The sequence below is a fragment of the Henckelia pumila genome, chromosome 2 (assembly GCF_033568475.1).
Source record: "Henckelia pumila isolate YLH828 chromosome 2, ASM3356847v2, whole genome shotgun sequence".
NCBI classification, from domain to species: domain Eukaryota; kingdom Viridiplantae; phylum Streptophyta; class Magnoliopsida; order Lamiales; family Gesneriaceae; genus Henckelia; species Henckelia pumila.
In genome coordinates this window covers 110,078,335-110,222,513 of record NC_133121.1, presented here as the reverse complement: position 1 = coordinate 110,222,513, position 144,179 = coordinate 110,078,335, and the positions used below count along the sequence as shown (strand labels likewise).

The following is a 144,179-nucleotide window of genomic DNA, read 5'->3' as shown; positions in this document are numbered from 1 at the left end:
TCTTTTAGTGTGCAGACTACCACTTCTGGAATTTTTCTGAAAACAAGGGTAATCAAGTGTGTAAGTCTCAAATGTTTTTTGAAAAACTATGGTGTTGTTGATGATGTTGGCAACATGAGAGGCAATACTGCACTTGTAAACATATCTTGTGCCTGTGATTGCATTCTTATTTTATGTTACATTCTATTTAGGCATAAAATAGGTCATGCATATGCATTTTTGTTAATAGGGTTTTGTTTTTGGGTAAGGTTCTAAATAGACGAATTTTGATGATTTACCCTATTTACTAAAAATTGAATTTTTGTGATTGCCTTTTGTTTCAGTGAAGTTAGGCTGATGTGGAGGTAATTCTGGAAGATTTGGGCTGAAATATTTATCTCGGATTATTGCCTTATTTATGGGATTTTATCTCTTAAATCTCGGCTTTTAAAATTTTGGCCGTTTAGGAAAGTTACCGTTGTAACTTGAGGGAGATCAGGGATCAGGGTAATTATGGGTTTGTTAGGACAATATTACTGTGGGAACCTCGAGTTGCTAATCTTGTCTTAAGAGCAATTAACGATTAATAACAATTAATCATATCATTAAAGAGTAAACTAAAACACAAGAGCAAATTTTTTTTTTTTTAAAAAAAAATTTCAACCCCTCGCTCGATCGGTCAAATCCTACCGATCGAGCGAGCACAACAGTTCAAGTCTCGGGTTCCAGCCAAAATAGGCCTCGCTCGATCGGTCAAATCTTACCGATCGAGCGGGCATGCTCTGTTCAGAAAATCAGCAGAATTGCTCTTGTTCTGTTGCTGTCAAAATTTGATTCCAAGCATTCTTAACTACAACTCATCAATCCAATACATGTTATTTCAAGTCTAGAACATGTATACATATGTAAATCAAGTCTAATAACCATGTCATGCATTTATACATTACCAAATAATGCAAAGGCTATCAAAAGAACTAGCTATACAATAAGTTCTACAAGTATATAAAAATGCTATACTTGATTACAACTTAATCTGTGACATCAATTCAACATCTAAAACCCGAGTCCACACATGCTAAATCTCCTCCCGAGCTACTCTTGTCGTTTCAGACTAGCTCCTGCCCCACCTGTCGTCATGCCCACATACAAAACAAGACAACATCCGAATAAACCCCGGTGAGAATATAATTCCCAGTATAAAAGACATATACATGCGTTAACATTTAAACATGTCAATTATAACCATGCCAATTCCATGATAGAATAATATAACGCATGTCTAAATCAAGACTTCAAATCATAAGATTTATATAGCGCGCTATCAAGAATTGATTCGTCTCAAATCGTTGCCATCAAGATTCGTATCCGATCTTGACATGAATATCCATCTATCGTCGTCTCATCAGACTCGAAAATAAGGTTCATCTGACCTTGGCATTAGAATCAATTCAATATCATATCATATCATATCAAAAGCAATAAAGATCCAATACCTGTGATGGATCGACAATAACATAAGTTCTACCTCAAGAACAAGTAAATAAAACAAGTATGTGATTTGTTCGGGATAACTCAAGAAGCATCATTCTCGAGTATTCGAATCCCTGACTCTCGATGTCATCTTATACCTTTCATTTCATTGAGTCGTAGTTGCTTCAACTCTGAACAACCTACATCAAAGAATATCAATCAAACTTGCTCAAGTTCATCATCTCATCTTCAAGGTAGCATAACTTCAACCTTGAGCTATTCGATCTCGGTTCTCAAACGCTAAAGTCTCGAGTCCGAATCCCTTCTTTACAATCTGAAATATAGCATATCAAGCTATTTATATCAACTAAGAACTCACATAAAAATCTGTTCAATCACATCTCAAACTTCAAAGCAAAACTAGTTGCAAACTTTGTTCAATTCTTGGCCGATTCGGAATATACTTCTCGAACTCGAAATATTCATATACAATCTGATATGAAGTATAAATGTGCTGCATATATCAGCAAACAACTCATATCTAACTCAGCTCAAGCACTAAAAACTCAAATATGATCAAAGTCTTGAACCGACGGCATAACGGTATAAAATCGATAACCGAAACTCATTTCTATCAACTCTATCCATCATATCTAACTCATAAACATGTTATACCAGCAATATAACCTCAAAAACCAGCTACATCAGTAGACAAAGGATCGAATACAATTTTGAAAATTCATAACAAGTTCATACGACATCCATTCTTCGATTCGATTGCGATATAGAAATCAATATAATCTCTTAAGCACATATGCAAGATCAGTTCTGATTTCTCCCATATTCAGAATTTCGAAATCATATAAATCAAGATAATACTTACATCAAATCGAAACTCTCGTCGCAAGGATCGCAACGCTATTTTCTGAATTGAAATCAGACAACCGGATCAAAAGATATCGACGTTTGAAAATTGAAAACTAGACTTGGAACTCTCCTCTTTCACCTCTCGGTTTTCTTGGCTGATTTGGATGACAATTCTGATGAATTACAACCATATTACACGTATAAGAGGCCACTTGCAAGTAAATTGCCCTTTAGTCCCTCCAGTTTCCACTATTTGCAAACTAGTCTCCGGACAAGCGATTTAATTTAATTTCAATCCTAAATAATTTAAGAAGATAAGAATTTAATTCAAAACTCTAAATATTCTCAAATTAAATAATCTTGGATCAAAATTAAATAATTTCGGGCTTATCGCATTTTAGTCCTTGAACTTCTTTATATTTGCAAATTGGTCCTTCCTCGGATTTCACCATATCATTGCATTCTCTTTCATTCTCGGAACTCGGAATTTAATTCTTAAATTCCATAAATATTTAATTCACCTCTTTCCATATTTTAACTTAAGAATACCGGAATTTAAATCTCAAAATCCGTAAATTCTCAAATTAAACATTTCCAGCTCGGAAATTAAATCTCTAATTTTCATCAATTATCCAATTGATATTTCCCCATATTATAGAATTTAAATCTCAAATTTCATAATTAATAACTTAATCTTTTCAGGGCCTTACAATTACCGTTTGTGATAAGGGTTCTATATATGAGTTTTCGTGATTATCGGTCATTGTCATCTTCTCAAATTGCTTTATTCCTGATCAAGTCTTCTGCAAACCCTACATCCTTCTTTCTCTAAAATTTTTATTTGCCATGGCAGGCTTTGATCCACAGGATATTAGAAGCGAGATGGGCCATAAAAAACCCGATGTTGCCGCCAGTATTGCAACATCGGAGAACCCACTTCCACCCCTTCTCTGCCGATCGTTCCAGTACCCATGGAACCCGTTCCTCTCGCTGTTCTCATGCCTGGAGAACCAGGAAACGCGATTGATTTGGAGAATCCTCCTGATTTCTCCGTTTTGAATAGGGTTAATCCTCCTCCACCGATGGCTCGCCGATAAAAAAGGCAGGCAGGTTACAACCCTGATTTTACCCAGTCTAAAAGGTTTTACAAGGGTACTCGTATCTCCATGGCTGAAGAAGATCGCAGCTCCGGTGATGATTCTGATGATGCTAACTACGAATTTGTGGCGAGGACGAAATCCTCTGGTTCTGCTGCTGCCTCTGCATCAGCTCCTATTGTTGAATCTGCGTCTGAGAGTGATGATTCAAGCACCTTTGGTGATGCTCTGCCTAAGGATGCTCCTGAAAAAATTGTACCTTAGGAACCTGCTGGTTTCGATGAAGATTCCACCTTGGCACAAATTTTGGAAAGCCTTAAGCAAGGCAAGGCTTCTTCTTCAGTTCCTCCCTCTGCTCATCTCTCCGATGATGAGCCTGATGCTGAGATGATGGAAGAATTTGCACAGAGCAAAGAACATCAAGCTTATGTCTCTTCCTCCTCTTCCTCCTCTGCCGAGTCTGCTGCTGATTCTTTTGATAAGAGTGCAAATATTGGAGATGAAGAAGACTCAGAAGATATTTCCAGCATGGATGCTGATGAAGACACTCTGGATCAAGAGGTTTTGTCTACTGCTGATGCCCGTGTTGCTGTTGGTGCTGACAACACCACGGACAACACTGTTGATAAGGACTATGACATGGATGTTGCTCATTCCCTCATGTTTTACTCTGGTGATGCTGCTGCTGTTTGGCCTCTCGTCGCTCATAGAGGTCTAGTGAATGAGAGGAACATTGATGTACTCTCCTATGATAGGTACAATTTGATTGATTTTTTGAAGCTTAGACAGCTCTATTCTACTGTTGTTGCCGTGATACCCTATTGTAAGAGGGTGATTCTGGAGTTCTACGCCAACTTAACCTCAATCATTGAAGATCCAGAATCTGCTAAGTATGGCTTGGTGTATCTTTGGGGTCGGCTGTTCGAATTCACTCCAGCCATGATCAACTCTCTCTATTCCACCCCGGACGTTGATGAAGGCAACCCTCCAGAGATCAATGAAGTGATTACTGTTCTCACTGGTGGTATGTGAAAGAGTTGATGCCCCGTTAGCCAACTTGTGGCTAAGGGCTTTGAGAGTCTCTTTTTGTAAACAATCTTTGTTTAATATAATATACGTTCTTTAAATGGCATTCACTTTATTTTATTATTATATAATGATATACTATTGCTATTTTGATAAAGACCTTGAATATACTAAAGTAAGATGAGATAGTGAATATAGAGAGATCACTGTCATGAAACACATCTTATGTTTACTGTATATTCTAAACAGTTCCTAGTCAATTGAGCCGTCCACAAATAAGGATAAGGATCGCTCGAGATTGAGACTAGCATTTGCGATGCCGAGTACCATGTTTCATTGGTATGGAACATAGAGATGTTCGAAGCATGCAAATGGATATTCATATGATGCATGATGGAACTACCCTATTCGGACTTTCCAAGTGGTTATCACTTATCGAATGGATATAGTCCGCGGTTTTGGTTGTACACCATTAGTCCTTATTACTTGAAACATCATTGAAACTCTATATGCTAGTACTGTGCTTTGACTCGTTTACCGACTCCATTAGGATCATCAGGTGTCGGGATTGGGTACAGTTACGACACATATAAGAGTCGATGGGAGATGTTGCTAGACGCTCTTACCATGATTCGATGGGCAAGTCGGAAATTATTGTTCCGAGTCACAAGGAGTTGTGAGCCCACGGCTAGCTGTATCCCTGAACCATTGAGGGTCACACAAGTAATGAATTTCTAATCCCCGTTGAGATAATTAAATTTAGTGGATAAAGAAGTAGGACTTCTTATTTAAAAGTAGAGGGAGTAAGATTTCCTAAAAATGGCATATTGATGGACAATTTTGGAAACCACTGAATTCGGATTCAGAAAATTTGTCTTGACTTTAAAAGATACAGAAATGGTTTCTGTGCACATTGGTGAAATTGGTTTATCAATCTGAGTCACGATGAATTTTATATTAATTTCTGAACATACGGGCTTTGCTTGTCAGGCTTGAACTTATGACTAATGGACTCTAAGCTGTTAGCAGCCCACATTATAAATAAGTTATTGCAGTACAAAAATTGACACAAGAAGGCATAAAAATTTTCGAAAACCCTAGGGTTATCTCTCTAGGTGGCCGCCGCCCCTCTCCCTCTCTGTCATCGAAAATCCAGCCTGTAATTTTTGAAATTGCAGTCTGGTTTAACAGATCAAATCTGTTAATTTCTCTTCGTAGAAACTTCTGATAGACTTTCTAGTGCAGTCTATCAGAGGGATTAAATCTCCGTTCGTGGACCTGATTGAAGAAACGTTCGTTCATCAGTTCCTGGGATATACAACAAGAGCAGATTAATCTGTTGGTATCCATAATCTCGCTTCGAGATTTTAAGGTAAAATTTACATTGTTTAAATTTTATGTTATCAATTTTAATCGTAGGAATTTGATACCCATGATATGGAATTGTTCCATATAAAATTTTAAAACTTCCGCTGCAACGGGTATCACTTTCTTTTTCTATCCGGATAACGACCGTGTTCCAACAATGGTATCAGAGCCAGGTTGCTCTCGGATCATACGATTAAAATTTTATCAAAATTGTACCAAGCCTCAATTTTCAAAACTGAAAAAAAAAATATTTTTTTGGGGGGGGGGGGGGGGGGGGCGGAGGGCTGCCGGCGGCCCGAAAGGGCCGCGGGCAGCCACCGCCCGCCGCCCGGCACGCAGAAAAGGCTGCGCGCCGCTGGGATGCACTCGGCAGCCCAGCGTGATGGACTAGGGCAACCGTTGCCCTAGCCCATCACCCAGCTGGGCCGCGTAAGGCGGCCCAGCAGCCGGCGGCTGGGCCAGGGCAAATGTTGCCCTAGACCAGCGCGCAACTGGGCTGCAGGTGGCGGCCCAGTGGCCCAGCAGCTGGGCTAGGGCAACTGTTGCCCTAGCCCAGCGCTCGGCTGGGCCAAAAGCTGGGCTGGGCTATGGCCCAGCCTAGCAGGGCAGGGCGGGCTGCCCGGGATTATCCCGGGCAGCCCCCAAAATTATAATTAAATTTTTTTTTATATAATTTTAGAAATTATAATTTTTAGACCAATTGAAAATTGTTTGGATTAGTCCATGAGGCAATGAGTCAAAATTGTTTGAGCCCAAAATTTTAAGAAAATTAATTTTTGGATAAATTTTGAATTTTGGAAATTTATAAATTTAATCCAATAAATTAAATCTTTAAATTAATTATTTTGGTACAATTGATAATAAAATATGATTTTATATATGAAATAAGATTTTATATATAAAATATGATTTTATGAATAAATTAGATAAAATATGATTTTATATATAAAATAAGATTTTATGTATGAAATATGATTTTATCTATTTAAATTTATTGCCATTGCATGTTATCCAATGAATTAATTTTGAATTAAATATTGGATAAGGATGATCGATTGCCATGACCAATGTTATAGGTGTATGTTAGGTTGTTTACATTTGGCTTTATTATTGATTGTTGGGTTTTATTAATGGGCCTGATTTATGGCCCAATTTGATTTTATCATTTGTAATAAAAGTGGGTCTGATTTATGGCCCATTCCCACCCCTATAATGTATCCCTTTATTTGTCATAGTAATTTATTGTAAATTCACTAGAAATAGTGGGAGATTTTGAAGATGGAGGTGGGCCCAGCAAGCAATGATAAAGACTGAAGAAATGTAAATTGAAAGCACAATGTAATAGGATTGCATTGCATACTTGCATATCACCTAGGATTGGACTAAGACTCGTGATTGGCAACCACGGGTCGATTAGTAATGGAATCGATCATCCTAAAATATAATATATGATATTATTGTTGTATGCATGTTTAGACTAAATTGTATGAATCCCGCAAGCATACAAAATTTTAAATGATGAGACAAACCTTTTCAAAATTAAAATCCCTCATTTTAAATTTTATTTAAAATTGATATCAAGATTAACAAAAGGGAATTTAAATATTATTTAAATGTTCCTACCTTCCATAAACGATTAATGTATGAGATGCTACCCGCGGGCATGGTCCGGCTCATATTATTGGGGGGGCTCGTTCGTCGGAAAGCTGTACATTGGATCGACATATGTTGTAAGTTGGGTGGAACTCCCATGGGATTGGCTCATATTATTGGGGATCCACATGACGACCTTCCATCACAACTTAATATTGATGGGTCATCTTGACATGTCACAATAAACGGCGTCATATTATTGGGCCCTTTCTGGACATGAGGTAAATAACATGGGGATTGTTTTGGAAACAATAGGGCTCTACCTTTTGAAGAGCATGGTTGGCTGATATTATTCGGGACCATGTTTTGTCAATTGGGCTCCATGTTTCCACTAAAGAAAATAATTCTCTCGTTTTCACTAGAGGGTGGTGGAATCGTTAAAATAGTGGGAGTGTAATTCATAAAATTAAGCTCGCCTTATTTTATGTCTTAGTAAATTAATTAAACAATCACTGATTATTGTCTGTTTCTTTTCAGTATTTCATTAAGATGAATTCGCGCAATCCACTATTCTCTATTCTCGAACAAAACAAACTGACTGACGCAAACTATACGGAATGGTTCCGTAAGTTGAAGATTGTCTTGACCTCGGAGAAGATGTTCTACGTGTTAGAAAAATCTCCTCCGAAGGAAGCACCAGCTGATATAAGTTCGAAAGAGTTGGACAAACTAGATAAATGGTGGGACCATGATATCAAGGCCAAATGCTATATGCAAGCTTCGATGTCTGATGAACTCCAGAGGCGATTTGAGGATACCGTGAATGCTGCTGATATTCACGTACAACTCAAGGAACTTTTTGGGGCTCAATCGAGAGCTGAAAGGTTCGCTACTATAAAAGAGTTAATGACGTGTCACATGCGTGAAGGGACTTCGGTCCGTGATCATGGGGTACGCGTGATTTGGCTCATTCAGAAGTTGGTAACGCTTGAATTGGTATTGGAGCATGAACTCAATGTGATAGAGGCCTCCCTTAAATAGATGGTCAATATGCTTGTAACTTATGAAGCCACTTTAAAGAAGGATAAACCGGTTCTCTTGGTGGGCTCCTCTTCTTCTGCTAAGAAGGGGCCAAGTACAAAGGGTAAGAAACATTCTGCCCCATCCAAGAAAACCGGACCCGAGAAGGAAAACAAGACAAAGGCTTCAAACGTGGAAAAATCCAAGGATGTTTGCCATCACTGCAAGAAACCCGGTCATTGGAAACGTAACTGCAAGGAATATCTCGAGCAGTTGCGAACTGCGAAGGGTATGTTTTATATTGAAATAAATGTTTCACTTAATACTATTTCTTGGGTATTGGATACCGGATGTGGATCTCACATTTGCAATGATTTGCAGGTGATGACAAGAAGTCGCAAGCTTAGGATGGGTGAGACCCAGCTGAGGCTCGGAAATGGTTCTCGAGTTGAAGCCAAAGCTGTGGGAGACATTTGTTTAATTTTGCAGAATGATTTTAAGTTATTTTTGAGAGATGTTTTATATGTGCCAGATTTGGTTAAAAACATTATTTCTATTTCTATGCTTGATAGAGATGGTTTTTCTTGCAATTTTGTGAATGAGATTTGCAATATTTACAAGAATGAATGTTTAATTGGATGTGGACAACTTGAAAATGATCTATATAACTTAAAATTAAAAGACGTTCCAATTAATTATGTTGATAAACCGGTAACAACAAATAAAAGAAAAATTGATAATCAAAACCCGGCAAACCTTTGGCATGCTAGGCTAGATCATGTTTCCTCAAGGAGGATGAACAAGCTAGTGGGAGAGGGCATGTTTGATATGTCTGATATTAACTCTCTACCTACTTGTGAGTCCTGCCTGAAAGGAAAAATGACTAAATCTCCTTTCAAAGGAAAACCTGAGCGTAGTCAAAATCTATTGGATTTGATCCATACAGATGTTTGCGGACCATTTAGTATTGGTACAAAATTTGGTCACACCTACTTCATTACCTTTACTGATGATTATTCTAGGTATGGGTACTTATATTTGATGAAATATAAGTCTGAATCATTTGAAAAGCTCAAAGAATTCAAGGCTGAAGTAGAAAACAAACTAGGTAAGAGTATTAAAGCACTTCGATCAGATCGAGGTGGAGAATACTTAAGTACCGAGTTCTTGGATTATTTAAAAGAGAATGAGATTCTCTCTCAGTGGACTCCTCCTATGACACCTCAGCTGAATGGTGTTTCGGAGCGTCGCAATCGAACCTTGTTGGATATGGTTCGATATATGATGAGCTTCACTGAGCTCTCACCTTCATTTTGGGGCTATGCTCTTGAAACGGCGGTATTGTTGTTGAACAACGTCCACACTAAAGCAGTGGACAAAACACCATACGAGGTATGGAATGGCAAAGCTCCTAAGTATTCGTACTTGAGGATTTGGGGATGTCCTGCTTACGTGAAGCAGACAGTGGGAGATAAGTTGGATAGTCGATCCACCTTATGTTATTTTGTAGGGTATCCGAAGAATTCAATCGGATATTATTTCTATCATCCCACTGAAACAAAAGTGTTTGTTTCAAGGAATACCACCTTCTTGGAGAAGGAGTTCTTATTGGATAAGAAAGGCAAGATGATGGAACTCGAAGAAATTCGAGAAGAACCCGAGATACAAAATAACTATCCTATACCTCAAGAATCATCACAAGACATGCCTATTACTAGAAGATCCGAGAGGACTTCTAGGCCTCCTATTAGATATGGTCTTCTTCTTGAAGGGGATCAAAGTGAACCCGACATTGGATGTTGATAAGTGCATTTTGTATGCATTATTTCATGTTATTTTTATGTCTATTTTGTGTGCATTCATATTATTTTTATGTGTTTTTATGTGTTTTAGTGCATGTGTGTGTATTTCACTCCTTGGGTTAATTTTGTAGGAAAATGGAATTTTGAAGAGTGAATTACGTAGCAGCCTTGATCGAAAAATCATATTTAATTTTAGAGACATTGAAATCCAATCTCTATCGTTCAATTAAATTAAAGATGTTTTGAAGCTGCTGTCCAAATTTCAGCTCAATCCGATGGCTAGATCTTGAGATATGAATTTTTGACAATTGTCGCTCGGCGCAGATTTTTTGTACTGCGCGTGCGCGAGAATCAAGCTCGCGCGCGCGCGAGTTCGACGTACAGGCCTCTGTTTTTATGTGCTGCGCGCGCGCGAGGCCTATGCCGCACGCGCGCGCGTGTTCGGGGGTCATATGTGTTCCGAAAAATCCTTGTTTTGAGAGGAAATTAACTGATAGGCGTTCCGGACTATATATATACAAGATATAACATATTTTTAAGGGTTTCGGAAGCTCCAGAGCGCAGAAAACGCAAGAGGAGGTGGCTACAAGGCTTGGAAGAGAAGATTTCTTCTTTTTTTTCTTCTTTTTATTTTTATTTTTGAATTATTGTTTTTAATTATTGAGTAGTTTATTTTCAACCAAGACGGCGTGATTGGGCCGAACAAATTCATGTAGAAAACTTGGATGTTTGTTTGGGATTTTTTAGAGTTGATTTTATTTTATTGATTGTCAGATTTATATTTATCTTGTGAATAGTCTGATCAACTGTTTGCTTGCATGTTAATCAATTCCAAATCGACAGAGGAGGTTTTGATTTTGATCACTCTGATAATTAACATATTGTAAAACCGACTAGAAATAGAATTCGGTTTCAGTGTGCGGTTTCGGTGTAAACTGAATTTTCACAAATATTTAATGCATTCAAATTTGATTAGAATTACGAAAGATTAGTTCATCAATATTTGAATTGGTTTGATTGTTCTAGAAATAGACCTTTGAACAAATTAGGAGAATTCCCGTGAATTAAGATTAAATCTGAGTCCTGAATCGACTACATGTTACAAAATTTGTTCGGTACCTACGTGTGTCTTGGTTGTCTTTGTCTTAATTATTTTTATCTTCAGTTATTTTTATTCTTATTTCTTAATCAGTTTTTATTTTATATTCTTATTTTATTTAATTCAAAATCCTTCTATTATTTTGTCTAGATTAAGTAAAATAATTAATTTTTGAGAATTGACTGCAGTCCCTGTGGGATCGATACTTGGACTCTCTGTCCACTTTACTATTACTTGACCTGGTACGCTTGCCAGTAGATTTATATCACACCGATTTAGCCGGTCAGATGTGATCCGAGAAACTTCAAGGAAGCAATTTCTGATGTTGATTCGAACTTATGGCTTGAAGCTATGCAGTCGGAAATAGACTCGATGCATGCAAACCAAGTTTGGTCTTTAGTAGATCCTCCCGATGGAATAGTTCCAATAGGGTGTAAATGGATCTACAAGAGAAAGCTTGGGCTTGATGGTAAGGTACTGACCTACAAGGCACGATTGGTTGCAAAAAGGTTACACTCAAAGACAAGGTGTTGACTATGATGAAACTTTTTCACCAGTCGCAATGTTCAAGTCCATAAGAATCCTTATTGTCATTTCTGCATGGTATGACTACGAGATATGACAAATGGATGTGAAGACTGCATTCCTTAATGGAAACATTAAGGAAGAGATCTATATGATGCAGCCCGAGGGATTCACATCCATGGGAAGCGAGCATAAGGTATGTAAGCTTCAGAGATCGATCTATGGTCTCAAACAGGCATCAAGAAGTTGGAACCAGAAATTTGATGAAACAATAAAGGACTTTGATTTCATCAAGAACCCGGAGGAACCGTGCGTGTACAAGAAAGTAGTTAAGGATGCTGTGACATTCTTAGTACTTTATGTTGATGACATCTTACTCATTGGGAATGATGTAGGGATGTTGCAGTCAACAAAGATATGGTTGTCAGGTAGATTCTCGATGAAGGATTTGGGTGAGGCGTCCTATATTCTAGGGATACAGATCTATAGAGATAGATCTAAGAGAATGATAGGACTTACTCAAGCTACCTACATCGACACTATATTGAAAAGGTTTTCAATGGATGAGTCCAAGAGAGGACATCTACCTATGTGTCATGGAGTCTCTCTATCCAAGTCTATGTGTCCCAAGACTGACGAAGAGATAGAGAAAATGACACACATACCATATGCGTCAGCCATAGGGAGTATCATGTATGGGATGATATCTACCAGACCGGATGTGACATTTGCTCTGAGTGTCACGAGCAGATATCAAGCCAATCCCGGTCAAATGCATTGGAAAGCCGTGAAGGATATTCTTAAGTACTTGAGAAGAACTAAGAATGTATTCATGGTTTATGGAGGAAGAGATCTGAAATTGGAAGGCTATACCGACTCTAGCTTCCAAAGTGACGTGGATGACTCGAAGTCAACCTCTGGATTTGTGTTCATGCTCAATGGCGGTGCTGTCTCTTGGAAGAGTTCCAAGCAGGACACCACAACGGATTCCACCACTGAGGCAGAATACATTGTGGCATCAGCTGCTGCTAAAAAGGCCGTTTGGATGAGGAATTTCGTCCAAGAGTTGGGCGTTATTCCTGAAGCTGTTGGTCCAGTCCCGGTGTACTGTGACAACACGGGTGCCGTTGCTCAGGCAAAGGAACCAAGGTCTCATCAAAGATCCAAACACATACTGAGGAAATACCACATCATCCGGGAGATCGTGGAAAGAGGAGACATCACTGTCGAGAGAGTGGCCTCTGCAGACAATATCGCTGATCCACTTACTAAGCCCTTTCCAGGACCATTATTTGACAAAAATCGCGAAGCAATGAGATTACGTAGTATGACTAGTTGGCTTTAGGGCAAGTGGGAGATTGAAAGAGTTGATGCCCCGTTAGCCAACTTGTGGCTAAGGGCTTTGAGAGTCTCTTTTTGTAAACAATCTTTGTTTAATATAATATACGTTCTTTAAATGGCGTTCATTTTATCTTATTATTATATAATGATATAGTATTGCTATTTTGATAAAGACCTTGAATATACTAAAGTAAGATGAGATAGTGAATATAGAGAGATCACTGTCATGAAACACATCTTATGTTCACTGTATATTCTAAACAGTTCCTAGTCAATTGAGCCGTCCACAAATAAGGATAAAGATCGCTCGAGATTGAGACTAGCATTTGCGATGCCGAGTACCATGTTTCATTGGTATGGAACATAGAGATGTTCGAAGCCTGCAAATGGATATTCATATGATGAATGATCGAACTACCCTATTCGGACTTTCCAAGTGGTTATCACTTATCGAGTGGATATAGTCCGCGGTTTTGGTTGTACATCATTAGTCCTTATTACTTGAAACATCATTGAGACTCTATATTCTAGTACTGTGCTTTGACTCGTTTACCGACTCTATTAGGGTCATCAGGTGTCGGGATTGGGTACAGTTACGACACATATAGGAGTCGATGCTTTGTTGTCAAGGATTCACCGCACACTTGCGAGTGTGGATATCCTATGAAATATGAGGAGATATTAGTGTGACGAATCTCTGGCCAGAGTACATGATGTGTTTTAGGTTACTTGGTTTCCTAGTAGCACATGCGATGTTTGCATAGTTATCGAATATAGAACGACTCTCGTTGTACCAATGGTTGTTGATTCGATCGGGATATATGGATAAAGGGACCGTACTGTACGTTAACCAAAATCTACTGGTTCTTGCAGGCACTATCAGTGATACCTAGGGAATCATGGGGCGATGTTGCTAGACGCTCTTACCATGATTCGATGGGCAAGTCGAAAATTATTGTTCCGAGTCACAAGGGGTTGTGAGCCCACGGCTAGCTGTATCCCTGAACCATTGAGGGTCACACAAGTAATGGATTTCTAATTTCCGTTGAGATAATTAAATTTAAAGAGTTAAATTTAGTGGAGAAAGAAGTAGGAATTATTATTTAAAAGTAGAGGGAGTAAGATTTCCTAAAAATGACATATTGATGGACAATTTTGGAAACCACTGAATTCGGATTCAGAAAATTTGTCTTGACTTTAAAAATGCAGAAATGGTTTCTGTGTACATTGGTGAAATTGGTTTATCAATCTGAGTCACGATGAATTTTATATTAATTTTTGAACATGCGGGCTTTGCTTGTCAGGCTTGAACTTATGACTAATGGGCCCTAAGCTGTTAGCAGCCCACATTATAAATAAGTTATTTCAATACAAAAATTGACACGAGAAGGCATAAAAATTTTCGAAAACCCTAGGGTTCTCTCTCTAGGTGGCCGCCGCCCCTCTCCCTCTCTGTCATCGAAAATCCAGCCTGTAATTTTCGAAATTGCAGTCTGGTTTAACATATCAAATCTGTTAATTTCTCTTCGTAGAAACTTCTGATAGACTTTCTAGTGCAGTCTATCAGAGGGATTAAATCTTCGTTCGTGGACCTGATTGAAGAAACGTTCGTTCATCAGTTCTTGGAATATACAACAAGAGCAGATTAATCTGTTGGTGTCCATAATCTCGCTTCGAGATTTTAAGGTAAAATTTACATTGTTTAAATTTTATGTTATCAATTTTAATCGTAGGAATTTGATACCCATGATATGGAATTGTTCCATATAAAATTTTAAAATTTCCGCTGCAACGGGTATCACTTTCTTTTTTGATCCGGATAACGACCGTGTTCCAACAGTATGGTCAAGCAATTCTCTGACCATTTTTCTGCAGCTAAGCTCACCTCATTTTATTCTGTGCTGCATAAGATAGCTGTTAGGAATTTGACTCCTTCATCCAACTCAACAGTTATCACAAGACCACAGGCGGTCATTTTATATGCCATTGGGACTGGGAGTCCCTTCAATTTTGGGAAGATGGTATTCAAGACAGTGCTCCAGTTTGCTGATGGAGGACTCAAATCTACAAAGCTGCCATTCCCATCTTTGATATATGGCATTTTGGAATCTCAGGCTTTCATCCGCAATATCACAGAAGATCTCACTGATCAACCTGAGGTTTTGAAGTTAGCAGCTGGACTTCTCAAGGGAAATCGGGTTCTGGATTTGCCCTGGACTGCTTCTCCTACTCCTGCTGCTGGCATTGCTGGTGTTGCACCCGGTGTTGCCAACACGGGTGACAACACTGAAGAAACAGTGCCTACTCCTACTACCCTGGAATTCACCACTGCCACTATTCAGCTGCTGATGACTCGTGCTGAAGAGAAAATCGTGCAAGCACGGAAATATATTGCCTTCTACAGCATGGTCTTGGCTGATTGTCGGAGACAACTTGACATTTCTGGCCAAACAGGGGGAGATAGTGCACAAGATGAAGCTGGTCCATCTGGGAATAAAGATGATGAGGATTGTGAGACCCTGTTTCTAATCCTTTAATATCGAATAATTAAACATAATCGAACACAATAAGCCGCGAAAAACGAATCAATTTTTTTTAAGCACTGCGCGCCCGCGCCAAATCAGGCGCGCCCAAGCCAAGAACCGCGCGCCCGCGCCCTCGCTTCGCGAATCAACGGCGCGCCCGCCCCAACAACAGAGCGCCCGCGCCGCCCTCTCGAACTGCTGTTGTAAGGCCCGAAAATATTAAATTCTTAATAAAGAGATTTAAGATTTAAATTCCGAATAAAAGTGAAAAGATGAATTTAAGACTTTATGGAAATTAGAGATTTCAATTTCGGGTCAGAAATATTTAATTTGAGGATTTTTCGGATTTTCAGATTTTAATATCCGGAATTCTTAAATTAAAAGATTAAAAATATTTGAATTGATATTTATGGAATTTAAGATGTGAATTCCAAGATGATAAATATCAAGGATTTAATTTGAGGATGACATCCGAGCAAGGACCCATTTGCAAATATTGAGAAGTTCAAGGACTAAAATGCGATAAAGTCCGAAATGATTTAATTTTAATCCGAGAATATTTAATTTGAGAATATGTAGAGTTTAGACTTGAATTCTAATATTCTTAAATTATTAAGGATTGAAATTGAATTAAAAGATTGGTCGAGGACCAAATTGCAATTATTGAAGAATTCAGGGACTAAACTGCAAATAGGCCAATATATATCAAAATTGACACATTTTCCTAGCATTTCACGTGAACTCAGCAGAAGCCAAGGAAGAGAATCTGAAAACAAGTTTCCAACGCCATTTTCAACCTTTCAAGTCCTGATTAAAATCAATCCACCCGGTAGAATTTCCGATTGAACATATATTTGCGATCACAGCTCCGAGTGCTACGTTTTGACGTAAGTTTTATGAAGTTCTACCATGTTTGAATTTTAAGTTGCTGTTATCATTCATATTTGATTGTATAAACATGTTCTAGCATATACGACGATAGCATATCTAAGACGGATCGAGAAAAGATCGTCGTCTAAACATGTTTATGATTTTTGAAAGAATTGTTGAAATTCTGAAATTTTGAGGGCTGCAATTCACGTGAATAGGCTGCTGAATTATGAATGTTATGATAGTTAGATGATTGTCTAGATGATCTTTAAGCTTTTGGAAAGACCGAAATTGTACCGTTACGCCGCCGGTTCAAGATTTTGAAGTAATAGACATTATGAATGTCTAGAGCTGATATTTAAGCTTATTGTGGATGAATTGAATATGTGATTATGTTGAGAATGAAGATATAATGATATTTGAATCGAAAGATTTATCGGACTCGAATAGTTGCGACGTCGGTTTGAATTCTGATTGTCTTAGCAAGATTTGAACTATATAAGCTTTAAAGAAACATCGATTCAGATTGGATATTGATGTTTAGCTATGTTATAAACCATTTCAGATTTGAAGTGAAGATTATCGAAGTTGAATCGACGAGTTCGAGTTCGAATGGCTTGAAGTGTTTGAAGTTGAATCAAAAATACCTTCAAGTAGCACTGATTGAAATGAGCAGATTGTGATGACCGATTTGGCTAGCATTGAGATGATCAGCATTGACAACAGATTCAAGAGGTTTGAATCGCGATGAAAGGTATGAATCGACATTATTCCTGCCAGGTAGAACAACTCGAGAACGTGGTGATTTTCGAGTTATCCTGAAATCACATACTTAGTTGTTTCAGTGCTCTTATGTGATTTATATGAGTTTTGATGCTTTGTTTGATTATGTGATTATATGTTCAAGATGTTTTACAGTCTTTAATGCATACAACTTATGTTGCATTCATCTTGAACTCCAGCCTGTAAAGCATAAAGACAGATTAGCCTAGATTGCGAAATGACGTTTGGAGAATTATAGTTGAGTGGCATGGATTGCAGCCTTCGCTTTCAGAGCCAGAAGACTCTCTATAATTGCACCAAAGTCAGAGGATTAAAATACTTGATGCCGCCTCGATTGGGAGTGTCGGCGGTTTGATAGTTATTTTATTCCTCGGGATCCTAAAGAACTAAGCTTTATTGATATCAGATTTGACAGCCTATTCCTTGGCACATGCATTGCATTTATGCATTAACCTAGAGTTTTCTATGGTTTAAATTATGCAGTTATAAATGCTAGCATGTTGTGATGCGCTATTCAAGATATGAATATGTGCTATTGCTTTAGATGAACCATTATGCGTTAAGAGTTTAAGCATCGATGATGATTCTATAATTTACATGTTATTACATGTTTTGTGATTTTAGAGTTTTATAGCATATAGATTCCATATGCTTTCATGATGTATATGCATGTCTTTCATACTGAGATTTATTCTCACCGGAGTTATCCGGCTGTTGCTTTGTTTGTATGTATGCATTGCATCAGGTTGGGGCATGATCAAGCTAGAGTTGGCTTGGATAGCTTGAGAAGAGAGATAGCATGTGGTGATTCGGGTTTTAAGCAGCTGATATGTATTGTATATAAACATGTTAGAAAACAAGGAATCTTGTACATATGTCTGTAAATCCTAGTTTTATATTCATGAGTGGATGTATTTAGATGCTAGGATTTATTTATCAATGCATGTTTCTTGTTTTAGCAGCATGTAAAAGATTGAAGGGCACCAAGATAGCAGCAAATTCATAAGTTGAACAGCTGCAGTTTTGGAGCAGGGTATGCCCGCTCGATCGGTAGAATGTAACCGATCGAGCGAGGCCCATTTTGCCCAAAACAGAGAAGTCGATTTTTCTGCCCGCTCGATCGGTATAGTTTAACCGATCGAGCGAGGCCATATGTTTGCAGACCCGAGGGTTTATACTTTGTGCTCGCTCGATCGGTAAGGTTTACCCGATCGAGCGAGGGGCCTTCTTTAAAAAAAAAAAAAAAATTTAGCTCTTAGTTTGAACAATCTTTTATTACATGATTAATTGTTAATGAATCATTTATTGCCCTAAGATGAGATTAGCAGCCCGGGTCCCCACAACAGGTGGTATCAGAGCATAAAGTCTTGGACTAAGATAGAAGTTGAGAGGGGTAGATTGAGTCGCATGCATTTATAGTATTGCATGATTTTGCTTTGCTTGCTTTACAGAATTGTATGCGACGACGAGTATTGATTACCACTGCTTGCTTTACTGATAGAATTACATGCTTATATGTTGATATGTATGCTTGATTTCTTGAATTCATTAGAATAAGTGAATTCGTTGCAAGCATGTATTATATGAAAAGCATGAGAATTTGCAAGCATGTGTTCTATTCAGAAGCATGAGATTATATGTATGTTATACTGCAATTGTATTTATAATCTCTGCCATATATATTGCTTCAGTTATTGAATAAGACAGATTATGCAGATAGCATGAGAACCTTAGACAGAACAGAACCTCAGATAGAACAGAACTGTGTTGAGGTAAGTTTTTGAGCCGATGCACTGAGGAGTATGTGAGTTGAACAACTCCGAAGCTATTACTCACCAACTCAGAAAGATACAGAATATGCTATGTCTAGGAAGGGGTTGAATTGAGAAGCTGGATTAGTTGTTCAAGAGAAGAATATTCCGATGAACATAGAATCATCTTAATTTTATATCAACTCCAGGACTTAGCAAGAAGTTGGTGAAGTTGCCAGAAGAAGTACTGAAATTGTTTGGCAGGTAAGTAAACAGAATTGTTTCTTTTCGTATATGCTAAAGAAGATAGAACAGTAGATTTTGCAGACTAGAAGCATAAGTTGATTTCAAGCCAGTAATAGATGCTAAAGAAGATAGAACAGTAGATTTTGCAGACTAGAAGCATAAATTGAACTCAAGCCAGTAATAGAAGAACAAAATCATGAACCGGTAGTACGAGGCAGAGTTGAATTTTTATTCACGCCTCTGTAATTGTGGAAACACTATGATCATCACCTTCACTATAAATTTCATAGCAGTATAGCTATGAATCAAGAGATAGTGACAATAACAGCAAAGATTGATTCAGCCTAAACGCCAGCAGATGAAGACATATAATCATAACTCCCCCAGCTGAAATAGATCAAGAGAAAATTTGAATGACAGATAATGTCATAAGCAATAAGCAAGTACAGAAAATGAGGCTCAAGTTGTATCAGAGAAGAATATTACAGGTAAGTGAGTTACTTCTAGTTAACCGCTTATATCATGGCATACATTCATAGATCAGTGATTTGTTATGCTATAATCCGTATCTGATGAGCCTTTATTTATCGTATTTGCTGAAATTTTTCCTTTGAATAGATGGAATACATTTGTAATATTAGTTATAGAAGATGAAATGCAGACTTGAGGAAATAAGATTGAATATGCATTATAGATATTAATGCAATAACTGAGTACCAATTACCAGTTGATTGAATCCGTGCACTGATAAAGAAGTAGACATGACTAGATATTTATGATATGAGTTTCAAAAAGTAGATTTTGTTATTTCGGTACTGGTTATATCACATTTGACCGTGGAAGACTGTCAGTAGAAGTCTAGTCGATATATTGAACTAGTACAGAATTAACCTAGAATTAACAGCTATGTCAGTGGTTAGAATGTACAGACATAGTTCAATGACATATATCGATTTTTCTACGACATGAATGCAGTTCTATATAGAGTGGTGTCTAGTACAATGGTATTATGACAACTAGTATAGAAGAGCATTACTTAAACTGAAGAACTTCAGAAACAGCTAGCAGATTGCGTCGAAAAGAGTTATGTAGTACCGAAATGATGATTAATTCTATGACAATAAGTTAAGTCGAAAAGAGTATATTCGACTATTGTCAGCTGAGAATTAAGAATTAGTAAATGAACTCATATCAATAGAGGATAAGAGAAAAATCAGTTACAATGGAGCTTTTTCTTCAATTTTGCTGAAGCTATTACATCATAGAAATCATGATTCTTGAATTTCTTGATTTTGATTCAGAGGTTGTGTTATTTGACCTCGATTGATATTGATTGACTCTTATTCTTTGCTAGAGTCTACTTTGATTCACTCGCTGTCATTCAGAATATTTGATTTTGACTGACATTTCCTTGAGCGAGTTCCTTTGATTTGAAATTTGAGAATTATTGATTATTTGATGTGTTTATTCAGTGTATCTTGATGTATTTGGCTCGTAACTGATAGAAATTCAGATTCAGACTAGAAGCAAGATTTATGGGTTTTAGATACTTGATGGATTTATTGGGTACAGATCTGTAATTATTGAATATCTATGCTTGACAGATACTTAAACGATCAGAATTGTTGCGATCGAAGCTAAACTCGATTGGTTTGGAAAGATAAAAGTAACATTGATCTTAGATCAAGCAATAGAATATTGATTGAGCATGCTAGATGAAGATAGGAGATAAGACAGCAGATCAGAACAGATGACTGTTTGCAGTAAATAATCATTTGATTATGCCAGATATTCTAGATATGGAATATCAGATTCTGACAGAGGCATATGACGACAGATTTAATATCCATTCAGTTGTCTAAACATGTATGATATACATGTAGTCATTACTTGGAAATCAGTATTGGTGAAAGAATTGAAAGCAGATACGACATAATTAACAGTACCAATACGAAAATTCCAGTAAAAGAAGCAGAAAAGAAGAACGCGAGTGGTTTATGTAACAGATTAGTTACATAAGAGTTGAAATCAGATCAACTTTGTGAACGAATTTAGTTCGAATCTACATGAATTGTCATGATTTTGAAATTTAGATTGTAGTAGATTTCGACAGATTTATGAATATGTTGTATTAGATATGATACAATCATAAAAAGATACTTGTTATGCATTTAGCAAGATGATCAGATTACAGGAATTATTGAAATCTATTGTCGAGATAGAGACTTTAGATTTGTTTTTTAGATTGTGGCATTGATTTTTTTCAGATGTTCTGAGTGTTTGGTTGTAGGAGATGTCATTATACCATCCTCTGATTAATGGACTATCAGATGTGATTATCCAGATTTTTGAGGATATTCTCAGAACGATAGTACTAGATTCGGTACTAATTGATTGATTATTTGCCACTTGATTACTATGATTCCTGTAATATCTATTTGATAGATATAAAGACAGTATTTTGATAATTGATTGATCAGAAACATAGAATTGTCTTTATATTGAAATAATCTTACAGAAATATCATCTATCAGACCAGATATGAGTCAAGAAACAATAGAGAATGTGAAGATTTCTTCGAACAGAATAAGAATAGATTAGCATTAACAGAGCTAGTAGATGAGTAACAAATAGAGATTTGAAGCCTGACCAGAATGATCAGTTAAGAAGTTCTTTTCCGAGCATCATTAGGTTTCAGAATTGATTCCTATGAGTATTTGATCTAGCTTATGGATTAATACTCGAATTGTCAGATAGATGAATTGGTATCCATATGCATTGGCTGAAGAATATCAGCTAGAATATGTATGTGCATTCAATTCAGATACAACAGAAGTAGATAAGATGTTAAGCAAGACAGATTAACTGATGCAAAGTTAGATCACGAGAAAGAGCAACTTAGATATAAGTTGACTCAGTGATTATATGTTAATAAGCATTGATATGATTGCAGAAGTAATCAGAAAGAAGATTAAGATACAATAGAAGAGAAGATATCAGAATAGATATCGAAAGCTCAGAGCATTTAAGTCCGTATTACTTCAGTCAGCTATACAGCTTACGAGAATCAGCAGTAAGATCGCATGCGCTTTCGAGGACGAAATCATTCCTTAGAGGGGAGGAATTGTAAGGCCCGAAAATATTAAATTCTTAATTACGGGATTTAAGATTTAAATTCCGAATAAAAGTGAAAAGATGAATTTAAGACTTTATGGAAATTAGAGATTTTAATTTCGGGTCAGAAATATTTAATTTGAGAATTTTTCGGATTTTCAGATTTTAATATCCGAAATTCTTGAATTAAAAGATTAAAAATATTTGAATTGATATTTATGAAATTTAAGATGTGAATTCCAAGATGATAAATATCAAGGATTTAATTTGAGGATGACATCTGAGCAAGGACCCATTTGCAAATATTGAGAAGTTCAAGGACTAAAATGCGATAAGGTCCGAAATGATTTAATTTTAATCCGAGAATATTTAATTTGAGAATATGTAGAGTTTAGACTTGAATTCTAATATTCTTAAATTATTAAGGAATGAAATTGAATTAAAAGATTGGCCGAGGACCAAATTGCAATTATTGAAGAATTCAGGGACTAAACTGCAAATAGGCCAATATATATCAAAATTGACACATTTTCCTAGCATTTCACGTGAACTCAGCAGAAGCCAAGGAAGAGAATCTGAAAACAAGTTTCCAACGCCATTTTCAACCTTTCAAGTCCTGATTAAAATCAATCCACCCGGTAGAATTTCCGATTGAACATATATTTGCGATCACAGCTCCGAGTGCTACGTTTTGACGTAAGTTTTATGAAGTTCTACCATATTTGAATTTTAAGTTGCTGTTATCATTCATATTTGATTGTATAAACATGTTCTAGCATATACGACGATAGCATATCTAAGACGGATCGAGAAAAGATCGTCGTCTGAACATGTTTATGATTTTTGAAAGAATTGTTGAAATTCTGAAATTTTGAGGGCTGCAATTCACGTGAATAGGCTGCTGAATTATGAATGTTATGATAGTTAGATGATTGTCTAGATGATGTTTAAGCTTTTGGAAAGACCGAAATTGTACCGTTACGCCGCCGGTTCAAGATTTTGAAGTAATAGACATTATGAATGTCTAGAGCTGATATTTAAGCTTATTGTGGATGAATTGAATATGTGATTATGTTGAGAATGAAGATATAATGATATTTGAATTGAAAGATTTATCGGACTCGAATAGTTGCGACGTCGGTTTGAATTCTGATTGTCTTAGCAAGATTTGAACTATATAAGCTTTAAAGAAACATCGATTCAGATTGGATATTGATGTTTAGCTATGTTATAAACCATTTCAGATTTTAAGTGAAGATTATCGAAGTTGAATCGACGAGTTAGAGTTCGAATGACTTGAAGTGTTTGAAGTTGAATCAAAAATACCTTCAAGTAGCACTGATTGAAATGAGCAGATTGTGATGACCGATTTGGCTAGCATTGAGATGATCAGCATTGGAAACAGATTCAAGAGGTTTGAATCGCGATGAAAGGTATGAATCGACATTATTCCTGCCAGGTAGAACAACTCGAGAACGTGGTGGTTTTCGAGTTATCCTGAAATCACATACTTAGTTGTTTCAGTGCTCTTATGTGATTTTTATGAGTTTTGATGCTTTGTTTGATTATGTGATTATATGTTCAAGATGTTTTACAGTCTTTAATGCATACAGCTTATGTTGCATTCATCTTGAACTCCAGCCTGTAAAGCATAAAGACAGATTAGCCTAGATTGAGAAATGACGTTTGGAGAATTATAGTTGAGTGGCATGGATTGCAGCCTTCGCTTTCAGAGCCAGAAGACTCTCTATAATTGCACCAAAGTCAGAGGATTAAAATACTTGATGCCGCCTCGATTGGGAGTGTCGGCGGTTTGATAGTTATTTTATTCCTCGGGATCCCAAAGAACTAAGCTTTATTGATATCAGATTTGACAGCCTATTCCTTGGCACATGCATTGCATTTATGCATTAACCTAGAGTTTTCTATGGTTTAAATTATGCAGTTATAAATGCTAGCATGTTGTGATGCGCTATTCAAGATATGAATATGTGCTATTGCTTTAGATAAACCATTATGCGTTAAGAGTTTAAGCATCGATGATGATTCTATAATTTACATGTTATTACATGTTTTATGATTTTAGAGTTTTATAGCATATAGATTCCATATGCTTTCATGATGTATATGCATGTCTTTCATACTGAGATTTATTCTCACCGGAGTTATCCGGCTGTTGCTTTGTTTGTATGTGTGCATTGCATCAGTTTGGGGCATGATCAAGCTAAAGTTGGCTTGGATAGCTTGAGAAGAGAGATAGCATGTGGTGATTCGGGTTTTAAGCAGCTGATATGTATTGTATATAAACATGTTAGAAAACAAGGAATCTTGTACATATGTCTGTAAATCCTAGTTTTATATTCATGAGTGGATGTATTTAGATGCTAGGATTTATTTATCAATGCATGTTTCTTATTTTAGCAGCATGTAAAAGATTGAAGGGCACCAAGATAGCAGCAAATTCAGAAGTTGAACAGCTGCAGTTTTGGAGCAGGGTATGCCCGCTCGATCGGTAGAATGTAACCGATCGAGCGAGGCCCATTTTGCCCAAAATAGAGAAGTCGATTTTTCTGCCCGCTCGATTGGTATAGTTTAACCGATCGAGCGAGGCCATATGTTTGCAGACCCGAGGGTTTATACTTTGTGCTCGCTCGATCGGTAAGGTTTACCCGATCGAGCGAAGGGCCTTCTTTAAAAAAAAAATAATTTTTTAGCTCTTAGTTTGAACAATATTTTATTACATGATTAATTGTTAATGAATCATTTATTGCCCTAAGATGAGATTAGCAGCCCGGGTCCCCACAGCTGTCCTCCAGGGCACAAAAGAAAAGTCTAACAAACTAAACTCAAAAACTCAAGCAACCAAGGTTTAAACATCATAAATACAAGAGATCTAAGGAGTTGAAACACCAACAAAATGATATTTAACAGTACAAGTTCGACGGTAGGGATTCGTTCAACTAAACAAAACAATACAAATCCAAAAAGTACGACCCTAAGATACACGGTGTCTCACTTCTATCATCACACCCCGAGCTAACCCAAACGACTTGGTCCAGGTCCTGATCCTCCTGTTTCCAAGTACACATACAAACAAAGACAACAGCTGGATGAACCGGTTAGAAATATAACTTTCTAAGTAAAAGAGACAGACATGCAATATCAAGTAAACACCTCAGATTGAAATGTAATAATCAGTAACAAATCAAAATGAGAATGAATGAATGCATGACTTCAAAACTCGGGACTATCAAATCAGATAATCGAAATATCAATCGTTATTTGGTTGGGATCCCGGGGCCAAGTCTTCACAACAACTCACCGACATACCCATTCGGGGTGGATGTCGTTCAACTCAACCCCTAGACTTCAGAGCAACTATAAGAAGTATTCTGGCAATTGGAAAAACTCGAAATCCAAAGCCACTTCAATATAGCTCCCTAAATCGTCTAATTTCAAAACGAATCGAGAAATCGGCTCAATATGAATGCAAGTGAAAATAGAATAACAATCAAATTCAATCAAGCAAATAAACATGTAGTATGTGATTTTCGGGAACTCGAGAATAAGTCGATCTCGAGTATTCTTTTCCATTCGTTTCATTGTCGACTTTTACCTTTTCTCGAAACTTCAAGTGATTCCTGTCAACAAGAGGTAACTCGATATCATAGTCTATTCGGATAACAAACTCAAAGTCGATACAACAATCAATAATATACCATCTTCAATTCTTCAATCGATAAACAAGTCTCCATGTTCGATCAACTCCCGAATCCTCAATCAACTGTCAAAACATCGAATACGGACTCAATATCAACTCGGAATTCAACTCAATCAAATTCGATATACAACTCAAACCGAACCAAAACCGATAACTCAAACTCGATTTCGACGGCATAACAGCTATAAACTGACTATCCGAAAATACAAACCATCAAACAACAATCACACTAACTCAATCATCATCACAATACATCAAAACAAATCAAATCCAACCTTAATCAAAATCATCATTTTCGAAAATATGCCCCAAAAATCATATAAAATCCAAACTTCGTTCTTTTTCCAAACCGACTTCGAGTACACGATCTATGCTAGCTCAAGAATAACATACTCCAATATTATCAAATTCTGACAACTCAACAAAATCGAAGTTCAAGAGATCGTAGCAAAACTTACGTACAAATGAAGCCCTCGCTGCGGTGATCGTGAATCTCAAATCGGAATTCAAATCTAACGGTCGGATCGAGCGAATCAAACGGAAAAGAAGCTTGAGTAGTCGACTTCCATGGCTTCCGGGAGAGAGGAATCGATAGAGAGAGGGTAGGGAGGAAGGAGAGGTATGGGGGAAGACTTGGTCAACCAAGTTGATGATATAAAATATATAAATTCCAACTTTTGCATTTCAGTCCTTTATTTCTCCAAGTTTGCAAAAATTATCCCCTGCGAATATCAATACGATTCTTAAATACTGAAAACTCTGATTAAACTCAATTATAATAAAATCGGGGCATTACAATTCTCCCCCTCTAAGATCCGATTTTGTCCTCGAAATCTGATAGATCACAGACTGAACAAGAACGAATCATATTGAAGACGAACTCACCTCAATTGAATAACTCTGGAAATCGCTGCCTCATATCGGATTCGGTCTCCCAAGTCGCTTCTTCAACTCCGTGACGACTCCACTGCATCTTCACCAAGGAAATCAACTTGTTTCTGAGCTGCTTCTCTTTCCTATCGAGAATCTGGATCGGTCGCTCGAAGTAACTCAGAGTCTCATCAAGTTCGGCTCGTTCGGCTGAAGAACGTGAGACGGATCCGGGTGATATTTACAAAGCATAGAAACATGAAACACGTCGTGGATGCCTGAAAGAGACGGAGGAAGAGCAATCCTATAGGCAATTGAAAGAGTGGGTGCCCGGTGAGCCAACTTGTGGCTAAGGGCTTTTATGACTCTATGTATAAACAATCTTTTGTTTAATATAATTTACACTTTTATAATGGCATTTAATTTATCTTTTATCATATTATTATGTTGTGACATACTATAAGATGTTTAGATGAAGACCTTGAATATACTATAGTGTATGTAAGATGTGGTGGCACATGGGGATGGCTATCATGAAACACATCTTATAGTCACTGTATATTCTAAACAGTTCCTAGTCGATTGAGCCGTCCGTTAATAAGGATAAGGATCGCTCGAGATTGAGACTAGCATTTGCGATGCCGAGTACCACGTTTCATTGGTATGGAACATAGAGATGTTCAAAGAATGCAAATGGATATTCATACGATGAATGATCGAACTACCCTATCCGGACTTTCCAAGTGGTTATCACTTATCGAGTGGATAAAGTCCGCGGTTTTGGTTGTACACCATTAGTCCTTACTACTTGAAACATCATTGAGACTCTATATGCTAGTACTGTACTTTGACTCGTTTACCGACTCTATTGGGATCATCAGGTGTCGGGATTGGGTACAGTTACGACACATATAGGAGTCGATGCTTTGTTGTCAAGGATTCACCACATACTTGCTAGTGTGGATATCCTATGCAATCTGAGGAGATATTAGTGTGACGAATCTCTGGCCAGAGTACATGATGTGTTTTAAGAAATGGTTTCTTAGTAGCACATGCGATGTCACTATTTGATCTTCAAGATGCATTGCATAGTTATCGAATCTCGAACGACTCTCGATTTACCAATGGTTGTTGATTCGATCGGGATATATGGATGAAGGGACCGTACTGTACGCTAACCAAAATCTATTGGTTCTTGCAGGCACTATCAGTGATACCTAGGGAATCATGGGGCGATGTTGCTAGGCGCTCTTACCATGATTCGATGGGCAAGTCGGAAATTGTTGTTCCGAGTCACAAGGAGTTGTGAGCCCACGGCTAGCTGTATCCCTGAACCATTGAGGGTCACACAAGTAATGGATTTTTAATCCCCGTTGAGATAATTAAATTTAAAGAGTTAAATTTAGTGAATAAAGAAGTGGGACTTCTTATATCAGAGTAGAAGAGTAAGATTTCCTAAAATGACATAGGGATGGGCATTTTTGGAAATCACTGAATTCGGATTCAGAAAATTTATCTTGACTTTAAAAGATGCAGAAATGGTTTCTGTGCACATTGGTGAAATTGGTTTATCAATCTGAGTCACGATGAATTTTATATTAATTTTTGAATATGCAGGCTTTGCTTGTCAGGCTTTAACTTATGACTAATGGGCCCTAAGCTGTTAGCAGCCAATATTATAAATAAGTTATTGCAGTACAGAAATTATACAACAGTGGTCACAAAATTTTCGAAAACCCTAGCTGTTCTCTCTAGGTGTGGCCGCCCCCTCTCCTCTCTCTGTTCGAAAATTCCAGCCTGTGAATTTCGAATTTGCAGTCTGGTTTAACGGATCAAATTCGTTAATTCTCTTCGTAGAAACTTCTGATAGACTTTCTAGTGCAGTCTATCAGAGGGATTAAACTTCTGTTCGTGGACCTGATTGAAGAATTGTTCGTCCATCAGTTCCTGGGATATACAACAAGAGCAGAGTTATCTGTTGGTGTCCATAATCTCGTTTCGAGATTCAAGGTAAAAATTTAATTGTTATTTAATTTTTACACGCACAATTTAATCGTAAAGTTTTGATACCCATGATATGGAATCGTTTCATATAAAATTTTAAAACTTCCGCTGCACCGGGTATCAATTCTGATTGATTTGAACACCGTTTTCCAACAGCAAGATCGCCTATCTTCTCCAGAATCTCATACGGGCCAATGAACCTCGGCGACAACTTTCCTCTCTTCCCAAATCTAACAGTGCCTCGGAAAGGAGAAATCTTCAAAAACACACGGTCTCCCTGATCAAAAGATAGTGGTCTGCGTCTGACATTCGCATACTTGGCCTATTGATCTTGGGTTGTCTTCATTCTGACTCGGATCAACTTCACCTGCTCTGCCATATCGCGAATCATATCTGGACCCAACTCGGGTGATTCTGAAATCTCATCCCAAAATAATGGAGATCTACACTTCTTCCCGTACAAAGCTTCAAAAGGTGTCATTCCAATACTCGCCTGGAAGTTGTTATTGTACGAAAACTCTACTAGAGGCAAGGACTCCTGCCAACCTGATCCAAAATCAAGCACTACAGCGCGAAGCATATCCTCCAAAGTATGGATCGTGCGCTCGGACTGACCGTCGGTCTGAGGGTGATACACTGTGCTCAAGTGCAAACGAGTACCCAATGCCTCCTGCAAACTGTGCCAAAAGTGAGAAGTGAATCTCGGATCTCTGTCTGATACTATCGACTTCGGCACGCCGTGTAATCTCACAACCTCTCTGACATACAACTCGGCCATCTGATCGTGACGGTATGTCATACGGTATGGAATGAAACAAGCAGATTTCGTCAACCGATCAATCACTACCCAAATCGCATCACAACCTCTGACTGAACGCGGTAGTTTGGTGATGAAGTCCATAGAGATGTGATCCCACTTCCATTCCGAAATAGGTAAACTGTGCAATAATCCACCTGGTTTCTTCCTCTCGGCTTTCATTTGTTGACAATTCAGACAACGGGACACAAACCTCGTGACATCTCCTTTCAATTGCTTCCACCAAAACTGAGTCTTCAAGTCGTTATACATCTTTCGGCCTCTTGGATGAACACTGAACCGACTGCAATGCGCCTCTCGAAGAATACGCTGTCTCAATTCAGAAATGTCGGGTACAACAATACGATTATTCACAAACAAAACATCATCCTTGACCTGAAACTCTGACTGATGACCTGATCGGACCTTCTCTATCGAACTCTGAATGCTCGGATCGGATCTCTGTGCCTCTCTGATTAACTGAAACAACTCTGGCTCGGCCTGAACCGCAAAAACTCTGATATATCTCCTATCGGTCTCAAACTCCAAACCAGAAGTACAACAGTCTTCAATCAATCGAGAGACACCCATCGTAGAAAGAGACAAAGAACAAAGTTTTCGACTAAGAGCGTTTGCAGCTGCATTCGATTTTCCAGGATAATACTTGATCTCGCAGTCGAAGTCCTTAAGCAAATCCATCCATCTCCTCTGCCTCATATTCAGCTCGGACTGAGAAAACAAGTATTTCAGGCTCTTGTGGTCAAAAAATATCTCAAACGAATCGCCGTACAGGTAATGGCGCCAAGTCTTCAAAGAAAACACGATTGCAGCTAGCTCGAGATCATGGATTGGATAACGAGTCTCGTGCGGCTTTAGCTGCCTCGAAGCATAAGCTATGACATGCTTCCTCTGCATAAGAATGCATCCAAGACCACGGTGAGAAGCATCGCAGTACACAGAGAAACCTCCAGTACCTGATGGAATAGACAAGATCGGAGCGCTGGTCAATCTCTTCTTCAGCTCAATGAAACTAGCCTCACACTGCTTGGACCAAACAAACGGTGCATTCTTCTGGGTCAACTGAGTAATCGGATTTGCAATGGAAGAGAAGCCCTCGATAAATCGGCGATAATACCCCGCTAAACCCATGAAGCTTCGGATTTCTGGCACTGATGTCGGTCTCTGCCAATTCATAACTGTCTCGATCTTACTGGAGTCCACAGATATTCCATCTCCTGATACAATGTGTCCTAGAAAAACAACTCGGTCCAACCAGAACTTGCACTTCGATAGCTTAGCAAACAACTGTTCGGTTCGCAAGGTCTGCAATACGATTCTCAAATGCTCGGCATGATCAGAACGGTTCTTCGAATAGATCAGAATGTCTTCGATGAAGATGATGACGAACTCATCTAGATACAGCTGAAAGATACGATTCATCAGATCCATAAAAACTGCTGGAGCATTGGTCAAACCAAATGGCATGACTATGAATTCGAAATGCCCATATCTGGTTCTGAAAGCTGTCTTCGGCACATCCTCGTCGCGAACTCTCAGCTGATGATACCCTGATCACAGATCTATCTTCGAATACACTGAAGAACCTTGCAGTTGATCAAAAAGATCGTCGATTCTTGGTAGAGGATACTTGTTCTTGACCGTCGCTTGATTCAACTGGCGGTAGTTGATGCAAAGTCGCATAGAACCGTCTTTCTTCCTCACAAAAAGCACTGGTGCACCCCAAGGCGATACGCTAGGTCGGATGTATCCCTTGGCAATCAAATCTTCTAACTGTTCCTTCAATTCTTTCAACTCTAACGGAGCCATACGGTAAGGTGCTTTCGAAATAGGCTGAGTACCTGGTGCAAGTTCAATACTAAATTCGATGTCTCGAATAGGAGGTAAACCAGGAATCTCGTTTGGAAAAACATCAAGAAACTCGCTAACAACGGGTATCTCAGACAACTCAGGACTAGACCTCTGAACATCCATTGCATAAATCAAGAATCCCTCTGCTCCTTTCTGTAGCAAACGAGACATGGATAACAAAGAAATCAACGAAATTTTGGATCGAGAACCCTTATCGAAAAACTTCCAATCGTTTGCCATCTCAGGTCTGAATCGAAACACTTTCTGAAAGCAATCTACTGTCGCCCTATACTTGGTCAGATCATCAATCCCGACAATACAGTCAAAATCAGATAATCCAAGTACGATGCAGTCAATCTCAATCGAATTTCCTTCAGATTCTATTACACAATTTCGGACCATTCTCACCGAAACAATTCCTCCACCCAAAGGTGAAATAATAGAAACAACATCAGATAATGGCTCAGCAAATAAATCATGCATCACGACAAATATTTCAGAAATAAAACAGTGAGAAGCACCCGTATCAATCAACACAAACGCAGGATAACCAAAAATTGAACAGTTACCTGCTATCACGTCATTCGGGGCTGCATTGGCTTGATCCTCTGTCAAGGCAAACACCCTCGCCTGCTGTCGAGGAGATTGGTTCTGATTCTGATTACCTCCCTGACGAGTCTGCTGTTGAGGTTGAAAGGAATGAACTGCAGAAGTTGATATTTCGGGCTGAGCTGGCGGTCGAGAAGAACTGCCGCTCTGAGCTCTATCGGATCCTCGCTGAGGACAAACTCTAGCAAAGTGACACGGCGGCTGGTAGATATTGCAACTACCAAACACGCCTCGACACTGATCACTGGGATAACGTCCTCCACACTTGCTGCACGAAGCTCCAGAAAACCCTGAACTCTGCCCAGAACTGAACTGTTTAGAGCCACTGGAACTCGATGAACTGTTACCAAACTTCTTGAAATTCTTCCCCTTCGGCCGATACTGATCTCGCCTGTTTCTGCCACTGTTGCCTCCCTCAAACCTCTGATGCTGATTCGACTGCTGAGAAGGTTGGTATTGATACTGAGACTGTTGAGGCTGAAACTCAACAGGCTGGTTCTGAAAATATCTCTGCTGCTGCTGAGGAGCTACCTGATTAACTCGTTGCATTAAGAATCCGGCTTCGGCTCCCTTTGCTTGATCCATAGCATCTGCGAAGTTGTTGGGTCTTCCGGTATTGACCAAGGTAAATATCTCAGGGTTCAAGCCATTGATGAAATGGTCGGCCTTGGCTTCCTCGTTATCAGCAACGTGAGGTGCAAACCTCAAGAGACTGTCAAATTTGCTCACATAGTCCTCAATGCTCAAGTTCCCTTGTTTCAGATTCGCAAATTCGGCACCCTTTTCCTTTCGATACGAGACAGGAAAGAAACGCTTAAAGAACTCGGTCTTGAACAAGCTCCAAGTGATGGCGGTGCCTCGGTTCTCATTCGCTCTCTTGGTTATGGTCCACCAATTCTTAGCAACACCCTGCAACTGATGACTGACTATCCTAATTCTGTGGTCATCGGTATAGTCGAGGGAATCAAAGAGCTCATCCATTTCATCTTGCCAACTTTCACAAGCAACGGAGTTCTCGGTACCCATTAAAGTAGGCGGTCGGAAAGATCGAAACCTCTTCAGTAGAGTCTCCATCGGGGTTGCAGTTGCATCAAAATGATCCATTTCAGTACTACCCTGATCATTCTGAGGAGTTATCACTGGCGGTTTGCAGTTGCATCAATCTAGCAAGGTCTGCAATACGATTCTCAAATGCTCGGCATGATCAGAACGGTTCTTCGAATAGATCAGAATGTCTTCGATGAAGATGATGACGAACTCATCTAGATACAGCTGAAAGATACGATTCATCAGATCCATAAAAACTGCTGGAGCATTGGTCAAACCAAATGGCATGACTATGAATTCGAAATGCCCATATCTGGTTCTGAAAGCTGTCTTCGGCACATCCTCGTCGCGAACTCTCAGCTGATGATACCCTGATCGCAGATCTATCTTCGAATACACTGGAGAACCTTGCAGTTGATCAAAAAGATCGTCGATTCTTGGTAGAGGATACTTGTTCTTGACCGTCGCTTGATTCAACTGGCGGTAGTTGATGCAAAGTCGCATAGAACCGTCTTTCTTCCTCACAAAAAGCACTGGTGCACCCCAAGGCGATACGCTAGGTCGGATGTATCCCTTGGCAATCAAATCTTCTAACTGTTCCTTCAATTCTTTCAACTCTAACGGAGCCATACGGTAAGGTGCTTTCGAAATAGGCTGAGTACCTGGTGCAAGTTCATACTAAATTCGATGTCTCGAATAGGCGGTAAACCAGGAATCTCGTCTGGAAAAACATCAGGAAACTCGCTAACAACGGGTATCTCAGACAACTCAGGACTAGACCTCTGAACATCCATTGCATAAATCAAGAATCCCTCTGCTCCTTTCTGTAGCAAACGAGACATGGATAACACAGAAATCAACGAAATTTTGGATCGAGAACCCTTACCGAAAAACTTCCAATCGTTTGCCATCTCAGGTCTGAATCGAACCAATTTCTGAAAGCAATCTAGTGTCGCCCTATACTTGGTCAGATCATCAATCCCGACAATACAGTCAAAATCAGATAATCCAAGTACGATGCAGTCAATCTCAATCGAATTCCCTTCAGATTCTATTACACAATTTCGGACCATTCTCACCGAAACAATTCCTCCACCCAAAGGTGAAATAATAGAAACAACATCAGATAATGGCTCAGCAAATAAATCATGCATCACGACAAATCTTTCAGAAATAAAACAGTGAGAAACACCCGTATCAATCAACACAAACGCAGGATAACCAAAAATTGAACAGTTACCTGCTATCACGTCATTCGGGGCTGCATTGGCTTGATCCTCTGTCAAGGCAAACACCCTCGCCTGCTGTCGAGGATGTTGGTTCTGATTCTGATTACCTCCCTGACGAGTCTGCTGTTGAGGTTGAAAGGAATGAACTGCAGAAGTTGATCTTTCGGGCTGAGCTGGCAGTCGAGAAGAACTGCCGCTCTGAGCTCTATCGGATCCTCGCTGAGGACAAACTCTAGCAAAGTGACCCGGCTACTGGTAGATATTGCAACTACCAAACACGCCTCGACACTGATCACTGGGATAACGTCCTCCACACTTGCTGCACGAAGCTCCAGAAAACCCTGAACTCTGCCCAAAACTGAACTGTTTAGAGCCACTGGAACTCGATGAACTGTTACCAAACTTCTTGAAATTCTTCCCCTTTGGCCGATACTGATCTCGCCTGTTTCTGCCACTGTTGCCTCCCTCAAACCTCTGAGGCTGATTCGACTGCTGAGAAGGTTGGTATTGATACTGAGACTGTTGAGGCTGAAACTCAACAGGCTGGTTCTGAAAATATCTCTGCTGCTGCTGAGGAGCTACCTGATTAACTCGTTGCATTAAGAATCCAGCTTCGGCTCCCTTTGCTTGATCCATAGCATCTGCGAAGTTGTTGGGTCTTCCGGTATTGACCAAGGTAAATATCTCAGGTTTCAAGCCATTGATGAAATGGTCGGCCTTGGCTTCCTCGTTATCAGCAACGTGAGGTGCAAATCTCAAGAGACTGTCAAATTTGCTCACATAGTCCTCAATGCTCAAGTTCCCTTGTTTCAGATTCGCAAATTCGGCACCCTTTTCCTTTCGATACGAGACAGGAAAGAAACGCTTAAAGAACTCGGTCTTGAACAAGCTCCAAGTGATGGCGGTGCCTCAGTTCTCATTCGCTCTCTTGGTTATGGTCCACCAATTCTTAGCAATACCCTGCAACTGATGACTGACTATCCTAATTCTGTGGTCATCGGTATAGTCGAGGGAATCAAAGAGCTCATCCATTTCATCTAGCCAACTTTCACAAGCAACGGAGTTCTCGGTACCCATTAAAGTAGGCGGTCGGAAAGATCGAAACCTCTTCAGTAGAGTCTCCATCGGGGTTGCAGTTGCATCAAACTGATCCATTTCAGTACTACCCTGATCATTCTGAGGAGTTATCACTGGCGGCGGATTCTCAGTAGAAGGAGGAGTCAAAGGTGGTTGATTCCTTCTCAAAGATTGTCAAGGTGCCATCTGATATCAAGGGTTAGGACACAATATCTTAGACTTATTCTCAATCTCATAACCTCGGTGTCCAAAACTCTGCTCTGAGTACTCATGAATCTCAATGATATACGAGAACAGATAATAGTACAAGGACAAATATATATATCACGTAATTCATGCTTTATAAATTAAATCACTACTCATGTAATTCAATTAATTCAAGAATCAATAAAGCATGCTCGCACGTATTTAAAATTAATCATTTAAATAAATCAATCACATGCGAGAGTTCAATTCATGCGGACTCGATCTACCCCGCTCACTCTAGTTCAAATCCAAGAATCTTATCGCTCTGATACCACTTAATGTGAGACCCTGTTTCTAATCCTCTAATATCGAATAATTAAACATAATCGAACACAATAAGCCGCGGAAAATGAATCAAAATTTTTATTTTTTTTAAGCACTGCGCGCCCGCGCCCTCTCTTTGCGAATCAACGGCGCGCCCGCGCCAACAACAGAGCGCCCGCGCCGCCCTCTCGAACTGCTGTCCTCCAGGGCAAAAAAGAAAAGTCTAACAAACTAAACTCAAAAACTCAAGCAACCAAGGTTTAAACATCATAAATACAAGAGATCTAAGGAGTTGAAACACCAACAAAATGATATTTAATAGTACAAGTTCGACGGTAGGGATTCGTTCAACTAAACAAAACAGTACAAATCCAAAAGGTACGACCCTAAGATACACGGTGTCTCACTTCTATCATCACATCCCGAGCTAACCCAAACGACTTGGTCCAGCTCCTGATCCTCCTGTTGCCAAGTACACATACAAACAAAGACAACATCCGGATGAACCGGTTAGAAATATAACTTTCTAAGTAAAAGAGACAGACATGCAATATCAAGTAAACACCTCAGATTGAAATGTAATAATCAGTAACAAATCAAAATGAGAATGAATGAATGCATGACTTCAAAACTCGGGACTATCAAATCAGATAATCGAAATATCAATCGTTATTCGGTTGGGATCCCGGGGCCAAGTCTTCACAACAACTCACCGACACACCCATTCGGGGTGGATGTCGTTCAACTCAACCCCTAGACTTCAGAGCAACTATAAGAAGTATTCTGTCAATTGAAAAAACTCGAAATCCAAAGCCACTTCAATATAGCTCCCTAAATCGTCTAATTTCAAAACGAATCGAGAAATCGGCTCAATATGAATGCAAGTGAAAATAGAATAACAATCAAATTCACTCAAGCAAATAAACATGTAGTATGTGATTTTCGGGAACTCGAGAATAAGTCGATCTCGAGTATTCGTTCCCATTCGTTTCATTGTCGACTTTTACCTTTTCTCAAATCCTCAAGTGATTCCTGTCAACAAGAGGTAACTCGATATCATAGTCTATTCGGATAACAAACTCAAAGTCGATACAACAATCAATAATATACCGTCTTCAATTCTTCAATCGATAAACAAGTCTCCAAGTTCGATCAACTCCCGAATCCTCAATCAACTGTCAAAACATCGAATACGGACTCAATATCAACTCGGAATTCAACTCAATCAAATTCGATATACAACTCAAACCGAACCAAAACCGATAACTCAAACTCGATTTCGACGGCATAACGGCTATAAACTGACTATCCGAAAATACAAACCATCAAACAACAATCACACTAACTCAATAATCATCACAATCCATCAAAACAACTCAAATCCAACCTCAATCAAAATCATCATTTTCAAAAATATGCCCCAAAAATCATATAAAATCCAAACTTCGTTCTTTTTCCAAACCGACTTCGAGTACACGATCTATGCTAGCTCAAGAATAACATACTCCAATATTATCAAATTCTGACAACTCAACAAAATCAAAGTTCAAGAGATCGTAGCAAAACTTACGTACAAATGAAGCCCTCGCTGCGGTGATCGTGAATCTCAAATCGGAATTCAAATCTAACAGTCGGATCGAGCGAATCAAACGGAAAAGAAGCTTGAGGAGTCGACTTCCATGGCTTCCGGGAGAGAGGAATCGATAGAGAGAGGGTAGGGAGGAAGGAGAGTAAGCCTCTGATCAAGATGGATCTGATAGTGATCAAATTTAGATTTTGCTTCTTCTCTCATCTTTGATTATTTGTTTAATTTTGATCTTAATATAACTATTTTGTTTTGTTCTAGTTATGTGCCTTAATTGCTCTGATATGTTTTAACTAGACTAACATCTTCCACCCCACTTATGCTCTGATATATGAATTAAAAAATCCCATGTGTTATTGTCTATGTTATCCACCGTGTTACGACACGGGGGACAACACTTCAGGGGGAGACTTTAAAATTCAGGGGGAGAAGATTTTTAAACTCAGGGGGAGTTTTTGATTATTTCATACTTGTGCAATGTTTTGTCCAGAAAGCAAAAAGGGGGAGATTGAAAGGAATTTTATTCCTTGATATTTTTGGCCCTTAATTAATTGGATATTATAAGATTTTGCTTTTTAGACAAGATAAAATATCTGGTAAGTATTCTGTGTCTATCTCGTATATGTTAAAGATATATTTGCCAAAGTTAAATATTGTCTTGATAAGGTGATTATTTGATATAATACAATTCGATATTATCAAGATTTGATTTACAAGATTTGATAGAGTTTATTTCCTACTAAAAGATAGTTGCTTATTTTTGTAGGACTCTATCTAAGGAAATCTTCAAGATTTGAATGCTAATCTATAAAAGGGGATTTCACGCACAAGATGAGTAGGGACTTCAGACGATAATTCACTGCGCATACTCTGAAGAATTCTGTTGAAGAATTTGAAGAACTCTGAAGCAAGGTTTGCAACCATCGTTGTTGCATATCCCCGTATTGCCGTTCGTGTTGAAGACATCAGAGACAACACTGTGAGAACTGTGTTGTTGGAGATCTTTTCTGTCTCTTCAATTTAGGCTACGAGAGTTGCATCCAATTTCTTTTATACGCAACAGTATTTTTGGATGCAAGTTTGATTTCTCAACTTGTTGAGAAATTTAAAATTTAATAATTTTTCGTAAAATTACTAGGATTGCTTTGTAAGACTGATCTTACGTTTACTAGTAATATTTAGCCCTAAGGCACCCGCACGAGTTTTTATACTCGTGCAAAATTATTTACTTGTGTTTTATTTACGCTTTAAAAATTTTCGCTGCACTGTGTTGTCTGTGATGTTACAACACAAAGGACAACACTGCCTATTTTACATAATCAACCACATACACTGTTTCTTTCACAAACCAATACAAGCTCTAACTGGCCCAAATGTTTGGTTAGATTTTTTGGCTACTGATGTAGCCAAAAATCACTTATATATGACACGTTGCTTCCACAAAGTCTGGAGTATCAACGGATCCTTGTATGTTCCCGGTGGAGATCTTCAGTGGGTTGTTCCTACGTCACAAAACAAAATCAGAGGAGCCGGGAGGGTTCCCGGCGAAGGCACTCCGACGCTCAAGTCAGTTATTACTCAAGGAATAATAATCAAGAGTAGAGCAATATAGTGCTAAAGAAATAGTGTACCTTAATAATGAGGTGACTTGAGCTATTTATAGATGTTTGGAGAGCTTGATGGGCTTGAGCCTCTTATGGGCTTTTGTAGAAATCGGGGTCTGCTTGAATTAAATATATATTATATTTAATTAAGCTTGGGCCTTTAAAATATTCGGAGTGGACCTTCATGATTGGGCTCAGGCCCAGTTGAATTTTTAGGTGTAACCTATCATAGGCCCCCCACTCTCGGGCATGTCGCGTGTGTGGAGAGGTCCGAGAGTAGAATTTTTATCGGAGTATTGTCAGAAATTTAATTGCCGAGAACGAATATTGTTTGCCACTGCGAAATTTAATTGCCGTCGGAGTGCCTTTGCCGGGAACCCTCCCTGCTCCTCTGATTTTGTTTTGTGACGTAGGAACAACCCACTGAAGATCTCCACCGGGAACATACAAGGATCCATTGATACTCCAGACTTTGCGGAAGCAACGTGTCATATATAAGTGATTTTTGGCTACATCAGCTTGGCGCCGTCTGTGGGAACCCGTTCACTACGTCATTGAGAACACATAATTACTCCAAAAATGTCTCAAGGAAATATTAACAATGGAAACGCACCGCCGAGTATTACTCTCACCCGTGAAGACTTGACTGCGCTAATGGAAAACACAGCCGCACTCGCAGCAAAAGATGCAGTTGCTCAGTACCTAGAAACCCGCAAGCGCAAAAGCAGCAAGAAAAAGGCTCAGACTGAAGGCTCGTCATCTCTTGACCCTAATAACGGAGACCCAAATAAAGATAAATCTAAAGTGAATGATAAAGATCAAGGGGGGACCAAGAAAAATACTACTCAGAAAGACGGTGAAGCAAGTGTTCACACAGTTCATGACATTTCTGGCGAAAACAAGATCACTAATCCAGCTCGGAAGGATGGATCTCGCACACATGTAACTGGAGAGAATATGTCCGCAATTTTGCCGTCACGCCGAAGCCCCTTCACTGATGACATATTATCTGAAGCATTACCAAAGGGAGTCAAAATCCCCAGCTTACCTGAGTTCGATGGAACGAGTGACCCCCAAGACCATATTGACAAATTCTACGCGAAAGCGGATTTGTATGATATCACAGATGTTGCATACTGTAAAATTTTCTGAACAACATTATCAGGAAGAGCACTCACATGGTTCAACAAGTTACCCTCTGGATCTATTGCCAATTTGGAGCAACTTACTGACTGCTTTATCCAGCAATTCTCAATTAACAAAAAATACCCAAAAACAGCAGCATATTTGTTCACAGTCATTCAAAAAGAAGGAGAATGTTTGAGGGACTATGTTCGGCGATTTACTCATGCGGTACACGAAGTCTTACACGTGAACCATGATTTTTTAGCTGGAATAATGCAGCAAAACTTGCGTCATCGGAAGTTCAAGGAATCAATAGCGGGAAGGCCGCCCAAAAACCTAGAGGAATTACTGGAAAGAGCTGAGAAATACATTCGGGTTGAAGAATCTATTGAACCACACTACCTGAATAAAAGAAAGAGAGAAGAAGATAAACCAGATATTAGAAAACGAGACGAGAAGCGAACAGCACAGAGCCCCCGTCTCCAGAATACACCCCTCAATGCACGTCTGACCGATATACTGGTAGTGGCTGAAAAACAAGGATTGTTGCGTCCCCCTCGCCCAATGCAGAATAACCCAAAGCGCCAACGTTCGGAAAAGTATTGTCATTTTCATAAAGATAAAGGCCATACTACAGAAGATTGCTTCAGTTTGCGAGCAGAAATTGAAAAACTCATAAAGCGCGGACATTTGGGAAATTTCGTGGACAAGTCCCGCGGTGAAAAACGAGATGACAGGCGTCGGGACGAACAACCAAAACATGACTATCAAAAGCGCCATGACGAAACTAGGAAACAGCATGAACGAGCGGATGAAAATTTGCCCTCGGGAGGGGTAATCGCCGTAATCACTGGGGGGCCTGCTTGTGGCGACTCGAACAATGCAAGAAAAGCTCTTCTGCGAGCAGCAAAAGGAACCAACAATTTATCCAGCCCCACATCCTTGTCAATATGTGAAGTTGGAACCATCCAAGATGGATTATCATTCAGTGACAAAGATTTGGAGAACCCTCGGGGTACCCATAATGATGCTTTAATCATCTCAGCCACAATCTCCAATTTTTGGGTAAAGAAAATTCTAGTGGATTCAGGAAGTTCGGCCGACATAATTTTTCATGATGCATTCGTCAAGTTGGGTATTAGTAATGCACAGTTAACTCCAGTCAATACTCCACTAGTCGGATTTTCCGGAGAAATAGTTGAAGCTTTGGGAGAGGTAACGCTTCCTCTATCCTTGGGTTCTTACCCCAAGCGGTCTACTAAAATGGTGAAATTCCTTGTGGTAAAAGCTTCATCTGCGTACAATGTGATATTGGGACGACCAAGTCTCAATATATTCCAAGCCATCGGATCGACATATCATATGAAGCTGAAGTTTCCGACTCCAGGAGGAGTAGGAGAAGCCCTTGGTGATCATCGTCTAGCTAGAGAGTGTCATGTAGTGACTCTGCGGGGTTCGTCAGAAAATCGGAAAAGACAAGTCTCTAGTGAGGAAAAACCACCAAAATCCGAAAAGCTTTTGCGTGAAAATGGAATACATTTGGTGGATGAAGAAGCTGAGAACAAAGAGAGAATAACAGCAACCGAAACTCTGAAACATGTGGCAATCATTTCAACTGATCCCAAGAAAACCCTAAAGATCGGGACCGAATTACCTCCTGAGCTGGAAGATAAGTTGAAAAATTTTCTTGGTCGCAATTTGGACGTGTTTGCTTGGGGTGATGAGCATCTGCCAGGAATACCTCATGAATATGTGCTTCATCACCTCCGTGTTGATCCGAAAATGAGACCGGTGAAGCAAAAGAAAAGAGCATTTGGTCCAGAGAAAAATCGGCATATAGCCGCGGAAGTGGAGAAACTCTTAGTGGCAAAGTACATCAGGCCAGTTTCATACCCAAATTGGCTTGCAAATGTGGTTTTAGTACCGAAACCTGGAGGAAAGTGGCGCTTGTGTATAGATTTCACTGATCTCAACAAAGCATGCCCCAAAGATCCGTTTCCACTCCCTCGAATTGACTTGTTAGTCGATTCGACAGCAGGATGCAAGCTGCTCACTTTTCTTGATGCATATCAAGGATACAATCAGATCGGCCTAGCGCCAGAAGACCAGGAAAAAGCAAGTTTCATCACTGATCGAGGAATTTATTGTTATGATGTTATGCCGTTTGGTTTGAAAAATGCTGGAGCTACCTATCAGCGTCTGGTAAATACCATGTTCGAACATTTGATCGGGCGTAACATGGAAGTTTATATAGATGACATGCTCGTCAAAAGTATTCAAGCATCTAATCATTTGGAAGATCTTGAGGAATGTTTCAGTATACTCAGAAAATATAGGATGAAACTTAATCCGGATAAATGCACTTTTGGCGTACGAGGAGGCAAATTTCTCGGTTATATGGTGTCAGAACGAGGAATAGAAGCCAACCCTGAAAAAATCAAAGCAATTTTAAACATGAATCCTCCGAAGAGTGTAAAAGGCATCCAAGAATTGACAGGACGTTTGGCCGCCCTCAATCGATTTATCTCAAGATCCGCAGACAAGGGTTTACCATTTTTCAAAATGTTGAGGAGTGGGAAGGGTTTTCAATGGACAGAAGAGTGTCAGCAAGCATTTGACGAGTTGAAAGTGCATCTGACCTCTCCGCCGTTGTTGGTAAAACCAAACGAAGGTGACACCCTGTTGATTTATTTGGCAATATCTGCGGAGGCGGTAAGTGCAGTATTGGTCTCTGAAGTAGGACGTGAGCACAAACCAGTTTATTATATCAGTCGAACTTTACACGGAGCAGAATTAAGATATACAAAGATCGAGAAACTGGCACTGGCTTTGGTAATTGCAGCGAGAAAATTACGTCCTTAATTTCACTCTCATCCAATAATTGTACTCACCAATCATCCTCTCAAACAAATTATCTCGAGTCCTGAAGCATCAAGAAGAATGGTTAAGTGGGCTGTTGAACTGAGCCAATATGGAATTGAATATCGCCCGCGTCCAGCGATTAAAGCACAAATTCTGGCTGATTTTCTAGTAGAAATGACAGTAACTCAAGAAAAAAGCTCCACCCAAACATGGATGGTTTATGTTGACGGGTCATCAACCTCTACAGGAAGCGGTGCAGGTATAGTTGTGGAGAGCCCACAGGGAGATAAATTTCAATATGCCGTCAAATTTCTATTTCCTGCAACGAATAATGAGGCAGAATATGAAGCTTTCATCATGGGAATTAAATTGGCCCTGTCGGTCGGAGCAAAAAGACTGACAATACACAGTGACTCCCAACTTATCGTCAGTCAGGTTAATGGAAATTATGAAGCGAAAGAAGATAAAATGTTTGAATACCTCACTCAAGTGAACGAGCTTCTCTCGCGTTTAGACAGCTATGATATAAAGCAGATACCTAGAGGGGAAAATGAGTCAGCAGACCGCCTTGCCAAGTTAGCAAGCTCCTTGGCCAACATTGATAGTAGGAAATTACATTCCTAACTTATGGCAAGGAAAAAACTGATGGAAGTGATGTTACAATCTTCTGTGCTGACAGCAAAGAGCCTAGTTGGAAAGATGAAATAATCGACTATTTAAAGCAAGAGAAACTACCTGCTAACCAAGTCGAAGCTCGAAAACTTAGAGTGAGAGCTGCTCGGTTCACGATCATTGACGAAGAACTGTACAAAAGAGGTTTCTCTTCACCTTACCTAAAGTGTCTAACGCCAGCTAAGGGAAACTATGTGCTCCGTGAAATTCATGAAGGAATATGTGGAAATCATTTAGCTGGCAGAGCTCTCGCGGGAAAAGCATTGCGCCAAGGGTACTTTTGGCCAACGATGAAGCAAGACGCTATTGAATTAGCAAAACATTGTCACGCATGTCAAGAGCATGCTAACTTCCATCACCAGCCGGCTACAATCTTACAGCCCCTGGAAAGTCCTCTACCTTTTGCTCATGGGGAATGGATTTGGTAGGTCCTTTTCCTCCTGCTACCGGACAAAGAAAATTTCTGATAGTAGCTGTGGATTATTTCACCAAATGGGTCGAAGCTGAACCATTGGCCAAAATATCCGAGAGAGATGTAATCAATTTTTTATGGAAGAATATAATATGCAGATTTGGCATTCCTCAAACCTTGGTTTCAGACAATGAAACTCAATTCTCTGGAGCGAAGATAAAAGACTGGTGCAAAGGACTCTCTATCAGGCAGTTCTTCACTTCTGTAGGGAATCCTCAAGCAAATGGGCAAACCGAGGTCACCAACCGGACCATTCTACAGCACCTCAAAACACGCCTAGGCAATGCCAAAGGAAAATGGGTGGATGAGTTGCCAAGTGTTCTATGGGCATATCGAACCACTCCACGCTCTTCAACTGGAGAATCTCCTTTCAACTTGGCCTACGGAGCGGAAGCTGTGGCTCCTGCCGAAATCGGAGAGCAATCATGGCGAGTGAAACAGTACACTTCATCTGGGAATGACCAAGCCCTCCGAATTTCATTGGACTTGGTGGATGAACTGAGAGATGAAGCTTCAACACGAGCCGAGAGATATCGAGCTTGTATGACTAAAGCATACAATGACAGAGTCAAACCAAGATCTTTCCAAGTAGGAGATCTTGTATTGAGAAAATCTGACATCTTGAAGTCTGTGGGCAAGCTGGATCCGAAATGGGAAGGCCCCTACAAAGTAATTGAGATTGTGAAGATGGGAACATATCGCCTCCAACATTCAGATGGAAGAATACTTCCCAGGCCTTGGAACGTGGCCAACCTGAAGAAGTTTTATGCATAAACTGCAACTCTCGTCAATAATAGGCTAAATTTATCTTTTTTAGCATATTTTCCTTATGTTTTCATATTACAATTTTGTGATACATTGTTCAACTAATTTGATTATTGTTTTTATATAAACAGATTACTTTGTCGAAAGCATATCATATCTCCTCTCCTATACTAACGCTTACTTACGACATAAACGTCATAGACCCTAGCAATCATAAAAAATTCCCAACAATAAGAGGTTTGGCCAGCCCCTTGGGACATTTGAACTTATGACGCTGTAAGAGGTCAAGACGACATAATAACATTATAAGTTCCGGGATACCTCACCACGCACCAAGTGGGTTTAGGAATTCCCCATGAGACAAAATCTTGGGAGATTGATCTCCTCCCAAGTACTCCATTGTTAAAGCGATAGTATTTTATTCATCAAACAAGTATGCAATAGCAAATTCAAAATGCAAAAGAGATATGATAATCGACAAATACTTACTTACTCAAAAAGAGCAAAAAAAAAAAAAAAAAGTCTATGACTTTGACTCTGTCACAAAAAATTTTTTTGCCCAAAAGTGGCAAGAAATAATAAAGCTAAACTGTTCCACGGCTCCAAAGAGTAGTCTCCATATAGCTTCGACACACACCGTCATTATTGGTTGTATAAGCTAAAAATTCGAACGCAAAGCTTCGATCATCTCCTCATCACCCAGACCTCCCAGTAAATCTCCTAAGGGAGGATCCGAGTCATCTTCAACTCTGGCAGTACTAGGCTCCGGAATTTTTGGGTGAATCATCATAATAATTTCCTCTGGAACTAGTTTAGTTTTCCGTAGTTCTTTGCGGCAATCCACTACAACTTCATCATGAATAACGGTAACCCGCTGAATCACTTCATCTCTAAAAGTTTTGGACTCTCGGTAGCATTCAATTGCTTTTTCTCCGGTACTTCGCAAGAGATTCTTGCCTATTGACGAATTGAGAAAAGTCTCACCGGTCTCCGATTCATGGGAATATTTTTCCCTAAGTAGCTCCATATCCTTGCACATTGCATCATACTTTTTGGATTTCTCTTCAAGCTCCTTTTGCGACTTGAGAAAATCATCTCGTGCCTTAGTAGCTTCCTCGCCGAGTCTTTTGCACTCTTCCCTTAATGACGTTACTTCTTCATCCAATCTCTTATCAGAATTTTGGAATCTCTCTTCTCGAAATTGAAAAGTTTGGGCAAGCAATAAAATCTGCAAACACCCATAGATAAAGAATATTATGTACTACATAAAAATCATAAAAAGTAACAAGCATATAATAATATACCTGGAAGGCAGACGAGGCAAGAGACCGAGTTAATACTTCGGTAGGCTGAGGCAGTAGATGCAACTTGTCATGATCTCCAATTAGATTAGCTCCGATTCTCCAACCAATCTCTGGATCCTTCAAATCCCAAAAAGAACCAGCATTATTCTTATGATTCACACCCTCCAAGAACAAGTGACGACCCTCACGAGTGTCGGGAGGAACTGTTCGTTCATCATCACGTCTTCTTTTTGGATTTATTCTACCATTAGCATTCTCTCTAATACGGGTATCACGGTCAGCATCATTTCTTTTACCACCATTCCTTCGGTCACGAGTGTCAGTATTTTTAGATGGAGGACCAGAACGATTGACACGGTCGGATGGCCCGGGAGAATTCCTCCTCCTTGGAATCCCTTGGGAATTGTGATTACCTCGATCCACTGGTGACTCTTTTCTCGATGTCTTTGACGGAGTTTTCTCGTTTTTCTCTATGCAAGCGCGAACCTCCGCCAAACTTATTTTGTCACCTACAAACAAACACAAAGAGAAGAGGGACAATGATCAGTAAATAAATTTAATAAATTTTAAATTAACACGAGTAGAAGAATCCAAAGAAGACGCAAAATATAGTTATCAAAATTCAATTTGAACAAAGCATTACCGGCAGGAATCAAACTTTTTGGGTCAACCAACTTCTTGAAGAGGCCTAAGGAACGACATTCAAGTTGCAATTCACGGTGGATTTTGCTAAAAATAATTTTCCTATGGCCCGGACTCCAAACTATGGGAACCTCCCAACCATAATCTCAGACATAAACAAAATTTTTTCTCCAATCACTTTTCGGAGATGGACAACGAGATAAAAATTTACAATCTCCCCGAGGTAGAAAATAAGTATAGGAACTCGGCATGGAGCGACGCACCGAGAAAAGCGCATAAAATAAGTCTATAGTCGGGGACATTTTAATTTCACTCACTCTACGTAGGAAACACGTAAAGAGAAGAATCGCACTTGGTGTTAATTGACTTAAACTCACCCCGAGACTATTTACAATTTCTATCAAAAGGGCATGAGGAGGAAGCGAGAAACCGAAATTAAAGTACTCCAGATATACAGTAAAATATCCTGGAGGCGGTTCATGGCAAGGATCTCCATTTTTGGGAATCTTAAGGATATTTCTAGAGGATAAGTCAAATTTTTTACTTGGACTTAAAATCTCCGACTCGTCCAAAAGACGCTCGCTCACTCCTCCCGAAGACTCTTCAGAACCACTATTATCGCAAGAATTCGGGTTACTATCAATTTTTAAACAAGGTGATCTCGTCATGTCACGAGATACCAACGTTTTCAAATCACTCAAAGAAAATAGACATTCGTCAATTTCACTATCATCGCCAGACTCCGCTGGCGAAGGAGAATAAGTATCTCGGTTAGCAACCAATACCGAAAATACTTTACCTCGTGAAGGGAACCCTGCAACGATTTTTTTTAAAAAAAAAAAAAAAAAGAGACACGTATAAAAAATAAATTTTAACAAATAATTTTTTCTTGTGTAATATCAAGTTAGAATGGCAAAAAAATTGTCAGTCAGATATAATAATAATAACAAGAAGTAATAGTATCGAATGATAATTAAATGTATATTTCAAAGCATGTATCATTCTGTGTGTATATAGATATGTATACGCATATATCCCTGTCATAGACCGAGTTCATCATCGCCAACGTCGTCCACCGTCGGCAACAGCATCGCATCCATCATCGTCCTCGAAGTGCTAGCGGTCGCCGGTATCTCCGTCCTTGATTTGTAGCGCCGTCGTGCTCCTCCATCTCCGATCGAGTACAGAATCTAGCTCCGTTCCCACCGGAAACGCAGCCATGACTGGAACTCGAGGTTATGACCTCCAACCCGCCACCACGACCTCACACAATCAGGTTATCACCACCTTCGAATCCAGATAAGGAATTATCCACGACCAGTGGACAGACCATGACTGGAAATCGAACACGCCGGTATAACTTTCCCGATGCCACCGCCCCTCGCCACCCCATAGCCGCCCTCCTTCACGTAGTAACACCGCTGTGAACCCCCTCCTCGGTCTGGAGTATCAATGGATCCTTGTATGTTCCCGGTGGAGATCTTCAGTAGGTTGTTCCTACATCACAAAACAAAATCAGAGGAGCCGGGAGGGTTCCCGGCGAAGGCACTCCGACGCTCAAGTCAGTTATTACTCAAGGAATAATAATCAAGAGTAGAGCAATATAGTGCTAAAGAAATAGTGTACCTTAATAATGAGGTGACTTGAGCTATTTATAGATGTTTGGAGAGCTTGATGGGCTTGAGCCTGTTATGGGCTTTTGTAGAAATCGGGGTCTGCTTGAATTAAATATATATTATATTTAATTAAGCTTGGACCTTTAAAATATTCGGAGTGGACCTTCATGATTGGGCTCAAGCCCAGTTGAATTTTTAGGTGTAACCTATCACCATCATTGTCCAATCCATGAACCAAACGGTGCTTAGTTTATAGATGCTCTCTTCCAACTTGGTTTTAGCTTTGTCTCATTGAAGCTCAGATTGTGTGATCGTGTCTTCTACAAAATTATGCTACCATGCATTTATAATAAATATCAACTACCGAACACGTGTTATATAGGTATATAACTAGTTAAAATTTGGAAAAATATGAAGAGATCTAGAGATTTCTTCAGGATCGTGATTGTTTTTACTTTCAAAGAATTAAATTTATGGAAAAAGCTCGATAACCTTTGGAAACTCATCTCTCTCGTGTTTAGATCGATCTCAAATTAGATATTATGAGTCCGTCTGAATAAGTATTTTAAAAATGTTTTCAGTATTTTTTTTAAAAAATAGTTTTTTAAAAATAATTAAAATATATTTTATGATTTTTTTACGAGTATTTTATGAGATTTTTAAAATTGAAAACAATAATGAAAAATAAATCACGCTACTTTTTAATTGTTAAAATGTTTTTTTATAAAATATTTGTTAAAATACATATTTGTTCTTAAAATAACTTTAATACGTTTTATAAATTTTTTTATAAAAATATTTTATAAGTACTTATACAAACGAAGCAGCCACGTCGCTCATCGTAGTATATTTCCAAGATTTACGCTTGAAATCTCTTTCAATTTTACTTGTTCAAGTGGTAGTCTGGTAGATCAAAGAGAAATATCAAAATTAGCGAGTGGAGTCGTCTTTTTTTACAAGAAGGAAAATTATCAATCAAATTCACATATTTTAATTTGAGATGATGGAGCGAACCAACTAGACTAGACATGTGTAACCTATTTTATGTGTAATTTGGCAGATCAAGATTAATCGATCCGTCTTTTTGATGATTTGAGAAATTATCTATCCAATTCATGCATTCATTTTAACCTCTCCAAACATAATATAAATAATCAACGTAATATTATTATTCTAAAAAACGAGATTAAACGAGGATTAAACGGGATTAAACGTAAAACATGATGAAAACGCTAAGATTCATGTAAAAACGGGAAAAAAACGGTCAAATATAAGTTACCATATTAAACTTGATTAAACGAAACGTGATTTTTGTAAAAAAAATTAAATTTTTTATTTTTTAAATAAATTATATCAATTTAAAAATCTCAAAATAAAACCATTTTCTTCAACATCAAATAAATAAATCCGGTCATATATTTTTCAAAACATTTTTCTTTAAAATTTTTGTGTTTTGGGTAATGTTTAAAATTTTTTATGCGGTCTAGCCATAGACATTACTAAAAATTATAGTTTTGATATTTTTTTTGCTTTTAAAAAATTGAAAAATTGTATGTTACTATTAAATTTATTATATATGTGTGTTGTTTATTTTATATATTGGTAATAGATAATTAAAATTTTAATAAAAGTTTGAAACGTTTTTTCACGTTTAAACTTGTATTAAACATGTTTAAACTTGTAAAACTTGAAACTTGATCTCGGCGTTTCGTCGCGTTTCACGTTTTTTAGAACCTTGCGTAATACTATTTTCTACTAGAAAATCTCGACTTAAATTCCCATTTTTCATATTTATTTCAAGTTGGTGGAGGAATTTTATTATTTGACATGATCACATGCATTCATGAATAAAAAGGTACATCATGTTCCAAAAAGTAACACAATAATTATTATATATATATATAATGAGATCAAGATTTATAGAATTAACTCGATCATTATATAAGGTAATGAGTAAACAACTAATAAAAGATCTAACACATTCTGGATGATCTCGAACCGCGTAACAATTACAACTCAAATAATGGATTGAATAAACGAGTCGATGGTCGCACGAAAATTGTTCCATCGACTCAAAAAAAAAAAAAAAATTAAAAAAATGAAAGAATGAATAAATAAATATTTGGAGGAGCTAGAAATAAATTTCAGTGTTAATTCCAGCAACAAAAATAGCCAGAATTCCTGAAACGTGTGGTTTTAAAAATTCCACAGAAACGAACTCTGGGAAGATAATATTTCTTCCGTATTGTCGGGCCAATAATCCACGTTGGGCAAAGGTGGCACATAATATTCACCCGAGAAATCTCCATATCCCGGAAATACCCCGAAATCTTGGACGTTAGGCTCCTGACCCATGCCTAAAAACTGGTCCAGAAACGCACTGTCCAGGGGCATATTCGCGAATTCATTCTCCGGCTGAGCTGTCTCATATGACACCGACGGGCACGGGGACTCTGCATGCGATGAAGAAGGTATCGACAGCGAGTCCGACTGCTCGTCGGAATTCCCGACCCGTCCCGCGGCGCGTGAGCCCTGTTCTCCGGACTGGGCGTACCGAGCCGCCGCCTCTTGTATCTCCTCCCGTGACATGGACGTGCCGTCGGTGATCTCCGGCGGGTTCTCCGGGAAATTGAACTTAGCGGTCCTGCCACGGAGGCAGAAGAGAGCTGCGTCGAAGGCACGCGCCGCCTTCTCCGCCGTGTCGTAGGATCCCAACCATATCCTCTCCCTGCTGTTGGGCAACCTGATCTCCGACACATACTTACCCCACTTCCGTTTCCTCACACCCTTATACTTACTCGAAGCAGAAACAGAGGCTGAAGCTGAATTAGCTTCAGTACTCTGTCTCAATAAAGTAGAACTCGTCGATCTTACCATAATAAGTAAACTAGCTTCACGTACAAAAACTATTAATAATTAATAATCAGTCCAAGCAGCTAGCGGCGATCGATGTAATTGTGTTTGTTTTTGGGTGCTGGGGAGAAACGGCGGCCCGCGTATAAATATATGTAGACAGCGAGTGTGTGTACATTGTAGTAGCAGTGAAAGTGGTGGGGTCAAAATAAAAGACACCGTGTTGATTTAGATTGAAAAAGAAACGTGGGAGAAAACAAAAACATATATATATATACGTTGAATTAATATTCATATTTTAATCGCCAAAGGGGAATCTGTATGTTTGTTCTCAGGAGCTTACGCGCTGAGGATAAGAGCACGTGGGACTAGTCCACTTCCTCGTGCTCCAATTCAGATGCATCCACGAACCCAACGCTAATTAGCAATTTTCTACGACTAGCTACCAAGTACCAACTCCATTTTGTAACAAATAATGATTCATTTTAAACTTCATCATGTAAAAAAAAGATAATGTATATATAAATAAAATGGTAACGCCACCATTTATAATAATATAATAATTATAAGAATAACATTTGTTTGGGATCGAGCTATTAAATTAAAAGAGTTATAATTTGAATTAAATTAAATCCCATGAGAGTTCGTAGTAGTTTAATTTGCATATATATATATATAGCAGGCGGCTGGGACATCACAATCTCATGACGATCGATCGATATAATTGTCTCTCTTAGGCGCACACGTTGAAACAATTTGCAAAATAAATTTACATTCTCACACTGTTAATCATGCAAGAAAATCCGTGTGAAGTTATAGTACTCGATCGGGATATAGCCCGGAAGCTTTCGAACCGATGAATATTCGATTAATATCGATATAGAATCAATCGATTAATAGGCCAACTGAATGTTAATTTAAGTTGAGGATCATGCATGGTATATTTGGGCATGCAGCAAAAAGTAGCTAGGAGAAATGATCATGAATAATTTGTCTAGAAATATATGGACAGCGCATGTTTTTCAAACAAGATCAGCTTGAATTAGAATCAATCATATATTTATGAGTTTTCAACCTGGGGACTACATAGGAATTATGGAGGTTGTTTTCACCGCGTCTGCATAAGCATTCCATTCAAAAATATGGAATGTTGATTATTTGTCAAGTGTCTGCGCTGCCAGCCAAACACGTTCGTTCCCCGATTTCGAAACCTCATTTCGGACTCGTTAATATTTATTCGTTTATATCCAACTCTCACGAGTGTAATATTCTATGCTACAGTACTAATTATTGATTGACATGCACATGTTAATTTACATGTTTAAAAAAATTATCACATCAATAAATTAAAACTTAAATACAATTAATTGTCAATGTAACAATAATTGTCACATCAATGAATTCATCATTTTCCAATCCACTTTCAATTGAGTTCCGCAACAAATTTTATTTTGCTTTATTTTCTTTTCTCTTTTCCCAATCCACCTCTCATGTGTGATGTGTTCAACGATTTTTGTATACGACAAGAGATGTAATGAAAAACATTAATAGCTAGCTAGCTAGCTACGTACGTACAAGGGATGTGATTTGAAAACTTTTGTGTTGTCCGGGTATTTATTTATATTTATTTTTGTTTCAATACCTCAATTATCAAACTCTCTAATTTATAATTTAGTAATTGGAAATCATGAACATATACGTCAGATCATTATCTTACAAGTCAAGTGTAGAATCTTCCGATTGTCGGAATAAAACAAATTATATATAGATAAATGGATTCCAATTAGTATCAGGGGACGTAGAGCTTCATATGCGAATGCCTCCTACACACGAGTTAATGATGGAGGGTGGAACACGCAGTTGATCCAGCAGCTTTTCTCACCTAGCTAATATGGTAGATGAAATATTGGCTACCGGTTTCTGGAACTTGTCCGCTTAGTGGATCGTGCGGTGACTCCACTACTCATGCGTTGTTTTTGTGCCCTGTTGGGAAACCAAGCTCGAAAAAATCACGCTTCTGGGAGTTTCTTAAACAGGCAGGCCACTTAGATAGCTAGCCTTGATATATATATTCCTCTGGTTTCAAGACAAGCTTAGCAAATATGAATTTGAGGTCTTTGCAATGAAGACTTGGGCTACTAATTGGAGCGAACGGTTTGAAACTGATTCATAGGAAAGAAAGTCGACCAATGGAGATTTCAGTGGACTGGAGTGTTAACTTGCTTCATGAGTACCATCTTGCTCACAATGCTTTGCGTGTGAATTCTGAGAAAATACAACAGCTATCTCCCAATACATGGACGACCCCACCTGCGAATATCCTTCGGATGAATGTTGATGCTGCCTATAATGAGAGAACTAATTGTTTTGCCATTGCTGGGGTCATTCGAAATCATGAAGGCCAACCTGAATTGGCGTTTGGACACCAGATCTCCAAGCCTCAGTCTGTTCTATGCTCAGAGCTCTTAGCAATTGAAGGTGGGTTACAGATTGCTGAAACCCACAATTTTCAGATTAGTCATGTCACTTTAGATTCTCTTCATGCACTACAAGCATACACTAGAATGAAAGAACATTTCAGTTATGCAGGATTCATCGCTATTGATATCAAACGTCTATTGGATTCTCAAAGTAACACGTATCTTAGCCATGTTCGACGATCGGCTAATGCAGTTGCTCACTCGATTGCTGCTTTTTCTATTTCCTCCTCTTCCAACTGTGTGGAAAATTGGAGACTTTCCTTTGTGGTTAATACATCTTGTAACTAAAGATATCTTTGTCTCTCAATAAATTACAAAAAGTTGACCGAAAAAAAATGATACTTAATTACTTACCATAAAATTTTTTGTAAATAAATTTAATATATATATATATTTAAAATCTAATCAATAAATAATCTTGGGAAAAACGTGTGCTAATTGAATTTAATAAATGTAATTAGATTTAAACACAATTTAAATTAAAGATAAATTGAACTATTTAACTGAATCATATGCATCAATTAACCATTTCCAATAGTTTCATGCGCTAATTTAACAATAATTTGTACGAAATTGTTTTTATACTCCTTAATTGTGGATAAAAAAATTAACTTAATTTAAAATATATTTAAATGAAATGCCTAATTAAAAACCTTATATTGTCACTTCAAAAAAAAAAAAAAACCTTATATTATCAAATTGAAGTGGGCCTTGGATAGAGCCCGAAAAATCAAACGAGCTTCGGTGATTGCTGCTCATTCACACTCACAGCTGAAGCATAACTAGATCCCTCTAATCTTCATCCTTTTACTAACTACTTTCTAGGGTTTTGTTATCCTCATTGCCAACAATTCTTTCATTTTGATACCAACCCACCATTGCACTTTATCAAAGATTTCATTTCAGGTAAAGTTTATTTTTTTTCCTCCTTCATTTTGTTGTGTACACTTTCTTGATTCTAATTCTCATGACTTGATGAGTCTTGGTTTCTTATTCTCAGATTGTTGAGTTTAAGAAGCAGGAAATGGCGACTACACAGCTGACTTCCGCTACATCTTCTATATCAGCCAAAGGGTTCACCTCATTTGAAGGGCTCAGAGCTTCAAATGCGGTGAAGATCCCATCTTTTTCATCTCACAGGCGAAACGGTCTCTTTGTGAAGCCACACCGTGGCCTTGTTATTAATTCTGCCACTACAGTTACACCGAAGGTATAATTTATTCTCGACTTTCACGACTTTTCACGCTGTTTATGATGTTTGCTGTCTCTTACTTTTAAGGGGGGAAATAAGTTATGTTCTTGGACTGCTGGTGCTGAAAGCTTTCTTTCTAATTTTACGATGTAGCTAGTTAGTCTTATTTGAAGTGTTGTGATATGTGGAAGTTTTATTGTACTTGTGATTCCATTAGCATAGGAGAATGTTGAGAAAATGTTGAAAATAAATTTTCTTGGTCAGGTAATTGACGTGCTTTGATCTTTGGAAGGCGGAATATGAGCTGTCATTGTATTGTCTTGCAATTGATCGACTTATGTTTGTCATTTTTTACTGAGGCTCGAGTGAGCTTGCTGCATTTTGTTGAAATTTGAATCTTGTAGAATTTGACTTGGCTGACCGTTGGTAATCAGTGGTTTATAGCGGATTAATTTTGCAGCAGACCCTTATTTTCTATCAATTGTTTCATCTTTCTAATTAGTGAACAACGTTTGAATTGTATGCGGATATTTCTGATACAATTGAGGTTCTTTTTTACTCTCTCTCTTTTTGCGCTACTCTGTCTATGCTTCTTGACCAATACTTCAACCGTTCAGTATACAGCTCTCAAGCCACTGGGAGACAGGGTGTTGGTGAAAATTAAGTCAGCAGAGGAAAAGACATCAGGTGGTATCTTACTACCAACCACCGCCCAATCAAAACCTCAAGGAGGTGAAGTAGTTGCAGTTGGAGCCGGTCGCATGATAGGGAAGAGATCTGTAGTCATTAGTCTGAAGGTATTGTGCAAAAGTTAGATTATATTTTGGTGGTTATGATTTATTCGGATTACTTTGATGCACTGCGTTACGGGATGTTTCCCATCTTAGACTGGCTCCCAAGTTGTGTACTCGAAGTATGCTGGGACGGAAGTGGAGTTGAATGGATCGAATCATCTCATTTTGAAGGAAGACGACATTGTAGGTATTCTTGAAACTGATGATGTAAAAGATTTAAAGCCTCAGAATGACAGAGTTCTCATTAAGGTTATCTTCCTTCTCAAATTTTACTATGTTGTCTTCAAGAATCAAGATAGATTGATTTATGTTGCCTTTCTTATAAGTATGCTGAAAGTTGAATGAAAATGGACCCACCAATCTGTTCTGGGACTGTGGACATCAACTTGGTGTACATGTGTATGGTGCATTGGTGCTGAATGTGTGCTATATCTTTTGTTCTTTCATAGGTTTCTGTGGCTGAAGAGAAAACGGCAGGCGGTTTGTACCTAACAGATGCAAGCAAGGAAAAACCTTCAATTGGCACGGTAGGTTATCTTTTTACAAAGTAACTTAGGAAAGTCTCTGTTGCATAAACTCTTCCCAGCATGTCCAAATCTTGGATTGACACCTGCTGTATGCAATGTTCTCTTTGCCATCTTGGTCAATAGTTATTTTCTTGAATTACAGGTTGTTGCAGTTGGGCCTGGTTCCCTTGATGATGAAGGCAATAGGAAGCCATTGTCAATTGCCCCCGGAAATTCAGTTCTGTACTCCAAATATGCCGGTAATGATTTTAAGGGCAGTGATGGTTTCGACTACATAGCACTACGGGCTTCGGATGTAATGGCTATCCTTTCGTAATTGGCCATTCCCCTTATTTTGTTATCTTAAATTCCTGGGAATGAAATATAGAGGAGAACGCCGATGTGAAAGTGAGTTTTTTTGTAGCTCAATGAGTTCAGAATTAGTGCTTTTATTGATTTATTGATCATTGATGTAAAATGTTGGGGGTGTGAGGGGTTTCGAGGTGGTCTGGTTTCTGGATTTCCGAAGCATGTTTTGATTTTTGATTCCTAACCTCTAACTCTTACATAAAGTTCCAGATTGGAAAATACCCATCCTTAAATTGTCTCTTAAATTGATTGGGATCGATTGTAAATGCATTTGCGATTGTGAAAGTCAAAAGTTCTTGCTCCTGGCAAGCTGCGCGCGATGCATTTCCTTGTTTTGTGAGAAGTTTAACGACTTTTTTGAGAAGTTTAGGGAGTTTCTAAAAAGAAAAAAAAATTTAAACTGTGACTCTTTACTGAAACCTATAAGAGGCAAGATTATGACAACTTCAATGTTGTAAAGAATTAAACAAGGCCCTGTTATGGATAAGCTCAACTATGCTATCGTTTTAGTCCCGCACACCCAAAATGCCACCTATATATAATATATGATAATTGAACTATGACTAATACATAGCGCCAAGGCAGGAACACTGGTTGTAGGCTGACCATTTCCTATGCTTTCTTCAGAATTACTATTACATTTGCAAGGCTTGCATGCACGTGGAGCAATCGTCAAATGTCGACAAAGATTGCATAGAACCCGAAATCAAGATTTTGTGATGACTCTCTTCTTCCTTGAATTTACTCTCTGCTTCTCGTCCCTTTTCCTCTTCTTTATTTGCTTTTTGATAGATTTGTTAACTAATGAAGGCTGTTCCTTCAATGCAAAGCTTTTAGCCACGTGTCCTAGGTGAAGTTTCTTCACCATAAAAATCTTTTTCAGCACACCACGATGGGCAGTATATGCGCGCCCCCACGCACAGAATGCATCCTGGGCTAACATCTTCATCCTTGGCTGGTAAAAAAACGCCGTTCTCATTATAAATCTTTTCGTCAAATAAAGGTATGGAATACACATAATTTATAGATCTTGAGAATCACAAGACAAATTAATAAGCATCAACTTCTATCTTCACTAACTAGCCAAACTGAAGCAAGTTAATTGTATCTTTCTTATAGCCTATTATGGAAAGAGAGAATTTTATCTATGGGGGTGACAGGCTAGCTCAGAAAATTAGGATTATTAGGAGAGCCCGTGTCATAATAACAAGGTGCTTTGGGATTCATAATAACAAGGTTTCTCGAGATGTCTTGATCCCAGAGGAAATCAACCAGGGAAGATGCACCATATACAGACTGTCGAAAGAAAAATTGCATACCTCTGAAGAAACATAGGATTCTAATGCTCTCTGCAAGGTTAGCAGCCACGGGTGCATGTCTATTGAAACAAACTTTTTGACCTGAAGCTTAAGATTGTATAAAGGGACGCTATCAAGCAGTTTGAGAAGGGAATACTCTGTTGGCATTACCCCATGCTTCTCCAGGTCCTTCAGGTAATCTATTTCAACTGGTTGTAAGAAAAGCAGTGAATCACCTTTCTCACCCAACCTGGCAGTCCTTCCAACCCTGTATTGGGCAGTGAAATATCATATCAATTAAATGCTTGATCTTTTCACCACTCAACCAAAGTAGATAATAACAAGCTACATTATTTCAATTTTACCAGACCGACCACTACTATGTCATGAATCCTATGTCCCAACCTAGGAGAAAATTCTTCAAATTATGTGTACCAATCAATTTGGTAACTCCTGGAAGAACTGCAGTCCCTGAAAGTATTATAATGTACCTAGCACCGGTAGATAGTAGATATGCAACACCACAAAACCCATTTCTTTCTGTGTGGACCAAAGACAAATTTATCCCAACAGGTTGATATAGCACATTTTGATCAAACGAATTCAGAAAATAGTATCACTTAAACTTTAGAGATAGGATGCGTGGATACTTCATTCACTTTTAAAAATAGTAAATTGAATCTCACACGTGATATTTTGGACTGAGCATGGAAGGTTAAGGCAATGCAAGCTGGACAAAAGCAAATAATGGAGAATCGCATGCACAGGCCAAAATTAAATTTGATAGTCGCCTTCAAACTCCGTCAACGTGAATTGACGAACAAATCTATCTAGTCTAGCTATAAAAATGTGAAACAGGTAGGTTGGTACACTTTTCTTGGTTAAGGAAAAGAGTGAAAAGAACTAAACAGGAGAAATCAAGACAACACACTGCGGTTAGCTGAGCAGTAATGAACTAATGATCACCTAAAGATGATCTAAGACTAGAAAATACTCATTCCTCCACTCTACTTTTTGATCTTCGTCCAATTATCCTCAAATATAGAAGTATAGTGTATAAGAAATAAAAAATCTTGTATTCTTTAAAAACAACGTGACTGTAAAATATGAATACAGTTTTCGAGATCAATTCTAGGTCATGTACTGGAGCTTTCGGACGAATGAGAACCCATCAATCTTTAAGTCACCCATCAATTCTAGGTCAAGTACTGGAGCTTTCGGATAAAAGAGAACACATAAATCTTTAAGGCACCACAAAAGGTTATGCACTAGAAAATTCTAGAAAAAAAATTCGAGCATTGATTGAGACTGGGACCCTCCAATAGATTTATTATTACAAAAAAAAGGTGTGACATACCGGTGAACATACTCAGTTGCCTCTCCTGGAGAGTCATACTGGATAATGCATCTCACTTTAGGAAAATCCAAGCCTCTGGCAGAAACATCTGTTGACAAGAGAAGAGCTGACTTTTCGGTTTTGAATATCTGGAATGTTGTTTTACGGTCCTCATGATTCATATTCCCATGTAAACGCAAAGTTTTGCATCGCAAAAACAACTGTCTGACTTCTGCTTCTGACTGCGAAACTGGTGGCCATTGAAATTCACTAAGCAGGGAATAATGAAAATCTACAGCATCACATGTTGAAAAAAACACAACTACCTGTTAAATAAAAGGTATTGTCAGTAATGACTCGAAACTAGGATGAAATACTAGTTAACTACGTCAAGTAATTGGTGGAGGATCTGCAGTATGCGCGAACATGATTTGTCACGTAACTAATAAACAAGCATACAATCAAAGAGATACTACTGATGAAAAGGAGGATAAGAATTGTAATCAATTCTGCAGGAATGAGTATCCGACATATTCATGGTTCCATCCTTGTATCAGATCTTATACTAGAAATAGATATACAACGAAAAAGCACATCAAAATACAAAAGTACATTATATAGATTATTTTAAAAATACACTCTAACCTTTTGGGAAGCTTCTTTCTCAAAAAGGTTCTTTAGAACAGAAAGGAGTACAACAAGTCGAGAACCGCATGGTACTGCCAAGTGATGAGTATCAGGCTGTGAAGCTAACAAAATACAAGATTTTGAACAATAAGTCTAAATATCCTACATGATACATACCTTTAATGTATCTCTGAGCTAGCTGAGAAGGAAGCTTGTATTCCTCATCTGAAGTACCATGCAACATACGAGTGGACACTTCTAATCTGTCACTCATATCAGATTCTTGTGACACAGCATGATTGTGATTTGATTTTTTTAGGATCTTGTCATCAAGACCAATCATAACAGGATCTTCTAAGCTGATTTTAGCTAGATGATTTACTTTTTCATTTAGGGTGGCCGACAACAGCAAATTCTGTTTCTTGACTTTTGGAGCAAAAGCTGAATTTTCCTTGCCAACCAATTCATGCTGCCTTGTGCCCAAATAATTAAGTATATCTTCTATGTCTTTACCAAAACCAAGTTCCAAAATCCTGCCTCAAAAAGTATGTCAATAGGAATGAACTTTAAAACTCATACTTAACACATCTTTAATGAAAGATATCAATATTTAATACCTATCTGCTTCGTCAAATATCACCCACTGAAGATTGGAGTGTAGAAATGATGAAGTATTCTTCAAATGATCCAAAAGACGTCCAGGAGTTGCCACAAGAATTGACACACCTGAAATATAATCAAGCTCCTCACGAAAATTTGAAATTCATTGTTAAAGAAGGGGCCAAGCAAAATTCACATGGCAATACTGTAATGGACTAATGTGTTGCGTAAATTAGCCACATTGTCAGTATAACTTCGGCCAATTACATGGCCAGTGGAAAAAAAAACATTTTTAAGAAAGAAAGACCTAGAGAAAGAGATCCATTCAACCATCGACATCTTAAAGGGCTTAAAGCTTGCCGTTTGAATATGGGTGTATTCAGAAATCAAAAAAAAAAAATTCAGGAATAAGATCCCTAAAAGTTGGGGACATATTTTCATTGAGTTGAGACTGCAGCACTGGTAAAAATGTTTATAAGTTCGCCGGAAGCCATTAATCACAAATCGGCTGTCAATACAATCAGAAAAAGGTGAAATTTGACATGGGCGCCTATGGTAAGATCAGGAAAAGGCCTCCAAACTGGAAAAAACAGGATCAAGCTCTGTTTCTAAGAACCTCAGTTGAAAAAATCATTTAGAGAGATGAAAGGGACCTAAAAGAATACATCAAGACTTAACATTTGTTGATTATTGGATATATTTACATTCAAGACGATGGCAGATCATAGTTAATGCAACACACACCCATCACTCCAATGGGAGGATTTGCAGGATGTACTGGTTGTGTGTCCTAAACCAAAAATAATTTCCTGTTTTGGCAACTAGATCCATCTGGATACCATCAAACTTAAATCACGGATTAATCACCAGAGTGAAGCTTATCCAGACCACCAAACAGTTTCAAAGTTTTCTAACAGCAAAAATGGCTCGTACCTTTCCTTAATCTAGCTTTCTCCTTCGATCGATTTTCCCCACCCATGATATAGCCTGGAACAATCCAATGAAATCGGTGCAATAACTTTTGCAAAATTTCGTACACCTGCATGCATAATTCACGCGTTGGTACAAGCACCAACGCTATTAAGAAGATGTTATGTCCTTCCGACTTCAGGGTAGGGAAGATGAACAGATTGGAAAATGGGAAAAAAAATGCAGAATAATAAATAGAAAACTAACAGAAGTGAGCCTACTCCAATTTAACTCAAGCCAATACAACCTACGAGCTTAATAGACATTTTCAAAAATGATAAATCCATGATGGCAAGAAACTCCAACTACAATAATTGCATGTTTCATTTCAAATCAGTCGTACATCTTTCCGGATAGACTCAATCTGCATACTTGAATCGCTTACTCGAGCTGAGAAATTTCACCCCTAGTTAAAGACTCCAAGCCCAACCCATTAAATCCTTTGGACAAGCCCGGATAGTTTTGCAGCCCATTTAGAGCTTCGAGCCTCTTCTAAAATAACTTTTCATTTCATTTGTTTTATTTAAGAGTTGTTAGATTTGTTATAACAGAATCCCTAGATCTCCTCCAAGTGTCACAAGATTATGGGTTGTAATAGGTTATTTAAATCATACTGTTCATCGTCATCAATCAATGAATGAAATCACGTTTCTTCATTCTCATTCTTATTATCTAACTTGGTATCAAAGCTTCAATGGCTAACGCCTCATCTGATTCTGGGATTTCTACTCTGATGCCCTCTACAACCATAAATCCAAATTTTCTCCTGGTGAATCCTGCTAATCAAATCACCTCAGTCAAGCTCAGCGATGAGAATTTTCTTCTTTGGCATCTGCAAGTTCTAGCCGCCATTCGAGGTCTTGGTCTTGAGTCCTACATCTCTGATGGTCCTCCTGTGCCACCGCAAGTTCTCTCTGGAAATGGTGCACCTGAAATCATTAATCCCGACTTTATTATCTGGGTTCGACAGGACCAACTCCTCTTCTCTTTTCTTTTGGCTTCTATGAGTGAATCCGTTCAAAGCCAAATGATAGGCTGTCAAACCTCCACACAAATCTGGTCACGAGTTGCTCATCTCTTTGCCACTCGATCTAAGGCTCGAGCGATGCAGTACAAACTACAGCTCCAGACCTTGAAGAAAGGTGTTCTCGGCATGAAGGAGTATCTTGGTAAAATGAAAGGCTATATTGATATTCTTGCTGCCTGTGGTCATACCATTACTGAAGAGGATCAAATCTTGTATGTCCTTGGTGGTGTTGGACAGGAATACGAATCTGTTGTGGTTCATGTCACCTCTAGAGTTGATACACTCAATCTTTCTGAAGTAGGAGCTCTTCTTATGGCTCACGAAGGCAAACTTGATACTTACAATATCACCAACGACAACTCATCGCCTACTGTCAATGCCACCTCTTTTTCTCAGCAAAAGAAATCAGATCACGCTTCTTCATCATCAGGGTCTTCATATCAGTCTCCCGGCACTACTCATCGCGGTAGGGGCAGAGGAAGAAATGGTCGTGGGGGTAGGCGCTATTGGCATCAAAATAATGGTTGGCCCATATGCCAAATCTGTAAGGTACCTGGCCATGTTGCTGAAATTTGCTACTATAGGTTTGATCAGGAATTTGCTCCTAAGACCAATGCCAGCTCACGCCCCATCCCCTAGGCTTCCAATCGATCATCTCATCACTCCTACCCTGCCACTGCCTTCACTACTACTCGATCTGAACCAGTGCCTGAGGAATGGTGGTATCCCGACTCCGGTGCTTCTCATCATGTGACCAATGAATTTGGGAATCTTGCTGTTGGCTCCGAATACTCAGGTGGTGGTAAGGTTCATGTGGAGAATGGTGCAGGTTTGTCAATAGCCCATATAGGTCACTCTCATTTTCACCCATCCACTTCCTCACGTTCCTTTTTATTAAAGCATCTTCTTCATGTCCCCAATATTACTAAAAACTTGATTAGTGTCAGTCAATTTGCTCACGACAATCAAGTCTTCTTTGAGTTTCACCCTTTTTTTTGTCTTGTCAAGGACCTAGCAACGCGAGCAACTCTTCTCCGCGGGACTTTGCATGATGGTCTCTACAAATTTCATCTTGGATCTCAACTCTCGGCCTCTCCTACTCCAGCCACCTGTCTACAATCTACCTTCTCTGTTCCAAGTGCATCTGCTCAGCACACTCCGCCCTCACGTTCAACAAATGCATCGTCCCATACCTTAGATAAATGGCATCTAAGACTAGGCCATCCTACTCTAGCTACTGTTAAGCAAATTTTGCTCAATTGTAATGTCTCTATTTCAAAAACTGATACAATGAAATTTTGTTCAGCTTGCCAACTTGGCAAGAGTCATCAGTTACCTTTTTCCGCCTCTATCACTAAGTTTTCTGCGCCTTTTGAATTAGTTTATTGTGATGTCTGGGGACCAGCTTCTACACCTTATCGTAAGGTTCCCGCTTTTACATCAGTTTTGTAGATGCTTTTACACGTTACACTTGGATTTATTTTCTTCACCTTAAATCTGAAGCTAGCCAAGTCTTCCTTAACTTTCACAAATATGTTGAGCTTCAGTTTAATTCAAAACTCAAAGCCATACAAACTAATGGGGGAGGGGAGTTTCGACCTTTATACAATTATTTTCAATCCTCTGGTATTATTCATCGTCTGTCGTGTCCTTATACTTCTAAACAAAACGGGGTCGTTGAACGTAAGCATCGCCATATAGTCGAAACTGGAATATCTTTACTAGCTCACGCATCTATGTCTTTTGAATATTGGGAAGATGCTTTCTCCACAGCTGTTTACCTCATCAACAGACTTCCTTCCTCGAGTATTGGTGGGGCTATTCCCTTTACTCAGTTGTGCAACAAGGTTCCTGATTTTACTTGGTTGAAAATATTTGGGTGCCTTTGTTTTCCTTGTCTTCGGCCATATCCTCATCACAAACTTGCCTTTCGCTCCACTCCTTGCACTTTTATTGGCTATAGTGAAAAACACAAGGGCTATAAGTGTATAAGTTCTGAAGGCAGGCTATATATTTCGAGGCATGTTCGATTTGATGAAACCATTTTCCCATTCTCTCGTCCGTCTACTCCCTCCAATGTGTCTTCTTTCAAACATCCCTCCAATCTCCTTCTTCCTGTTATTTCTAGCCAGGACAGTCCTTCTACTACAGGCCCTCCTCTTTCATCCTTTGATTTGTCGTTCTCATCTTCCACTCAAAATCATAACCATGCTTCCTCTGGAACACTCACTGTTCCATCTCATACAACAAGTCATCTCAATTCCTCCCTGGATTTTTCCACTTCTCCTTCTCCTCAACACCTCAACACTGATTCCTCTGGACCACTCCCTGATCTATTCCCCTCGAACACTCATCACATGATTACTCGGGCTAAGGCAGGAATCGTCAAACCAAAGGTTTACATAACTGATGTCCCTGTTTTTCAGGAACCCTTGCCATACTTCATCCTCATTGGTGTCAAGCTATGGCGACTGAATTTAATGCCTTGGTTGCAAATAATACTTGGTCTCTTGTCAATGCCCCTGCTGATACACCACTTATTGGTTGTAAGTGGGTGTTTAAAATCAAAACCAATCCTGATGGTTCCATTGCTCGTTATAAGGCCCGTCTTGTGGCCAAAGGATATTCCCAAACTCAAGGTATTGATTACACCGACACTTTTAGCCCTGTGGTGAAGCCTACTACGATTCGACTTGTCCTCACCATTGCTGCTTCGAAAGGCTGGAGCATCAAACAAATTGATGTTAATAATGCCTTTCTGCATGGTTCTCTTCATGAAGTTGTCTATATGCGCCAACCACCTGGCTTTGAAGTTCAAAATGGTGCTTCACCTCTTGTTTGTAAGCTTCATAAAGCCATCTATGGGCTTAAACAAGCTCCGCGGGCTTGGTTTGAGAAACTTCAATTCACTCTTCAATCTGTTGGCTTTGTTTCCTCTAAAGCAGACCCCTCACTATTTGTTAAATTTGGTGATACTTATGTCATTTATATACTTGTTTATGTAGATGATATTTTAGTCACAGGCAATGATGAGACTCAACTTCACAACTTGATTCTTCAACTCAGTAGCAGGTTTTCTCTTAAAGATCTTGGTGAAGTCTCTTATTTCCTCGGCATCGAAGTATTTCGCTCAGTTGATCAGTCTTTGTTTCTCACTCAAACAAAGTATACTCGAGATCTCCTGGTTCGCACAAAGATGGAAAACGCAAAGCCATTACCTACACCAATGTCTACTGGAGTAAAGTTATCTTTGCATGATGGTGATCCTTTTGACGATGTCACTCTTTATCGAAGCACAGTTGGGGCACTACAATACTTGACCATTACTAGGCCAGACATTGCTTATAGTGTCAACAAGGTCTGCCAGTTTATCCAAACACCCTTATACTCTCACTGGAAAGCAGTCAAACGCATCTTGCGTTACTTACATGGTACTCTTGACTTTGGAATTCAACTTGGTGTTTCGCGTGATCTCAGTTTATCTGGTTTTTGTGACGCCGATTGGGGTAGTGATCCGGATGATCGCCGCTCTGTTTCTGGTTTTTGTTGGTTTCTTGGACATTCACCCATCTCATGGAGTTTTTGTTTGAGAAAAGATTCAGTCCAACATTGTCTCTGTCCGTCATGTTCCATCCTATGATCAGACTGCTGATGTGTTTACAAAACCTCTTTCTGCTGCAGCATTCATCAGATTACAATCCAAGCTCAAAGTGCATTCTCATCCCCTGTTGAGCTTGAGGGGGAAAGTTAAAGACTCGAAGCCCAACCCATTAAATCCTTTGGACAAGCCCGGATAGTTTTGCAGCCCATTTAGAGCTTCGAGACTCTTCTAAAATAACTTTTCATTTCATTTGTTTTATTTAAGAGTTGTTAGATTTGTTATAACTGAATCCCTAGATCTCCTCCAAGTGTCACAAGATTATGGGTTGTAATAGGTTATTTAAATCATACTGTTCATCGTCATCAATCAATGAATGAAATCACGTTTCTTCATTCTCATTCTTATTATCTAACTCCCCTTTCAAATATTTTATCCTTTCCTCCGGTTGAAAGTTTATGAATTTCCTAGTTGTTTTTTTTCCTCATTTCAGTTTCAATGATCATACAGGATGTACGAATAGATACTTATGAAGTTTCAAACGAGTCCCCTACCGCACCCAGCAAAAAAAATGAAATCCAGGCTTTGAACTAACAGGGAAACCAATTTGATGCAAATGCAGGTACATGATGGAAAAAAAACGCCAGAACAAACTTATTCTGCGCGGCAAGGCCACCTGCAGATGATTGATAAACAAGAAACTCGCATGAGATTAAAGAAGCATACCAAAAGTACCATCTGACCTCTGAACTCGTCTATCAAGATTCTGCAAGTGATGAATAATTGGAGCGAGATACGCAACGGTTTTACCAGTTCCGGTCGCTGCATTAACCAGCCTAAAATTGCATTTCCCATTAAAAAAACACATAAAAATATAACCTTTTGATATATAATAATCATCAATAGCATTAATGAAGCATAAAAAAATAGTTACACGTGTCTGCCGGAGAGCACAACAGGAATCGTCTGCGCCTGTACCTGCGTGGGAACCTCGAATCCAAGCCTCTCTGTTTGAAAACACGAGAAGAGATTTTTACACACCTTTCCCGCCCGCCCATTTGCTCAGAAGAAGAAGAGGAGGATATTACCTTTGAGCTGCTCGCATAACGTGGGGTGCAGGCCGAGGCTGGAGAAAGAGCACGAGGCAAAAACCTCCGAACCACCGTTTCCAGCCACTTTAACTTTTCTCCCACTACTCTTCTCCGGCACCATGGTGGAGACACGGCCAAGCTTTTTTCTGCAGGTTTCTTGCCTCCTAGGTTTAAGCAAGAAATAGATGGGCTAAATTTTCAGTTTAGAGTTCAAAGCCCATTTGATTAAAGTTGGGCCGGCCCATCAACAAATTTCGATATCAATTATTTTGAAATAAAGCACCTTTCCAATTTCCACTGTGAATTATTTATTTAATTAATTAAGATTTGAAAAGCTGATGAGAGAATAGACTATTAGGAGTCTGTCTGTGCTGCCCTTAGGGTTGGTATTTGGCTTATTAGGCCTTAGCTAATCTCTTTATTAGACCTACTAAAATGCTACTCTCTAAATATTCATTACAATTTACTTACATCAATTAGCCTTGGTAACATAAAAATTTATGGGGCAAATATTTGAATTTAATATTATAATAATCACGTGGGATTTATTATAAATTATTAACTAAATCTATCTATTCTACTATTTATATAATTAGGGGCATCTAAAATATCAATTTAATTATTTTCATCAGACAATACGTATGTTCATGTATCATTATTTGATGACTAAAACGACCCCCATTTTAACCACAAATTCCTAATCAAATATTTGAGTCGTCCTCAACAATTAAATTAAATACACCATTAATTTATTTCGATAAATCTTTACGACTTACCGTAATGGAATGGTTACTTCATCTTCGTATGTTTTAATTTTGTACATTTATATTATAAATTAATAATTAATTAAAAATTCTAAGAATATACTGTGATTGAACAAAAAATTCTATGCATTAATTATTAATATTAAATGGGTTTGAGGATAGTAAGCTCAAAGAATCGGGGGGGAAAAAACAAAGTTAGAACAAATAATATTATTAACCAATGGAAAATTGTTTGTTTTTTTATGGCGAAGGATTGTTCATTTGAGGTCTATTACACATCACACGTAAGCTGCTCACTTGGAACATTTTATATATGTATATGTATATATAATATAGTAAATATAATATTATTATTATAATATAAATATATACATGTGGACTGAATAAAAGACCGAGTGAGATTATATTCATTCATAAATAAATAAATCAATATTCAATATCCATATAATATATATATAAATAAAAAAAATTACACAGATGTCGCATCCTGTTCCATTTCCTCAAATTTCTCTCTCTCCGCTCAGATTCAATCAATAAAACTGCGTTTCTCGTTAATTTCACCCACGCTAATGTGAAGCAGCGGATGGATGGAGTAGCTCCACTCTAGCTGATTCGAATCCGAAATTTTTTGTGAGGGAATCGATTGTTTTTGGGTTTCAGGGATTGCGTATTTCTGGATATACGTACGTAGATACGGATTTACGTGTATTTGTATAGAGTAGAGGTGTGAAGGTGAGGTGTTGAGGATGGCGGCTGCTTCGTCGGCGGTGTGTTCGTGGATAATGGCGGCATGCATGTCAGTTGCTTGTGAAAACGACTCTTCCGTTTCCATGCTCTCCACCACGCCGCGTTCGCGTCTCGGCAGATGGGCGTCCCGTAGGAGGAAGATGGTCCTCGCCAAGTCCGCGCCGCAGTTCTATGGCATTCGAGGTCTCATGTCTTCTTGCTTAGCTTTCGAGCCCTGCGATCGATTCAAGAAATCTGAATCTTTCTTCGGCTTCGGATCGAGGAATATCCCGCTGCATCGCAGGCGCAGGAAACTCCATTTCCCTGACGCCCATTCTGGTGAGTTTTATGTTATCTTATATTTTGCCTTGGTGTGATCTGGTGTTGATTTATTTTTAATTTTATTTGAGGTTAGAGTCCTTCATCTCTCCCTATCTCTTCGAGGTTGATTGGTTCAATTTTAATTTAGGCGTGCTGGTGATTGGTTCATTGGATTGGTGTTTTCTTCCCCTTTTTCTCCGTAAACTTGTTAACAGTCGCAAGAAAGCCTGTAACTTTGTTGGATTCATTAATTCGTGGAACCTTTATTATACGAGGAAACTCGTCTAATCGTTCTTTTTCAATGATTTGTGAGTACTTTTGCCGACCCATGCTTTTCTTGTACTTAGTTTTCTGAATGTGGGTAATTTGTGTACCTTTGTCTAGTTTTTCTGTGGTCGGTGAGGTTGGGTGAGGTTAGGTTTGTTGCTTTTCAATTCTAATGGTTTATGGTTGTTGCTGCCCAAAGCCATCCGAACTGAGTATGAGGTACCAAAAAAGGTAGTTCATATTGTTTGACCTGATATATGAGAATCATGCATGTGACAAAATTTTCTTGTTCATTTCAGTTTATTTCATAATTATGATACCTTTTTTGATTGCTCTCCCAGTAGATTATATTATTTCTCTTGGTTATGCGAATTACAGAAGTAATGGCTGTCGCTATGCAACCCGCCAATGAAATTATGCCCAAGAAGAAGCCTTCAACCAAGCATAGGCGAGTGGTAGTGACAGGTTTGGGTTTGGAGACACCGCTTGGTAATGACCCAGATGTGTTCTACAATAACCTGCTCGAGGGTGTCAGTGGCATAAGTGAGATAGAAGCTTTTGATTGTTCCCAGTTTCCAACAGTAGGGTTTTATCATGATCTCATTTTTAGTCTTTTGGGTTGGCCATTCATCTTTTGACTCTGCATTTTAACTGCAGAAAATTGCTGGAGAGATCAAGGCTTTCTCCACGGACGGCTGGGTTGCACCTAAACTTTCCAAAAGAATGGACAAGTTCATGCTTTACATGCTAACCGCGGGAAAGAAAGCCTTGGCTGATGCAGGAATTACGGATGATGTCATGGATGAAATAAATAAAGCAAGGTGTGGCGTATTGATTGGCTCTGCCATGGGTGGGATGAAGGTAAGGCTATAGTGTTGCTTTGGACAATTATGAAATTAGTGAAGGAATGGAGTTGTGCATTTGCAGCCGTAAATTTGATTATTTTACTTTCATGCTTTTTCTTGTTACTCATATTTCTTCAAAATATAATTTGTATTCATATAACACGTCACCTTTTTCTTTTGAAATTTGTTTCCAATCCATGTGTGACATCGTATGCTTGGATGAAAATGAGATTGGTTTGTTTTGATCACCTAGATCATATCTGGTTGATGTTGTAAGTTTTACAGTGTGTTGAAACATGCACTATATGATTCTATATACTTGGAAATATACAGTACATTATTTAAATGTTTTAATGTAATCGAGAAAATTCTGGCTTTCGACACCAACATTAATTATCTTCTTTTTTCATGTATTGGGCAGGTTTTTAATGATGCGATTGAGGCTTTAAGGATCTCATATAGGAAGATGAATCCATTTTGTGTACCTTTTGCAACAACAAATATGGGATCTGCCATGCTTGCTATGGATCTGGTTAAACGAGTTTTTTTTTAATGTTTGCTACGATTGCAAGTTCAGCAAATGATGCGTATTTTGGTATTGTAAGCTTGATTGATTATGTATCGCAGGGATGGATGGGCCCAAACTACTCAATATCCACTGCCTGTGCAACAAGCAATTTCTGCATACTGAATGCTGCTAATCACATCATTCGGGGTGAAGCTGTAAGTTTATTCGGGTTTTTTCAAGCTTTGGAACTGAAGCTTCATATTCTGTTTCATACTTGAAGAGTCAGTTATAATTTATAAAGATATCATTGATAAATGCTCCAGCTGTTTGTTGATACGGATTATTTTACAGGACATGATGCTTTGTGGTGGTTCAGATGCGGCAATAATACCAATTGGTAGCATTCTCTTGTTTTGCATTTTTCGAACTCTTGTTTCTTCAGTTGCTTGATCGGAAACTATGGTGCAGGATTGGGAGGCTTTGTTGCCTGCAGAGCACTATCTCAGAGAAACACTGATCCTTCTAAAGCCTCGCGTCCCTGGGATAGTGTAATTTTCTACATATTTGTTCTTAACCATATGTGCTGGAATTTGGCGTGGAACTGCTGAAAAAATGAGAAAGCTGTCGTGTTAAGTTTTATGTTTCACTTTCAAATACATTCCTTTGTTCCATAGTTGCTTTTTTTTTTTTGAGTAACATACTTTCTTACTTTTGCTAGTGCCTGTCAAGTCAAAGCTGATAATCCATGTCTTTCATTAACTAATTATTTATTACTCATGAATCTTTTAATGCTGGTTTTTATATATCTGAAAATTCGTCAACCAGTGCACATGAAAATCTTACCGCTACCAGTAACAAGGATTGGAAGTAATTTGTCTTGTCAACAGGACTGTGATGGCAAACTGTTTGGCACTTCAGGGGTAAAGTCGTGTGGTTGCAATGTGATCTTTAATGACAGACCTTAAAAGACGCTACTATCTGAGTTTGCCAATATGCTTGGAAACAATTATTTTAATTAATTATTCATACTTTGAGTGCTGGATCTCCTTGTCTGTGTGATTTAAATGTTCCTCAATGATAAAACAATTTATGTGCTTACATTAGCAAGAATGGAAAAATTATCCTAGTCATGTAAAACCATCATACAGTTTTCTGACTACTAGCGAATGAAAGAGAATTAGCAAAAGCCTTCTAATTCTTTATGCTTAGTATCACTCCCCTGATAACTCCTTTTATCTTGGACAGAATCGCGATGGATTTGTTATGGGAGAAGGGGCTGGGGTGTTGCTTCTCGAAGAACTTGAACATGCTAAGGTATCCAGAAACTCCAATCTGTTAAAAGTTTGCAGCTTTGTGTTCATGCAAAACTGCAGTTTATAAAAAATTATCGGGGGAGCGAGGTGTATTTTGGGTTTTGTTTTAGCCAAAAAACAGAATTTTCGGTGATGGGTATTTTTAATAGTATGTGGGATTTTTAAAAGTTTAAGATATATTATATTGTATTAGAATATAATGGGATATTTTTGGTGATGAGTATAAGATTCAATTAAAATTAATGATTTTGTTGGAAGATGTAAAAATTAGTTGTTTAAAAATGAAATGAAAAGAGATATTTTTTGTGTTTTTGTTTTTAAAGATGAGAAATTTTGTTATGAAAATGAAAATAAACATTTTCTAAGATTTCAGTCATTTTCGAATGATCAGAAAAGAGGTGCCACTATCTATGCTGAGTTTCTCGGTGGAAGCTTCACATGTGATGCTTATCATATGACGGAGCCTCATCCTGAAGGTACCTCTGTTATTAATTTATTGGCCTTCATATTCTTGTGTAATGTGTGGAGATGTCAAGTTTCTCAGTGTATGTTATTGGGATTGCATTTCATATTTAATTAGAAAGAGGTACTAATATTTGTCAAGTGCTGAACAGCTGAAGATAAAAAGATAATGTTTTCATTTAAATACTTGACAGATTCACCCTAATCGAGCCCAACGTTTTCTCTATACTATGTTTATTATACTCTCAATCCAATCTGAACGAAAACAATTGACATACGGACAAAAGTTAATGCTCTATCACCCTTGACCTGTCTCCTAGCCTTCATAAAGCTCATTGTCAGAACCAATCCCATTTAATTAAAGGCCGTTTGTTAGAACTTGCAAACATAGTTTGACTAATTTATGAAATCATCATGATGGAGAAATTTTATAATTTTGCTGCACATTGATGTCGACGATGAACTTGGGTTGAACAATTGTTTCATCGATTAGTTCATATCTGACTCTGGTTTTAAGAAATTTCATTATGCTTTTATTTTTTTCTGAATTATTCCCAACAAATGATTATTTAAAAAAAAATTCTTTCTTATTTTTGTTTATAGTTTATTATTTCGTTGGATCTAGGTTGTTCAGCAAGTACTCAAGCCTGGTTGTGTATACCTATGTGTTACATCTTTCTTAATGATGTTCCTTTACTTTTTACGGTTTAGACTTATTCACCTCGTGGCTTTCACCTGATCAACTTTTTTACTCCGTGATGTTTGATGTAAGAACTTGACCTTTTCCCTTGCATGAACTCTTGCTAGATTTCCCTTTTATCCATTAATTAAGGGATTGAGCTCTTTTTCCCATAGGCGCTCGTTCTTATTCTTATTATTGTGGCATCACTTAATTAAAACATAATTTGGACTTGTTGGCTCAGTAATGAAGCAGGAATTGGTGTTAATTCTGCAAAGAAAAGATTCCATTCTTTAAACCTGCAAACAAACAAACGTTTCTGTTATTATTAAACTCTCATATAATTTGGGCTTCTTGATCCTATTTTACGAGTAGGAGCTGGTGTCATTTTGTGCATAGAGAAGGCTCTAGCTCAGTCAGGAATACCTAGGGAAGATGTGAATTATATAAATGCACATGCAACATCTACGCCAGCTGGTGATCTCAAGGAGTATCAAGCCCTCATTAAGTGCTTCGGCCATAATCCCGAGGTTTCCAAATGAAAATTAGTTAACTTTTAGCCCAGGGACATAATTTTTATGAAAGTTTTTGTGTGCAACTCAAACCTACATTTACTTACATGCAGTTAAGGGTGAACTCGACAAAATCAATGGTTGGGCACCTTCTTGGAGCAGCTGGTGCTGTGGAGGCTGTTGCAACTGTACAGGTGCATTGCAGATTCATATATTTGCTGATATAGGAAATTGTAGAGCTAGCATATTTGATTAAGTTGTTTGAGTGAAATCTCTTAGGATGTCTTTCTCTAATAGGAATAACTTCGACATGAAGTAGCAAATTTCTTTACTCGCTGTGGTCCCTGCGGCCAGGGACTTGCAGTTGTAGTCGTGGATATCTGCTGTAAAATATGGAATGATATCCTTTCAATATCTATTCTCAGTAACGTTGACTTGTCAAATGAGAGGCATGGATTTCCTACTGGATGATCTATCCTCTCACTTGTTTTAACTAAGCTCCTTGGTTCTCATTTAGTAATGCATGTAGTAGTTAGGTTTTTAACCGGCATCTGTAATACATTCTTCATCTTTTTTTTTTGTTTAATTGAGAAATAGAAAAAGTTCCCTTTTTTGTATTTGTAACCATTACATACCCCCATAGCAAGGGTGTATAAGTTTCTGATGAACTCTGATTGAATAAAATTGATGTTTATGCGGAACACTAATCCGTTATTGAAGTGAACTTCATTCTACAGGCGATTCGGACTGGCTGGGTTCATCCAAATATAAATCTTGAAAATCCGGATGATGGGGTGGTATGTTTCTTTTGTTTCATGCCTTCATAGTAGTTCTACCTGTGAATGGGATATCACAACAATTTCAAACGTTGTCAGTTCACTTGGCTTACAAATATTTTAGCGTCAGCTATTACATGTATCCAATGTTCAATTGCGGTCGCCATTATGTTAGTAGCTATGACACTTTATTGCAGATGAGTGTCCGGAAAATTTCTGGTTGGTTGGGCTATGAGATCAGTCTGCATTTCTAATGAACTCTTTTACTTACAATGCCAGTGACCAAGATTTATTTGTTTCGTAAGGTTGTATAATGTATTAATGAAGAACAACATATTGATCCAGGATACAAATGTGCTGGTGGGACCAACCAAAGAAAGACTGGACATTAAAGTGGCATTGTCCAATTCATTTGGGTTTGGAGGGCAGAACTCATCGATATTATTTTCACCATACAAGTAGATTTTGCCATGCTTGTGTTGACAAGCAAAATATGCCAGAGGTATGTAATCGTGTTCATGCTAATAAGCCTTTCTAGAAAATGCCGAACTCTTGAACTACATGTTTTTGCAATAGCTGATAACACATCAGAAATAACTTAGGTTGTGGATTTTTGCAAGTGTAACATAAAACTTTATTGAAATAAAGCTAGATGCATCTCACTTTTTGTGCTGTTGCAAAATGGTTAGTTTTACTTTTGTGGATTTCCTAACGTTTATTAGGCCCTTCAGTGAAATCATAATGGGTTTAACAGCAATTTCATATAGTGTTTCTTAGTCAACCAGTTACCAAGTCCTGATTTAATTGCACTTTTATTGTCACCTTTCTTACCTAGTCAAACGGTTTTGCTGTCTCCGCAGTGTCTTTTTTTAGTAATCGCATCCTCGAAGGGATTCTTGCAGGGGGGCCAAAAGAGAAGAAGTGGCCTTTGAAACGCATTGGCAATCGATCAAATCTCGATAATTTCCTTGAGATTGTTGTTGTGATACTCTTTTCATCTATGTTGGAGATCTAATATGATCTCTGTGTAATCCCTAACCCTTGTTTTTAGATCCAATATTTTGGATGTACAAACAGAAACGATGATCCGGGTCTGTACATGTTAAATTTTGACTGATTTTTATCTAGCAATCCACTACTGACATGTATTGCTACCCGCCTTCGTATTCGTTTACCGCTTGTTCCAAGGCTGCTTATTTTCTAGACATGAATGCTGAAAGTTTCTTCAAATGTTTTATACGTTATCTGACCGTTGGGAGTTTATATACGCTGATGAGGTTTTAATACATTGTTTGTTAATTTCTCAGGAATGTTAATAGGTTACACACACGCTCATTTCATCAATTGGAGATATTATAATATGACATTGACATTAGCATTAAAATTAAAATATTCTAAAGGATAATAAGGTAGTGATCGGGAGAATTTTTTGGAATCACTTCATACTTTTTTCTTAACAAAATTTTGTTATAAAAAAAGCTGATAATTGGTTTCTGGATGCTCTACCGAACACTAGTTAAAGGTTGTGATTCATGACTAGACTCGTGATTTATGTAGGAGAGAGGTGTAGTCGGTGCTCTCAAAAAGGAGAAAATTTAGACCCGTGCACTCGTAATTCGTAAAAGTATTTAGAGTAATTTTGTAGTAATTATATGTATTTTTTGACAAATAAAAAATACCACTCTTTTTAAATTATTAAATATCATAAAAGAACTTGTTAATAAATTTATATATAATTTATTACTGGCATATCCAAATAAAATTAAGATGAGTGTTATTTACACTCCAAAAAGTGTTAATCACACTCCATTTTACATTTTTATTTAATTATTTGACAAATATACCCTTATATATATATTTTTATATACAAGATTTTGATTGATCCTCCATAACTTAACTTATATATACTTTTTCATATTAACTATTAGTCTTATATATTATTCAAAGCTTTGATATTTTAATTTAATAGTACATAGAATCAAAATTTGTACAATTTTACTTTAATTGTAAATTTTTAATATGTTTATATTTATATCTGGTTCTATCGAAATTTCATATGAGTAATCAAAGTAATCATCTAGTATTAAATATTGAATAAAGATATACTTATAATTAACCGATTTAATTATTTCATACTTTATTTTTTATTTTAAAATTATTTTTAATTTTATTTCAATTAATTAAAAAATTTTAAAATACAATAAAAAATTTGATAAAGTTCTAGATGGAAATATTTTTTTTGTTCACGTATTAATTATACCGTTTTTAAAATAAATAAATAAATTATCTTCATTTACTAAATTATATTAACTTGATGTTATTTGTTTGAAATAAATTAAACATATTTAATTTAATTGGTAATCTAATCAAGCAATATACTATTAATTTTTAGTGCCATAACTTATTTGAGATATTTTTAAAATAAAATATTTCATAATAATGCGAGATATTTAAAGATTATTTATGATATAAAATATTTTCTAATTTGAAAATTAGTTTCTTTTTTATATATGAAATTTGTATTTTATATTTTATTTTAAATATAATATTTTGTCATTAAATGAAATGAAATAGGAAAAGTGTGTGAAATTTAAAAGGATAGATTGCCATCACAAAATTAGGAAAGAACATGTAAGGATAGTACTGTCAATCTATAAAATAAATGTATGAAGTGGAGTGTGATTAACATTTTTTGGAGTATAAATAACATTCTTCTAAAATTAATTCTTTATCAAAATAAATAAATAAATAAAATTAATTCTACAATTTTAAATTTTTAAATGATCATCTCTTCTACAACATAAAAAAAAATTAATTTTTTTAAAAATTTCATTAGAGTTTTTTATACAAAAATATTACGCAAAACTTTCAATGTATGCACGTGTATCTTGTGTCAAGTCAAGGCAGAGTGGATGGATAATTGAAAAATACCGAAAGAAGGAAAAAAGGGGGCAAAAATTTAATGTCTGAGCCCGGGTTCGAACCGGGGACCTCTAGTGTGTGAGACTAGCGTGATAACCAACTACACCACCCAGACATTTCTGAGAGTTGGAGCTTTATTTTTATATATATATACTATATTTTCAATCTTCAAATTAATTAAAACCTGCCACGAGAAATAGACTAGTCCCTCATTTGACTTTATCATTGCAGCTTCAATCGATACAAATGCACAGTATGTACTAACTCCACAATGGCGTTTAGACTCTAGACTAGTTTCTGTCCACGGCTTGAGGACTGGTAAGTTACATCGCGAAAAAAAAAAAAAAAAAGAACCCATCGCTCCCAAACTCCCAAAACATTGCGCATATGAAAGAGTAAGCATTTGATATACTCGACTACTCGTATACATAATACATTTACACTCCGTCTTTTAAGATCCAAATGCCAACAATATTCATACCAAGACCCAATATTCCGAAAAAGCAAATCCCAAAAAATTGTGGCCAAACATAATTCTCATAATGCAGACAAAATTTTTTATACATTGTGTTCCTATCATCAAAATTGACATGCGGACCAGCTCGGCAGAGTTAGCATCTATTGTCCAAAACCATGCCTTCTGCTCCTTTCAAACTTTTTTCTGGTTGCCTTTCTTTTTGCCCTTGTTGAACACAGTTCTTCTAATGGAAAGAGCATTAACAACACTTTTCCCTTCTAGCTTCTTGGTTAACTTAACTACACTTGCCATTCCTTTCCTGGCAGCTGCCCGATGCTCGGGTCTTCGGCTCACCATTTTACGGTCAAGTGGCCAGTATGCGTAAGGTTCAAGCTTGTCCTTCCTCTTTAAATCACCACCTGCCTTTTTGCTAGCATACTCCTTACCCGTGTATGACCACCCAGAATCCGATGTTTTACTCCGCTTTTGAGCTTTCCTCGAGCTTGCAGACAAAAGACTTCCAGCTTCACTCCTATCATCTACCTCAGTGTCAGAGGACAACCTTCGTTTCTGTTCCCTATTTCCCTTTTCTTTCTTTCCACTCTCGTGAATGATTAGACGCCCTTCAGCGTCTATGTCTGGTTCATCGTCTGACTCAGACTTCTTCTCAAGTACCTTTGATGATCTAAGAGCAGACCGTGTCTTCTGACGATCAAGCAAGTCAAGGGGATCCTCATCTAATTGGTCTAGGAAGTCTTCTTGCAAGCTCTTTGCTGCTTTACGTTTTCTCTTGGATCTGATCAAGTTATGTTGCTTGTCAAATCCGAAAACAAATCCAAAACATTGGTCCTACATAATTATGATAGATAAAGAATGATACAAATATCCACCAACTTACTGAAAAGAAGCTTTGGATTGCAACTTTGATGAATACCCACTCTGAAGGCTGGAAAAACTTCTTTTATCAGCAAATTCATCACCACTGCTCCCTGTTTCCTCGTCAAAATCAGAAAATATTTTTGTATGATTCCAACCACTTTTCCTGCACACAAGGTTAATGAATTAATAAATGAGAACATAAATAAAATTATGAGTGTGATGGTAACACAAAATAGAACCAGCAGAATGTCAAATTCATTTTTCAAGTAAATTTTAAAGGTCCTTGTAGCCGGTCATCTTAGAGACTATTTCATATTTGTTCTAGTGGCAAATCTCAGGGTGTACAAGTGAAGCCTTTCAGTAATTATTGATCTCCAGGAGTCGAGTCATATTCTCCCATGATAGCAGATGATTAATGCCATACTTGACAAGTAAAAGGTAGTAAGGTACTATCTAAACTCACAAATTGAGATGGCAAATGCAGATTCATTATTATGAGGTTCATGGACAGTTCACAGGGCATTTGCGAAAAATAAAATTGCTAGCCATTTTTACAGATTAGTGGATTCTAATAGAGTTTATGAGTAGCGTGTTTCCAGAAGCAAACCACAATAGCACAATTATTTTCTTTGATGGGTCGAATAACATAATTAAATTTCCAAGATTATCATACTCCAAAGTAACGCCTGCTTCTATTCAGATGCCAAGGTAGATACAGCGTTAAATCTCCTGGACATTTACATATACATATATCATAAGCATAAAATGGTTTGTCCAAATTTCAGGATAATTAAGACCACACTTTTAGTTGACATAGGAAGCATAAATTCAAACATTTAAACATTTTACTGTATCTTCTTCCCAACTAGTCATGTGCACAATTGATAACCATACCTGGATGTAGTTGCTTTCGATACAACGGACCTGCTTTCTATAGTTTTAGCAGATCTTGTCCTCTCTTTTCGCTCCTTGAGCTGCATTTAGTAGAAGTGATTAAGCATAAAACTATAAGCCCAGACATAAAAGATTATTCTTTTTCCCGGAATTCTTGACAACCTTTCTTATGTTAGTCAGAAGTTTCATATGCTCTTCAGGCATGACTTCCTTCACGGCATCCAGTCCACATTTCTTGACAAGCATTTCAAGGAGTAATTTAACCTACACAAATACGTAAAGCTAGAAAATTAACCACAATACATGGCTACACGCATGAAAATCCCAATGCAAAAGGAAGCAAAACTCAAAACTTAATTTCAGTTCATTATACCCATTAGCACTTCTTGGATCAGAAGCATGAATTCAATGTAATCAGAAGGACCTCAAATACTGAGTAATGGACCAAATGAGCAAACACTTTACCTTAGCCTTGAAATGATTTCTAGTGCTATCTTGCCAATTCAGCAGACCTTCGACCAAGCTTCGCAAGTGTGTCTGCAAGCCTTCAGCTTGCGACTTGGCCACCAATACTTTCAGCAATCCTAAATTAGCCTGAAATAAAGACAAATATTCAGAACCAAAGGCACCAAATTACAAGTGGATAATAAATAATATTTATTTGCTTGGAAAAAATGATCACAAATGAGGTGGACCTTAATTATTTCTTTGTTTTTCCTTTGCAGGAGGAGAAATGTAGCAGGAAGAACATTGTACGCGGCAGAGATCAGATCAGAGAACTCATAAGCCAAGCGAGCTAAGCCCTTCATAGAAGCACTGATCATATGAGGGGTCTCACCAGCGAGGCCCCCAGCAACCTATAACCAAGCAAATTAAGATGATCACACAAATGAAGATAATCAGTCATAGATCTCCCAAACTTCATATTTCTGTACCATGCTAAAGAATTTGTATAAATGATCCTTTTCGCCATCGCTATCTTCATCACCACATGCCTGACCAATCTGGACTAGAATGTCATAAGCTCTATTTCTTGTTTTCTTATTAGCCTAGCAAATAAAAAATCGATCAGCACTGTCAGCAGCCCCAGAATTAAATTTTATCTCACTAAACGCAAAGTATATCAAATTAAGAAGTACAATGAAGTATTAACAGCCACTTTATAGCCATTGCCAAAAGAGATTCCAATTCCACATAAAATAAATAGAACTTCCATGTGCTACTCTGGCATTGCCCTTGTTTGGTAGGATTTTAGTTCTGTTAAAACAAGTTGCAATTACAGGTACAGGACTACCAAAGATTGAGAAGACCTCGGTCGAAAAAATGACACGATTCAGTCACGCAAGGGCAGGGAAATCTCATATATATGCAACTTCAAGCATTGGTTAAAGCTGAAAATAATTTGCTCAATGCAGATATACGGAAGAATTAAGAATATCACACGAAGACCAAAAAATTATACTTAAGGTGCAATCAAGAAAATCAAAATATTTTTCCCGTTCTTCCATCTTTCATTTTTATAAGAGCAGGTGATGTGATAATCACTTCTAGTAGTTACAAGTTGTAGGAATAATGAACACGTAGGGTAAGTTGCTCCTTTGATGTTAAGTCATTGTTAGATAGGAACAAAAGCTTGGTACGAAGTGGCCATTCAGAAAAACATTGGGCGGTACCTCTTTCAATGCGAGTATGATTTCAGTAAGGAAAGAACTAGTAATTTCCTGCCTTCTCTGTTCAGATCCATCCTGTTGGTACGCATGCAAAACATGTGACATACACGAAAGATAGTCTCCATATAGTACAGATTAGCTTCTGATGTAAGCAGAATCCTAACAAAATATCACCAGTGTCCCTGTTACCTTAGAAGCATGGATGATCAAGAAGAATAAACAGTCAAGTCTGTAGCGTTTAGCTGAAAAATGACAAGAGGGCAGCACTTCAATCATCAAACTCAACACCTCTTCATGCCTTCTTGAAATAAAGTCATCAGAGAACTGTCATTAGATATCAATTGTGTCACTATCCAGAAACACGGATGATAATTCATATAAAAGTTAGCCCATTATGCCAATCAAGAAAATTGTGGAAGTTCATCTGATACGAATTAAGAAACACGTAGCAGCATACTCATTGGCTTTAACTTTTAGTAGGTATATTGGATGTCAATTTGATAATATAATGAACAAGCGGCGGGACAGCGAGAAACCCAGTGGGGTCTCTGAAAATGAGACCGCTTTCACCAGCCACTATTGAATTTAATAGGCTTCTACAATATTAATATTTTTGAAGTACATATATACATTATAATTGTTTGCACACATCAAACATTAACACATAAGGTAGTGTTACACATGATTTCTGGAAGACGTTATATAAATCAGTTCCATTAGGTAAAGACTCTTTACGCATTAAATAAAAAGTATGAAAAATAGTTCAAGAGCAGCTCAATAAGCACAAATGGCAGAGAGCTAGTTTTATCATTCTCAACCCATGCACAGCCATATACCCCACATTACTGACATACATAGGAAAGAGATATTATGGAATAGAATGAACATGGCACCTTGAACAAAATCTCACAAAATACTGCAAGAATTAATTAATATTGATGATAATATTAACAAAAAATCATTTAAAACTTATAATCTCTCTGTTTTATCATCCGTTTGTAATGGAAAACAATTTTTGGTGCATAATATTAATAGAAAATCTTGATTTTCCTACCATACCAGTATTATTACATTAAACACAAAAAGTCACAAGTTACAATATGAAAGTTACTGGTACTACATGTTAGCTTAATACACTACCTTAAACACCAAAGAAAGCACTCTGTAAGCCTTTTTCTGAACGAAGCCATCGAAATCCTGAAATATAGCAACACTTTGATTTACACGATCACTATTAACACAGAGATATTCTTATCCTACACATGCACGGACAGTAGGAATGCAGACAAACCTTCAATGCAGGTTGAACAGCAACAAAGAGAAGATCAATTTCCTTGGCATCCAAGCCAGGCAAAAGTGAAACCGCGAGGTCAAACAACTGTGCCCTATACACAAAATATATACAAATCCTTATACAGCAACATTCCATTTTATTACCTGAAGCACCAAATTATCAAGAAAGTAATTGCAAAATAATGATAGATCAGAGACAGATCAAATAGGCCACCTGGCTACAGACAGGGATTTTTCATCAGATGTGCTGTCAACCTGCATGAAATTGGAATCTTTGGAGTTCCCTGACTTGCCAGCCTCTCGGGTGACCTTTAGAAGCTTCTGCATCGTAGTCTTAAAAAACCTCGTGACCACTTCTTTATCACATATTGAAGCAAGTTCACCAATTGTGCTCTGTAAGAAAGCCATAACTTTTAAAGTACCAACAAAAAGCCAGTTTGATCGAGGTCAAAATTTCTTAAAATTTGAGTCGATGATACACTACAATATTTCCTCATTTACAAGCTTCGAAGCATCAGATGCCAAAGATTTATATCATAACCATACATCAATAATCTAATTCCACATCATTCAACTTCAACCAATAATATTCCATGAAATCAAGTAGATTTTCCCAAGAAAAATATGAAAACAAATCAGAATACCTGCAAAACACCACCATTAGCTTTAGAAGATTTAAAGTACACTCCGGAAAGAACAGACAACAACTCACGAGCAGAGGATCGCAACACACTCAAGTTGGCCTTTGCAACATGTGAAGTGTACAAGGCCTTGGCCCGCTCTTCTGCTATGGTGATTTCATTGTTCGAACTTAAATCTTTTCCTTCCAAAATTCTCTTATTCTGTCGAATTAAAATCTGCAAGCTGGAGCACATAATCCCAGAAATATCTGGTTCTTCACGAAGAACAGTACATACTGCACTCTCTAAACCCTTGAAACTTTCAGCCATATCCACAGGGTAGTTGCAAAACGAGGGTAGCAGCGACCACAAAGAGTACACAATTCCATCAACGGTCCTAGCTGAATAAATTTTGCCTTCTTGCTCAAGCTGAAATTAAAATTGCACTTTCGGTACCGACGAAAAATACTACGTATAGATATAAAATTACACTGAAAGGCAACAATACCATGGCAGATTTCTGCTTCATTGCTGCAACCATGGGTAAAATTGACTCGGTAAAAAACTTTAGATTAGCCCCAACTGTGTACTGTTTCAGAATTGGAAACAGCCAAAGATTGGCCTCAGATAGCTCTTGGACTTCCAATTGAAAAGGTACAAGACTCAAAAAAGTCTCAGGCCCCATGGCACAAAGAGCTGATCCAACACACTCATGCAACTGCCAATCAATAGTATACAGATTGAAATATTCAGACAGCAAGCGAATAAGGAGATAAACAATTAGCATCCATGTCCAGAAACTCTAAAAACATAACAAAAATTTATGCAAGAAGATACCACCTTCGCTACTTAAAGTACAGTGTTCCCAAACTTTCACGAATAATAACAGACATAAAAAATGTTTCAAATATGCTCACATAGCACATGATAAATGCAAACATCCTGGAACAAACCACAGAACCCAAATACACAAAACAGACACATATGGAAATCGAACATAAAATACTATTAATTTCTAAGTACGAGGTATTTCTGAACAAAAACAAAGTTTAGCCAACTTGCTACATGCAACAATAGACAGAGAGGACGAAAGATGGCAGAGTGAATCTTTTGACAACTACTTGAACAAGTTGCTGTTATAATCATGGCTGTACGAGTGACTACAATCGGTAAAGCCCAGAAACACCAAAAACGCATACATGCTTTAAATCCCAAAAAACTACCTGTTTCCTGAAAGGGAAGTCCCCATCAGGCAACTTCTGCATGTCTGCTAAACTCTTCAGTGTTTCCTTTAAGAAGAAGAAAGAATTTTTACCTGCGAATTGAGTAGTGTCAAGTGTGACCAAATTTCAAATTAAACGGATTTTTCTACCTATGGACAGCACAGCAATTCAAAAAGAAAAACACCGCACTAATGATACTCAAGGAAAGGTGTAAGTAAAACATCCTTAGAACATAAAATGAATTGAGAAAATAATAAGCAAGGAAAACTTTAAAGCATATTTGCTTGTATCAGTAAAACCCACAAAGTTACTCATGCATGTGAAAAATCAACAAATTTTCAAGGCATCATGAAACAAGTAGGTTCCATAACTTAGATTTCTTAATAAATATGGCCTGTTCGGGGAGCTAAACAAGAGCCACTACCTAATTTGTCAAATATAGTTGATACTATTTGAAATGACTTGTCCCAGACTTCAGCATAATGATAACTGAGCACACTTTCAATTGTTACACAGATTTTTTCAATGACAGTCGGACCAGACTTCCTAGAGCTGACATTGATATTGGCTGTGATCTGATCGACACCCTGTTGGATCAGGTTTTCGTCAACGCACGCATGTATTAAGCTCTTAAGCGCTTTCACTGCTGCAACCAAGGCCTCCTCGTGTTCAGAAGCCAAAACATCTGAAAAATCCAAACAATTTAAGTGCATCCTTAAGCAACAATGGCCATAGTTAATAACCAAAGCAAAATACAAATAAAATTAGAAAAGTTGAGCGGTTTCCCATTCATACTATATTATAGATTAACAAATTAAAAATGCGACAATAAAAATAACCTTTTAGTGCATTGAATACAACTGGAAGCTTAACCACACAAATCGGTCTGTTAAGCAAATAAACTCTTTTCATCCCAGTTTCCAGCAAGCGAGCAGTAAATGTCATGTCATCAGCAGATGACTCATTGCTAGAGAGCGAAGTAGCTAGTGAGCACAAAAGATCAAGTAGAACTTCTCCAGAAACTTCCCCAGTAGAACTGAGACAGAGTGCATTCAGACCATCGGTTATGCGACTAGTAACCATAGGTTGTCTCAGCTCCAACAGAGTCTTGAAATACTTTAAGACGTTGTTTGAGGACTTTGACGACATGTATGGAAGACAGGATTTAAGAGCATCAAGAAGATAAAGGACCTCCTGTGCTCCTTTGGAACCTTCTGAAGTATTGGTCTTTGATCCACCAGCAAGAAGAAGAGACCTCTCAAAGATATTAGTAAATCCTTCACTTGCATGTGTCAACAATGGTGCAAGCCCAGGCGCTAACCGTAAATATTCTAAGACATCGTGTAGACATGACTGTGATTGCTTTCTAACCTGTATTTTGTCATCCAAACAGACAGTCAATAAGATCTTGTAATAATTTTTTAGCGTATGTTTCATCCTTTAGGATCTAAAATCTAACATGATCATCATAGCCATACGAAATATTCAGAAGATGATTCATCCTTTATTCAAAGCAAACAAAAATGTAACATAAATGTCAATCCGGGGCAGAAATGTCATTTAAAAACTTGATAATAATTTAAAAAGAGATGAAATTTCCAACTCAATAGAAAAGGAATCCATCCTCAAAACATCACAAACAAAAATCAGGCATGCTTACTAGATTTAAAGTATAGCCTTGACTTGTTACACTAACAGCGAACAGACAAGAAAGTCAATCAATAAATCAGCCATTGATACTGCGTCAAAATCCAAAATATTAGCATGTACTGTCGAAAAGTTCCACATTCAATACTTAAAGTAAGAATGTGACAAAATTAAAGACAATAAAAGAACATGTATTTTACTTACTTATTACCTATCGAACTCGTCAATATTAAATGGAACAAGGAATGGCATAACAAACACTGGACTAATCGATACCCCACTGGGACCACAACAAACAACTCGTAGATGTTACAAGTGCAAGGAGCACTAAAGCTTTCACGTATTGTAGAGCCTAAGGGCATCGAGAATCTGAATGTTTCAAAAAAATTCGTCCAATATAATGCAACACAAACCATTGAAAGCAATAGAAAATAAATCATAGAATATGAGTGAAAATAAACGTTCATTGTCTTGCACTTCATCGTGGACTTACAATCTCTACACTGAAAACGTATTTAAAAGTGGCCTTCAGTTTTTTAAGTACATGAAGACTTGAGTTCTATGGTTCCCTTTTCTACCAAACCTCTAAATCTCTGTCAATACATAATTTGGTATCATTCATCCAGCGCGAGATACAAAAAAGATTTTAACTTTTTCAATCGAACTGCATTCTATCCTCTTATTCGCACCAAAAACAGAACCGCCTAAAATGCAAATATCTGATGATAAGCAAAAATGCTGATATCCACAAGTGCTAGAAACGATAATTTACTGACCTTAGGCCGATCATCCGTAATGTAACCGAGTAGGACACCGTACAAAAGCGCCACGTCAGCCCACTCGACCTTTTCCCTCACGACCAACAACCTTGAGACGCACTTCAACCCCGGCACGACACCGTTAACCCCCACAGATTTCACTCTGAGAACCCGAACCAGAAGCTCAGACAAATAACCGTACTTGGTCTTGAGAACAACAGAGGGCAGTTTGTTTAGCACGACGGAAAGAATTGTTGTTAGGGAGTCGAGGAGGTGCCCAGGGGGTTCGGATTCGGAAGAGCATATGCGATCAAGGGAAGAGCACGTGGCGCCGAAGTAGGCGATGGGTGTGGTGGGGAGATTTTGGTCTCTGAGTTCTTGTGACATGGCGCCGACGGCGGCACATATGTGGAGATGGTGGTCGTTGGCGGGGTTGTTGAATTGAGAAAGAATTTCATTGCATAAGTCTTCTGATGGATGCGCCGGCTCCATATCCACACCTTCCATCGTCACCGGAGGCGGAGAGAAGGAGAGGGAGTACGGACGAATGAATATGGCCCTTGGTAGGTTATTAGGGTTTTAGCTTCTTTTTTTTCCCTTTTTTTTTACATGGTTTTAGCTATATCTTATAACTTGTGTATAAATGAAATTGCAAATGTTTTCGTTTAGTAAATTACACATAACCCCCAAAAAGTCTTCCAAAATATCAGTTACATCCTTGGAGTAGGTGAACTCTTGGTCTTATGAGCTCGATTCCTCTGTCAACATCTTTTTGGACTAGTCTGTCACACAGGGCTTGCCTAGTGTTATTTACCTGACTAGCATAGTTTGCAGGCTGCGTTAGTCTGAGGTTTACCCAAAGCGGATTATTTTATGCTACACCTGGAGTACTTCTCCCCATGATGTGGTCAAATATCAACCATTGGATCATCAAGACATATGTCAATTTCCATAAAAATATATGGATCCCACATGATCTAATGGTATTTAAATAGGGGGAGAAACACTCCCGGTGTAGCATAGACTAACCCACCCAGAGCGCACCGAAAGATAGCGGCTGCGGGTTCTCACGTCATAAAAAAAAACTAGTAATCCACGCACGCGAATTCGATTTTCACGTCATAAATAGTTTATATTACATCTAAAAATAATTTAAATATTTTATGTTTTTAAATTGAAAAATAAGTTGAAAGACGGTGGTTATAGGTAATAATGAATATTTTGTCCATCCATTATTCTAAGGGTTCAAGCGTTATTACATTGTATTGTATAGATGATAATGATGATGATAATAATAATCATCATCATAATCATAATTTCATAAACGTTACAATATTTCATATGCTGTGAAAATATAATATTTATGTTTTACACATGTTGTGAAAATATTTTGATCTCTAAACACTAAAAAAAATAGGATTAATTGTGACGTAATTTGCCGCAAAACGATTTTGCGACGTTTCTAAAAAAACGTTAAAAATTGTCTCTTCGCATTGCTTTGAGATGGTTATTAAAAATCGTTGGATCTTGGCCAAAGTTTTTGCCACGGAAAAAATTGCCGCACATTGCTACAATTGAATATAACTATAGGACAGTGGCCCGACTGTTTTTTAAAAAATTGTAGCAACTTTGGTAACGGTTTTTAAAAAATCGTCGACAAATATTGCTAAGGATTTTTCCAAAACATCCGACGTTTTAAGAAACTCATGGCAAAACTGGATACTTCATAGTCGACTGCACAAAACCTAAAAAAGATGACAAAGATCAATCGAGAGAGGAAAAAGGCCAATCGAGAGAAGGAGAAGATCCAAGGAAGAGAATAAGTTTTGCAAGAAGAAACATGAACACGAGTGTGCTGATAGTGACAGTGAATCCTCAAAATCACATTGTTCCACCAGTTCTAGTGAGGGTGGGAAGTGTCTCATGGCATATGATGATCAACCATCAACCAGTGCTCGGGTATTTGACTTTAGCTCTAATAACTTTACACGAGATAAGCTAATTGCTGCATGAAACGAAATGTTTGATGAGTACAACAGACTGTTCCTGTCATTCGAATAAGCTAAAGAAAAGCAAAATGAACTGTCAAACACATCGACTGAGTCTAGTTGGGAACAGTCAGTTGAGAAGATTAGTTTTGAGACATAAATTGCTAAGCTCAAGTCTGAGAATGATAAGATACAAGCTGAGAGTCAGATGTCAAAATAAGAGAATCTAAGTCTGACCGAGCTGATAAAAAAAATTAAAATAAGTCTTCAGTTTTAACAACTGAGATGCGAGAGCAAAAACCATTTGGAGACAAGAGTGGCCTCGGTTTTGGCAATAATGACTGCACGACAGAGTCAAATACTCATCCAAAACTAGACATGTGCAAAGAAAAATATTCATTTTTTAAAGTCTAGTATGTGATATGAACATGACCCCGGGTTGTGAATTCAAGTAGGAGGAGTGAGATTGACTGTGTACCAGAGGCAGAGAGTTCTAATGCAAAGCACGACTGGAGCCCTCTGCCGTTCAGTTGAGGTAGGCATGGCTCGATAAATGATCAACGTAGACAATATCACAACTCCAAACTTTTCATAAAAGATACAAACTATTCAAGAACCTGGGGAAAGTGAAACAACATATAGTTTCGAGCACATATAACATACGTCACTCAACTGCACCTGCACGAGCTCACACTTTATGGGATGCACACAATGGTCGATTAATTAAGGTAATCAATATAGCACATTATTAGAGAAGCACAACTGCGTACATATTTTAAAATTTTCCTCTTTGAAAAACGAATATGCAATATTTTTGAACTTTATGTTTCCATTTTAATAATTATTGATTACAAATTTTAAATTTCCTTATTATTTGTTAAATCTAGAAGAATTATTGCAGCCATGATTAAAAAAAATATTGATTCTTTAAACATTATTTTTATACTCACAACACGCATATTAAATTGAGCAAATATTATAATACGATTATATGATAACTAATAATGAAAATATTTATTATAATAAAATATAATTATATTATTATTAAAATCAAATAGATCAGTAATAAACAAATCTGAAAATAAATAAAACATGTACAAATTTTAATGCGTTAAATAGAGTTTTTTTGTTGTTGAAATAATGCGTAAAATAGAGTTATTTTAGTTACTTGAAAAATATATTTTATCTAAAAGCTTGATATATATTATAATTATTAAAAGATTTATTGACAAAAATAATTTTATAACCACGATATAGTAAAATATGCTCTCGTTTATGTAAGTTTTTTATCAAAACCGTCGGGCTTTGAATCTCCAACGGTTTTGAGAAACGTCGCCGCTTCTCTCAAACACTACCTTCATCTTTCTCAGCTAGAAAGCCAAACTTACTAGACACTTATACAACACATGCGGTGCAGGCAACAAATATCTTTGTCCCCCGACTAAGGTGGTGTTTAGAAATTCTTAAACAAAATTTTATAAAGAGAAGCTCAAAGAATCACTTTTTTTTAACAAATTTCAAAAACTACCTAAATCTCATTGATGTGCATCATCACTTTAGTTATAATCAAACATTTAGTAAACAACTAACCATTACTCCGGTTTATGAAGCAAGCTACACAAACAATAAAACTTAAAATTTTAGTTTGGATACGAACTTCCTAAAATTTGATGGCCTCTCTTCTCTTCTTCCGAGAAAAAAATCCCCTTCTTCGCTACCTTGGCTTCACTTCTTATATCGTCCTTGTTCGACAAAAATTCAAACAAAATGGCAAAGCTCTGGTGTAATCAACCTGGTCTTTATGACGATGAAACGTGTAGCCATGTCCGTGAAGCCAAACTCGAAACATTCGAGAATTGCAGAGGACTAAGCAGCACATCTAACAACAGCAGACCCGGACATTTTAGCCTCAACCAACTTCAGTCCGTGACAAAGCTATATCTTGCTTGCTCCTGTGTGCTCAAAAGGACATTTCTGCAAGCCCATCCCGCGCTTGACATATTTTCATTCAGCAAAGCAAGATTGTTTCGCGAAGATTTATTGCTTTCCTCCATCAATGTAAACCATTTCTCCATGACTGAATCTAAGGAATCACAAGCTTCAAATACGTTCTCCCAGTCGACCATGTTGAGGCCCTTTCGAATGTAACAAGCCTATGTATTACACGACCATAAACAATCATCATGCATAAGCCACTTCGTAGAATTTGTGGAGTTGAAAACAAATTATTAAAGTTTATTTTAACAATTGATGCAATTTTGATAACGTCAAAGTACAATATATTATATACAGTGAATTTCTCTATGCAACATAATATTCATATATGAAATCAATATGGTTTCTCAGTTTCTGTGTGGGTGTTTATTTTACAATGTTTCTCTTCAATGTTTTTTTTTGTTACTAACAGCATCAACAACAAAAGAGTGTCATACATTGTTTCGAACCGTACAATTTATTGATAGCGTCCAAACTTTTTGTCAAATCGATGAATCAGTGTTATCTACGTTCTTAATAAGGAAATTAATTTCTTGAGAAAGATTTACCTGTAATAAGCCCATGATAACATCTGAGGTTGCCGCACCTTCCCGAACACAAACAACAATTCCAAGCTGTAACCAAGTACATATGGTCGAGCATGAGAAGAAAAAAAACTTGTAGCAGTAGAATTGAAATCTAAAGAGTTCAGCATAGGTGCTTGTTTGTATGCACGTACGTCCCTTAATCTAAATCCGTGCTTGAGGCTTTCTATGTATATGAAGTAGAAATCATCATTGCTTAAAGATCTCATTGTAGTAATTGACAGCCTTGGTATTTTCCTCTTCACGTTCAAGCAACCAATTCTGATGGGTAGCATCTCCATGCCTAACCTAGAGCTTAGTTAGATATGCATATGTTCTAAGGACATTTAAATGGAGAAACTTGAAGATCTATATCATGGTAAAAAAAACTCACCACTGTTCCAAAAGAAACCAACGCCTTCCATTTTACTCACTTGGGCAGGAGAAGGAACATATCCTAGCTCAATCCATGTCTTTATTATCAACTCAAGCCTATCCTGTACATAAATGTATTACTTACGGCTTACCTGCTTTGTTGGCTTGATGCTCCGCATAATAAGAAAAAAGGGTAATTTTCCCTAATCTAAAACATGGATCGATGTGTTTAAATAAAAATGCATTACTGTAAAAGAAAAAGGGTAATTTTCCCTCATCTAAAACATGGATCAATGTGTTTAAATAAAAATACATCACCGTAAAAGATTTCGCATAAAGTAGAGTTTTGAGACTAAATAAACAACATTGATTGATTAAAAACTTATGCAATATAATAAAGAACCAACCTTAGTTAAAGTTTGCAAGTGCACATGTTTTAGACCTTGATAAATCCCAAAAAGGTCAACAGCGGAGAAGATCGGGTATGCAACAAATGGAAGAGCAGCCAACAATCTTCGCAACATAAAGAAGTTAAAAAGTACACGTCAAGTCTTAAATTAATCTTAGTAATCCTTTTATGATGAAAAATTATCTTAATTTACTGTACTTGCTTAAGCTCTAACCAACTATTACACAGTAATTAGTAATAACATTCAATGATATTTGAAACATAGATTTTCAAGAGAGTATCGGAAGAAACTAGAAACCTTTGATTGTTTTTGAATGTGATATTCAGAGTTGCCGCAAGCAAAAGACCTATATTATCAAAGCACACTGTTTGAATCTGAAACCCGGACCCCTGAATTAGATTTCATTGAATGGATAATTATTACATCAATTCAAATGGAATCCTGTGTCTACCTGGGATTTCGCAGAAACTTCGCCAAGATTGTCCGAAGATGCAAAGCTTCTATGCACAGCAGACTAACAACATAAAACATTATTTTATATATACTGAACTGGTTGCCTTTATATTAAGAAAAGAAACATTATTTGAAAATCAGATGTACAAAACTTACAGAACTAAAAAGGCTAAATGTCTAAATTATGTGAATCATATGCAGATGCTTCCATGGCGTAAAAGAATAGATATCTAAGACTTACACCAGTTGCAAGATGGCAAGCAAGGCTTATTTGCTTAGCAATGTTGGCCATTGTTGCAAGAAGCAGGAAATTGTCAGGAAAGATGGGAGTCAACAACTCAACTCCAATGCTCAAACTGAATAGCACAGAGGTTGTGAACCTAACTCTCTTCGTTTCAAATAAGAGAAGTCAGCAGTTTTGTTAAAGGATTTTACAAAAATCTAACTGCATAAACAAAATGATATTTCTTTCAGTATTTAGCAACTACACCCAATTCAATCAAGAAATACAGTTCAATAATATGTAATGCCCAAATACAGGACAGATGAGAATGAATTTATTAAATAATGGTCTCCTCACAATTTGGTTCATCATTTGTATAAAGCAAAAGTAGATATATGATAGAACCCCAAGAGTTCTATCTTGAAAGTACACGGTATAATGAAGATGAATCTCAGCAATATCAAAAATAACAATAATATTAAATCCAGTAAACTTGCAGAATAAGAAAGGAACAAAACAAATGACTCTCCTACTACTCCACTCAAGAGGGAAGATCCCTCTTGCCCTAGCAATGCTAGACTCACGTAACGACCAACAATCTGCCTCACTACATCTCTCCACTCCCCTTTTATCCCCCTGCACATGCATACACTCTACCCGTCTCTTCCCACATGTTTCTTGGGCCTTCTTTGATATACTTTCTGAACTTTTGGTCTATCTTGTTGGGCCTGTATTGTTGGCCCTCCCTCATCAGTGCTTGGGCCTATAAGTGTTTGTCCCGTAACAATATACAATAGTTTCCAGTGAAGCCCATAGTGCAAAATCTCTTGCAGTGACAGTGTGCTTGGGAGTTGGAGCATGACAAGTAATGAATCGACAACTACATCCATGATTCATCAGTATATGATGACCAAATATGAAAACTTATATTGCCACCTCTAAATGAGGGTAAGGACTGTACCTTCAGATTGGTATCAAAAGCAGAAGCAAGAGTAGCTGTGTAGATACACCTGCTCAGCCTCCCAAGTCCATCCTTCAAAACCCAATTTAAAGCAGCTGCTGATGGAAGAGAACGAGAATAACCAAAGCCAATTGCCCGAAACATTGCCTAATTTCAACCATTAACACACACAGGTACATATCATCCCATGCCACAGGTCATCTATCTCAGGATTATGCCAGCATAAAAACAAAAAATGCACTTGACCAAATCAAACACTTGTGTTAGTATCACATTATTCCATTGATTTTCTCTTCGCAAAACCATTCCAACCAACCACAAAAAAAAAGAAAAAGAATAATTTCAGAAACAATAGCAAGACCAATATTTTTGTCTAAAAAACTCAATAAAATCGAAATTTCGCCAGTCAAATCATACCAAAACTCAAGCCAATGTTTGACTGCAACAAGAGCCACTCAAAAAATTGCCCCGAATAATATTTAAAGTTCTAAAACTCCCAAGACTTGTACTTTACAGCAATTTATGCCAAGGGTTCTTAACTTGAACCTGGTTGCAAAGCTGGTATCCCAAGTGAACCCATACAATTAAACTCGACAATGTCAAATTCAAAATAAAATTTTTAGTTCAATCGCCCACAAAAGAACCAAGGAATTAACAACCTAATGCGGGAACTCAGAGCTCCTAAAAATTTCCATATTCATCCCATACTTTGAACTCTATCAAGAGAATTTCTAATCAGAAATTTCTGCAGGAAAAAACTCCAACATGACAAATTAAATACCTGTGTAGCAAGAACCTGAAGAGCAGAGCTGAACACTCTGTGCAAGAATTTCCATTTCACATATTCCAAATAGTTCTCACTCACTTCCCTCGGAAGAAAGAAATTCCTCACAGCAGACCAACAAAATCCACCCAATTTCCTAACCCCATCTTCGCAATCAATGAAAAAATCCCAAAAACGAAATCCATTTATCCCATTGTCAGAAACCAATTTCAGCTCCCTTCTATCCCAAACGTACCTTGAAACCGTTCCAGAGTGGCGAACCACAAAAGGGAAGCCGAAAGTTTCAGGAACTTCATCGTTTAGGCGGCAAGAATGGAACTTTTCATGAAAATCATGGCTGCAACTGAAGGAGGTTCTTGAAGAAATTTTTGGCAAGATAAAGGATTTAAAAGAGGTTTTTGGTATGGTGGGTTTGGTTATCTTGGGGCTGGGCATATTCAAGCTGTGCGATGGATTCCATTTGCAGTAATGGGGTAGCGAGTTTGGATATGCGTGAATTGTTGCTTCCATCGTGTGATTCTGTAAATGATTCATGTCTTACTTCCGGCAACCGGCAAAAGTTTAACGTGTGACGGCCGTGTCCCCTATGAAATAGTCCCAGGTTAACTAGCGTAATATTTATTTATCGAACAATCACAGTTAATAATTAAATAATTAAAGTAAACAACATGTTTAACATTTAGAATAAATGTGTGAATATATATATACCTAGCGTGATTTTCAGTATATATACCTTTTAGCGTTATAACTTATGTTTATTTTAAATGATGGAATTGGACAATGAGGCTGCATTTGGTAACCATGACAAAGTGGGATAGTGAGTTTTTATACAAAATAATCATTCAATTGGTATGATTTTTATTAAACCTAGCTAATGTTTTTTGAAAATAATAAACCCATATTAAATAGGTTAACTAAACTCATGCTCCACCCTACTATTAACAATCACATTCTCTATCCTACTCATTTATTCCAAGAATACCCCTTTGCCCTAACAAAAAATCAATCTAAAATCATGCCGTCTCCTTCTCTTCAAACGTTGATCGAGGAAAACCCACATTAGTTTGTATTCTCTGCACGGTTAATTGCATAAATGAGGTAAATCATGATCAAAACCTCGAAAACGTTTGGCATATGGCTCACAAAACGAATTTTGTTTGGATGTTTTATTTTCTTGGCAGTTGATAAAATTTCAGAAATTGGAGGAAGCTCGCTGTGTGGGTTTTTTTTATCTTGAAAACAATTTTTTGGGTTTTTTTATCTTGAAAACAACTTTTTGACTACATTCGTTTTTAATATTGTAGTAGGAACGAAAATTTGCAAGAAGATCTGCCTGAATCTTTCGCAAATATGTGTTTGCCATGTAATTTAGTTATCTCTTTGTTAAATAATTCGTTGTAATCCTATATGAATCTGTTATTTTTTTGGGTAAATAGAACGGAAATTAAGAGAACCGGATGAAGAACACTTCTTTGTTGAAATCTTCTTTTGAATACAGTCCTTTCTTCTCCGATCCGTGTCGCTAGTTCCAGGTGGATTTGAAGCCATAATCGTTCAAGTCACAAACAAAAGGATTCTGTTATGATCTTAAGTCCTAAGTCCGTGGTGTTTAAAGGGTGGTTTTGTAATGGGCTATAATATATTGGGCCAAACCCATTATGTAGTTAGGAAGAGAATTCTAGAAGGAGTGGCTTGGGAAAGGGGCAAGGGGAGTATAATAGGGGTTGGTTGCATAGAGTTAAGAAAAAGGGATGAATTTCCATTATGAGTTTTACTAGCTGAAGCTAGGGAAGAACGAAAGTTCTTGTACAGAGATTATTCTCTGGGTTTAATTCAGTATATTTTTATTCTATTTTCAATTATCTCTTCATATAAATTGAGTTCATAACATTGGTCCGACCTGCCGGATTTCGAGGAGCGTCGATTCAAGATGACCAGCACAGGAGCAAATGCGAAGTTTGAAGCTATGGAGCATTCGGTGAGGGGGTTGCAGAAGAGTATGTTGCAGGTGCAGGGTAGGCTAGATAGGATTGATCAAGCTATCGGAGGCCTTAGTGATCTAAGGGTGTTCATGGTACAGTGGATCAAGGATCACGGAAAATTCAGGATTGCAACAGATCAACAAGATAATATCAAGTGTCTGTTGGAGAAATCGGTGAATAGAAGTTCGGGGGATGAAACGAACCAACAAGGTGTAATCAAACCAGAGGAGAAGGTGAATCATGAGTTGCTCTGTCAAGAACAAGACTCGGAAGGAAGAGGGACTTACGAAGAAGTGCATTCTGACGCAATTGTTGTGATTGAGCAACCTGAAGAGTGGAACGATGCCCCAGGGGAGCTCTCAAAGGGCAAGCCGCCAAATGCTGAAGCACAGAAAAATTCGCCAGGAGAATACACAGAGATAACTGGATTGAAAGCAGAGGAGAAGCACACCAAAATTTGCAGGGAAAGGACTTTTAATTGGAGCGGGTGGGTGGACAGGAAGATCCCGTGGATGAGATGGGAACAAATTCAAGTTGAATTGATTCAAAGGTACAGTGGCCGCAAAGCCATGAATGATGGATACGTGAAGTTGATGAAGGGACGCACGAGAGTAGGGCTGCAAATCGTGAAGACTAAGACGTTGTCGGCGCAAGAGTGGACTCAAGAACAATGCATAGGTAAGGTGATTGATGGACCCGAAAAAACTGTGAGATTGGCAAGACATCAAAACCCGATTAAAGTCATCAATGTTGAGAAATTGGGTTTTGAATCTTTTGACGGTGAAGAAGCATTAAAAGAAGGGTTGTGCTATTATACTTATTTCTGTTTTGGGATTAGGTTAGATGGGAATGGGCTTGTTTACTACGGGCCCAATAGCTGCAGTATGGGTTGGGCTCAATCCTTGTTCGCTTTAAATTTGAGCGAGACAAGTCAATTCGCTAGACGCCACACCAAAGGGGAAGAAAGAAAAACTCTAGGGAGTCCTCGTTTCACCATAGGATGGAACTATAGCAACAGCGCGGCCACTGTGAGAAATAACAGAAGACTAGGGACAAGGAATTGGGAAAGCCTAACGGTTTTGCAAAAGGGAATTGAAGAGTATCCTCTTTATTTCTTCTATTTTGGTAATGAGTATTTTGAACTTGGTTTTGCGGTAGTTGTCTTCGATGTTGGGTGGGCAGTTGCTGAATTCAGAGAAGAGGTTGCTGATCTCAGCCTTGAGGCCAAGGCTGATTTTGTCAATACTGGGTCTTCGAACCTGTGCAGGATACGGTGGCACCCGGAGGAATTGAAGCCCGAGATAGGGAATACTAAAGCTACGGTGAGCTGTTTATGTCACGGAAGTGCTGGACAAACCTCATATCATGGCCACAATCGGTATTGGAGCGGAATTATAGGTGGCCCACGAACTGACTTTGCACAAAGGCTGGCCGAACAAATGTCCAAGGAGGATGAGGTAAAGGACTTCAGTGATGAAAATGCTGGAGATCTTGTGGGCCAAGGGGTTTCACCTGGGCTGAGCCAGAAAGTACCCAACGCTTCAACGCCTTCTAAATTGAAGTTTTATCGCGTCCGTTAAATGCCATAATTTTTCTAAAGTTTTCAATTCATGAGGTAATCGGCAGGGACTGGAGAAGACTATGGTTTCCCGATCGAAGGTGGGAAAAGGGTGCGACACAAGTAAGCGGTAGTGTGGACGAAAAATTGAGCTCTTCTTCTATCAAAACCAGAATTGACAGTGGAATGGAGGAGGGAACCTACAGCCCAACTACTGTGATGGGGCGAATCATTGGTGAAAGAAATTCAGTGGCTAATGCAACAATTAAAGTAATGAAATTTCTTGGTTATACTTTCCAAGGCCTATATACGACAGCTGGAAGCGACTTTGGAAATCAAAATGCTACTTGCTTATGGAAAATGTCAATGGACAGGGAATTAGTATTATCAATGAAGCCAACGACTAGAACTTCATGGAGTATCGATCTTCGGGATATGATTGGATGGACATTGTTATATTGGGCTTCATTCTTTGTCAAGGAAGGTGTTCAACTCATCACAGAAGCACTTCATAACTCCAGTCTTGAGGACAAGACTGTTTTTCAAGATGGTGGTATTGTTATGATCTTAAGTCCTAAGTCCGTGGTGTTTAAAGGGTGGTTTTGTAATGGGCTATAATATATTGGGCCAAACCCATTATGTAGTTAGGAAGAGAATTCTAAAAGGAGTGGCTTGGGAAAGGGGCAAGGGGAGTATAATAGGGGTTGGTTGCATAGAGTTAAGAAAAAGGGATGAATTTCCATTATGAGTTTTACTAGCTGAAGCTAGGGAAGAACGAAAGTTCTTGTACAGAGATTATTCTCTGGGTTTAATTCAGTATATTTTTATTCTATTTTCAATTATCTCTTCATATAAATTGAGTTCATAACAGATTCTGTGTTTTTTTTTTAAAGATAAAAAAAGGATTCTGTGTTATTGGTGAAGAAAAGGAAAAAAAAATATTTTAAGCGAGGGTATATTGGTCCATAATTTATTAACAACAAATATATGTCACTTTTAAAAATTACACCAAACTCAATATTATTTATCACACCTTTTGTATATCCTTCTTTATCCAACAACTAATCATTTCAGTTATTAATAATTCAATTATCTCATTACATGTACCAAACGTAGCCTGCTAGATTAAAATATGATTGTTAATATAATTTGATAGGATAGAGAGTGGTTATGGATAAATAATACTCATGTTTATTTGGATGAATTAATTTTGGGATTGAAATTATACTTAAGAACAAATTACGATTTCACCCTTTAGCTATCATAGTTCATAATAATCATATGTTCGGCAAAGAAGGGAAGAAAGAAGGTGGAAGATAAAAAGGAAGAACATAATTGATTTTTTTCATTTTCTCACTCCATAATATTTATAATCCCATTAAAAATCTAGGACTAAAAATCATCTCTCAATCCTATCATTAACAGGCCTAAAGATTTATACCATTTTTTAATTTTGCAAGTAAACATAGGATTATTTAGAATTATCTATGTTATCTTTCATTTATCAAGACAAGTAAACGCAGTCAAAAAAATTCTACATAATTGTATGATGTAACATATGAAAATATATATATATATATATATATATATATATATATACCAGGTAATACCAAAAAATCACTCATCCAATGATCCACATCTCAATACATATGCATAATTATTATTATAAAGTTGACATGACAAATCATGAGTTGTTAGATTTGATAAACACGAATTTTATAGCTTATTTGGCACTTTATTTTATCGTATTCGTGTTTATCTGACATTTATATTCCGAGTTTTGTGCATAAATCGTCATATTTTCTATGTTTGTAGGTTTGACTAAGATTTGAGAAGAACTGAATATTGAAAAAAAAGTCAAACAATTCAATGCCACGTTGGATTTTGGCCGGAGAACATGGAAAAATCTTAAGTCGCCAAGAGAATTGAAGGAAGGAAATAGCACGGACCCCGTGCACTTTCTGGAAAAGGGTCTGTGTACCATCGGCTTTTGAGATGTTCGTCACAGAAAAATGCACGGACCCCGTGCACCTTCTGGAAGAGGGTCCGTGTGGCTTCGTAAAAAGTTTGGGCTGGAATTTTTAATACACGGACCTAGGCACGGACCATGTCCGGGGTCCGTGTACACTGCAAATATGAAAAAAAAAAAATAATTCGTGCAGAATTTGGGATTTTTGGAATTCTGATTATTTTGGTCAATATTAGACATTATTTTGGACGAAAATAAAGGAGGTATAAAAGGGAATAAAGCCCTAATTGGAGAGCACTTTTGGAACTTCTGATTTTTGACTGATAGACTTTGGAGAGATTTTCGGGATTTGACGGCTGAGAGCTTGGAAGAGAAGAAACGCGCAACGCAAGCAAGATTCGGCACTATTGTTGAGAATTTTCTTTTCTTCTTTTTCTGTTTTATTTTATTATGAATTCAAACATGAAACTTTTGTTTGATTTTATTATTATGGAGTAGTCGTCTTTTGACTGGGGCCACAATAGGGCCAGACTATTGATTTTTGTTTATGGGACGGATTGATTGAATTTTGATTTATGGAATATTTATTGATTAATGTTTGTGCATAATTCTTGCGTTTAATCTGGTCAATTGATTGCATGTATGTCGTTCGATCTGGACTTGAAAAATAAAAGATTGAAATTAGCTTCAAAAATATTGATCAACACATGGTTAAACCGACTAGAAATAGTATTCGGTTTCAGTGTGCGATTTTAGGCGAAAGCTGAAATTCCATAACTCGTGCATGCGTTTTTGTTTAATTAAATTCAATTAGAAATAATTGGACTGTTAAATGAAAATAGGGTTATTAATTCTAGAAATAGATTAATAATTATTCTAGAGAATTTCGTCGTGAATATAAATGAGTTTTGTTTGATTAAATCCAATACGTGGCAATTATCGATGTCTGGTACCGTTGTGTGTTCCTGGTCATTTTCCTAAAATTTGAATCAGTCTTAAAGCTTTTTTGTTCATTTAATTTAATTTAAACTTTTGCTTTAGAATAATTTATTTTATTTTAATTAGTAGTTAATTTATAAAAATTCTTTATTTTAATTAGCCTAGATTAATTTGAATAGTCTATATCTTAGTATTTAAACTTTAGTCTCTGTGGGATCGACTCGGACTCTGTCCAACTATATTATAACTTGACCTAGTTCACTTGCTAGAATTTTTCCCAACCGAAATCGTCGGTCAAGTTTTTGGCGCCGTTGCCGGGGACTATTTGTTTACTATTAGGATTGATTATTTATTTGAGACTAGGTTTTTTTTTAATTTGTTTAATTTTTATTTAAGTTGTTGATTTGTGCACTTTAATTTTTTCAGGAGTATATCTCATGTTATATGAGCCGTGCTCGAGATTTTGAAGACCTCATACCGCTTGATTTGGAGATTGAAAGCACTCTTCGTCGTATACTTAGAGAACGAAGACAGCATAACTTAGCCCTTAATTTTGAATCTGAAGAGGAGTTAGAAGATATGGCTGAAGAAGAGAACAACCGCACTCTGATGGACCTTCATAGACCATTAGTTGGAGGATATGGATCCAGCATTGTTCGCCCTGCGGTTCAAGAGAACACTTTTGAACTTAAACCAGCCATCATCCAGATGATACAGATGCAAGTCAGATTTGGAGGGGCGCCTTTTGAGGATCCGAACGCTCATCTGGAGCAATTCTTGTCAATATGTGACACCTTCAAATTTAATGGAGTGACTTCTGATGCTGTTTGGCTGAGGTTATTTCCGTTTTCACTACAAGGAGAAGCGATTGAGTGGCTTCGAGATTTGCGAGAGGGATCGATTACTACCTGGGATGGTCTGGTTGAAGTGTTCATGTAGTAACCCAGATTCCATTTTAAGATAATAATATGTTAAACATGATTAAGGGTTAGTAATTAACTGATTCCGAAGTTTAAATTGGGTTTTTGATTTTGGGCCGGATCGGAAGCTCCGAACCCAGATCAGAAGCTCCGATCCTAGCCACTTCGGAACCTCATCGGAAGCACCGAGATCAAAAGCTCTGATCCTGGAACGGACTTCCGATCTCCAGCTGCCAGCAATGCTCGATGACTCAGCCGCGAGTTTTGACAAGTGTTGAACGTAGAGCAGATCGGAAGCTCCGATCGCCCGATCAGAAGTTCCGATCCCGACGTGTCACACATGCACGCAGTGAGTTGGATCGGAAGCTCCGATCTTGAAATCGGAAGTTCCGATCCAGGCCGGGAATTTTGCCTATAAATAGGGCTTCTCAGATTCATTTCTTAATACGAATTCCCGAGTTTCTTTCTTCAGTTATATAGTGTGAGATATACACTTGAGGGCCCTATCGGTTATAATAGAGGTTCTGGAATAACTAGGGGTGTTCATGGTTTGGTTAACCGCCCGAACCGAGCCGAAACCGAAAATTCGGTTTGAACCGAAAACCGAACCAAATTTTTGGTTCAGTTTTCGATTTTCGGATTTTTGGATTTTTGGTTTTTGGTTCGGTTCGGTTTTTTTCGGTCGGTTCACCGAACTGAACCGAAAACCGATTTTTTTGATTTTTTAATTATTTTTTAATATTTTAATTAATATTTTAATTTGTTTTTATTAATAAATAAATATAAAATAAATAAAATAATTTAAAAATATATAAATTTGGTTAAACCGAAAACCGAACCGAAAAACCAAAAAATTTCGGTTTTTAACCGAACCGAACCGTTAAATTTGGTTCGGTTTTCGGTTCGGATTTTCGGTGAATTTTGGTTCGGTTAACCGAAATTTCGGTTCGGTTCGGTTCGGACCGAATGAACACCCCTAGGAATAACCAAGGTGTGGTTATAGTCATCCGGGACTAGCGACTCCAAAGGGCTAACTACGGACGAAGGTATGGTCCGGGAATCTATTTAAGTTTTGGGAGTACTTATTAGCTTAGTTAAGGCTTATAAAATTTATGTAGTGATACAGTGAACTTTTGAATATAGGCTTGGAACCTAGGATCCTATTTTACTTGAACTAGCCTAGAGGTACGTACATATCGACTGAGATTGCCAGCGAGCATACATGTTTATATGTTGCACTTATTTGGCATTATTATATGGCATGATATATGATTTACCGCTTTCTATATTCATATGGCATGTGCATATACACGTTGAGCCTATACCTTGTTATACCTGACTATAGAGCCGCTCAGCTCTATACTCGATAGTCTGTCACTGAGAGTACCGCGACGGCGGGGGCATTTATGTCTGTCTACTCTGGTGTACTAGACGAGTGTGGTTGCACCCAGAGGTTGATCCGTGCGGTGGAAGCACTCATGTGGCGCCGGTACTGAGCATGATTTTTCAGATGACCCTGTACCAGTCATCATGTTGCATGCATCATATATTTACGTGTACTCATGTTTATGTACTGGGCGTTAGCGCTCACGTCCTAGTTGTTATCTTGGACATCCTATTCCATGGGTCAGGTCGCAGGATGGACGGAGCTGGTAGTTCAAGGCAGGACTAGGGAGCAGGAGCCTTGAAAAGTTTTTATACAGCAAGATTCGATATAGCTATATAATGTTTACTGTTTAAGTTTTCGATATGGTTGTATCACCACAGATTTAAGCCTGGATTTTATTACTAAGCTGATATGTATTTTATGGTTTTGTTTCCGCATGTTTTACTCTGTTAAGTTATTTTGCAGTATTAAGTTTAATGCATGCTATTAGTTGCCAGTTAGTAGGTGATACCATGCAGGGTCACTACATTTTGGGTATCAGAGCCAGGTTAAATTTTGGGATTAGTACTTGGGATTTAGTTTAGTCTTGAGTAATTCTTGCGCATTTGGGATTTTAATGTGCAATTCTTTTCAGGATATGACTGACGAGAGTCACGGTAGTGTTGGACAGGGAGGTGGTCATCATCATCTTCATCACCGCCATCATGATGATCAACATCGTCATCATGAGGGTAGACGTCGCTACTCTATCAATAAATTCATGCAAGTAGGACCGAAACCCTTGGTGGGAGGCGAGAATCCTGAACAAGCTAGAAGTTGGATGTCTAAACTCGAGAGTACTTTTCGTGCTTTCGATTGTACTGAGGATCAGAAATTGGAAGTTCTAGAATTCGTTCTAGAGGATCGAGCACATTTTTGGTGGGATGCCAAAGCTGCTCAGGCACGTACTGAGAGAGGACAGGTGACTTGGGGGGATTTCTGTCGGGAGTTCCAGAAATTGTATTTTCCTCCGGCTGTTCGCCAAGCACGATCTATGGAGTTGCTTAGTCTGAGGCAAGGATCAATGACTATTGATCAATATCAGCAACGATTTCTTGATCTGCTACCTTTCAGTCCTCATATTAATGAGAGTGATGCATCGAAGTATGATATCTTTCTACAAGGTTTGAACCAAGATATCTACTCTCAGGTTGTCGTCTGTGATGACCCGGTATCTTTTGAGACTTTGGTGAACCGTTGCCGTCTTGTGGATACTAGCAACAGGCGGGCACAGTTGATGATGTCAGCACAGCCTAGTGGATCTTTTGAGCCTCGAGCTCAATCTGTTGTGCAATCTGGACCTTCGTCTTCTTCTACTCCTACTACTTCATCTGGATCTCGTGGTTCACGAGGTATGTTCCGTTTTGGGAAGAAGAAGAAGAAGAAGGAGGAGTTTTGTAGTCACTGTGGAGGGAAGCATCCTGCAGCTTCATGTCGGAGAGCTACTGGTGCTTGTTATATTTGCGGTCAACAGGGACATCTGCGGAGAGATTGTCCTCAGTGCATGGGTTCTGCTTGTGGATCGGGATCACAGGTTGGATCTCAGGCTTCTATTGTTTCACGTCAGCAGTCAGCACCACAGAGTTCTTCTGGTTATCGTCCCCAGACTCAAGGGTAGGTGTTTGCTCTGTCTCAAGAGCAGGCTACAGAGGGAACCGATCTCATGTTGGCAGGTACCTTTCTGTTATGTGGTATTCCTGCACTTGTATTAATTGATACTGGAGCATCGCATTCCTTTATTTCTAGTCGCTTTGTTAAGAGACATAGATTACCTTATGTATCATTAGATATGGATTTAGTTGTATCTACTCCATTGGAGCAAGAGATAGTAACTAAGCGTCTAGTGATGGGTTGCCTTCTGGAGTCTGAGGGTAATGTGTTAGCAGCTAATTTGATGATATTAGCGATGGCAGATTTTGACTGTATCTTGGGAATAGATATGTTGACTTTGTATCACGCTACTGTGGATTGTTATCAGCGTCTGGTACAGTTTCATCCGGTTGTGGGTGATAGCTGGTATTTTTATGGTGAGGGTGCGCGACCTCCGATGCCACTTGTTTCGGATCTGAAGGCATGTCATATCTTGGAGACAGGTGGGGAGGGCTACCTCATCTATGCAGTTGATATATCCATGAGTAGTACGGGTATTGATCAGTTACCGGTAGTCAGTGAGTTTCCTGATGTATTCCCTGATGAGATTCCTGGTTTTCCTCCGGTGCGAGAGGTTGAATTTGGTATTGATTTAGTACCAGGAACTACGCCTATATCCCGAGCACCTTATCGTCTGGCACCTTCAGAGATGAGGGAATTGAAACAGCAATTACAGGATTTTCTTGATAAGAGATATATTCGTCCGAGTATTTCTCCGTGGGGAGCACCTGTTTTATTTGTCAAGAAGAAAGATGGATCGATGCGATTATGTATTGATTACAGGCAGTTGAATCGTGTCACCATCAAGAATAAGTATAATTTGCCGCGGATTGATGATCTGTTCGATCAATTACAGGGTACTTCTGTTTACTCGAAGATAGATCTGAGATCTGGATATCATCAGATGTGGGTACGAGACTCAGATATATCTATGACTGCTTTCAGGACCAGATACGGGCATTATGAATTTCTGGTGATGCCATTCGATTTGACGAATGCACCGGCAGTCTTCATGAATCTGATGAATCAGATATTTCGAGAGTATCTGGATAGATTTGTCATCGTCTTCATTGATGATATTCTTGTCTATTCTCATGACAAGGATGAGCATGCACAGCATCTAAGGATTGTTTTACAGACGTTACGAGATAAGCAGCTGTATGCGAAACTGAGCAAGTGTGAATTCTGGCTTGATCGGGTAGTGTTTCTCGGTCATGTGATTTCTAATGAAGGGATATCTGTTGATCCTAGTAAGATAGAGGCAGTGCTGAACTGGTCTCCTCGTCCGACGACGGTTGCTGAGATTCGTAGTTTCTTGGGTCTAGCTGGATATTACCATCGGTTCATCGAGAATTTTTCACAGTTGGCCAGGCCTTTGACTCAGCTTACTCGGAAAGATGTTTCCTTCATATGGTCCTCGGAATGTGAGGAGTCATTTCACGAGCCGCGTAGACGTCTTACTACTGCACATGTGCTAGCTCTACCTTCTGGATTAGGAGGTTATGTTGTCTATACTGATGCCTCTGGTCAGGGGTTAGGATGTGTTCTGACACAACATGGACATGTTATTGCCTATGCTTCTCGACAGTTGAAGACGCATGAGAGTAATTATCCAGTACATGATCTCGAATTAGCCGCCATTGTATTTGCGCTCAAGATTTGGAGGCATTATCTTTATGGCGAGAAATTTGAGATATTTACGGATCATAAGAGTTTGAAGTATTTATTCACTCAGGCGGAGTTGAATATGCAACAGAGACGCTGGATGGATCTTCTGAAGGATTATGATTATGAAATCAAATATCATCCAGGTTCTGTTAATCTTACTGCTGATGCCTTAAGTCGGCAGGTAAGACTTTCTACACTTAAGACTAGTGAAGTATCTCATATGATTCAAGAGTGCTGTTCATTGAGTTTTACGCTCAAGCACAAGAAAGGGAGGAATGAGATTCGTTTGTATACTATTCTATCTGAACCAGCATTGTATTCTCGGATCAGAGATGCTCAGATATCTGATGTTAAGACTCAGCGTTTGGCACGTCTAGCCAATGGAGTTAATACATCTGGATTCCATTTTCAGGCAGATGGTTTATTGTGCTTATCTAATCGAGTGGTTGTACCTAATGTTGCGGAGCTCAGGAATGATATTCTTTCTCAAGCTCATAGGAGTCGATTATCTGTTCATCCTGGAAGCATGAAAATGTATAAGGACTTGCGAACTAGATTCTGGTGGAAAGGGATGAAGCGAAGTGTGTATCAATTTGTTTCAAGATGTTTGGTTAATTTGTCAACAGGTCAAGGCTGAACATCGACGACCAGGTGGATTACTACAGAATCTTGAGATTCCCGAATGGAAGTGGGAGCACGTAACTATGGATTTTGTTACCCACTTACCTATGAATTCACGTCAGTGTGATGCTATCTGGGTCGTTGTTGACCGTTTGACAAAATCAGCACACTTTATTCCTTATAACCGGGAGTATTCTTATGATCGCATGTCACGTTTATACATCCAGGAGATAGTGCGATTACATGGAATTCCAGTGAGCATAGTCAGTGATAGAGACCCGCGATTTACCTTACGTTTTTGGGGTAGTTTTCAGGAGGCGTTGGGTACCACTCTGAGTTTGAGCACTGCATATCATCCGAAGACTGATGGGCAGTCAGAACACACTATTCGTACACTGGAGGATATGCTACGTTCTTCTGTCATGGATTTTGGCTTATCTTGGCAGGATCAGTTACCTTTGATCGAATTTGCCTACAATAACAGTTATCATCGTAGTATTGATATGGCACCTTTCGAGGCATTGTATGGTCGACGGTGTCGTACTCCGTTATTCTGGGATGAAGTCGGAGAATGACAAGTTGAGGGTCCTGAATTGGTGCAGCAGATTGTAGACAAGGTAGATTTGATCAAACATAGGATCAAAGTTGCTCAAGATAGACAAGCCAGATATGATAATATTCGCCGCAGGCCACTTCAGTTTGAGCCTGGTGAATATGTGTTTCTCCGAGTATCACCTTTTAGGAAGGTGATGAGATTCGGCGTGAAAGGCAAGTTGTCTCCTCGTTTCATTGGGCCTTTCCAAATACTGGAGAAGATCGGAGATGTTGCATATCGTTTGGCTTTACCGCCAAATCTTTCCAGTATACATAATATGTTTCATGTGTCGTTACTTCGACAGTATATAGCTGATGAATCTCATGTGATTCAGTCTACTGATATTCAGCTAGAGCCAGATCTGTCTTTTGTTGAACGACCAATCCGTATCCTAGACAGGAATGAGAAAGTACTTCGGAACAAGACTATATTACTTGTGATGGTACAGTGGCAGCGCCGAGGCGTTGAAGAAGCAACTTGGGAAACTGAAAGTCGTATGCAAGCGGAATATCCTGAGTTGTTTGCTTTGTACTTTTGATTTACCATGTAAGATGTAATTACAGTTGTTGTAATAAAACATGGTTTGATGTTTCATATTGTTATCTTGATTTGTCTTTAGATGTTATTTTGCGGACGAAATATCTAAAGGTGGGGAGAATGTAGTAACCCAGATTCTATTTTAAGATAATAATATGTTAAACATGATTAAGGGTTAGTAATTAACTGATTCTGGAGTTTAAATTGGGTTTTTGATTTTGGGCCGGATCGGAAGCTCCGAACCCAGATCGGAAGCTCCGATCCTAGCCACTTCGGAACCTCATCGGAAGCACCGAGATCGGAAGCTCCGATCCTGGAACGGACGTTCCGATCTCCAGCTGCCAGCAATGCTCGATGACTCAGCCACGAGTTTGGACAAGTGTTGAACGTAGAGTAGATCGGAAGCTCCGATCGCCCGATCGGAAGTTCCGATCCCGACGTGTCACACATGCACACAGTGAGCTGGATCGGAAGCTCCGATCCTGAAATCAGAAGTTCCGATCCTGGCCGGGAATTTTGCCTATAAATAGGGCTTCTCAGATTCATTTCTAAATACGAATTCCCGAGTTTCTTTCTTCAGTTATATAGTGTGAGATATACATTTGAGGGCCCTATCGGTTATAATAGAGGTTCTGGAATAACCAAGGTGTGGTTATAGTCATCCAGGACTAGCGACTCCAAAGGGCTAACTACGGACGAAGGTATGGTCCGGGAATCTATTTAAGTTTTGGGAGTACTTATTAGCTTAGTTAAGGCTTATATAATTTATGTAGTGATACAGTGAACTTTTGAATATAGGCTTGGAACCTAGGATCCTATTTTACTTGAACTAGCCTAGAGGTACGTACACATCGACTGAGATTGCCAGCGAGTATACAAGTTTATATGTTGCACTTATTTGGCATTATTATATGGCATGATATATGATTTGTCGCTTTCTATATTCATATGTCATGTGCATATACACATTGAGCCTATACCTTGTTATACCTGACTATAGAGCCGCTCAGCTCTATACTCGATAGTCTGTCACTGAGAGTACCGCGACGGCGGGGGCATTTATGTCTGTCTACTCTGGTGTACTAGACGAGTGTGGTTGCACCCAGAGGTTGATCCGTGCGGTGGCAGCACTCATGTGGCGCCGGTACTGAGCATGATTTTTCAGATGACCCTGTACCAGTCATCATGTTGCATGCATCATATATTTACGTGTACTCATGTTTATGTACTGGGCGTTAACGCTCACGTCCTAGTTGTTATCTTGGACACCCTATTCCATGGGGCAGGTCGCAGGATGGACGGAGCTGGTAGTTCAAGGCAGGACTAGGGAGCAGGAGCCTTGAGGAGTTTTTATACAGCAAGATTCGATATAGCTGTATAATGTTTACTGTTTAAGTTTTCGATATGGTTGTATCACCACAGATTTAAGCCTGGATTTTATTACTAAGATGATATGTATTTTATGGTTTTGTTTCCGCATGTTTTACTCTGTTAAGTTATTTTGCTGTATTAAATTTAATGCATGCTATTAGTTGCCAGTTTGTAGGTGATACCATGCAGGGTCACTACAGTTCATGCACAAGTATTTCCCACCAACCAAAGTTACACAGTTGCGGAATGAAATCATGTCTTTCAGGCAAAAGGATAGGGAATCTTTGAATGCCGCATGGACAAGATTTAAAAAGATGCTGAGAGTATGTACGGTGCATGGGTTATCAGTGGACCAACAAGTAGAAACTTTCTACTATGGAGTTGATTCATCTGTTCGTTCTATGCATGATGCAGCTGCCAATGGAAGCCTCTATAGAAATACTCCTACAGCAGCACTTGAAATCATATCAAATATGGCTGAAAGCAATGTTGGTTGGCAAGACAGCAGGAGAGAAAGGAAAGTTGGATTCCTTGATATGGATGCTCTAACATCGATTACAGCAAAACTCGATGGACTGAACCATCAAGTGTCCCAAATTTAAGCTAATAAATCGGCACCGGTAAAACAAGTGAATCAAGTCCAAGGAAGCACTGAGGCAGTTGGAGGACCATCAAGTGGCATTCCATTCATGCCAGATGCATTTTTTGATGGGATGCCAGTTTTTGAAGGAGATTCGGTGAATTATGTGGGGAACCAAGGGCGACAACAGTTTAATCCGTAAAGTTTCTCATACAATCCGGGTTGGAGAAGTCACCCAAATTTTGGGTGGAAACAGGCTGAAAATTCTGTCGAGCCTCAATGTTTTAATCTACCTCAGCAGCCTGCACAGCAAAGGCCTCCGCAGCAAACAGTTAGACCTCCACAAGGTGCTGGACCTTCTATGCCGCCGGGTTTCAACACATCTGAGAACAATTCAAATCTTGAAGATATGCTTGCAAAATACATAGCTGGAAACGAGATGAGATGGCAGAACCATGATGCCACGATGCAAAGGGTGGAAACTCAGTTGGGACAATTGGCAAACCAGTTATCTTCCCGGGCTCCAGGCTCACTACCTAGTGACACAGTGAAGAATCCTAAGGAAGTGAATGCCATCTTTGTGCAACAAGCTATGAAAGTCAAGACAGAGGAGAAAGAAGTCAAGGTACAGCACACACCAAAACAAGTCATTCTCTCTCCACGCAAAGGTAAGAAAGGTAAGGAAGATGACTTAAATTCTAATGTTGATATTTCTAGTTTTCCTTTCCCCCAAAGAGCTAGACAATTAAATTTTGATCATCAATTTAAAAAATTTCTTGAAATTTTCAAGAAACTCCATGTTAACATCCCTTTTGCAGATGCCCTAGCTCAAATACCGAGTTATGCTAAGTTCTTGAAAGAAATTCTAGCAAATAAGAGGAAGCTGACCAATTTGGGTACCGTGAATTTGAATGAGGAATGTTCGGCAGTACTTCTAAACAAGCTCCCACCAAAACTTCAAGATCCAAGGAGTTTTTCTATACCTTGTGCTATCGGTAGTATGTCATTTGATAAGGCTTTATGTGATCTAGGTGCTAGTATCAATTTAATGCCATATTCACTTGCAAAAAAATTGGGTATAGGAGTAATGGAACCTACCACTATGTCCCTCAAGCTTGCTGATAGATCAATTAAGCATCCTAAGGGAATAGTGGAGAATGTTTTGCTTAAAGTTGATGAATTTATCTTTCCTGTGGACTTTGTGGTACTTGATATGGATGATGATCGTGAAACTCCTTTGATATTAGGACGTCCATTCTTGGCAACCAGTAGAGCATTAATTGATTTTCAGAATGGGGAATTAATACTTCGGTTGAATGAGAAGCAAGTGGTGTTTAATATGTTTAAAAGTGATTCCTCTTATCCTAAAGTCAATGATTTTTGTCTGAATGATGATGCTCGTGGTACATGTGTAGGTAGCAATGTTGATGTATGAAATGAAGTGAAATTGTCCTCTTTGAAGACGAAAGAATTAACTGCAATCTCGCAAAATCCAAAATTTTCTGTCGAAGAGCCTCCTGGACTTGAATATAAATCTTTGCCCTCTTATTTGAAATATGTGACGTTGGAAGATTCAAGTATACCTGTAATTGTGTCATCTTATTTGGCAGGTAGGGAAGAATCAAAGCTTGCTAGGCTCTTACGCGATTATATTCGCACAATGGGGTGGAGCATCGATGATATAAAAGGACTTGGACCCATAGTGATTGTGGATGACAGCATAGGCAGAAATCGTGGTGACGAAGGATATAGATCCACGACATCAAATGATCCACCTTAAAATTGAAAGGGAAGCACAGTCGGGCTATAGACTATAAATTTAGTGCTTGCTAGGAGGAAACCCAGTTTTTTTTCCTTTTGTTTTTTTTATTTTATTTTTTATTTCGTTTTTTTTTGTTTTTATTGTTTAATTTATTTTTAGTTCTTCTTTAGTTAATCTCGGTGAATTTTTGTAGGTGCAGATTTTTACTGAATCTGAGTAAATCGATGATTGAGGAGGAGAGCACATATATTGTTGGGAATCGTATCATTCAGGGGAGTCTCTGTACATCTTTGCATCCTGCGTGCTTGAGTTTTTTATCTGAAATTTTTAGATGCAAACTAATTTGTGTGGTTTAAGATTGTGAGTTTTAAGGGTTATTTTTCGTTTATTATTTTGAGCTGAAAAAAGGTGACACGGACCCTACACGGACCCTGTGTGAGGGTTCGGATATTTAAAATGTGAGAAATTGTGAAAGTGCGTAGCTACATGGACCCAATTACGGGCCACTATCCGGGGTCCGTGTATTTTGATTACCGTAAACGTCAAGGCACGGAGGTGACACAGACCAGCTTCCAGGGTCCGTGCATTTTTCACTCAGAAATTTTACGCAATGCGTGGGCACACGGATGTAGACACGGACCCGGACACGGGGTCCGTGCCTTTTGATTTTGGGTTTAAATTTGACAGACTCGCGATCTGTCTCTCACACCCTCCTCAAATCCCTAAATCCCCAAATTCGTTCCTCCTCTTTTCTCCCTTTCCAGACACCGTTCATCCTCCTCCGGCTATCACCTCCGTATTCTTCACCCGTATACACCTCCGTGCCGCCGTCCTACACCCAGAAACCAACTCGCTGCCTCTGTTTCACACCACGCCACCAATAAGAACCATAGTCCGCGCCTTTCCTGCTTCTGTTCTGTGTGATCGACAGCCCTAGGCCGCCCTGTTACTTTCTCTTTCAAGTTTCGTTCTCACTTCATCTTGGGGTAAGTGTGGCTTACCTCCTCCATTCTTGAGGCACCTCGATTTATTTCTCGGTTTAGGTTTGAATTCTGATTACGGTTGTTGGTCGAGAGTATTGCATGGAGTTTGATGATTGACGTTTTGTATTGGTAACATGGATTATTGGTGATTATATTTCTTTTGCGCATTTGTGACTGCTACGGTTGGTTTCTTTGCCCGGTTTGCTAAAGTGAAGTTGTGCGGGGTTCCGTCCTGGGATTTATTGGTTAAATATATTGCTTTGTTATTGTGGTTGTGTGGTTTTAATTGGAGGTTTTGCGAAAGGCGTGGTGTTGGAATTTTTTATTATTTTTCTATGGCGCCGAGAAAATCTGTTAGTAAGCGTGCGCGGGGAGGCGCTTTGACCGGCTAAATCGGTGTGATATAAATCTATTGGCAAGCGTACCAGGTCAAGTAATAGTAAAGTGGACTGAGAGTCCAAGTATCGATCCCACAGGGACTGTTGTCAATTCTCAAGAATTAATTATTTTACTTAATCTAGACAAAATAATAAAAAACAATTTGATTTAAATAAAATAAGAAAATAAAATAAAAACTGCTTAAGAAATAAGAATAAAAATAACTGAAGATAAAAATAATTAAAACAAAGACAACCAAGACACACGTAGGTACCGAACAAATCATGTAACATGTAGTCGATTCAGGACTTAGATTTAATCTTAATTCATGGAAATTCTCCTAATTTGTTCAAAGGACTATTTCTAGAACAATCAAACCTATTCAAATATTGATGAACTAATATTTCGTAATTCTAATCAAATTTGAATGCATTAAATATTTATGAAAATTCAGATTGCACCCAAACCGCACACTGAAACCGAATTCTATTTCTAGTTGTTTTACAATATATTGATTATCAAAGTGATCAAAATCGAAACCTCTTCTGTCGACTTGGAATCGATTAACATGCAAGCAAACAGTTGATCAGGCTATTCACAAGACAAATATAAATATGACAATCAATAAAATAAAATCAAGTCTGAAAAATCCCAAACAAACATCCAAGTTTTCTACATGAATTTGTTCGGCCCAATCATGCCGTCTTGGTTAAAAATAAACTACTCAATAATTGAAACTAGAATTAAACAAAAATAAAATAAAAATAAAGAACAGAAGAAAGAAATAGCGAAGAAATCTTCTCTGCTCCCAGCCGCCGCCTTGCGTCTGCATTATGCGTGTTGGAACCCCTAATCTGATGAATATATTCGTATTTAAATGCCCAAGGGTCTTCAAAAGATAGCATCCAATCCGAGCAAGAGTTTCTAAAAATACAGATTCTGCACGCTCCGCTCGCTCGAGCGAGCACAGGTCTCGCTCGAGCGAGCAACGCTCTGTCCAAATATATTTTTTTTCAGTCTAGGTCTCGCTCGCTCGAGCCAGCATAGACTCTCGCTCGAGCGAGTTATTTTTTCTGCTCCGCGCGATGATTTTGAAAAATTTATATCTAGAGATCTAGCTGTCGGATCGAGCTGAAATTTGGACAGCAGCTTCAAAACATCTTGAACTTTATTATGAACGGTGGAGATCGGATTTGGATCTCTTTAAAATTAAATTTGATTTTTTGATCAAGGCTGATCCGTAATTCACTCTTCAAAAATCCATTTTCCTACAAAATTAACCCGAGGAGTGAAATACACACACATGAACTAAAACACATAAAAACACATAAAAGCAATATGAATGCACATAAAATAGACATAAAAATAACATGAAATCATGCACACAAAATGCACTTATCAACACCCTCATACTTAAACCTTGCTTGCCCTCGAGCAAGACATGCAAAAACAAAATGCAAACAAAAACATAAGTAAGGACAAGTCATGAATGTGCACAGCCTCTGAGAAGTTCAATCACCAACAAAAAAATCACAGACATGCTCTCAACTTTTCATAATACACTTCGATTTAACGTGAACATGTGTGTGTGAAATGTCATTCCAGTTTCATGCAAATTAGACCGAATTCGTCTCAAAACTGCTTAGCAACCTATGACAAATCAGTGCAAGTATCACAATCTAGTGCTCATTCCTTCCAACGACCTCTAGACTAAACCCACCTCCCTTGAGATAATGAATTACACACCTCCGGATTTTTGCACCCGGTATTGCTTTAGCCCCAATAATTACCCGTTGACTTAGCTATAACTGGATAGGATACGAAAAATCATTCTATTTTTTCTTTCTAATCCCCTCGTCTATAGCCCGGATGGAGTATCAATCTCATTTAATCCGCATACTTAGCCTTAAATTTAGTATTTTATAGGATTTTAATCCTTCCAAGGCCCGGATGGAATTGAATTTTTTTTTCTAGGTGCTCCCAAGATCATAAGTGTAAACTAGAGCCTCATCAAAATTCATAGAACACAATCAAGATCCACAAACCACCTATTTCCGTGCAATGGTCAAACAGACAAAAACTTTATCAAATCTTTCGTTACAATTCACTGGTCTAACATTAGTACTTAAAAATATTCACGGTTCAACCTACAGTTTCTCATGTCAAGTCAAGAGCAAATTTTTTAAAAAAATCCATTTTTTCAAATAAACTTCATCATCATTGGCTATTATGACTCATTCTACTCATAACAATGCAAACAACAAGAAAAACAAACTAAATGCAAACAAACAAAAAACATGATAGATGCAACACATGAAAGAGTGGGTGCCCGGTTAGCCAACTTGTGGCTAAGGACTTTTATGACTCTATGTATAAACAATCTTTGTTTAATATAATTTACATTCATTAATGGCATTTTCTTTGTCTTTCTTCATATTGTTATATTGTGATATACTATTGTTGTTTTGATAAAGACCTTGAATATACTATAGTGTAAGTAAGATGAGATAGTGAATAAAGAGAGATCACTATTATGAAACACATCTTATAGTCACTGTATATTCTAAACAGTTCCTAGTCAATTGAGCCGTCCGCTAATAAGGATAAGGATCGCTTGAGATTGAGACTAGCATTTGTGATGCCAAGTACCACGTTTCATTGGTAATGGACATGGAGATGTTCAAAGCATGCAAATGGATATTCATATGATGAATGATCGAACTACCCTATTCGGACTTTCCAAGTGGTTATTATTATTTGAGTGGATAAGTCCGCGGTTTTGGTTGTACACCATTAGTGCTTACTACTTGAAACATCATTGAGACTCTATATGCTAGTACTGTACTTTGGCTCATTTACCGACTCTATTGGGGTCATCAGGTGTCGGGATTGGGTACAGTTACGACACATATAGGAGTCGATGCTTTGTTGTCAAGGATTCACCACATACTTGCGAGTGTGGATATCCTATGCGATCTGAGGAGATATTAGTGTGACGAATCTCTGGCCAGAGTACATGATGTGTTTTAGGTTACTCGGTTTCCTAGTAGCACATGCGATGTCACTATTTGATCTTCAAGATGCATTGCATAGTTATCGAATCTCGAACGACTCTCGATGCACCAATGGTTGTTGATTCGATCGGGATATATAGATGAAGGGACCGTACTGTACGCTAACCAAAATCTACTGGTTCTTGCAGGCACTATCAGTGATACCTAGGGAATCATGGGGCGATGTTGCTAGGCGCTCTTAACATGATTCGATGGGTAAGTCAAAAATTTTTATTCCGAGTCACAAGGAGTTGTGAGCCCACAGCTAGCTGTATCCCTGAACCATTGAGGGTCACACAAGTAATGGATTACTAAATCCCGTTGAGATAGTTAAATTTAAAGAGTTAAATTTAATGAAAGAGAAGTTGGACTTCTTAACTAAAGGGAGTGGAATTTCCTAAAATGACATATGGATGGGCATTTTTGGAAATCACTGAATTCGGATTCAGAAAAATTATCTTGACTTTAAAAGATGTAGAAATGGTTTCTGTGCACATTGGTGAAATCAGTTTATCAATCGGAGTCATGATGAATTTTATATTAATTTTTATAATAACAGGCTTGGTTTGTTGGGCTTAAAATATGGATTATGGGCCCTAAGGATTTAGAGTCCTAATATAATTATAACTTAATCTAGTCTAAAAATTATCTATAAATATAGGTGTAGTGTTCGAAAATTAGATGTATTCCATCCTTGAAATTTTCGAAAATCACTTATAATATTCTAAGGGAATTTTCGAAATTCTCTTCTCCTTTTTGAGATAATTCAGACTGTGTTTTTTGTGAAAAATTACATTCTGAATTGACAGATAAAATCTGTTTATTCTCTTCGATAAACATCTGATTGATTTCTAGTGCAATCAATCAGAAGGTTTTAGTTTTTCTGTTCGTGGACCTGATTCCGGAGATTGATCGAGCAAGTCATCGGTTCCCGGGATTTACAAGAAGAGCAGATTAAATTCTGTTGGAGTCCATAATCAAGCCTTAGCTTGAAGAGGTAAAAATATTTAATTGTGAATTTATATTTTTACTTGCAAGATTTTAATCGTTTGGATTTGATACCCACGATATGGAATCGTTCCATATCGAAAAATAAAATTTTAAACTTCCGCTGCTCCGGGTATCACATCCGTGTGATCAGAGAACGCGTGTTCCAACAGTGGTATCAGAGACAGGTTGTAAACTTTGATCAAACGATTAAAATTAATCGATTGTACAAAATTTTTAGCCTCGGTTTTTTGAAACAAAACGAAAAATTTTTAAAATTAAATTTGAAGGGAAACAAGGGCAATCGGGCAGCGAGCGTCGCTGCCCTCGCTGCCCAGGGCAGCGACGAGCTGCCCACCTCCACGTGGGCAGCCCTGTCCCACGTGGAGGCGGGGATGCCCGGGAATGTCCCGGGCAGTCCGGAAATTTTAAAATTTGATTTTTTGGATTTTTTTTGAAATTTTTGAAATTTTAGTTTTTGGTCCGATCGAAAATTGTTTTTGATTGGTCCACGAGGCATCGGATCAAATTTTTTGAGTCCGAAAATTTTAAAATTGATTTTTGGATAAATTTGAATTTTTGGAAAATTTATAAATTTTATCCGTTAAATTAGATTTTATAAAATTTTGGTACAATTGATGATAAGATATGATCTTATGAAAGGATAAGATAACATTTGATTTTGTCTTTTTAATTATGATGTCATTGCATGTTATCCAATTATTTAATTATTGAATTAATTATTGGATAAAAGGATGATCGATTGCCATGACCAATATTATAGGTGTATGTTAGGTTGTTTACATTTGGTTTTATTGTTGTTGGGTTTTATTAATGGGCTTGATTTATGGCCCAATTTAAATTGTCATTTGTAATAAAAAATGGGTCTGGTTTATGGCCCGTTCCCTTCCTTAAATATGTATCTCTTACTTGTCATCAAAATTTATTGTAAATTTATTAGACTTAGTGGGAGATAAAGATTTGAAGACAAAGGTGGGCCCAACAGATAATAAAGACCGAAGAAATGTAAATTGGAAGCTTAATGTAATAGGATTGCATTGCATACTTGCATATCACCTAGGATTGGACTTAAACTCGTGATTGGCAACCACGAGTCGATTAGTGATTGGGATCGATCATCCTTTAAATAATATATGATATTATTGTTGTATGCATGTTTAGACTAAATTGTATGAATCCCGCAAGCATACAAATATTGCATGATGAGACAATTTTCAAAATTAAAAATCCCTCATTTTAAATATGATTTAAAATTGATATCAAGATAAACAAAAGGAAATTTAAATATTGTTTAAATGTTCCTACCTTCCATCAACGATCAATTTATGAGATGCTACCCGTGGGCATGGTCCGGCTCATATTATTGGGTGGCCCGTTCGTCGGAAAGCTGTACATTGGATCGACACATGTTGTAAGTTGGGTGGAACTCTCATGGGATTGGCTCATATTATTGGGGATCCACATGGCGACCGTCCATCACAACTTAATATTGATGGGTCATCTTGACATGTCACATTAAACGACGTCATATTATTGGGCTCTTATTGGACATGAGGTAAAAATATGGGATTGCTTTGGAAGCAATTGGGCTCTACCTTTTGAAAATTATGGTTGGCTGATATTATTCGGGACTATAGTTTGTCAATTGGACTCCATGTTCCCACTAAGGAAACAAGTTTTCCGTTTTCACTAGAGGGTAGTGAAATCGTTAAAATAGTGGGAGTGAAATTCATAAAATTAAATCTCGCCATATTTTATGTCTTAGTAAATTAATTAAACAATCACTGATTATTGTCTGTTTCTTTTCAGTATTTCATTACAATGAATTCGCGAAATCCACTATACTCAATTCTCGAACAAAACAAATTGACTGGCGCAAACTATACGGAATGGTTCTGTAAATTAAAGATTGTTCTAAACTCGAAGAAAATTTTCTACGTGTTAGAAATAAATCCTCCAAAGGAAGCACCGGCTAATATAAGTCCGGAAGAATTGGCAAAACTTGATCAATGGTGGGACCATGATATCAAGGCTAAATGCTATATGCAAGCTTCAATGTCTGATGAACTCCAGAGGCGATTTGAGGATGCCGTGAATGTTGTTGACATACACATGCACCTCAAGGAACTTTTTGGAGCTCAGTCAAGGTCGGAAAGGTATGCCACCGTCAAAAAGCTCATGACATGCCGCATACGAGATAGGACTTCGGTCCGTGAGCATGGGGTACACATGATTGGGCTCATTGAAAAATTGGTAACACTCGATATGACTTTGGAGCATGAACTAAACGCGGACTTATTACTTCTTTCTCTTCCTTCATTGTTTGACGGATTTGTGGTGAACTTCAATATGAACAAGATAAAGGCCACCCTTGAAGAGATGGTCAATATGCTTGTGTCTTATGAGGCCACATTAAAGAACGAAAAACCGATACTCTTGGTTGGCTCCTCTTCTTACTCCAAGAAGGGGCCAAGTGGAAAGGGTAAGAAACGTTCTTCCCCACCCCAAGAAAATTGTACCATAGAAGAAGGGCAAGACAAAAGCTTCAAACGTAAACATATCTGGAGATGTTTGTCATCACTGCAAGAAACCCGGTCATTGGAAGCGTAACTGCAAGGAATACCTCGAGCAGTTGCGAACTGCAAAGGGTATGTTTTACATTAAAATAAATATTTCACTTAATACTACTTTTTGGGTATTGGATACCGGATGTGGATCTCACATTTGCAATGATTTGCAGGTGATGACAAGAAGTCGTAAGCTTAGGATGGGTGAGACCCAGCTGAGGCTCGGAAATGGTTCCAGAGTTGAAGCCAAAGCAGTGGGAGACGTTTATTTAGTTTTGCAGAACAATTTTAAGTTATTTTTGAGAGATGTTTTATTTGTGCCAGATTTAGTTAAAAACATTATTTCTGTTTCTATGCTTGATAGATATGGTTTTTCTTGTAATTTTTTAAATGAGATTTGCAATATTTACAAGAATGAATGTTTGATTGGAAATGGACAACTTGAAAATGATCTATATAACTTAAAATTAAAAGACGTTCCAATTAATTATGTTGATAAACCGGTAACAACAAATAAAAGGAAAAACGATAGTCAAAACCCGGCAAACCTTTGGCATGTTAGGCTAGGTCATATTTCCTCAAGGAGGATGAACAAGCTAGTGGGAGAGGGCATGTTTGATATGTCTGATATTAACTCTCTACCTACTTGTGAGTCCTGCCTAAAAGGAAAAATGACTAAATCTTCTTTCAAAGGGAAGCCTGAGCGTAGTCAAAATCTGTTGGATTTGATCCATACAGATGTTTGCGGACCATTTAGTATCAGTACTAAATTTGGTCACACCTACTTCATTACCTTTACTGATGATTATTCTAGGTATTGGTATTTATATTTAATGAAATATAAGTCTGAATCATTTGAAAAGTTCAAAGAATTCAAGGCTGAAGTAGAAAACAAACAAGGTATAAGTATTAAAGCACTTCGATCGGATCGAGGTGGAGAATACTTAAGTACCAAGTTTTTGAGCTATCTAAAAGAGAATGGGATTCTCTCTCAGTGGACTCCTCCTATGACACCTCAGCTGAATGGTGTCTCGGAGCATCGCGATCGAACTTTGTTGGACATGGTTCGATCTATGATGAGCTTCACTGAGCTCCCTCCTTCGTTTTGGGGCTATGCACTTGAAACAGCGGTGTTGTTGTTGAACAATGTTCACACCAAAGCAGTGAATAAAACTCCATACGAGTTATGGAATGGCAAAGCTCCTAAGTATTCGTACTTGAGGATTTGGGGATGTCCTGTTTACGTGAAGCAGACTGTGGGAGATAAGTTGGATAGTCGATCCACCATATGTTATTTTGTAGGATATCCAAAGAATTCAATCGGATATAATTTCTATCATCCTACTGAAACAAAAGTGTTTGTTTCGAAGAATGTCACCTTCATGGAGAAGGAGTTCTTATTAGATAAGAAAGACAATATGATGGAACTTGAAGAAATTCGAGAAGAACATGAGATACAAAATAACGATCCCACACCTCAAGAACCTTCAGTGGACACGCCTACATCTAGGAGATTCGAGAGGACTTTTAGACCTCCTATTTGATATGGTCTTCTTCTTGAAGGGGATCAAAGTGAATCCGACATTGGATGTGATCCAAGAAACTTCAAGGAAGCAATTTCTGATGCGGATTCAAATTTATGGCTTGATGTTATGTAGTCGGAAATAGACTCAATGCATACAAACCAAGTTTGGTCTTTAGTAGATCCTTTCGATGAAATTGTTCCAATAGGATGTAAATGGATCTACAAGAGAAAACTTGGGCCTGATGGCAAGGTACTAACCTACAAGGCACGATTGGTAGCAAAAGGTTATACTCAAATACAAGGAGTTGACTATGATAAAACTTTTTCACCAGTCGCAATGTTCAAGTTCATAAGAATCCTTATTGCCATAGCAGCATGGTATGACTATGAGATATGGCAAATGGATGTGAAGACTGCATTTCTTAATGGAAACATTAAGGAAGAAATCTATATGATGCAGCCCGAGGGATTCACATCCATGGGAAGCGAGCATAAGGTATGCAAGCTTCAGAGATCAATTTATGGTCTCAAACAAGCATCAAGAAGTTGGAACCAGAAATTTGATGAAACAATAAAGGACTTTGGTTTCATCAAAAACCCGAAGGAACCGTGCGTGTACAAGAAAGTAGTTAAGGATGCGGTGAAGTTCTTAGTGCTTTATGTTGATGACATCCTACTCATTGGGAATGACGTAGGGATGTTGCAGTCAACAAAGATATGGTTATCAGGTAGATTCTCGATGAAGGATTTGGGTGAGGCCTCCTATATTCTAGGGATACAGATCTATAGAGATAGATCTAAGAGAATGATAGGACTCACTCAAGCAACCTACATTGACACCATATTGAAAAGGTTTTCTATGGATGAGTCCAAGAGAGGACATCTACGTATGTGTCATGGAGTTTCTCTATCCAAGTCTATGTGTCCCAAGACTGACGAAGAGATAGAGAAAATGACACACATACCATATGCGTCAGCCATAAGTAGTATTATGTATGGGATGATATCTACCAGACCGGATGTAGCCTTTGCTCTGAGTGTTATGAGCATATATCAGGCCAACCCCGGTCAAATGCATTGGAAAACCGTGAAGGATATTCTTAAGTACTTGAGAAGGACTAAGAATATATTCATGGTTTATGGATGAAGAGAATTGAAATTGGAAGGCTATACCGACTCTAGCTTCCAAAGCGACGTGGATGACTCAAAGTCAACCTCTGGATTTGTATTCATGCTCAATGGCGGTGGTGTCTCTTGGAAGAGTTCGAAGCAGAACATCACAGCGGATTCCACCACTGAGGCAGAATACATTGCAGCATCAGCTGCTGCTAAAGAGGCCGTTTGAATGAGGAATTTCGTCCAAGAGTTGGGCGTAATTCCTGAAGCTGTTGGTCCAGTTCTGGTGTACTGCGACAACACTGGTGCCGTTGCTCAGGCAAAGAAACCAAGGTCTCATCAAAGATCCAAACACGTACTGAGGAAATACCACATCATCTGGGAGATTGTGGAAAGAGGAGACATCACTATCGGGAGAGTGGCCTCTACAGACAATATCGCTGATCCACTTACTAAGCCCTTGCCAGGACCATTGTTTGACAAACATCGCGAAGCAATGGGATTATGTAGTATGACTAGTTGGCTTTAGGGCAAGTGGGAGATTGAAAGAGTGGGTGCCCGGTTAGCCAACTTGTGGCTAAGGGCTTTTATGACTCTATGTATAAACAATCTTTGTTTAATATAATTTACATTCATTAATGGCATTTTCTTTGTCTTTCTTCATATTGTTATATTGTGATATACTATTGTTGTTTTGATAAAGACCTTGAATATACTATAGTGTAAGTAAGATGAGATATTGAATAAAGAGAGATCACTATTATGAAACACATCTTATAGTCACTGTATATTCTAAACAGTTCCTAGTCAATTGAGCCGTCCGCTAATAAGGATAAGGATCACTTGAGATTGAGACTAGCATTTGTGATGCCAAGTACCACGTTTCATTGGTAATGGACATGGAGATGTTCAAAGCATGCAAATGGATATTCATATGATGAATGATCGAACTACCCTATTCGAACTTTCCAAGTGGTTATTATTATTTGAGTGGATAAGTCCGCGGTTTTGGTTGTACACCATTAGTGCTTACTACTTGAAACATCATTGAGACTCTATATGCTAGTACTGTACTTTGGCTCATTTACCGACTCTATTGGGGTCATCAGGTGTCGGGATTGGGTACAGTTACGACACATATAGGAGTCGATGCTTTGTTGTCAAGGATTCACCACATACTTGCGAGTGTGGATATCCTATGCGATCTGAGGAGATATTAGTGTGACGAATCTCTGGCCAGAGTACATGATGTGTTTTAGGTTACTCGGTTTCCTAGTAGCACATGCGATGTCACTATTTGATCTTCAAGATGCATTGCATAGTTATCAAATCTCAAACGACTCTCGATGCACCAATGGTTGTTGATTCGATCGGGATATATGGATGAAGGGACCGTACTGTATGCTAACCAAAATCTACTGGTTCTTGCAGGCACTATCAGTGATACCTAGGGAATCATGGGGCGATGTTGCTAGGCGCTCTTACCATGATTCGATGGGTAAGTCGGAAATTGTTGTTTCGAGTCTCAAGGAGTTGTGAGCCCACGGCTAGCTGTATCCCTGAACCATTGAGGGTCACACAAGTAATGGATTACTAAACCCCGTTGAGATAGTTAAATTTAAAGAGTTAAATTTAATGAAAGAGAAGTTGGACTTCTTAACTAAAGGGAGTGGAATTTCCTAAAATGACATATGGATGGGCATTTTTGGAAATCACTGAATTCGGATTCAGAAAACTTATCTTGACTTTAAAAGATGCAGAAATGGTTTCTGTGCACATTGGTGAAATCAGTTTATCAATCGGAGTCATGATGAATTTTATATTAATTTCTATAATAACAGGCTTGGCTTGTTGGGCTTAAGTTATGGATTATGGGCCCTAAGGAGTTAGAGTCCTAATATAATTATAACTTAATCTAGTCTAAAAATTATCTATAAATTTAGGTGTAGTGTTCAAAAATTAGATGTATTCCATCCTTGAAATTTTCGAAAATCACTTATAATATTCTAAGGAAATTTTCGAAATTCTCTTCTCCTTTTTGAGATAATTCAGTCTGTGTTTTTTGTGAAAAATTACGTTCTGAATTGACAGATCAAATCTGTTTATTCTCTTTGATAAACATCTGATTGATTTCTAGTGCAATCAATCAGAAGGTTTTAGTTTTTCTGTTCGTGGACCTAAATCCGGAGATTGATCGAGCAAGTCATCGGTTCCCGGGATTTACAAGAAGAGCAGATTAAATTCTGTTGGAGTCCATAATCAAGCCTTAGCTTGAAGAGGTAAAAATATTTAATTGTGAATTTATATTTTTACTTGCAAGATTTTAATCGTTTGGATTTGATACCCACGATATGGAATCGTTCCATATCAAAAAATAAAATTTTAAACTTCCGCTGCTCCGGGTATCACATCCGTGTGATCAGAGAACGCGTGTTCCAATAACACAAACATAACAAACAATGCAATATACTAGTCTACCCCCTACTTATCCAAAGCATTGCCCTCAATGCTTCAGAACAATGAACATAATGCATAACAAACACACAAATGCAAAGACGAACAAAAACACAATGAGAACAAAAATAACACTCCCCTGGTTTTCGATTCATACTCTTCCTTCTTGACAGTATCAGCTGGGACAGCATCAACATTCTAGAATATCGGCAGGTACGACCAACTGGCATGGGACAAAAAAAACAAAACTCAAATAAAAACAAAACAAAAACAAAATAAAAAACAAAAGCAAAAACACTGGGTTGCCTCCCAGTCAGCGCTAAATTTATAGTCCATAGCCCGACTATACTTCTCTCTTGAGTGGCGAAATTCAAGGTGGTTTATCCACCGTCTGTGAAAAACTCGAATCAGTCCTGCACTTGCATGCTACATCATTAAAAATTTTATGCATTGGACCAATTCCTGCAGACAACTGCACTTGCTGACATGCATCAATTTCAACACCAATCATATCAATCAAACGAATAGCAGAACAAGCTTTCAAACTTGGGTTCTCAGTAGCCGACTTAGACATAGTAAAAAATACTTGTTCATCGTTCAGTCTCAACACCAACTCTCATCTCTCAACATCAATCAACGCACTACTAGCAGCAAGAAAAGGACATCCTAAAATCAGGGGAACCTCTAAATCCTCTACCATGTCAAGGATAACAAAGTCTACAGGATAAATTAAATTATCAATCTTGACTAGGACATTCTCTACAATTCCTCTCGGATATTTAATAGATCCATCAGCAAATTTGAGAGATATAGCAGCAGGTTCAATATTTTCTATTCCTAGTTTTCGAGTAATAGAATATGGCATTAAATTTATACTCGATCCTAGATCACACAGCACATTATCAAAAGACAAACTTCCAATATGACAGGGTATAGAAAAACTCCCTGGATCTTGCACTTTAGGTGGAAGCTTCTTGTTCAACACCGTCGAACACTCCTCCTTCATCGTGACTTGCGTAATATCATCCAATTTCTTCTTGTTTTTCAGCAAGTCCTTCAGAAATCTTGCATAATTTGGCATCTGAGCTAAAACATCTGCAAAAGATATGTTAATATGCAGTTTTTTGAAGATTTCAAGAAACTTTTTAAATTGAGAATCAAATAACAATTGCTTAGCTCTATGGGGGAAAGGTAAGGTAGAAATATCAACATTATCATTAACTTCAAATTTTGAAGTCTTACCTTTCTTACCTGCCTTGGAGGATTTTTCTGCACGCACCTTCTCTATTTCTTCATCAATTTTCGGCCCTTCCATAGCCTTCTCTTCTTCCGATTGCTTCTCAGACTGTTCAGATTGTGATCTCGTCACTACCATAATTGCATTCACGCCTTTGGAATTTGGTTCAGTGTTTCTCGGCAGAAATCCAGCAGGACGTGTGGACAGTTGGGTTGCAATCTGGCCCATCTGACTTTCCAACCTCTGCATCATAGCTTCTTGATTTTGTAAGCGAGCCTCAGTACTCGCCACATATTTCATCATTATTTTCTCGAAGCTTGGCTTCTTCTCCTCTTGCTTGGGCTGCCAGTTCGGATTATAGTTGTTGTTTGAGTTGTATGTCTGCCTTCCTTGATTGCCCATAAAATTCACAGCCTCAACTTCAAACAACTGCTGGTCTTGTTGCATATTCCCTTGTGCTTGATTTACCGGCGTTGTTTTCATGAGTGCCACTTGATGTGTCAGTGCGTCAATTTTAGTATTCAGGGCCATAAAAGCATCGACCTCTAAAACTTCAGCCTTCTTCTCTCTCTTTACATCCGGCCACCCAATGTTACTCTCTGCCATGTTGCCAATGATCTCCCAGGCTTCAGCTGGCGTCTTCCTGAACAAGCATCCATTAGCCGCAGCATCCAGCATAGATCGAACCGACTGATCGGTTCCATTGTAGAACGTCTGGGTTTGCTGGCTTTGTGTGAGATTATGCTGAGGACACATCCTCAACATCTTTTTAAATCTGGTCCACGCCGCATGTAGAGATTCTCCCTCCTTTTGCTTGAAAGATATAATATCTGAGAACAACTTCGCCATCTTAGTAGGAGAGAAATACTTGTTCAGAAAATTTTGAACAAGTTGGTTCCATGTAGTGATGGAATCCGCAGGTAAATCATCTAACCACTCAACAGCTTCGCCTTGAAGAGAGAATGGGAATAACCGCAGTCGCACTGCATCAGATGTTACCCCATTAACTTTGAACGTGTCGCAGATCGACAGAAAACGCTCCAGATGAGCGTAGGGGTCTTCCACAGACGTACCCCCAAATCTAGCTTGTAATTGGATCAGCTGAATTGTAGAGGGCTTCAGTTCAAAATTGTTCGCCTCAACAGCGGTGCGAACGATGCTAGATCCATAACCTTCAACTGGCGGCCTAATAATATCCCAAACAGTACGATTGTCCGCCATCTATCCTAGCACCTGAAAGTTACAAAGAAAAGAGAGGAATTCAGAATTTAATAAAAAAAAATTAAAATAAAGTCTAATCTCAAGAGAAACAAAAATTCTGATATCAAAACAGTCCCCGGCAACGGCACCAAAAACTTGACCAGCTAAATCGGTGTGATATAAATCTACTGGCAAGCGTACCAGGTCAAGTAATAGTAAAGTGGACTGAGAGTCCAAGTATCGATCCCACAGGGACTGTTGTCAATTCTCAAGAATTAATTATTTTACTTAATCTAGACAAAATAATAAAAAGCAATTTGATTTAAATAAAATAAGAAAATAAAATAAAAACTGCTTAAGAAATAAGAATAAAAATAACTGAAGATAAAAATAATTAAAACAAAGAAAACCAAGACACACGTAGGTACCGAACAAATCATGTAACATGTAGTCGATTCAGGACTCAGATTTAATCTTAATTCACGGGAATTCTCCTAATTTGTTCAAAGAACTATTTCTAGAACAATCAAACCTATTCAAATATTGATGAACTAATCTTTCGTAATTCTAATCAAATTTGAATGCATTAAATATTTATGAAAATTCAGTTTGCACCCAAACCGCACACTGAAATCGAATTCTATTTCTAGTCGGTTTTACAATATGTTGATTATCAAAATGATCAAAATTGAAACCTCCTCTGTCGACTTGGAATCGATTAACATGCAAGCAAACAGTTGATCAGGCTATTCACAAGACAAATATAAATATGACAATCAATAAAATAAAATCAAGTCTGAAAAATCCCAAACAAACATCCAAGTTTTCTACATGAATTTGTTCGGCCGAATCACGCCGTTTTGGTTGAAAATAAACTACTCAATAATTGAAACTAGAATTAAACAAAAATAAAATAAAAAGAAATAACAGAAGAAAGAAATAGCGAAAAAATCTTCTCTGCTCCCAGCCGCTGCCTTGCGTCTGCGTTATGCGTGTTGGAACCCTTAATCTGATGAATATATTCGTATTTAAATGCCCAAGGGTCTTCAAAAGATAGCATCCAATCCGAGCAAGAGTTTCTAAAAATACAGATTCTGCACGCTCCGCTCGCTCGAGCGAGCACAGGTCTCGCTCGAGCGAGCAACTCTCTGTCCAAATATATTTTTTTTCAATCCAGGTCTCGCTCGCTCGAGCGAGCATAGACTCTCGCTCGAGCGAGTTATTTTTTCTGCTCCGCTCGACGATTTTGAAAAATTCATATCTTGAGATCTAGCTGTCGGATCGAGTTGAAATTTGGAAAGAAGCTTCCAAACTCATGAGCTTTATTCTGAACAGTGGAGATCGGATTTGGATCTTTTTAAAATTAAATTTGATTTTTCGATCAAGGCTGCTCCGTAATTCACTCTTCAAAAATCCATTTTCCTACAAAATTAACCCGAGGAGTGAAATACACACACATGAACTAGAACGCATAAAAGCAATATGAATGCACATAAAATAGACATAAAAATAACATGAAATCATGCACACAAAATGCACTTATCATGCTTCGTCTTCTCGCAACGGAGGGGGGGCTGCGTTTGATGACACTAGGTTCACTACTTTGGAAAATTTTCAGTGGTATGAGAAAATGAAGGGTAATTCCATTATTATTGAGAAATCCATCCACCCGACTATTGATGCTCAGGTACCACTGCGAGCAGAGTTTGATAGATTTGGATGGGGTTCTATTCTGGATATCCGAGGGGATTATTATCCCGAGTTGGTTTGGCAGTTCTATGCCAATATTGAAGAGAAGGACAAAACAGGGATGCAAACAATTCAGACTTTTGTGAAGGGAGTTTGCACTGAGGTGACGAGTGAGTTCTTGGCCCAGCTTTTGCACATTCCAAATGAGGGCCCTCCGGTTGTTTACAACCAATATGATGCTATCTTGTCTGACCCTGCCTACAATTTCAACCTTGCTATGTCGCGCCTCACCTACCGTAGGGTCAAAATTGGTTCTCGTTACAGCATCCTCCCTACCACTCTCCCTTTGATTGATCGCCTCATCTGCTACTTCATCAGTGCAAACATCATCCCTCGGAAGTCTGGAAACAATGAGGTGCGCAACCTGGATATGTATTTGATTCATAAGATGTTGTATGGGTTGGGAGATATCACTGCGATTCCATTGGCGAGCATCTTGATCTCTCATATGCGTAATGTCGCTCACTTGGCTTGTGCTCCGAATGCCAAACAACACGCTCCTTTTTCCATTACAGTTTCGAGGATTTTGACGGCTTGCGGCGTCGATTTGACTGGCAAGGCTTCTCTTGCACCAGCGCCGAAGCACGTGCTCACTGCCCATGCTATGACTGGTATGTATTTCATTTTTTGACAGGGTGGATGGTATAAGAACCGTGAGAGCCGCAACACTCACTATCATGCACGAGATCCCCCAGTCCCACCACCTACAGCTGTAGATGAAGCCCGAGAGGCTCGCATTCAGGAAGAAGCTGCCCTTGATCAGGCTGTTGATCCTCCCGCCGGTGCACACATCCACGCCAGAGCTCTGCGGGGCACTCGTCGCGTTTTCTCTGCCATATTTGACTGCTTGGATGAGCTTCGCACTGGTATGGTTCGACTACAGCATCATGCCACTTCCCAGTCCTACTCCACTGACATTCATGCGCCGCCTTTTGATCGCTCTGCCCTAGATGACCTTGCCGAGTCAGCTTCTGCATCGGAGAAGGAGTAGTTTAGAGATATTGTCTGCTGTGGTTCTTTTGGATGATATGGATAGTTTGTTATGGGTTTGAACTATGTGTGTTTTGGAGTTTATTTGCTGTAGTTGCTTCGCTTTCGACTTATTTTGCGGATACTCTAGCCTATTCTAGTTATGTCGTGGGTTTTAACTACTGTTGCGATTTCTCGCTTTTATTAATTGGAGTTTCATGGATATTGTGGTTTTTCCCTCATTGGTGCCTTTTTCTTTGTTGAATTTATTTTGGGAAGTCTTTTTGTGTGCTTGTGTGCGTCATTGTTCTATTTTACGCGTTTTGGTTGGTTTTGTACTTCCCTTTGCTCAGGCTGCCGCTTGCCCCTAATTTTGCATGGTCGTCGACATTTTCAGGGAAGTGTTTTTGCTATTGGTATTTTTCTCTTTATTTTTTCTAGCATTTAACACTGAGGACAGTGTCGCATTCTAAGTGTGGGGGTAGGTCGTTCATTACACTCTGTTTCACATCACTTAGCAAAAAATTTTCAAAATAAAAAGAGATGAGCATTTGTGGTACATGACATACCAATTAGTTTGTTAGATTTTTGATCGCCTGAAAAATTGTTTTGTGCCTAGAACTGAATGAGATTAGCTGTAGTTGCAAGGAGAGACTTTGATATGAACTAGTTTTGCATTGACTTTATGAGACACCTTTCATGCACTTTTGTCAGACTTATGCAAGTTAATTGTGAATTGGTAAGAGGTGATCTCATGAAAAAAAAAAATTTGGTAAAAGAGAGAAAGTTTGCAGTTGTTATCCCTAGAACTTGTCTGATTAGTCCTCGAAGCGAAAATTTGAATGATTATGACTTAGGGATGATTTAGGCGATCTTTGGACTGTTTGTGCCTTTTCAGCCTACCTGATGCATCATTTTGTCCCTAGTAACCCCATTGAACCTGATAAAAATCGAATGGTGTGTGCCAATGGCACACAATTAGACCTCATTCGTCATCTCTTCTGTCCTACATTGACCACCTGATTTTTAGCCATACACTATTTTTCCTACCTAAGTTTTGAGAGAAACAAACCCTTTTGGCGCTTTTAAATATACAAAAAAAACTCCAAGTATGCACAGAAAAATATTTGAAGGAGTTGGTGAATTATTTTTGAATGAAAGAAAGGGTTGGTTTGAAAAAAAAAATGATGAAAAAGAAAAGAAGAGTACTCGAAAAAAAAAATTCAAGGGGTATTGAAAAGAAAAGGAGGAAAAAGAAGAAGAGAATGAGTTGTATTGATGAATCAAAAGAAAGTGATGAAATTCAATAATAGATGAGAATTGAGCTTTTTAATTGCGCTAAATGACAATTTGTTTGTTGTCTCTCATTTTTGTTTTTCTATCCTTTATTGTAGCCGTGAACCGTGGCCTAACGTTATAAGCTTAAAAGACCTATTGACCGAGTCATAATTATTTCACATTTAGTAGAGAGGGATATGAAAGATAAGCATATGGGGCGAGAAAGAGAAAAAAAAAAATTGTTTGGTGAATAAACATGAGAGATCCTTGAACCGAATAACTTTTGAGGAGTATAAGTTCTGACACTCACACTACACACGTCTCATTATGTTGATCTTTTCTGGGTAGTGTTCGAGTTTTGAATTGCGACGAAAGCGAGGCTTGTGATTTTCGAAGTATGAGCTTTTGATTGGATGTGACGAGATTTGGTAGATTGAAAGGTTTTGATTGTGCCATTCTGTGTCGATATTTCTCATCTCTAATTTCTTCTGATTTGTTCGAGGACGAACAAAAGCTAAGTGTGAGGGATTTGATAAGCACGAATTTTATAGCTTATTTGGCACTTTATTTTGTCGTATTCGTGCTTATCTGGCATTTATATTCCGAGTTTTGTGCATAAATCGTCATATTTTCTATGTTTGTAGGTTTGACTAAGATTTGAGAAAAACTGAATATTGAAGAAAAAAGTCAAACAATTCAACGCCACGTTGGATCTTGGCCGGAGAACATGGAAAAATCTTAAGTCGCCAAGAGAATTGAAGGAAGGAAATAGCACGGACCCCGTGCACTTTCTGGAAAAGGGTCTGTGTACTATCGGCTTTTGAGATGTTCGTCACAGAAAAATGCACGGACCCCGTGCACCTTCTGGAAGAGGGTCCGTGTAGCTTCGTAAAAAGTTTGGGCTGGAATTTTTAATACACGGACCTAGGCACGGACCATGTCCGGGGTTCGTGTACACTGCAAATATTAAAAAAAAAAAAAAATCGTGCAGAATTTGGGATTTTTGGAATTCTGATTATTTTGGTCAATATTAGACATTATTTTGGACGAAAATAAAGGAGGTATAAAAGGGAATAAAGCCCTAATTGGAGAGCACTTTTGGAACTTCTGATTTTTGACTGATAGACTTTGGAGAGATTTTTGGGATTTGACGGCTGAGAGCTTGGAAGAGAAGAAACGCGCAACGCAAGCAAGATTCGGGACTATTGCTGAGAATTTTCTTTTCTTCTTTTTTTGTTTTATTTTATTATGAATTCAAACATGAAACTTTTGTTTGATTTTATTATTATGGAGTAGTCGTCTTTTGACCGGGGCCACAATAGGGCCAGACTATTGATTTTTGTTTATGGGACGGATTGATTGAATTTTGATTTATGGAATATTTATTGATTAATGTTTGTGCATAATTCTTGCGTTTAATCTGGCCAATTAATTGCATGTATGTCGTTCGATCTGGACTTGAAAAAGAAAAGATTGAAATTAGCTTCAAAAATATTGATCAACACATGGTTAAACCGACTAGAAATAGTATTCGGTTTCAGTGTGCGATTTTAGGCGAAAGCTGAAATTCCATAACTCGTGAATGCGTTTTTGTTTAATTAAATTTAATTAGAAATAATTGGACTGTTAAATGAAAATAGGGTTATTAATTCTAGAAATAGATTAATAATTATTCTAGAGAATTTCGTCGTGAATATGAATGAGTTTTGTTTGATTAAATCTAATACGTGACAATTATCGATGTCTGGTACCGTTGTGTGTTCCTGGTCATTTTCCTAAAATTTGAATCAGTCTTAAAGCTTTTCTGTTCATTTAATTTAATTTAAACTTCTGCTTTAGAATAATTTATTTTATTTTAATTAGTAGTTAATTTATAAAAATCCTTTATTTTAATTAGCCTAGATTAATTTGAATAGTCTATATCTTAGTATTTAAACGTTAGTCTCTGTGGGATCGACTCGGACTCTGTCCAACTATATTATAACTTGAATTAGTTCACTTGCTAGAATTTTTCCCAACCGAAATCGTCGGTCAATCTTCTATTAAGATAATCTAAAGTATGTTGAATTAAACCACAATACACACACACACACACACACACACACACACACATATATATATATATATATATATATATATATAGAGTAAAAATTATTTTGGTACATGAACTATTGATAAAATATCAAATTGGTACATAACTATTGAAAATGGTTTAATTGATATATGATCAAATTCAAAAGTCAATTTTGCCCTTTACTTAAATTGCTTTTAAGTTGAATATTGTTATTAAATTGATTAATTGTACTACATACATATTTTTGTCTTTTAAATTATTATATAATTATAATTGTAAATATAAATTCATATTTACTAATTACTATACTATAAAAAGAAAATTATATATCATGTATACGAAAAAATATTCAACGTAAAATTTGTAGATCATAAATGAAAAGACACACACATATATATCATTTTTATTTTGATTAATATAAATAATAATATTATAACATAGATAAACCTAAAAATATCTTTTATTATATATTTTTAATATATATTATTTTTGAATATATAATTTATCAATCATTATATATATGTGTATGTACATGTTTGTATTAATTAATATTTACAATGTTTCGTACAATAAGTACGATTCTTTTTTTATAATATAAAATATAAATTTATGCTTATAATTCTATTAGTAAAATAATTTTGAAAAATAAAATGTGTATCTATTTTAATTTAACAAAAATATTAGACTTTAAAATAATGTAGATAAATTGATTATGTACCAATTAAACCATTTTTAATAGTTCATGTACCAATTTGACATTTTACCAATAGTTCGTGTATCAAAATGAATTTTACTTTATATATATATATATATATATAGACACAGAAACACATACACACAAGAAATATACAAAAAATTGGGGAGAAACGGAAGAAAAAAAAATCAAAACCTTAAAAAAAAGGTATTTAAAACATAGATCCGCTGCTAATATGCGTTAAAAATATAATATAAAATGTAAATCTATACAAAACATGATTAAAAATTTAAAAAAAACGAAGAGAAAATCGAATGAGAAGGGAAATTTACGTTATAAATTGTAGGCAGCAACTAAAAAAAATAAATTAGGGCAGAAGATGTGGATATATTCGAATTATAAAAAACCTTTGTTAATTCCGACGGTTTAAGAATATAACCGACCCAATAATTGAACATAGATCGTAGCAGTTTTTTATTAAGCCGTCGCAATTAGCAAATTGCGAGAGCTTTGAATCTTCAACGGTTTTGTCAAAATTATCGGTAAATGTGACGGTTTTATAAAACCTTTGCAAAATATGTCAACGGATAATTAAAACATCTCGGTTGCTCCGATTTTGAAAAAAAACCGTCACATATTTGTAGCAACGGATGATTAAACCGTTGTGCTTGCGACCTTTTTTTTTTTTGCAATATTTGCAACATTGAACTTTAAAAATACTATGCAATAAGTTCCTTTCTTGTCAAGTGCACAGTCAAAGTTTACAACTTAGTCTAATTTCTTTATTTTTTCAAAAATTTTGTGATCAAAGTATCACATTAAATAAACTCATGGGTTCTAAATTAATAAATTTATTTTTTTCGTTTTATCATCGATATCTAAGAACAAATATTTGAAGCAAATTTTTAAGAAATTTTTACACGATATGATTTGGCATGATCACATTTATAATTGGAAACATATGCATTATATTATTTTTAAAATAAAAAATTAAATTTAAAAATACACTTAAATAAAAATCTATATATATATATATCATGATATGGAAATATTATACTTTTTATAATTTATATATTTTTAAAAATGATCTGTTACATAAGCTTCTAGTTAGAAATCTAACACTTTTGTATCGTGTTAATAGATTTTTTTTTTCTTTAAAATTGTTGTGCCAATACTTTATGTAAAAATTATTACAACTTTTTGCTTATATATCTTACCCTACATTTTCTTGTCCTAGCCTCTACAATATCGGCATTTTGTCTCTCATCTTGACATTACGTACGCTTTATTTCCCCAAAAAAACTAATTTCCACAAAGTCGTTATTTTTAAAACAAAACAAAATAATTAAGTATTAGAATAAAGAGTCAATTATGAATAAATCCCCAACCTCAAACCTTTCTTTCTCCCAACTCCCTCCCTTAAAGATTCTTTCTTTACAATCTCTAAGGACCACAAAACTTGATTATTTTAATATTTAATTCTTGTACTCAATATGAGTTGTTTTGTGCTTAGATCTGAAGATTTTATACTTATATCTAAAGATCTCTGTGCTTATATCTCATGTTTTAATGCTTATTTTGGAACAAAAAATTATGTGCAAAAAATGGTATCAGAGCTTTAGGTTAAATATTCAGACTTAATATTATTCGTTAACTCATACTTTTCTTTGTTGAGGAGAAGATTTTTAACAAAAGATTACTTCAAACGAAGGTTTGAATCAAGAGGATTTTATTTATATGAAATCCTATAAACAAGTTAATCTGTTCACAATAGATTACTTACGGCAGAAAGATTATTTCTAACTCTCAATTTTTAGAAATTACCCCAGATTTCTCTAAACTCTCCAGAGATCTTAGAGAAATTCAAAAGACGGTACAATATTACAGCAATCAGCTGTATGAAATACCTCGACAGATTGAAGGAATCCTTAAGAAACAAGAAGAAATTCTTGTAACCCTAAAGGATCTTTAAACTAAAATCACAAATCTAGAACAAACTTCAGGTTCTAGAAAAGAAAATACAGGAGGAAGGTTACCACTCTCGTTTGATACCGAACCATTGTTACATCAGAAAGGTAAAACCAAAATGGTTCAAAAACCTTTAACTGATGATGAAAGAATGATTAATCTTATAAAAGCAGTATCAGAGAAAAACACTATCTGATGACTACTTTAGAGATATTAAATCTCGAGGATCTACAAGATCTCGCGGATTCTTTTGCGAATCTCAAAGTAGTAAATCTAAAAATGAACTCCCCTGAGAGTGAACAACCCATAGGGAATCCCCCAAGACATGCGGTTAAAACAGAAGAACCACATAGTGACTTTCAGGTTGGAGAAAATTCACATCCAGCAGGAACCAGATTAAGAAGGAGTAAAATCCCACTCCATCAAACTCTTTACGGAAAAACTGTTTTAGATCCAATACATCCTTACGGGGTTATGTTAAACCTTGATGTTTTGGACTTCAAAAATAGAGAAGATCTTATAGATAATTGGACGTCAGCTATGAGAATTGCAGCAGGGACATTAGATCTCAATAAAGAAGGATTCATTAAACTTCTGGAAATGAGTCTAATGGGATCTGTCAAGATTGCTTGGGATATGACTATGCCAGATACGAAGGAATCAATCTTAGCAGGAGAATCCCTCAGCGAAATTGGAGAAAGAATGGTCACCCTATTTAAAGCACAATTCATAGGGGTAGACTATTTTAACAATCAATATACAAAGAAAAAGAGAAGATATACTCAAGCTCTGTATAGCCTCGAGTTACATGATATATGTTTAGTTGATGAATACATTATGTTATTCACTAAATACAGATGGAATTCAGGAGTCGAGGAAAATGTAGCTATTCAGCTATTTTTCGCAAAAATGCCAAGTCCCTGGAGAGAAATGCTGATTAAAGAATACGTTCCAGGTCATCTTGACACTTTGGCAAGACGCGCGTCCTTTTTGAAAGGAAAATTGGCAGAATGGTGCCATATGGCAGCATTACAGAAGAACTACAAAAAAATATGGGGTATAAATAAACGTACACCTTTATGTTGTAAAGATAATGATCTTCCAACGATCATTGGAAACAGATCACAGGGATTTAAAAGGAAGAAATTCAGAAGTAATCCCTACAATAAAAGAATGAGAAGTTCTTGGAAACCAAGAACATTTTGGTCCAAACAAAAGGCCAGATCTTATAAGTCAGGAAGAAGAAGTGGACCTACAAGAACATCCTCAGTAACAAGCTCATCACAAATCAGGGGAAGAACACCATCAAGAAGAACTTTCAGAAGAACTCATACAAGAGCAAGTGAAAGTTTCAAGGATTGCAACTGCTGGACATGTGGAGCAAGAGGACATATATCTACAAATTGTCCAGAAAACGAGAAAAAAAGAGTTAAACTCTTTGAAGCAACACCAGATATGGATATCTAGTCCAAGTATATCAATTTGAGGATATCCCTTCAGATGAAAGCATATACGAAGAAGAGATATTGTTTAGTCAAGAAGATTCTGAGGATGTATCAGAATCAGAATAAGAATAAAGAAGAAATGTTTCGGCATAAAACACATGAAAGTTTGACTGGATTCTTTAGCCAAACCACGATATCCATAATATGGTCCAAAGAATTATGAGAGAAAATCCAACGTTACAAAAGTACCAGGGATTTTCGGCAGGACAAGTAGAAAGAGTCTTAGGCAACCTAGGGCTTAGACAAAGAAGACATAATTTGATTTACAAAGTATCCAGAAGGAAAATGGCAATCCCCATGGAGTTAACAAGTAATCAAATAGAGATGCAGTTAATTCCTTTTGAAGAAATAAGAGAGGAATTGCAAAAGTTGAAAGGTGAGGTAGCAAGGACGATGTCTTGGATTCATATTGGAGCAATCCAAATAATGATCAAGGCAAATTTTAAAGAAGGAATAGATTCACCCATAGATATCGTAGTATGCGATAAAAGAATGAGGAATATTCAAGATGTTGTCCTGGGTACTATCTAAGGAAATCTTTGTGCAGGAAAAATTGTAGGAGTTATCTATCAAAAAATAGCCTACAATTTAGCTGACAGGGACTTTAGTCGAGCCTTGACGTTGCATCAAAACTTCAAGGAAAAGAGACTAATGAAGGAAGGTAATAAATCATATTCTATTACATATCAAATTTCATATGCTCTTTCTAATACTCATCATTCTGAATTATTTATTAGAAATGAGTTCATTGAAATTCCAGAGATCTTTGGGAAAGTTGCTCATGCAATATACCCAGAAAGAATCGAGTTTCCTTTAATTCAGGAAACAGACATTCAAATCCAAGACAGAACGGTTCTATATAGAGACCTTAAAATAGAACCTCGAAGGTTATCTTTTCAAGAAAACCGAATGACAAGTAGGAGATGGGACAAATCTCCTATTCAAGAAATTCCACCAGAAGAAAAAGAGTTTTCTATAATAGGAAAACTTAGATCTCCAGAAGGATGAAAAGAAGTGAAAATAGTATTCGATATTACAAGTCATCGGAACCAGTTCCCTTGTAACTCGATTTACTATTCGGAACAACATGAAAAAGGAACTTACCAAGGATTGATAAATATTGGAGAATTGGAAGTTCAAATATGTGGAATTCCAGGAAAAGAAGTGGATCAACTCATTCTTGGCCTAGAGTTTCTGGAGGACCATAAACTATGGAAACGCCTTGAAAAAGGAATAGAGTTCATGGCAAAAGAAAAGACTTGGAAGATTCAATAAGAATTCTACGAAATGGAAAACCAAGAGAATTGGATAAGGGACAATCCCTTAATCAGATTCGAGAACTCTATTTACAAACAGAGGAAGAAGCAGCTGTTGAAATTAGTAAGTCATGAACATGATTTACTAGATCGCATTAAAGAGGTAGAAAGGAGTAACCATACTCTACCTTCTGAAGCCTTAGGAAGACTAAAGGTGAATAGTCTTAATCGGATTACTGAGTTACAACACAGTCTGTTAAAAATGGCAGGACCATTTAGTAATCCCTTTAAAAAATGACAACAAGTCCTTTCTCCATATACATTCCGATAAGGATGTTGTATGAACAATAAGGCTGAATACTTTGCAGCTTATATTGATTCGGGAGCAGGAATTTGTACAGCAAAAAGAGGAGTCTTCCCTGAAAAATGTGAAGAAGATTTGCCAAAAATTGCTGGACGAGATTTCTCTCAAAGAATTTTAATTCTTTGCAAAGGAAATAAAACAAGCAGAGATCCTTATAGGAGGAGCAGGTCAGACACCTTGGTACAAGGTAAAGACACCACCAATCTATTTCCATGATACAGGAGCTGATATCCTGTTAGGAAATAACTTCTTACAAATGTTTAAGAAGTACACACAAGACAATGAGTCAAGAAGACTTATGTTCACTACAATTTGTGATCATAAAATTATCGTTCAAAGACTCAAAGTTGCTTTTTATCGACAATTGCCGATAATATTTCGTAGCCAGCGTGGTGATAAGGGACAACTTTTTCACCCAAAAATGAAAGATCCAAGAATGTTTGGAGAAACCATGTTGAAAATAACAACAGAACAAGAACTCCAAACAGAGGATATGGAGCTTCTCAAGGTAACTCTAAATCATAGAGATATAGAGTTAGAAAATAAAGTATCCCTTGAAGATGTCAAAAAGAGGCTCAAAGAAAGTTATAATGAGCATCCTTTGGCATGGTGGGATAGAAATCAACTCAAAGTCAGTCTTACTCTAAAGGAAGGCAAAAAGTATGAATTCGTCAGATATAAGCCTATCCCGATGAACATAACAGATCAAAGGGGTATGATAATGATTATCAAGGAACATTTGGACCTTGGTCTAATCAAAGAAGGAGTTTTACCATATAGTAGCCCAGGTTTTCTGGTCAGAAACATGGTGAAATAAAAAGAGGGAAACCCAGGTTAGTTATTAACTACCAAGGTATTAATAAAATCCTGGAGTTTGACGGGTACTTCATACCTAGTAGAGAACATCTAATTAGCTGTGTACGAAATGCTAGAGTGTTCTCAAAATTTGATTGTAAGTCTGGATTCTACCAGATAAGAATGGAAGAAGGCAGTAAGAAATTCACAGTCTTCTCTACTCCACAAAGACACTATATTTGGGAAGTTATGCCTATGGGATTGGCTAATGCACCCCAGATATTTCAATCAAATATGGATAACCTTTTTAAAGATTATTTCAACTTTATGTTTGTTTATATTGATGATATTCTTATAGCATGAAAAAATATAGACGAACACGTTAAACACTTAGAGATTTTCTCTAAAATTTGTAAACAAGAAGGACTGGTGTTATCTGAAAAGAAAGCAGTCATAGCAACAAGGAAAATTGAATTCCTCGGTATTGAGATTGATGAAACTGGAATAATTCTACAACCCCATATTGTGGAAAAGGTAAAGAATTTTCCAGATAAACTCAAAGATGTAAAACAACTCCAAGTTTTCTTGGAGTAGTTAATTTTGCAGGGATGTTCATTAACAATCTAGCAATGTACAGAAAGGTGTTCAGTCCTTTGTTAAAAAAGGATGCTAGGTTTATATGGACCGATGACCATACTAAAGGGGTAAACCAATTAAAAGAGATATGTAAGAATCTCCCAAAAATGAATATACCCGTAGATGAAGATGATCTGGTATTATTTACGGATGCCAGCGACGATTGGTGGGCGGCAGTCCTTACCAAAATCACTCCAGATGGGGAAATACCATGCAGATACTGTAGCGGTCTTTTTCCAGAATCTGAGGCCATTAGATGGCATATCAACGAGAAGGAATTTTATGCTGTTAAAAGGGCTTTTGAAAAATGGCCATTATTTTTACTTGCTAAAAAATTCACTCTGAAGGTTGATAACACCCAGGTAAAAGCTTTCCTAAAGAATAAGATTGAATCTAAACCTGAGAAAGCTAGGTTATTAAGATTGCAAGCATTATGTCAAAATTATATTTTTGATATTGTTATTATTAAATCTCATGAAAATATTCTTGCAGATTTTTTAACAAGAGATGGAAGGCAGTGACGTGGATTCCATCCTGAAAATGCAGAGGCATCTCAGGGAACACCTTGGGTTGCTTCAAAACGAGTTCAACCAGTTAGCCATTAATGCTGAAATGGCCGGCAGGTTACAACAAGCTGATCGGATCAAAGTATCTAATCGAATCACAGGATGTATGCAAGCTCAAACACAACTATGGGCTGCTATTCAAGGGCCAATTGTGAAGGCTATAGAGAAACCATTGGTTTCTCATAAACAAGATATACTAAAACCATTGGTTTTACAAGAACAAGAAATACAACCACCGGTTGTGAAACAAGATGTTGAGGAATCTAAAACTCAAGAAACAAGAGCTAATCTATCATCAGCCTTTGATGATCTGGATGAAGCAACAATTGATGAGGATAACTCATCAAGTCAACCCTGCCTCTGGGGTAAAAGAGGAAGAGATCAATCTTAGGCCCAACACTGACAAGGGCAAATCTAAGATTGATACTAATCCATCTATTATTTCTCCATTCCAGGTTTATCAACAGAAGTGGGAGAAATTGAATACAAGGAATGAAATCAACCCGAACACTTGCAGGGTTGATGTTGCAGGAATATATCCAAGGGTTTGGCTAAAAAACAATGTCAATCCTAAAGATGTAAAACTCTGGTATGAATTTGGGGCTTTGGCCTCAGTTTATACAACGTCACCAAGCTTTCTGGAGATATCACAGTTACCAAAATGGATTCAGGAAGCAGTCCAAGAAACATGGGCAAATAATGATCATTTGTCCAGAGGAGATGTGCTTGAGTTATATTTTTTCAGTGCAGCTCCAGAACCAACAGTGAAAGGATCACACGAACCCTTTCATTTTATCAAGCTGAGGAGACCTGATATAAACAGTCATAAATTTATCAAAGATCCTAAAACTGAAGAAATACCCTTGGTGTCCACTTTCGGGGAAAATGAGATCTCAACCAGAAGGGCATGGGGTATTTGGGTCTGTCTTACTGAGATGGACAAAGTCAAGTTTTCATTCAAATTTTATCAGAATTCTGTGAACGGATCGTTCCTGTTGAACACAATGACAGGAAAAACTACAGCATTTGCGGAAGAACTTTTCGAAAAGAAGAGAAATCTTTTGTGGAACAACAAGCTGCCGGGGAGTAAAGAAACTCGCCGAAAATTTTGTAACATGGCTCATATTGGACGATGGTCAGAGAATATCTGCCCAGAATGCCCAAATCAGAAGGATCCAGAATTTGGAAAAACCTTTAGACCCCGAACGGATCGAAAGGATTTTTCCGAGACAAGCAAAGGTGGACAAGGACCACCAAAGATGCGTTTTCACAGGGGTCTACTTCAAAAGCAAAAGATGCCCCGACAACAATAAAGCAGACATGTGAGGAGAATAAAGACAAAAGAAAGTGGCAGACATGTAATTCCTCCACTAGTAAAAGATGTCATCAATAATGACATAAAAAATTCAAGACAGTTGTCTCCTCCACTAGTAAAAGATGTCATCAATAATGGCATAAAGAAATACAAGACAGCTGTAAGATTCCCTGAAGTTTTTCGGTGAAACGAGTGGAACTACAGCTATAAATACAGGCATTTGAGGAAGCTGAAGACATCGATCATTCCCTTCAGTTTTCTTACGAATAAAATTGTTGTAATATTTCTCTTTCTATTGTAATAAGTTTTCGTTTATGTATTTCAAGAACGAGGCTACTATGAGTAGCTAAACAAGTTGTCTTATCCTCTTCAAAGGAGTTGATTTATGTAATAATATTATGTCTGAATAATTTTTCTAAAGTCTCTTGTTCTTTCATGTTCATATTTTATAATTAAATTTATATATCATACGCCTTAAGGTAGAAAACGAATTAAGGCTGTGCTGGGTGTCGTTGAAGGAGCTTGTGCAGAAACCATCTATTGCGACTGCGTGGTTGGAGTGTGAGGAGCACTACGTAAAACTCGACAGGTATGACCCGACGACATTATGGTCAAAGAAGTATTTAAATTTGATTTACTTTACGGAAGCATGTTGGACCCTAATCTAAAGTATATAGGCTGGAAACCTTGCGCAACCAATAGTTCTTCACGACATGACTGGTTCGATAGGTAAAACAACGCCAAAGTACAAAAGATTAGTTGAATACTTGTTTAATCAAATTTGGGGACCACTAGGAAGTGCAAACTAAAAAATTTGAATGTAGGGAGTTAGGAGAAATTTATGTTTAGGTTTAGGAATTTTAAAATAATTACCCCTAAAATAAAACTTCAATTAATAATTTTAAATAAAAAAATTCTTTAGCATCGACATATTTCACACTAGAATTTGTTGCATATAAACAAGTACTCCCTCTGTTTCATATATATTGTCTTATTTTCTTTTTCACACAGATTAAGAAAAAATTATT

At 37.8% G+C, this 144,179-nt stretch overlaps 8 protein-coding genes and 1 non-coding gene across 12 annotated transcripts; 4 read left to right on the top strand and 5 right to left on the bottom strand.

Moving 5' to 3' along the window:
- Window positions 1-50,771: 50,771 nt before the first annotated feature.
- On the bottom strand, window positions 50,772-51,843 carry LOC140884882 (ethylene-responsive transcription factor ERF017). The gene has a single exon (XM_073291764.1). It carries the CDS (start codon window positions 51,730-51,732, stop codon window positions 51,052-51,054), a length of 681 nt encoding a protein of 226 aa, XP_073147865.1. The 5' UTR covers window positions 51,733-51,843; the 3' UTR covers window positions 50,772-51,051.
- Window positions 51,844-53,897: 2,054 nt separating this feature from the next.
- On the top strand, window positions 53,898-54,476 carry LOC140878149 (uncharacterized). Its single transcript, XM_073281760.1, has one exon. The coding sequence runs from the start codon at window positions 53,898-53,900 to the stop codon at window positions 54,474-54,476; it is 579 nt and encodes a 192-aa protein (XP_073137861.1).
- A 459-nt stretch (window positions 54,477-54,935) lies between these two features.
- Window positions 54,936-57,289, top strand: LOC140884881 (20 kDa chaperonin, chloroplastic-like). Its single transcript, XM_073291763.1, has 6 exons — window positions 54,936-55,094; window positions 55,189-55,398; window positions 55,998-56,177; window positions 56,268-56,423; window positions 56,624-56,701; window positions 56,844-57,289. The coding sequence occupies exons 2-6, from the start codon at window positions 55,213-55,215 to the stop codon at window positions 57,015-57,017; spliced, it is 774 nt and encodes a 257-aa protein (XP_073147864.1). The 5' UTR covers window positions 54,936-55,094; window positions 55,189-55,212; the 3' UTR covers window positions 57,018-57,289.
- Window positions 57,290-57,439: 150 nt separating this feature from the next.
- Window positions 57,440-67,749, bottom strand: LOC140884880 (DEAD-box ATP-dependent RNA helicase 17). The gene is made up of 10 exons (XM_073291762.1): window positions 67,593-67,749; window positions 67,439-67,511; window positions 67,231-67,340; window positions 61,844-61,987; window positions 60,928-61,036; window positions 60,488-60,843; window positions 60,329-60,402; window positions 59,705-60,009; window positions 58,369-58,615; window positions 57,440-58,004 (listed from the first exon to the last, which is right to left on the bottom strand). The coding sequence occupies exons 1-10, from the start codon at window positions 67,714-67,716 to the stop codon at window positions 57,756-57,758; spliced, it is 1,791 nt and encodes a 596-aa protein (XP_073147863.1). The 5' UTR covers window positions 67,717-67,749; the 3' UTR covers window positions 57,440-57,755.
- Window positions 67,750-68,827: 1,078 nt separating this feature from the next.
- On the top strand, window positions 68,828-75,918 carry LOC140879598 (3-oxoacyl-[acyl-carrier-protein] synthase II, chloroplastic-like). Of its 2 annotated transcripts, none has more exons than XR_012149468.1 (14): window positions 68,828-69,424; window positions 70,052-70,254; window positions 70,331-70,534; window positions 70,940-71,050; window positions 71,146-71,241; window positions 71,378-71,423; window positions 71,495-71,574; window positions 72,272-72,340; window positions 72,731-72,815; window positions 73,856-74,010; window positions 74,106-74,186; window positions 74,730-74,789; window positions 75,114-75,282; window positions 75,642-75,918. XR_012149468.1 is itself a non-coding variant. In XM_073283381.1 (14 exons), exons 1-13 carry the CDS (start codon window positions 69,106-69,108, stop codon window positions 75,228-75,230), a joined length of 1,626 nt encoding a protein of 541 aa, XP_073139482.1. In that variant the 5' UTR covers window positions 68,828-69,105; the 3' UTR covers window positions 75,231-75,270; window positions 75,629-75,918. The 2 variants fall into 2 exon arrangements, 1 of the variants encoding a protein (XP_073139482.1); XM_073283381.1 differs by having other exon boundaries at window positions 75,114-75,270; window positions 75,629-75,918.
- A 1,813-nt stretch (window positions 75,919-77,731) lies between these two features.
- TRNAV-CAC (transfer RNA valine (anticodon CAC)) lies at window positions 77,732-77,805 on the bottom strand. Its single transcript has one exon. It is a non-coding gene; the product is annotated as a tRNA-Val (tRNA).
- Window positions 77,806-78,076: 271 nt separating this feature from the next.
- On the bottom strand, window positions 78,077-87,720 carry LOC140881399 (uncharacterized). The gene is made up of 18 exons (XM_073286683.1): window positions 87,150-87,720; window positions 85,566-86,097; window positions 85,151-85,411; window positions 84,727-84,818; window positions 84,012-84,221; window positions 83,528-83,932; window positions 83,098-83,276; window positions 82,882-82,975; window positions 82,731-82,787; window positions 81,780-81,914; window positions 81,594-81,665; window positions 80,856-80,969; window positions 80,616-80,777; window positions 80,386-80,514; window positions 80,083-80,184; window positions 79,921-80,000; window positions 79,046-79,189; window positions 78,077-78,943 (listed from the first exon to the last, which is right to left on the bottom strand). The coding sequence occupies exons 1-18, from the start codon at window positions 87,636-87,638 to the stop codon at window positions 78,340-78,342; spliced, it is 3,861 nt and encodes a 1,286-aa protein (XP_073142784.1). The 5' UTR covers window positions 87,639-87,720; the 3' UTR covers window positions 78,077-78,339.
- A 2,895-nt stretch (window positions 87,721-90,615) lies between these two features.
- On the bottom strand, window positions 90,616-95,466 carry LOC140880847 (protein root UVB sensitive 4). 3 transcript variants are annotated; one of them, XM_073285671.1, is made up of 10 exons: window positions 94,881-95,466; window positions 94,100-94,246; window positions 93,157-93,303; window positions 92,914-92,976; window positions 92,760-92,836; window positions 92,460-92,565; window positions 92,072-92,174; window positions 91,833-91,981; window positions 91,663-91,728; window positions 90,616-91,272 (listed from the first exon to the last, which is right to left on the bottom strand). In XM_073285671.1, the coding sequence occupies exons 1-10, from the start codon at window positions 95,415-95,417 to the stop codon at window positions 91,039-91,041; spliced, it is 1,629 nt and encodes a 542-aa protein (XP_073141772.1). In that variant the 5' UTR covers window positions 95,418-95,466; the 3' UTR covers window positions 90,616-91,038. The 3 variants fall into 3 exon arrangements, with proteins under 3 accessions (XP_073141772.1, XP_073141773.1, XP_073141774.1); XM_073285672.1 differs by having other exon boundaries at window positions 93,157-93,189; XM_073285673.1 differs by lacking the exon at window positions 91,833-91,981 and having other exon boundaries at window positions 91,077-91,272.
- Window positions 95,467-110,373: 14,907 nt separating this feature from the next.
- Window positions 110,374-112,479, top strand: LOC140878148 (uncharacterized). Its single transcript, XM_073281758.1, has 4 exons — window positions 110,374-110,611; window positions 110,723-110,856; window positions 110,956-112,110; window positions 112,162-112,479. The coding sequence occupies exons 1-4, from the start codon at window positions 110,374-110,376 to the stop codon at window positions 112,477-112,479; spliced, it is 1,845 nt and encodes a 614-aa protein (XP_073137859.1).
- The last annotated feature ends 31,700 nt before the right edge of the window (window positions 112,480-144,179 follow it).

Coding starts and splice junctions, on each gene's coding strand:
- LOC140881399 (XM_073286683.1), bottom strand. CDS start 87,638: ATGGAAGGTGTGGATATGGAGCCGGCGCATCCATCAGAAGACTTATGC. Junction 86,098..87,149: donor TTACGGATGATCGGCCTAAG/GTCAGTAAATTA, acceptor GACAAAATACAG/GTTAGAAAGCAATCACAGTC. Junction 81,666..81,779: donor TGATCATCCATGCTTCTAAG/GTAACAGGGACA, acceptor GCGTACCAACAG/GATGGATCTGAACAGAGAAG.
- LOC140884880 (XM_073291762.1), bottom strand. CDS start 67,716: ATGGTGCCGGAGAAGAGTAGTGGGAGAAAAGTTAAAGTGGCTGGAAAC. Junction 61,037..61,843: donor GAAAGCTAGATTAAGGAAAG/GTACGAGCCATT, acceptor ATTATATTTCAG/GTGTGTCAATTCTTGTGGCA. Junction 58,005..58,368: donor AATCCTATGTTTCTTCAGAG/GTATGCAATTTT, acceptor TTTTTTTACCAG/CCAAGGATGAAGATGTTAGC.
- LOC140878148 (XM_073281758.1), top strand. CDS start 110,374: ATGTCTTTCAGGCAAAAGGATAGGGAATCTTTGAATGCCGCATGGACA. Junction 110,612..110,722: donor TATGGCTGAAAGCAATGTTG/GTTGGCAAGACA, acceptor CCCAAATTTAAG/CTAATAAATCGGCACCGGTA. Junction 112,111..112,161: donor ATGATGCTCGTGGTACATGT/GTAGGTAGCAAT, acceptor TCCTCTTTGAAG/ACGAAAGAATTAACTGCAAT.
- LOC140880847 (XM_073285671.1), bottom strand. CDS start 95,417: ATGAATCATTTACAGAATCACACGATGGAAGCAACAATTCACGCATAT. Junction 92,566..92,759: donor ACATTCAAAAACAATCAAAG/GTTTCTAGTTTC, acceptor TATGTTGCGAAG/ATTGTTGGCTGCTCTTCCAT. Junction 91,729..91,832: donor ACGGATTTAGATTAAGGGAC/GTACGTGCATAC, acceptor ACTTGGTTACAG/CTTGGAATTGTTGTTTGTGT.
- LOC140879598 (XM_073283381.1), top strand. CDS start 69,106: ATGGCGGCTGCTTCGTCGGCGGTGTGTTCGTGGATAATGGCGGCATGC. Junction 69,425..70,051: donor TTTCCCTGACGCCCATTCTG/GTGAGTTTTATG, acceptor TGCGAATTACAG/AAGTAATGGCTGTCGCTATG. Junction 72,341..72,730: donor AAGAACTTGAACATGCTAAG/GTATCCAGAAAC, acceptor TCGAATGATCAG/AAAAGAGGTGCCACTATCTA.
- LOC140884881 (XM_073291763.1), top strand. CDS start 55,213: ATGGCGACTACACAGCTGACTTCCGCTACATCTTCTATATCAGCCAAA. Junction 56,178..56,267: donor CTGTAGTCATTAGTCTGAAG/GTATTGTGCAAA, acceptor TTCCCATCTTAG/ACTGGCTCCCAAGTTGTGTA. Junction 56,702..56,843: donor AAAAACCTTCAATTGGCACG/GTAGGTTATCTT, acceptor CTTGAATTACAG/GTTGTTGCAGTTGGGCCTGG.
- LOC140884882 (XM_073291764.1), bottom strand. CDS start 51,732: ATGGTAAGATCGACGAGTTCTACTTTATTGAGACAGAGTACTGAAGCT.
- LOC140878149 (XM_073281760.1), top strand. CDS start 53,898: ATGGAGATTTCAGTGGACTGGAGTGTTAACTTGCTTCATGAGTACCAT.